At 41.2% G+C, this 144,179-nt stretch overlaps 3 protein-coding genes and 1 pseudogene across 6 annotated transcripts; 3 read left to right on the top strand and 1 right to left on the bottom strand.

Annotated features, from left to right (window-relative positions):
- Nucleotides 1-11,975: 11,975 nt before the first annotated feature.
- On the top strand, nucleotides 11,976-22,780 carry RGS18 (regulator of G protein signaling 18). Of its 2 annotated transcripts, none has more exons than XM_065673854.1 (5): nucleotides 11,976-12,318; nucleotides 12,971-13,072; nucleotides 16,477-16,538; nucleotides 18,091-18,257; nucleotides 20,824-22,780. In XM_065673854.1, exons 1-5 carry the CDS (start codon nucleotides 12,200-12,202, stop codon nucleotides 21,076-21,078), a joined length of 705 nt encoding a protein of 234 aa, XP_065529926.1. In that variant the 5' UTR covers nucleotides 11,976-12,199; the 3' UTR covers nucleotides 21,079-22,780. The 2 variants fall into 2 exon arrangements, with proteins under 2 accessions (XP_065529926.1, XP_065529925.1); XM_065673853.1 differs by having other exon boundaries at nucleotides 16,474-16,538.
- Nucleotides 22,781-25,869: 3,089 nt separating this feature from the next.
- RGS21 (regulator of G protein signaling 21) lies at nucleotides 25,870-32,974 on the top strand. Its single transcript, XM_065673856.1, is given in 3 exon segments — nucleotides 25,870-26,112; nucleotides 31,641-31,807; nucleotides 32,771-32,974. Coding segments are annotated over 3 exon segments (537 nt in total). The 5' UTR covers nucleotides 25,870-25,946.
- Nucleotides 32,975-58,043: 25,069 nt separating this feature from the next.
- Nucleotides 58,044-65,696, top strand: LOC136011350 (procollagen galactosyltransferase 2-like; annotated as a pseudogene).
- A 5,188-nt stretch (nucleotides 65,697-70,884) lies between these two features.
- PXYLP1 (2-phosphoxylose phosphatase 1) lies at nucleotides 70,885-133,387 on the bottom strand. 3 transcript variants are annotated; one of them, XM_065672596.1, is made up of 7 exons: nucleotides 133,324-133,387; nucleotides 132,094-132,134; nucleotides 114,480-114,611; nucleotides 87,286-87,447; nucleotides 85,958-86,084; nucleotides 75,796-75,935; nucleotides 70,885-73,227 (listed from the first exon to the last, which is right to left on the bottom strand). In XM_065672596.1, the coding sequence occupies exons 3-7, from the start codon at nucleotides 114,556-114,558 to the stop codon at nucleotides 72,296-72,298; spliced, it is 1,440 nt and encodes a 479-aa protein (XP_065528668.1). In that variant the 5' UTR covers nucleotides 114,559-114,611; nucleotides 132,094-132,134; nucleotides 133,324-133,387; the 3' UTR covers nucleotides 70,885-72,295. The 3 variants fall into 3 exon arrangements, with proteins under 3 accessions (XP_065528668.1, XP_065528669.1, XP_065528667.1); XM_065672597.1 differs by lacking the exon at nucleotides 132,094-132,134; XM_065672595.1 differs by lacking the exons at nucleotides 114,480-114,611; nucleotides 132,094-132,134; nucleotides 133,324-133,387 and adding an exon at nucleotides 95,135-95,296.
- Between the last annotated feature and the right edge of the window lie 10,792 nt (nucleotides 133,388-144,179).

Below are 144,179 nucleotides of genomic sequence, written 5' to 3'. Positions count from 1 at the left end.
GGGGATAGACCTACCTACAACACAGCTCAGGAGAGAGCTAAAGCCGCAGGCCTGAGTTTAAATAGAGTTCCTGGTCCATGAGCAGGGGTGTGGGACCAGGTGAGTATGGTCAGGGTAGCTAAGGCCTATTAGGGCCTTTGGAGCTCTGACACCATGTCTGCACTCTGAGCCTGCTCCTCAGATGGGTAGAGTCATTTTTGACCTCCCCAGGAACACCACATCCCAGAGACAAAGGCAACCATCGAGTGCTGCTCAGTTCTTCTCTGACCCTTTCCAGCCTCATCCCTCTACCGCCTTGCTTTCTGCCTGGGCACGTGGTGTTCAGCTGGGGTCCTGCTGATTCCTCCTGTGCTTTATGAGCCCATCTTGCAAATTGCTCACAGCAATCTTAACACAGCCATTTCTGCCCAGTAGAGTCCCATTAGGCAGCAACTCTCTCGTCAGTCTCTAATGATTCAAACCACAAAGCCATTTGTCATGCTATCTTCTTTCCCAGTGAGTGAAAGTCAATTAGTGTTTTCAAATTTGCTCTGAAGCAGCCGTGGCTCCCTCTTGGTGCTTTATGCTACCAGGAAACCATCTACAATAATTACTTGTTTGGATGTCTAGTGCCATGTTACAGTTCATTTCAAGCTATCTAAACTTTCCGTGTAACAAACATCTTAAGCAGAAGGCATGTTTTGCTGCCAGAAATTCCAAGATTAATTAGGTCTTGAACCTGTCAAATGACCATTTAAAAATATGATTTCTTTATGCTCAATAAAGGAATGATGACTTCTGCTAAGAGACTTTATTTCCTGCCTTAAACACCAAAATTTTCAGCAATCTTTCTAATTTTCTTAATCCTGTCTCAGTAGAGAAATAAACTCTTGAAAAACAAGTGTTCTAACAGGTCTGCGGGATGAGACCTGGTGATCTCACAGTTGAAGCATGTGCAATGACCACAGGTGGTCCCGTGGCCACCAGTGAGTTCTGGTGGCCTGCTGTCCCCGGGGCCCCCGGCCAGCACCATGTGCTGTCACACAGCGCTGGGCCAGGCTCCCTGTGAAGTGACTGGCTGCAGTCATGCCCAGAGCCAGGTTTGCAAGAGACTTAAGCAGATCAGCTCCAAACACAAGCTGCTGAGAATCAAGGTGGATTTCTTTTCCATTTGTCAGTGTTGGGATGTAATAAAGTATTAAAACCTGACTAATGTAAATATTCATTCCTGCGCAGTTTGTATGCTATCAGCTGCCTCAAAGACCACACAGAATAATTCCCAGTCCATGGCTCATCCACAGGCAGAGATGTGGGCTGGCCTTTGACTTCCATGGCATCTTCTTTGGTACCTCATGGGGTAAGCTGCAATCAATGCCAGGCCCCTAGCACTCCAGTGAGCATCCACATCTCCTACTGTGTAGGGTTTGCCTTGGGGAGCAACATAGGGGCACAGGTAAAAGCCTGAGTCAGTTTTGGGGAGAACAGCTGCTGTTTAGATGCAACTCAACATGAACGCAGTGAAGTGTTTGTGAGGGTTTTGCTCATCTCTGATTCAGCCTAGGAAGCAGCCATCAAAAGTCACCCAGCCTGGCTTCAGGCCCAGCTCACACCATTAGAAAAGTATTAGTTGAACTTAACAGGAAAATCAACATTAAGCAGATAGAAGCTGGTGCAGTTGTTAACGACAATGCAGTGTTTTTCCTTGGCAGAAGCCCAGGCTAATGGAGGGCTTCCAGCATCCAGAGCTGCCTCCAAATGAAGGCTTAATTGCCCTCTGAAGTCACTCATATAATTACAAACACTTGTAATAAAGCATGAAAAATACAAGAGCCCAGGACTGTGACATGAAGAAATAATCTCATCTATCTCAGAAAATAAATCAAAGCTGCTTTATTCTCTTTGTTCTACTGAACCTTCTTCCCAGCTCCTCTCTGACCTGCAGACTCCATTCAGATGCTAGTTTCCAGGGCAGTGCTAAGACAAAGGGGAAAACTAGCCCCTAACAGAGGGCAAAACTGCCTTTCCCTGGCTGCCGGTGCGACCTCTCCAGCCCCCCCCCCCCGCCGCCGTGTAGGTTAGACTCTGGTTGGACTCTAGAATGGGCTTCGACTGCCCACTGCTGGTGTGCACAGCACAGCCCTGCCAGCAGCAAAGCATCCGCTACGGCGAATGCTTTGTGTTTTGATTCTGCTTTAGCCGTAGCTAAATGACCCTGCGTGACTTCTGCTCAACAGCTGCTCCCTGGACCCCGCGTCTCTCGCGATTACTCACACGCAGTAGCAGCAGCAAACTGGTGAGGCATCCAAGGTACAACTCACCCAGTTACTATGATGGATTGAGCCAAAAATCAGCAACGGTGTCTGTGCTGTTCATTGCCCTACAGTTTTCTGGTTCAATGGGACAATTTGCTGGCGTGTTCATGTTGTGGGACACTCTTGAGCTCCTTAGTGAGTTCAGAATCACAGGGTAACTGAGGCTGGAAGGGAGTCAGGGCCCATCTGCTCCAATACACAACGCAAAGCAAGGACAGCTTTGACATCTTGTATTCTTTTTATGGACCAGGTAGCATGGGGTCCCACCAGAAGGAAATCTCAACCAGGCATGTCAGGGAGGGCCTGGAACTAGTCTGACTTGGACCGAGAAGGCTTCTGTCTGGCACACACTAACAAAACAGCTGTCCCAGCACCACACCCAGCCTTGTCCAACTAGCTGTGCCATCACTCCTGCGAATTAGCCTACCCAGAGCTTTGCAAGGCCACAGCAATACTGCACATTCTTTCAATGTCAGTCCAGATGACACTGGACTGCTTCACCTTGCACTTTTTCACAATGTTGATCAGTAAGGCCAGGGGCAGGAGCTGTGTGCATCCATCACCCACACCTCTATTCCCAAAGCTCCCAGCTGCTAATGCAGGAAGTGAAAAATTTCAGGAGAAAAATTCCAATGTCTCCTAAGGAAGCAGAAGGCATGGCACAGGGATTACCACCACTGCCTGAAGGACAACAAGGAGCTAACAGTCAGCTGGGTGCCTGTTGCAGGGCAGATAGACATGCCTGAGCATTGCTGTCGTTCACGCTGGTTTTCAGCATACACTTGTGATTTGAAGGCTCACTGCTCTACACACACCTTGGCTTTCTCTCTTGGACAATGCATCCCTCCATCTGGGGAGCTCTGGTGCTCATTTGTACGCCCACATCTGCCCGCACAGAGTTCATACAAAGCCACTAAGTCACTCCTACTGGGGACAGGAGATAAGAATTTTCCATCCTCTTCAAGAAACTAACTTTGGCCGGACTTACTCCGGCCTCCTGTTATCGCTGTAGCATTCAGCTGCAATTAAACACTGAGCTGAACATCCGTCACTGCACAACTGTTTTTTTTCATGTGACTAACATCATTTGCCAGCAGCTTCTGTCCAAACGTTCGAGCCCTGCTTAGACCAGACTGTGTCACGCAATACCATAGGATAGTCTCACTTCTAGCAATTGTGATCTTAGGGTGCACCAACTGGTCTGCTGAAACAGGCAGCATTCAAACAAAGGGAGAGCATCCTTTCCCATTCAAGAAGATGGTGATGAACAAACTGTAGCTTCCCTGGCACAGCCTGGACAGACAGCCCCAAAGCCATGAGTTTTTCTGTGCTTGTACTGAGTTTTGTATCATTTTACAGCTGAAATATGAACAACTGAACAAAGCATGCATAGCTAGAGCAAAACCTAACATGAGCTAGCTGCCCTCAAGTGATGACAAGCAGAATGTGCAGATAAAGAAGACACCTGAAAAGAAGCACGTTTTGCAGGAGCCTGTGTGAGACTTCAAAGAGGCTCTCTGTGCACAAGAGGCTTTCCCTTATGTATCACGGGCTCAAGGCTGGGGTTTTACTTTGAAGTGTCTGCTTTGGCTCTGCCCCAAGGGCTTGCTGGGGTTCCCTGTTTCCAGCTCTGCTCAGATAACCATCACAGTCATTCCAGCTAAATGAATACAGCACAGCAAGCGCAGAGACAAAGCAGTCACAAATGGCTCTTCAGAAGCCAGAAAAGGTCCCCAGCTCACAGTCCACCTGTTCGTTGTGGGGCTTGTTTTGCAACTGAGATTATGCAGGCTCCTGCGTGTACTCGGTTACTCAGATAATGACTGCAGGCGCAAACATCAAGAGAGCAGTTGTGTCTTTTGCCACGTCTGCACAGCCCTGCCACGAAAGTACCAGAAAAAAACAACCAACCAACCAACCAACCAGGGTGTGTGCCCTCAACACAAACAGGGATTTCTTATTGATGGGGCTGTCACTGGAAGAGAGTGACCAGGAAACCACTGCATGATGGCCCAGCTTTAAATATCCATCAGAGTGACAGTGTGCAGGTTGGGCAGGTGGTAAGAGCATCCTGGTCATTCTCAGCAGGGACAGAGTCAAGGGGGGCAAGTCTTTTGGCCCCCGGGCAGCTGACAGGTAAGTTCACATGGTGGCATGCATCTGAGATGATTCCATGTGAACCAGATAGCAAAAGTGAAGGTACACGAGAGGCCTGGCTCACATACAAGCTCCCCCGTAGCTCACAAGGTAGATCACCAGGGAACATGGGCTGTAAGCTCAAAGCTGAAGTCAGGCAAGAGTCTGTGCACTCACATAGGCCACTGAACTGTCCCACCAGGCGGCTCAGCAGGGCTCTGCTAGTGGAGTATCATGAACATACGGGCTGTACTCGCCTTGGCCATACAGAGACTTGACTGTATTCAACCCCCACTAGCTCATCCTTCTGCTAGCTGCAGGTCTAGCTCTGCTCACAGATCCAGCTCTAAATCTTGGGAAAACCTGATCAGGGCAGCCTACATCACCTCCAGAAAAGAAATACAGTGTTACAAGGAAAAGGATTTAACCCAACAGCGTAAGCAGGATGAGCAGTCAGGAAGCCCAGGTCACCCGCCCATGGCCACAGCTAGCCAAACCCAGGGCAACTGTTTAAGCAGCAACACCTGATGGATCAGGGCTTCCACCACCCATTCGCTGTGGAAAACCCCGTGGACAGAACAGTGCACATCCAATGCATAACCCTGGTGCGATCCGTGGCATCGCCACCCCCGAGGCAGCGCCTCCGCAGCCCGCACCCCGCCGCTGCCCCCTCTGCCCGCTCATGAAGCCGAGAGCGGGCGAGCCTGCCGGGTGTCCGGTCACACCGACCCACGGCTGCCACCGGCCCCCCCACCCGGGGCTGGACCGGCAGCGGGGCGGAGCCGCCCGGCCGCCGTGCTGTGTCCTGGGCACGGAGCAGATAACTTGACACCGAAGACCCTGCTGGGCAAAATCCTCGCGAAAGATAAGAGTGCTTTACCGGTTCGTTTTTGTGGCCCTCAGAAAATGCACTGCTCTGAACAGTCTGACAGCAAACCGAACCGAACGAGGCCCCCTCAGCTAGGCCGTGCCAGACAAACCCCAGCGTCAGGTGGGAGGAAGGAAGAAGCCAGCAGCAGAGGGATGCGAACAGGTCCCACAACTCTTCTGGATTTGACTGGAGAAACACCCGCGACACTCATTTCCGAGCGGGGCCGTTCGTGTCCCGTTTTCTGAAGGAGAAGAGAAAGGACATGTTCCAACAGAGGGAGCACTGGGACAGCTGTGGCCACTGCACAGCCAACCTGGGTTGCTTTATCTTGGTGCTGTCCATACGGCTGTTCTCACCTTGCATCCTCTGGGGAAGAAATATCAACACTGTCAGGACTGGGGTGTAATTTGGTCATCAGAAAGCAAACATTTTAAACTTGGAGACCATTCTGGGCAACCCCCCCAACATAACAGAACAACCCCCCTCTTTCTTACCCTCAGTGACAGTCTCTAAAGTTAGAATTTGGAAGGCACTTGTGAATCAAGCGCAGCAGTCTGCAGACCTTCCCTAGGTAGGGACTTGTGATCACTGCAAATTGGAATGGAAATTATTTCATACGTGCCACAAGGACATGTTTCAGACCAACATTTTTTACCCTCAATCTAGGCTATTTGGCAACAGATGCAAAATTTGTATTAGATTCAGTGACCATAGCAGTATCAAAATTATGTTTATCAAATTGACCGTGTAACCTGATAAACAATCACCTGTCTTTACTCAACAGAGAGAGCAGAATAGCTTGCTTCCTGGTGTGCGTAGCAGAAGTGCAAATCTCACATTTCCTCCGTGTTGAGGAAATGTTTTTGGCAATCTTTACAAAACTTAATTTTGTGATTCCAGTTATTCCATCAGAAACAAAAAAGTGTGGGTGAGAAAGACAGGACCAGCATATTGGACCTGATGAGAATCTGGTTTAGATGCTGGTGTGAAAACCAGAGATTGCCAAGGTCAAGATCTGCAAAAGCTGAGGACTGTGTCAAATCAAAACTGTAATAATGAAGCACGCTGTGACTCGGGCTAAAAGCCGGAAAAAATTGAGAAATGGATAGTGCCCAAATGGCAAGCTCTTTTGTCAAAAACATGATGGCAGGGGTGACAGCGAGGAATCCATAAAATCCATACTGTTGCCTGGAGTCCAGAATGAAGAGTGAGTTTAATACTTTCTTAAGTTGCTGCTCACGTTTGCTGTGTCCCGGCGTGTTTCAGATCTTAGCCAGATCACACAGTCTCCAATCCAGCACAGCACATTCATCAGGTGAGATTTCTTGCATGACTGAAAGTAAGCATATGTATAAATACCTTACTAGAGTGGAGCTTTATCTCTGCTATGCCTCAAGCTTTTCTGAAGGCTAAGATTCACAGCAGCATATTACTGTGTTAGGTAACTGGGAAGCTTTCCTTGAGGGATCTTCCCCAAAATCTGGGGAAGACAGTGTTGCCCTGATGCTTGATAACTGAAGACTTGTTGGAAATTCTGGTATTACCTAAGAAGATGAGACTATGCCCAGCTCTTGAACACTGACAATGAGTGTCCCTGCCTTGAAGCCACCTTCCTCACAAGAGAAGATTTGTAACAGGCTGGGAGGAGCAAAAGAAAACTACTGCAAAACTTTCATCACCTAGGAATTAAAACTGTCCCAACTTATACTTTAGAGTACAGCTTTTCTTGAGCCTCAAAAAAGAGTTGAACCTTCCTGGAAAATTTCTCAGTCATTCTGAAGATTTTGTACTCATTCAGATTTGACCTGGCTTTATTATTAAGTTAGATCTCATTTTATTGGTGAACCTCTTTGGTAATTACTGAAGAGAAAAATCAAAGTAGGAGCTTTAAAATCTTCAGATGCTGTCTTCTTTTAACGGACTTTGAAGATGTGTTTATATATTCTTATGCATATCTATTTATATATTTAGTGAGGACTGAGGCTAATTTTTCAGGTTTTGGTACCAAGATTTTTACTGCTCTGATGAGCAATCCACCTTTCTGCTTTGTAAACCCTAGAACTATTTGTGTCAGCTAAATCACAACATTAGAACAATTCACTATCAGGAAGAATAAAGTATAGTATATAAGCTGAAGAAAGTATTGCAATAATCTTAGCTGTGCTTTAAGTAGGCAGAAATAGGTGTGTTCGTATCAGTGCAACTGAGGGAACACATGATGCAGTGCTGCAGCCATCAAAGGTGCCTTAGAGTAGAACCTAAGCTTTTAAAGCCTGCCTTATCTAATCCTAACTACCTGGATGTGACCTTCAATACCCGTTTTGAGTGCTCCCCCGGCACTGCGGTAGCCTTTTTCCCTGCAGAGCTGCCTTTAAATATGAAACACACCTTATGGCTTCTGCATTATGAAGGTTTGACAGTGCCTGCCCTTGTAATTCAACCTGTGCTGTAGCATCCCTGTGATATTCCTGAATCATTGACTGGAAAAACAGAGTGAGGACATGCTTGACACCCAACATGAGGGCTCTGCTTGAACTATGCAATAGTTTGGTGATGGCAAACTCAGTTCTGATGTAAAACAGATTTTATCACCTTGTCTGCTGTAGGGAGTTTGATTTTCTGACTCATATTTAGTGGGCCAGGAGTCACAGCCCTCTTGCATCATTAAGCAATAGTCTTTCTATTCTGTCTCTCACACCTTTCACAGAAGGCCCATAGAGTGCTCAGCCAAATACTTGCTGTTGCTTGCACTGTTAGAATGGATTGATAAAATCTTTCTCTTTGAAAAATAAGCAGGGTGTCATGTGAGGAATCCTTCTGCGTTTCTGTAAGACAGAAATAAATCCAGTAGTGCGCAACTCCACTAGGATATTTTGGTAAGGATTTAGAGTACATTCCTGCCTTCAGCATTTCCTGTGAATACCACACTGAAAAAACACATTTTAAAGTGTGTGTGAGTGTCTTCCGGAAGCTGGTCATTAAAATGCAATTGTCTAATGAGCACCCATGTCATTGCTGTACATTTATGGAGAGCTGGTTGTAAACACTAAGTGGCTCAACTAAGAAATCAGCTTCCTGTAGATTAATTGTGACAGTGATGTATGTAATATGTAAATAGAACTAATCAGAGATGCCAGCCCTATTCCCTTGGGACAGGCAGGAAATGAGTACAGCTGAGAACACTGCAGACTCACTTTCCTATTTTGACCTTTCAAAGACAAAATAAATGAATTTAGTTTAGCACAGATGTAAACATTTTCCACAGCAGAAGTTCTGCTGGAACTACAAAGACTCCTAAGCCTGCAGCAAGCTTAAGTTTTCATCACAGGTGCCTTAACAAAACTGTTTTGAGATTGCTGGCTGACAGGACCTACAGACCCTGAGTGAGAAGTGTTATATTCTTCTTGTCAGTGACCCATATCTGAAGCAATGCAATTTTGTTTCCTTCCTTTTAAACAGAAACAACAGAAGAGGCTTTTATATTGAGAACTATGTTTAGGCATTACAATAGTTCTCTTCCACTAACTCTGAAGTATGCCACATGCCAAGTTCCTCTACTAGGATGAATCATTTAAATGCGCCACTGAATTAGACTGCAAGCTCCTCTGCTTACAATAAAACTTTTCCCTTTGGTAGTCCTTCATGAAGCAAAAATGTTTTTTTGTCTGAAGATAGACAAAACAAACATATGTTGGATTATATTGTTAAATTGTAGGTCCAATTGTGGCTCCCAATAAGGAATAAACAACATAAATATTGAGGAAGTGATAAATTGTTAGGAAGTCACTGAAGAATTGTAACAATTAAATTAATGAAAAACATGTAATTTTAATTTTCAACACTTCAAGTCCTTTACAGGAAAAAGAAAGAGAAATGTGGAAATGCAGCTTTTCAGCCCATGCCCTTCAGCAAAGTTTCTTTCCATGCTTATTCTTCACAGCACAGTAGAGATTGTGTTGCTCTTTTTCATTCCTGCAAAGGTCAATATTGGTTCCTTTCAGCAGAAACTCAACCAAACATAACCCCGCTAAAGTCATATTGGTAAAACTGGATTTGAATAAGAACAGTGGTGGAACTTGGTTGTGGAGGAGCCCAGGCAGTGCTAGAACATGAGCATGGACATGACACTTACATGGCAAGTAACAAAAATAGCTTGGAGAGAGTTGTTGCTGGATTACCAACAAAGAATTTCTCATTGTGCTTTGGTTCTTCGTGCTGAGCTGAACCCCTCAGTAAGGGCTTCACATCAGTTGAACTGAAAGTCTGAATCTTTCAGTGCTAAACTTTAAAAAAGAAATTACATACTCAGTGTGTAATACAACTTCCTTATTACTAATGGGATCAGTCAGTATTTCTTTCACAGATGGCAGCTGTTGGGTCTACACAAGTCAAGAATGACTTGATCGTCAGCTTTATGGGACTTTATGAAACACTACAGAAGCCAGACACTTTTCACTTTTCACAACAGGCCTAAAGACATCAAGACATCATCTCAAGGGACTTCATGATCTATCTCTCCTGCACTTCATCGTCAATTCAATTTTGCTTCTTTGTTGCATGAAGATTGTTTTGACAACTCATTTTCTATTCATCTATGAAAGCTCTAGAAGAAATATATTTATTCTTGTCTACAAGTAAAAAATCATTAAGTCAGTATTGCTCTTGCTTTGCAGAGATGATCTTGATTCGAGGGCTTAAAAATCTCCCAAAAGATTTGTGAATACATTTCAGTGGTTAGAGAAGTGGCTGGGAATCAGAACATTTAATTCTCATCCCAAATTTCTTTAGAACTTCCTAGGTCTCTTGTCATGTCATCAGCATAATATTTTGGGTCTGCTTTTTCTAGCTTAAAATAACTTACGCATATTTCTATATCGTCATCTTGCAGTGTGCAAAATGGCCCAGAAGCATTTACAGGGTCATTAATGCTGTTGCTATAACTACTGTAGCCTGCAGTGCAAACCAGAAACACTTACTAGCACGAGGACCATTGCTGACAAAACGCAGACTGACTGTGATGCAATTTGGCTACTTCAGGGCTTGAATTGAATATTCGCTTTCTATTAATGGGGCAGGGGAAGTAGAAAATAGAAAGAAAAAAGAGAGATTGTAATTATTCAGATTTCTGAATGAATTCTCAGGAGATGCACAGCACACTGCTGCATTTGGGACTGATGCTATTATCACAATATAGTACAGTAATATGTTGAGCATCTAAGACGTAACACCCATTGCTTTAGAATCATTTAAGAGTGGATTGGACAAGCCATTCACGCATATGCTGAGGAGAGGCCATCATTGGTGGGTGCTGAAAGAAATAACAGGTCATTTCCATCTATAAGTTACATAGTGCAGTGGCAAGGCCACAATAACTCACTTCTGAGTGATCTATGCTCCAAATCTTTCTTAAATCAGATTATACGAAATACTGAGGCTACAATTAACAACATGCTTCAGAAACTGAAGTCACCAGATAATAAAATTATGGTAGATGTAAACAGACAGTATTATATACATATAATAGGAGGAAAAAAAGCTCATGTGAATGCCACTGTTGCAGAACAACAAAATAAAATCATTCATTCTATATTTACTTACTTATTGGTAAAAGGCAGAATATATTGTTATAGACAGCTGTGGTTAAAGCCAGTTTAAAAGAAGCAGGATGTGATATATGTCTACTCGGAAACTGAAACTGAATGTTAAAACCATAACTCGCCTTCTTAAAGATCCTTGGGTTGCAAAATGCGGATTTGCACTGAGTATTTCCCGCTTAGTCTGATTTTAAAGTTTGTGTCACATATGCAATACATGTGAGTTTTCTTTCATTTTTTTCTCTCTTAAAAAATCCACAATAGAGAACATCTTTTTTGTTATGTTTCAGCAATCTGTAGTCCCAGCAGAGGTTTTTTCTGTAATTCACTTGAATGTTAATACCTCCTGTCCTTCTCATCTCTGGAAGCCACAAGGAAAAGGCCGTGGTGGGACAGCCACCTGAACTTACCCATGTTGCAGTAGTTGTCAGAACTGAACAAAACCAACACAAACTGTACTTAAGAAACTTAACCGACACCAAGGTAATTTGTGCTGATCAGGCTAAAATATTAATACATTTTTACATTATGCAAACTGAAAAGAGAAAATTTTGGTTATTTACTGTCAAACCAAACAAAATTCCCCCCCTTTTTTTTTTTAATGCTAAACTGAAGACTTTTTATGTTGTCTGTGAGACTGTAAATGAAAGTAAAGCCACAGAGAGAAAAAGGAGGAGTTTGAAGTGGAGAAACTTGAAATTAGAGTAGGTGCCCATAATTTCTGAAAAATGGGCAAAAATTAAAATCTCTGCTTACAAGATATCTGCTCAACCACAGGTTCATCTGGCTTTTGCAGGAGACTGAGAAACCCTGCGTTTCAATTTCACATGCTGCTGATAGAACTGATTTTATGTCTGGCATATGACACCGCTGGAGGCTGTAGAGGGCAATTTAAGGTCAGTTAGAATTTCTTCTAAGAGCTTAAAATAATGTTATATGTTGGTGGCATCCTAAATCCAGTAAAATAGCAGCTGCCACAAGCAGAAACCCAGGAGGTGCTCCCTGCTGGTAGCCGTGTTTGTCTGGATGGTCAATGGCCATTTTGCAAAGTTGCAATCTCACTTCCCTAAATGACGGGCGTAAAACCAGAACCCTACTTGAAATCCTGTGTACGTGCAGCTGCAGTGCAGTGAAGGTGGAGAACCTCCTTCTTCCTACTACCTGCTCTGGAAACTGCTCAACGGCCAATTGGGGGCAACCGATACAGCGTGGGAGAGCCCTCCTGAGCACATCAGTCACGCCAGATGTAACTGCTGTAAGGAAGTAAAGAAACGTTTTCTGAAACTGGGAAGCCTTTTCAGAGGAAGATGGAGAATCCGCTTCTTTTATTCCCCCAACTAAACATTTCTGCCTCAAAAGATAAATCCTATTGCAAAGTCATGAAATCAACCATTAAGGAAGAGCCACATAAAGCAAGCAAGCCTGGGTAAGTTTTAAGGGCATGCTGATACTGAGCATTCTGTTTACATAGAGGATTCTAACATAGCTTGTGGGTATGAGTTTAGGGCACAGCTCTTTTTTTACGTATTCATGAAAACTCAAGAACTGCAATCTCTGAAATTATATTCACAAAATACTCATCACAGATTATTTTTTTCTTTTGTAAGAACAAGGAACAAATAATAAAGTAAGAACATAGGAAAAGGAGGTTTCAACACATTCTGAGAAACGCTTCTTTAAAGCCTGAATATGATCCGGTAAAGTTTCTTCTTAAAAATTTCAAATGACAGGAAACAATACTTCCTTTTTCTCTGCGAAACTTTAAAAGTTGAACAGCTGAGCCAGCTGTTTATGGTTTCTAATGTGAAATTTCACCCCTTCATTTCAAAATCAAGAGAGTGAAAATGAAAAGATTTCTATTTCTCTTTGCCAGTGCTTCCTATGTAAATTTGTGCTAAACTACAAAGAAAAAAAATCACTAATGTGAATAATTAGGAGAAGTAACATCAACATTACTGTAAGTAAATATATGTGGATCTATGATGCAGAAAGAGATACTAGTCAAAAGAAATGTTTGAGGGGAAAACCCCCTAATTTTCAGCAAAGTTGCTTGAAAAGCCACCCTAATTCTGTTGTAGAGCTAAGCAGAAGAGGAATAGGCTGAGCCTTCTCCTGCAGAAACCTGAATTTCATGAAGGTGATCATCTTGCTAAACCTGAAAATTTGACAAAAGCAGCAAGGTAAGTGTTATAAAAGACTGAGCAGATGGGGATTCCTTTCAAGAAGTGCCTGTGTGAATCAGAACGATTCCTGCATCTGTGTGAGTGTGTTCAGACTTGGCAAAGGCTTTCAAGTTCTATTTAATTTTGAAGCTAGCAGTCTAACTCAAGCATGCAAACACTATAGAATTACCTGGTATGCACCAAGGTAGCTCACCACAAGTGTTTTTACACCACTAAGTGTAGACTGGTCCCCATACACTTGCAGATATGTTTAAACCTTTCCTCATGCCAACAGCATTTTTATTAGGCCACTGACTACATGGAGCAAGCAGCAACTCAGAAAAGTAGCTGACAAATTATTGCTTACAGGGAAATCGTACAGCTACTTGGAAAGCAGGTTTCCCATAGAATTCTGTGATGTACAAATGCCAGATAAATGTCAAATACTGAATGCATAGTTCCTCAATAATTCCAGTAATTACTGGAATGCTTTTGTCTCCAAAATTCAGATACTAAAGTTTAAACACTGTTGTAATATTGTCCCTATTATACTATTATAAAGATGCAGGGTAAAATCTTGGTTTTGTTGGATTCAATAAGAGTTTAGTTTCTGACTTCAGTGGGGTACCAAGATCTCACTGATACATAAGAATTGCATTTGTAGGTCATGACTGAAAAGAAGGAATTTGTGAAGTACTGCAACTCTGTGGCCTACACAAATTTGGTGCCCTTTTCTTTCCATTACAGATCACTTCAGAATATTTCCGTGCTTTCCATGATCTTTTGTCTTTAGAACTTGGTGAGCCTTGTTTAAGCAGTTACTATCTTTGGGACCAAGATGACTCTTTGACCAGAAAAAGGGCTTCTACAAGTCCATACTAATTGTGAACACGTGGTAGAAATGGTATAGAGACCCAAATGTTGTTTCTAGATCCCATGAAAAAGTGGTCAAGAGCATTTGCACCTGTGCATCAGGGTAATTAGCTGTTTGTTGCTCATATGTCCAACTATCATGCCCGTCCAAATGATAGGGTGTACTCGGAATCTGGAAGACTTTCCAGTCCACACCGGTGGGGCATTTCATTAATTTTGTTTTTCCTCTCTCCTTCTCGTTTTGCGTCTGGCAGAAGCCTTAATTCAGTGGTCTTACAGCTCACTCAGGAGTACAAGACATTGCAATGGCAAAGTTAAAACAGTGCTGAGAACACTCCTTTTCCATTTCTCTTTTCCATACATGTAAAACCATGTAAGACTGCTCCTAAAAACAGGAAGCACAGCCTCCACGCCACCTGTATGCAGGCAGTGGTGAGTGTTTGATTACCCCAGGTATCTCAAAATACATGGCCATCAGTGCATTCTTATAATCTCTGAAAAGGCACTTTTAGAGCCAGATATTATAGCAATAAATAATTCTCTGAAGAATTTCCCCCTTTTAACAGACTATCACTTCCTTCTCAGCTAACTGCCTTTTACCATGTTATTCTCAGCTGGGTGCCTAACAGGGATTCAACACTTCTTGTGGTATAGAAGAGAAACTGGTAGATTTTTACCAATCTTTACATATGGATTAGAGAGGGGTATTTTTCTTTTAAATTAAAATAAAAGATAATGACTCTTTTTTGAATAGTAAATGAGATGATAGTTTGAGATTTATTACTTAAATAATTTACAGAGTTTTTATAATTTCCATTCTTCACACAGAGATACTGACTAACACAAGTATTAAAAAAATCAATGAAACACTGCAGTTGGCCAGTGTGGTGATTGTGGAAATGCCTCTGACCTGTTAATTAGCTTTTGCTCATCTCTAGAAAGTGACAAAGCTGAACAAATACTGGTTTCCATCTGTTGCAGCAACTCATTGCTGCACCCAAGTGTTGCGGATCTATGGCGCTATTGGGTTGATGCGTTTTTTGAAGGAAAACGAGAAATCCACACCAACTTTCGAAACCCAGCAAAGAACTTCTCACATTCCATGCAGTTGCAGATGACATAGGTTGTCTGAAGTCATCAGGGTTTTCCTTTCACTGTGACCAGATTAATTCCTGTAACTATATGAACCCCCTGTTCCCAGACTTACAAGTCCACAGAGAACTGCACTTTTTGTCCTTTCATAACTAAAACCATCTGTAAGAGAGTGAGCTCTTGTTTTCTCTGACTCCAGAATCCCCCAACTTTACTGGTCTGTGCTCATTTCTTCAATTTCCGTTCTCCAGCATCTGTACCTCTGCAGAACTGTTTGTTTCTTCCCAGTTAGGAATTTCATTCCTATAGGAAATGACTAAGACACATGCATCACCTATTAAATTAATAAAAAATACTACTTTTAGTTTTGTGCAAGACCAAGATCATTACTGGCTTAAATTCCTTCCCGAAATGACTGGAATTTCTTTTCATCTAAACTTCATGTGCCTACAGATTTTGCCAAGGCAACCCAAACTTTGTGAATCAGGCAACAGAACGTCAAGCCTCCGCGAGGAAGGGGGAATCATATCCAAGAAATGTTCAGTCTATGAAGGGTTGCTCAAACCAACTAACCCCAGACAAGTCACCTACTGATACTTTCAGTGTACTGTGCTTTGCCCTTGAATGAAAATGGTTCTAAATATTAATATTCATAAAGCAGCTGATAAAAATTGACTTCAGCTTCAGGCTTGAAACTTAAGTCCTGCTCCTAGCATGATGAAATTAATCTCTGGGCTTACTCCATTTCTGGTCTGCTAAAAATCAAAGTACTGTTGAGGTGTGCATTTAGGGTTAATCTATGCAAAACAAAAAAAAAGGGTTTCTCCAAAACTGTAATTGCATGAGTGATGTTGGCTCTTCTTTACTTTCTTCATTGTTCTTTTAGGCAGAGTATTTGAAATCAAAGTAAAATATGTGAAACTTGACATATTTGTTGAAGAATATGTTTTATAAATGGAGCATAACGTTGTGGAGAACAAACCAGCCTATTTGTGCTATTACCCTGTAAGACTAGCACCTAAACCATATTGCTACAACTTTGTCTTTGTGTGGTAACACAGCCTCAGACCAAGTACATTGAAAACCAAATCTCTGCAAGAACATTTTTTAAGTTTAAGTAGGTGACTGCCCTGGTTCCCTTATGAGTTTTACCGTACTGCATGATATCAATGTGCTAAATTAGTAGCACAACACAAAACACTGAAAAGAAAAATCTCTTGCTTTTGTGGATTTTTAGGCAGGGGAAAAAGTGCAACTCTGCAGGAAAAGTGTCAGAAAAAATGAAACCAAATGTTTCTGAAGTCCCTAAAAAATTAGCTCCTTTAGTAATGTGATCTAATCAAAGACTTTGTGAAACAGTCTTAAGCAATAATGGTAACAGATTACGTAAGTTGCAGCAGCTTCAGAAATACACAATATGCACAATTCTTCAAACCCGCTTTCTGTTTCTTAAGCAGTGTGTCTCCTGAAGAAGCAGTGAAATGGGGAGAGTCTTTTGACAGACTGCTTTCTGAGAAAGGTTTGTAGCTTTTCCCTCTCTGTGCAGACTGTTGGGATAGAAAAATGATAGAAAACCACAAAATCCAGTGCGCACTTAAATAGACCTGGCAGCTACCTAAACTAGATCGGATGGGTTATCTGTAGCAGCTTGTGTTTCTGCTCTCCTGTGCTTAGGCTATAGCATGCTGTCAACTATTGAAAATAGTTGAAAATGGCTTTTAAGTTTTGTATTTTATTGAACAAAGTAATGTAACAGATAGCAAGGAGTTCCTTCAATAAACAGTAGAATTTCATTTGAGCATTGTTCAAATATTCCTGACCATAAGATCAAACCTTAAAAATGAAAACATGTTCTGTGTATTTAAGAACAGACTTTGTCACTTCTGGTATAGTTTGTTTCTAAAACAGTGATAGGATCAAAGCTGACTGTCACTTGAAAGGGCTTGTTGCTTATGTAATTATCAAATGCACATCCGCATCTGGAATATTGTGTCCAGTTCTGGGCCCCTCTGTTCAAGAAGGACAGGGAATTGCTTGAAGGAGTCCAGCGCAGAGCCACAAAGATGATTAAGGGAGTGGAACATCTCCCTTATGAGGAGAGGCTGAGGGAGCTGGGTCTCTTTAGCTTGGAGAAGAGGAGACTGAGGGGTGACCTCATCAATGTTTACAAATATGTAAAGGGTAGGTGTCAGGATGATGGAGCTAGGCTTTTTTCAGTGATATCCAGTGATAGGACAAGGGGCAATGGGTGTAAACTGGAGCATAGGAAGTTCCACGTTAACATCAGGAAGAACTTCTTTACTGTAAGAGTGACAGAGCACTGGAACAGGTTGCCCAGGGGGGTTGTGGAGTCTCCTACACTGGAGATATTCAAGGCCCGCCTGGACAAGTTCCTGTGTGATGTACTGTAGGTTACCCTGCTCTTGCAGGGGGGTTGGACTAGATGATCTTTTGAGGTCCCTTCCAACCCTTGGGATTCTGTGATTCTGTGATCAGCCCCTCCCTCCATTTTGTGTACAATCTAGCTACAATGCTGGACACTATGTGCTTTTCAGATCTGCCCCTTGAATAGCTGACATCAATATGATTGCATTACTTCTGCGGATTAAGCATACTTGAAAATATCTTCAGCATGATAAAAATAAGATAAATCAAGCTGTTAAGATGTTAAACGCCATTCATTTTAAATTGTTACTGGCGACAGTCTACATACAAAGATTCAAATAGTGTTTCAGTCAACCTGAGTTGACATTCAGCCAGAATAAAATCTGTCACTTCCACAAACATCCACATGTTTTGATTATTTCTGTTTCTAAATTAACGAGATCTTGGTAGTGGAGTTTGACAGATGCTGAGAATTCTCTAATGGGAGTTGCGGTAGTCAGGATCTTAATGAAAAAACTGCACTTATTTGAAAACCTTTATATATTTTAAAGTAGTTACCTATAACGTGATGCAATTCAAAGGGTGCAGAACCTATTTTGTTGCCTTGCACAGACTGTGAAAAGAGTAACTGTTTGATAAGGATATATGTTGTTTTTTTTAACGCCATTCAACATTCCTTTCTGTAGCTGGACTGGATGCCTTTACGAAGTTTCTGAAAACTGAGTTCAGTGAGGAAAACATCGAGTTCTGGATAGCTTGTGAGGATTACAAGAAGAGCAAGACTGCACATGAACTTTTGCCAAAGGCTAAGACCATTTATGAAACATTCATACAGAAAGATGCTCCAAAAGAGGTACAGTAAAAACATTCTTCATTGTATACAGTATTTGACACAACTGCATCTGATGAAATCTGATTTTAAGAAGTGCATGCCTAGATGCAGAGACAACAGTTAATCATATAGTCACTGACATAAGAAGGCTGTATCTTAAATGTCAAAGTTTTGGAAAGAAATGTGCAAGAAACTGCATAGATTATTCTCACTGTCCCCCATATTCCTTTCAATACTCCCTCCATGTTACTCTTTTAAATGTAGAACAAGAGTTTAAATGTTATATTATAGGACTCAGAGATTCCTAGTGGTCTGTAAAGCCAGCATATATATACACATATACGTGGTATATTTAAGAAAAAATAGTGATGTTAAATATTAAAGCTGCAATGAGACATACTAGCTAAAATTTGTGGAAGTATTATCTGTCTTTATTTAAAGCTACCTCCAGACCAACAGACCTATTGTCCCTTTCTTTTAAACCAGTAATCATCTATTGAATTATTACATACCTGAGGTTCAGAAGATTTATTTTAAATGAGCCAAAGGACTAAAAGAGACTAGAATAAGCTATTAAAATTAAACATATCCTTTAAAACATAACTGTTTTAAGCATGGGCTTTTCTTGATTGATCCTTCCCCTGATTGATCCTTCCACCCTTCTACTCCCCAGATCTAATTGTGTGTTCTTGGTACGTTACTGTCAGCTGGGATTGGGGGAGGAAGAAGGGGGTGAGCGGCTGCGTGGTTTTGGGTTACCAGCTGGGCTTAAACCACGACACACATACACAAAAATATGTTCGTACATCAATCCTCATCAACAGTAAGGCCTTTTTATATTACTGTAATAGTGAAAGAAGTTTTCATATATACAATTTCTCCATATTACTGAAAAATGTTACAAATAATTCAGAAACGAACAAAAGGAGTATTTTTTGCCTGCTCTACAAAAGTGGTGAACAGACTGGGAGATGATGAAGTCTCACTGAAATCACCATCAGCCTCTCCAATAGGTCTTTTGGACTTACAATTTCCTGTAATTCTGCTGAGTTTGAGATCGAATTATGTTACTGGCCAATGCTCCTTCTTTTCCTGTATTATTTCTTTCTTATTTGTCAGTATAGCAAAATTTACACACTAACTGCTGCTTCCCTGTAACAAGGGTGTAAAAGGTGTAATTCTTATTTTAAGAGAAAGATTACAAAATGGTGCATAGACTATATTTAAGATTCAGATCTGCTTTTCTTAGGAAATGCCCACTTTCAAAGGCTTATGTCCCATTTTATTTCCTTCCCTGCTGAATGTCTTTGGGGTGGACCTTATGTAAAAAGAGACTCCATAGTTGTTCAAGGTAAAACCTGTCACTGCCATTTGACCAGTCTCTGAGCAGTTATGGTAGGGTATCAAGTACTGGTACTGTCAGCACTTCCAAGGTTGACATAAGTGAAAAGGTGAGCCGTAGGAAAGCTAGGGAGAGGACAGGGTGTGGAAGTCATACTTTAACTAACAGTGACATAACAGTTTCTTTAACTGTTGTACTTTTGATTTGGTGCATGTGTGGGTAGTGTGAGTGCTGGTGTTCCCCTTAAGCAGTTGGCTATGGGGAGACTTCCTTCCTTGGGCTTAGCTGAGCAGCTGAGACCAGCCAACAGCATCTCATTTCACAACACACAGCTCTGGAACTTACATCTTTTCTCTGACTAACATCAGAGCAGAGCTCTTTCACACATACATTTCAGAGTGTACAGTTTTATGATAGGATCATAAAATCGTAGGTTTGATGAGTGGACTATTTTATCATCATTAACTGTCCTTCAGTTCTTGGATTTACTTTTTAACTAGCTTTATGGAAATGACAGATGTATCTTAGAGAGGAAAAAAAAAAGCATACTAGAGAAGTTACTTTCTGACTGAATCAACAATTTTGAATATACATCCTACCTTATTTTTCAAAATATCTTGTTCAGGTAAGTGCCTGAGACTTTAATAAAATTCTCATGCTAATTAATCCTTTCCAGTAAGTCTTTCCAGAATTACTAATTAATTCTTTCCAGGATGAAGGCAATGACACATTGAATAAATGATCAGTTTGATACCCCATCAAAAACCTCCAGAAACACATTTAAATAATTTTTATATTGCAATTATTAGAGTTTTCTCACCTTCCTACTACCAAAACTCTACACAGAAACCAGAAATTTTAAATATTGACTAGCTTAGTCTAATGAGATGGAGTTCTACATGAATCCTAAATGAGAATGAAGTTCTGTATTAGTCCGGTGTTGCAAAGCTTTACAGCTGCAACTATACGAAGATTGCTATTAGAAAATTACTTTTAGTCAAACATCAAACTTTACCTTGTATTTGGCAGTTTTCCATTGTACCAATGACACATCTGTGCAGACTTCCCAGCAGATGTTACATGAACATAATAACTATTTCTGTAATATAAATATCCCATTGTATCAGGGATTCAAGGTCCTTTCATCAGAAAAAACTCACCAAAATACAGTATCATTGCTATGGATAATAACACAGGAAATGCATTAATGTATATTAAAGAAATCCACTTTTCCTCATTCTCCAGGTGAATTTGGACTTTCAAACCAAAGAAGTCACAAGTCAGAATATTGGACAGCCCATCATCACCACCTTTGATAGAGCACAAAACACGGTCTACAGGCTGATGGAGCAAGACAGCTACCCACGCTTCCTGAGATCTGATCCTTATTTAAATTTGGTGAAGGGGAGAAGTCCCAGTCGTCCTACCCTTAGGAGACGGTCACGGTCTTTCACTGTCAATGATTTTAAAGGTGTACGACCAGACTTCACTGTTTGGTAACAGGGAAACTGAACCCTCATAAATTTTACCTACTGCTGCAACTCATGTATTTTACAGTCCAAATCCTTAGCAGGTGTAAATGAGTGGAAAGTAAAATTACATGCACTTGCACCAGGTCAGAGTTCTGTAGCCACTGATTAATCTCTTATTATAGAGAAGTAGGCAACATATTGTCAAAACATATCATGTAAAGCTTTCATGCAGTATTTTTTTTAACTCACGTAGAAGCTGTAATCATATTTAGAAGAAAAACTTGAGTTTCCTGCATAAAAATGTTGTATAAGATGCCAGTTGATAATACCCACTGTGTATCGTTGGCCTGTATTTAGGACAGAGTCTCATCACAGTTAGAATCTATATACCTAGCCTTTGCACATATTTATGATTTATGTTTCTGCAATATTTTCTACACTAAGCACAGAGTATTTGTGGTATTTTCTCATACTGCAAAACACATAGGAACTTTATTAGGTATAATGTAAAGTTACAGGGATTTTTTCTACAGCCACTGCATAATTAAAATTTAGCTATTGCATATTTTAAGAGGAACATAAGAGTATCTTTAATTTTTTGGGTACAATTTGTACTGTTTTCTTGTTACCTGTGTCTCTTTGTGTTTAAGTTATGCTGTATATATTAGTTTAGCCATCAAATACTTGTATTCTAGGTTTTTGCAACCAAATGAGTAGTAACAGAGACCCAAGAATGCTATTTTAACACAATGTATGTCATTAAATATCAGGTCACATGGATGTGTATATGTATATATAACACTCCTACTTTTATTTGCAGATATTTATGGTATACCAACTGCGTTACTAAGCTTTGTTCTAAACTTTTTTCTGACTTTTATTTTGAAAAATAATCTGAAAATTAACAGCTCTTGGACTCAGGTAGAATAACCTGCAGTTCTACTGGTCATTACTGTACTCTCCATGGTCATAGAGAAGGAAGGAGAAATCTCCCTTTAACTTCAGTAGTAAACTGAAGTCAGATATGTCATTTTCACAGTCAGTATACATTGTCTTCTTTCAGAATTGATGCAGACATACCTTGAAGCATGGGAAAGCTTCTAAAATCTTAAACATTGGTTCAGTCTAACAAGTGGCTGCGGGATTTAGTTGTAACTATGACTTGTATATTCAGTCGCTTTTCATGAAGTTTAAGATTTTTCCCTTCTCTTCCCTCTTTGTAAGTTGTCAAAGTGAAGAGGTGCAGTTCCTGAGGGTGAAAAGTCATGCTCATTACTAGTTCATCGTATATATGAACTGCTTGATCTGGGGCTTTCCCTGTCTGCTTTACTAACTTTCAGTAAATCTTAAGTGATCTGCTTAAAAAGTTGTCAGGATTCAGTTTATCACCAGTACATTGATGAGTAAAATGTGAAGACTTCACTTACAGTTCAATACCGGTTGTAATTGCTGCCATTTCAATCCAAAGTGTTACTGTGCACAGAGACCCGAACTCACCAGGAAACACTGCTGAGCTGCAGTGTCCTGAGAACCATCTCCAAGCTCAGCTTTACCCTGGGAAGAGACAGGAAACACTTCTGCAGCTGTGAGGAGTATGATCCTTGTTGGTTTATTCCATTATCCTTCCCCCATCCCCAAACTCCAGACACATGCTATTTCTAACTGTAAGCAGTCAGAACCTCTGCACAGTGATTCAGGAATAAATCAGATGTTTTTAGTAACGTTGATAATGTGTTTCCGTCTCTGTATCAATATCAAATGCAGCTTTGGATCTTCTCAGCACCATTTTTTACAAACTGCACTCCTGTTGTCATTGTCATACGTGTCACATGAATGAGTGAATACAGTGAAAAGCAACTTCCTAACACAATTTCATGGCTTGAAGTCAGTATGTTCTTCTGGATAGATTATTTATCCCTGCTCTTTGACTGTCTGTTCCTGAGTCATGAATCAGTTCTGCCACAGATGATCCTGTTTCAGATTAGGGAATCTCTAATCATAGAATCAACTAGACTAGTATGTCTGAATGCCAGGTTTTGCAGGTATTTAAAATATGCATGTTCCTATGTTCTTTATTACTAACTTTGTTAGAGAAAGAGAACAGGTTTGAGGACATCTACAGCTAGATTCTCCCCTGGTGCGACTATGTGTCTTCATACCAGCTGAGAATCTGCACCTTTAATCTTGCCATTGATCAAATAATAATAAAAAAAAGAAGTATATTTAATACTATTCTAAACCCCAAGCAAATGACAAATACAGTACCTTGAGTAAGACTTTAACTTCTTAGCAAAAAACCAGCTGTTTTTCAAAAGGGTCTGTAATGATAAATTTAGGTCAGCAGGCACCCTTTGTTTCATTTCACTGACACATGGAAAGTTTTCTTTATCTCCAGGGAGGCCTTCCTCAAAAACACCAGTCTTGTGGTACTGACAGTGCTGGTCCCTCTTAGGAGTTTTATGATGAAAACAAACAAGACATTTCTGGTAGCTATTTATGCATGTATGGTTTTCAAAGATAATTATGAACTGTAGCTGAATTTACAGCATACGAATGCCATGGGAACTGCTGTAAAAAGAAAGTCAAGATAAATTCAGAGAAAGGAAAGCAAAGGGAACAAAGATAAACTAAAATGACATATTTAGCTGGCAAAGGGTTTTTTCTAAAAGAGGGTCCTTTTAGTGGGAGAAAATGAGTGCTCTAATACTTAGTTCTCTACTGTAGTTCTGGAAGATTAACTAAGCATAGATTTAGTACAAGTCTGTGATGCTGTCCCAAGGCTGAGTTAGATGGGATTGATCAGACTAAGGGCTACCCCTGCACAGGTGGATTTATGGTATGAACCTTAGAGTAATGCCAGAGAGCATGGTCGGGCTTCTCTAGTCTTGGCAGAATCAATGCCATAATTATGTAAATCTTCTTGTTTAGCTGACCTAGTACAAATAACACATACACAAAACCAATCATCAAGAATTTTTATTGGGGATTATTTTCTGTAGCAGCTTTTTAGATTTGTATGTGCCATTCAGCATCCAGTAAGAGTGCTCAAAATGCTCAGCTCTCAAAATATTCCTCTTACTGACATAATAACTCACTGTACATACACACTTCACTTTACTCCTTATATACATGAAGTCACCGTACCCAAAGTACAAGGGAAATAATCTGCCTACCTGTATAGCACAAAGGTTTGTCTCCTGCTTCAATACTTCAATTTTATTAGATGCTTTAAACCAGCTGAATCATTATCTGCTCTTCTTGTTTAACCTCAGGGAGACGGAAATTCACAGACACATTATCTTCTTTGGCTTTTGGAATTTAATCTGCGCAAAAGGAAACTTGATTAATTTTTGATTTCACAAGAAACAAGAGGAATGCAATCTAAGATAAAGAATCTAAAAGAAACTGATTTCCATCTTCCATTGAAGTTTGCAATCAGTAATATGGCTCTTAGACACCTTTACATGCTACAGCTTACAAGAGACTCACAAAAGTCAGATCATTTTTCTCTCCTTTTTTTCCCCAGCTGCTCAGCCTGCCTTAATTAGGTACTGCTTTGAATGCAGTTCCCTCTCTTTTCCACGCATACTGCCAAAAAACCTCAACTGAGAAAAAAAAATAAATGCGTAAAATCATCATCCTCTCCTCAGTGATTCATATGCTCATGAACTTACGCCTGGCTTAGCTGCTTGCCCTGGATCCCACTCTGTAATTTGCATTTTAGTCAAATGCCTCAATCAAATGCCTGTGTGGCTCTATGCCAAAGATAAACATGTATTTCCTCTACACAGCATTCAGGTTGCTTCCATTCCTACTTTTTTTCTTGCTAGTGTCTTGTTGTCATCTTCCTCTTTTTGTATTCAATTCATTTAGGGCTGGACCCAAAAGCTCGCTCTGGTTTCAGACTAAAGCTTTTCTCTCTCCTTTCCTAAATAGCATCTGTTTGCCTAACTTCCTCATAAATCTTACAACAGGTTATCTAGACACCAAGATTTATAGTCTAGCCTCTATCATTGCCTTCTCTATGAAATGTAACTAAAATTAACCAGCATGAAGTACAATTCCATGGAAGTCAATTTAGAGTTTTCAAACAGGACAGAAGATTAAGCTGAAGCCTAACGTAAAGACAACCCTGAACTGTTGTTCCTTCACCAGGCAACTTGCTTGTATTTTAGAGGCTTCCATTTCTTCACAGCTTTCCAGACTTGTTTTAGATTTCTGCAGCTAATGCTACTCCATATAAGGTTTCTGAGGCATAGTGTCTACCTTTCACATATTCTTGCATTGATGCAATTTATACTTGTCTCATCATAAGGTTGTAATATGATCCTATATGTTTGTGCTATATTGGCTTCTTGTATGAAGTTTTGTGAAGTGTGATGCTATGTAAAAACCAGTGTATTCATCCATAAACTGCCAAATAATCTGCTAGTTATTACTAAATGAGAATCTTCAAGGTTGTACATTTTCTTGAGAAACGTTTCCATTTCTTCTCTGATGTAGATTTGTGATTGTATAGTGTTTGTATAGTACTTGGCAATCCCATATATGAGGGGCCCAGAATGCTGTAAAACATTGTGACAGATTGTTCTTGAAATCAAAACATTTTACCTGAAGGGCATGCTTTGCTTGGGTGGAAAATAACAGCTCATTTTCTTACGCAAAACGACTCTGTGGCATACTGCAGACACACCAAGTTATTCATATGGAAGAAAAAATAGTGCTGTGATTAAAATGTATTTGCATCCCGTATGACAGGCGTTTCCATGTTACTTAGGAATGCCAGCAGTGCTCAAATCATCTGGGCTTCTCCCATCATAAGAAATGCAGCCAAGTCTCTGTGTGCTTGAATTGCCTGGACCAGCAGAACGTTAACTTGATTTTTCTGCTAAGCTTATGCTATACAAAACAACATTATCCAAGCAAACCTGGGTGTGGAATGGATTGAACAGGGGCCAAGTGCTGAAGGGCAGTAGCATACTGAACGTGATCCAGGGGAATCACTAGCACACCAGAACAGCTATTGGAGAGTGTGACCTTTTTTCTCATTTCAATCAGGTGAGTACGAGGCAACTGTTTTAGGAACATATATAAATGAAAGTGATTTCTTAGGTTAATACACCAAGAGTTTGAACATAAAGCATTTTATATGGTCTATTGACATTAATATCTAACTCCAATGTGGATCAGAGGAACAAAAAACATCACACCTTATTCCTCTAAACAGCCAATAGCTTTTTGTACAGGAAGGTAACTCAGTGAAACTAGTGCCTAAAAATAGCTAAGAATAAAAGATGACTATTAGTAAAAAGCCAAGCAGTAAGCTTAAAAGTTGAGGAGACTTAAATATTTAACAGGTCAGTAGTCTTTAGCAAGTAATATTGGCAAAGGAGGAAACATTCAATCAATAGATCACATTCCCTTTCCTACAGTTGTAACTCTCCTGTGGCCTGTCAAAGACAGGAGACTCAAAACAGGAATCCATAGCACAGTTCTCAGAGTTTCAGAAGTGTTAAGTCAGAGGCCTCATGGATAAAGTTCTTAAAATACCCTGAAATCAGCTGAGCAGATAAGGGTCTAAGCTACTTTGCAAGTCTAGTCTGAGTTATTATTTAACTGAGGATGCAGACATCAGCACTGTCAGCTGGATCCAGATTTCAAAAAACTTTACAAACAATTCTGCATGCAATTTCCATCCCATCTCTAGTACATATTCATATTTCTTTTCGTTTGTTGGATACTGTTCATTATGAACAGCCAATACATTTGCACAAGCAGCTGATGCATTTGTTTTAATACTAAGATGACTTTTGCTCCTTATGAAATCTCAGTAAAATAGTAATTTCTGGAAAGAAACTCTAATAAGTTTAAGCATCAGAAGTATATGACAGTGCTACCAACTACTTTTTATGAGAAGAAATGCCTGACTTCGCTTACTGAACTTGTGATATTTGTACTAAGATAATAATAACAACCCTATTACCTTCTGTGTTCCTGGAATACAATCAGCTTACGTACACTAAATAGTCACTGAACAGCATGTTACACAATGGTGAAAATCCCTCATAGCTTGTTTGTGGTTTTGTGAATTGTGATCAATACACCATAATTGCATGAGCAATCAGATTGCATCATCTAGTTATTCTGTGTGCTGGTCAGAACACCCATAGGTTTTAGCACCTTTCTGTGACTGCTAGAACTGTCTTAAAAGTATCTGTCAGCACCGGAAATCTTCAAGAGGTGCTTATGTCTGTGTCATTTGATATCGGGCAAATAGAAATACTTTAAAAAAAAGCATCTGTTGTAGTGTTTGGAACTGGTTTTTTGTTGTGATTTTTTTTTTTTTAAGTATATAACCACCTGATTATAAATAAAGTAGGGACAGATTCTGCAGCCCTCCCTCTCATAGATAGTGTCACAGAAGTGAATGGGACTCTTTTGTAACAAGAATGTTATTGCCACTTCAAAAATTAAAAATAAGTAAATTTATGAGCATAGTTCTAAGGTGAGTGAATAGTATAATCATTGGGACTAGACACAGGGTAAGCATCAAGAAATGAATGGAACCATCCAAGAATGTGTTGCTCATAACTGTGTCATCTCTGTGCTTATAACTGCACTGACTTTACTGGCATGGCACCAAGGAATTTGGAGGAAACTCGCATCAGACATTTATCTAGAATTTTGTCTCTTGGCTGAAATTCAATGCCTATTTTGAACTGCTCCTAAGTCTTTGCCACTTTTCCCCGAGAACCTAGGGCACTGAAAAGCCAAGTCCCATTTGTGTCTTTTTTCAAAGAACGAGATGTAGTAATACATGTAAATGCCTGCATGGATTTGCAGAAGAATCTCCTGATTGCTACATGAGAAAGGTAGACCAGCAATGACAAAACATAACATTAGGGGAAAAATATTACTATATCAGCATTAATTGAGAAAGAGACAATCTCACTGTAAGAAAATTCCAGTTGTAGGTATTTACCATCTACAAGGCCAGAAACACTACAAATAAATATTGTTTGGATTTTATATAATGTTTTTCCTCTTTACCAAATCTCAAACCTAGGACTGAATCAGTCACAAAGGATTCAATGTGCATGTAGATGTTGAGGGTTTTCTCTCCACCTTCAAGATGTTGAAATTAATTTTAATAGCGCAATGCATAGAAAGCTTTTGATCCTGACTGGCAGTGTTACAGCCTGCAGCACATACTCAGTGGAAATAAAAGAAAATAACTGATTATGGAACATAAGAAACTGCAAAGAATCAGGATGACAGTTCGTATTTTTCTCCTTCTGTTATAACTTTCAGAAGGAGATGGATGCAAAGGTAAGAAATTGCAGAAAGGATTTGTATTTTTCTGCCAGGAATCTTTTTCAGCATTATGTAGGAGTGGAAGGGGCACCTTGGGTCATCATTTCTAGCTTCCTATTATCAAAGGCAACAATTTAAAATATTCTATTTCATAAATATGTGAAGCTCTACCTTTGAAGTACACAGGAGTAGAGAGGCCCAAAATTCTACTGGGAGACTTAAAAACACTTTCCTTCTTCATTTTCAGTCTAAATTTATTCACTGGCTGTTTCTATACATTTTTTTCTTTTGCCAATATGATCCTTAAGCTAAAATAATTCTTTTTTCTCTCTGGGTTACGTCTGCATTGACAGAGAGTGATCACAGCTCCTCTTTGCTTTCATTTTACAGGCAAGCACAAGTTCCTTACAGGCAAGTTTCTTACAGGAACTTCTCCTGTAAGACAGTTCAGTTCTCCCAATCATCACAGTACCACACCTTTTTTTTATCTCTTCCCATCTTATTTCAGCTTTCTGAAGCACCATTGATCAGATTCACTACTTTTTGTCCCATGTGAAGTTCAAGTAGTTGGCCTGAAACTTCTTTACAGATCCACAAAAGGTGTGGATGAGGAATAACTCCATAACATTACTAAGGTCAAAATGTGGTGTGTGGTGGTGCTTGGGTTTTTCTTTCTCACCTTAGAAGACAGACAAAAACTGAACACAGGACTTGAGGTGCAGCCTCACCAGTGCTGAGTACAGGGGTATCTTCACCCCGTACTCCTGCTGGCCACACTATTTCTAATATAAGGCAAGATGCCCTTGGCCTTCTCGGCTACCTGGGCACAAGCTGGCTCATGTTCAGCAGCTGTCAACCAGCACCCACAGGTTCTTTTCCAGGCACTGTTCCCTAAGCCTATAGCATTGCATAGTGTTGTTGTGACTCAAGTGCAGGACCTGGCAATTTTCCTTGTTTAACCTCATACAGTTGGCCTTGGTCCATTGATCCAGCCTGTCCAGATTGTTCTGTAGAGCCTCTCACTCAAGCAGATCACACTCCCCCGCAGCTTGGTGTTGTCTGCAAACTTATTGAGGGGACACTCGATCCTCTCATCCAGAACATTGAGAAATATATTAAGCAGAACTGACCCCAATACTGAGCCCTGGGGAACACCACTTGTCACTGGCTGCCAACTGGATTGAGCTCCATTCACCACCAAACTTTGGACCTGGACATACAGCCAGTTTTTTACCCAGCAAAGAGTACACACATCCAAGCCGTGAGCAGCCAGTTTCTCCAGGAGAATGCTGTGGGAAACTGTGTCAAAGGTTTTACTAACGTCTAGGTAGAGAACATTCACAGCCATTCCCCTACCCACGAAGCAGAACACCTGCATTAATTTTAGTAAAATAAAATAAAACCTACTAAGTCTGTTCCAAGTAGATAATAGGGTATCAGCTCATTGAAATTCTTCATCTTTTATTACCTGTCACTAGAGGTTACAAGAAGAACTGATTAACACTTGAAATTTCTAGCTCAAAAATCCTGGCTGAGGACATTTGTAAGAAAAATTTTCTTAAAAAAAAACTATTAAAAAATGTAGTTACAAACCACTGAACCAAGGTTTATTGAAGAAGTAGATGTCTTCTTTTAAAACACATGAAAAATATGAGCTAGACGACCAACAAGATTTATTTCTTGTGTTTTGTTTCGGGTTTATTTTATTTGTAAGCATCACTATTACCTCCTGGATGAACAATCAAGTTGCCAATGTCAAATAATATATTTTATGAGTCTGTATGGCTCTCTACACTCTAAAAAAAAATGTGCCGCACTTTTTGCTGACTTTCTGTTATTCAGTGCATAGGGTAACAGAAATTACTTGCTCTGCTCCCTCAAGGAGATAGATAGCCAAATAATAGACTAACTGACACAGACTGCACAGGCAAAAGATCCCAATGCTATTTTCAAGGATAGATGTTGTTTCCACAGGTCAAACGCTGGGGAACCATGGCCTGGTCTGAGTCTGTGGATACAATACTAGCTAATAAAGGTAAGCAGTGAAAAATACGTTTTTTTAAACATGCATCAACCCAGTTCAAGAACGTTGCCATAAGGTTTTCACACTGCTTTCCAGTTGGACTCTCCACGTGCTTTGAAGTACACCAATACTGGAGTCATGCAACCTGCCGTGCTGAAAAGCAAAGGGGGCATGTTTCTCCAAGCTGCAAACACAATACACCTCCGGTCAGTGCTAAAGGGACATTTAAGAAGGCAAAAACCTCTGAAAGCGTTTTGGTTTTAGATACCATGTTAAACTCTGTATGCAATGGTTCTCTTTCTCCCTTTTTTAACTAAAAAGCACCCCCAAAACCCACCAAACCAAACACACAAACCTTTTCTTAGGTATTCCTGTTACAACAAAATATCTATGCTGTGCATTGGCTTTCAGTCAAACAAAAAAATGATAATTTCTAATTTATCTAAAGTCACTTCTCTAATAGATCCCATTTCAACTGACCTGAAACCTCAAACCACATGTAACTTTAAAATTTCCTTGCCCCTGCCCCATTTTCTACAGTAACTTTGTGGCCTGGACCCTGGGGTGTTTCCACGCTGTATCTTAACAGCATTAACTTGACTAACAGAACTTAATTTGGGTGCTGTCAGCCTTCTTTTCTAAGAAGTTGCAACTTGGATTAAGTTTAAATCAATTTCGTCCAAACAAACATTTCTTTATTTCTTTTTTCCTCTTAAAAGTGTAAAAAATGCTGAACAAAGAAATAACAAAGAGTCCATCTCTTTGTCCAAGTCTCTGTCATTATTTGAAAGAAGATGGAAGGGCTATTCAAGCAGGGTAAGCTCAGCTCTGAGAGGAGCACAGTACTGCAATATAACTTAGATTTCTCATTGTTTCGTAGAGCAGCAGTGAGCCTCAAATCCCTAATTCTCTAGTCACTAATAACCTTCTTGAAGGCCAAGATCTCTAGGATCCCCTTTTAACTAGTGTATCAGTGCTAGAGACCAGACAGTAGCAGGGAGCTTTCCTCAGTTAGTAACACTCTGAAAGAACTCTTAGTCACTTTATCATTGTTATAGTTTCATCTCCTATTTGTTGCTCCCAAAACAGCCCCTCAAGACTAATTGCTGGCTGACAGGCCAAACAATAACAGACACATAAGTTACACCGTACAAAATGCACATATATATATACACGCATGTATGTACATATATATGATCTGTATTCGTCTTTCAGTTTTCCTCTACCCATTGTCTCATGCATTTTTTCTCCAGATGGCTTGGCAGCTTTTAGGACGTTTTTAAAGTCAGAGTTCAGTGAGGAGAATGTGGAGTTCTGGCTCGCCTGTGAGGACTTCAAGAAAACCAAGTCCTCAGCTAAGATCGCCTCAAAAGCCCAAAAGATTTATTCTGACTTTATACAAGCTGATGCGCCAAAGGAGGTAAATAGTTTTCTGTGTCTACTTTGGGTACTGAGGATGGGAATCAAATGGAAAGTTCAGATGCAAACTTCGAAGAATAAAAGAAAATACAATTCAATGTGGCTGTTTTGCATTTTCACGTCAATTATTTACCAGGTAGGAAACACTGCATGGGACTCTGTAAAGCAAAATAAGACCTTTTATGGTATACATATTTTCCACAGAGGGCATGGGTTTATCTCACCTTCTGAAAATTCCACCTTAAAATTTAATGAAATATATATTTGATATAATTTGTTTTCTTTAACCATTTTAATAATGCAATAAGCACCATTTCCTCCATATTTTAGGTACCAGTATATTGGAATATTAGTGGTTGTATTTGTTCTTTCATACAGGTATTTCGACATGAAAAAATTAAAATGGAAACTTGCAAAACATTTCCATCACAGCATTTAATGGTATCATTACTTAAAAAATGCTTATGATGAAAGAAGAAATTACTACTTCATTATTGCTCACATTCTACTCCCTAACAAATTTTTACACTCATGTTTTTGCTTCTGACAGTGAGTGTGCTTTGAGTGTCTCCATGTCTTACATATGATTGAAATCCATTTTATTAGGATAAAAAACAAAAAATACTTATAAAATACATAAGGCCAAAACCTAAACTGATGCTGAGTACCTTCATCACTAATTTACCCATTGGTAATCAGTACTTCAAAGGATTTGCATTGGCAAAAAATGAGATGAACAGAAACAAGTTTCTCCCCTTCTTTTTTGCAGTGATGCTGTCTCTTTAAGAGTCAAATAAAATTAAGAATTCAGTATGGTAGAAAATTAAGGGATAACCTTCCTGCTTATTTGCATCAGTCAGGATATTTGGGGGGAAATTCAGATGCAGACTGTGTCCTGTACAGGAACAAACCTCAGCTTTCCAACCAAACTGACATTGGTTTTATGCTTCCTTTCTTCCTACAGATTAATATTGACTTCCAAACTAAAAACCACATCTCTCAGAACATCTCTGAACCCACTCTCAGCTGCTTTGATGATGCTCAGAGGTTAGTCTATAGTCTCATGGCAAAGGACTCTTTTCCCAGATTTCTAAGGTCAGAAGTTTACAAGGAATTGGTAAAGAAGCAACAGAATGGAAATCAGAAGAGATGGTTCCCATTTTTGTGAGAAAATGCCCAAGGGATTATGAATTTGTAAATGCCTCCCATTGCAAGTCAGCACAGTTAATATTTTATTAAACTGATTGTACAACCCAGATCTAAATTGCCTTTGCCAGCTTGTTTTTAAGTACAATAGGCACATGATACTTTCTAATAACAGTGGAGAAATAGTCAAGAAACAGGATGGAATATGCCAAGACATTTGAGCTTCCTTTTTAGTAAAGAAGTTTGCTATTGATAATTTTGCCAGTGCTTGCTTTATCTGTCAAAGTGTTTTCACATTAAACAGAATGTTTTGGGTTTTCTGATTTGTTATTGATTTTTCTGTAGAAGTATGGCCTCAAAAATAAATTTCAGGGGGCTTGGATACATTTACTCATTCATTCATCATCTCGTTTGTAATATGTAAAAAAAAAAATTAAAAAATCCTCCTTTAAGCATATTTTATACCAGCTCAAAACAGGAGAAGTAGAAATATGGTAGATAACACAGTATGATAATATTTAATAGGCAGATGCTTTATGACAAATGTCCCTGGCTTTCAGAGCAAATTACTGTTTCCTAATGCAGCTGTCTTCAATACGACGCTATCCAATTTTCTTTGTGTTTATTTAATTTGAATTTTTATTGAGAAGTCTCATTTATTAATTGTGTAGGCATTTGGAAAAAAAAAAAAAAGCCCAAACCGTGAGTAAATATTCCTTTGTACATTTTCAATTAATAGTTCCTTTTCTTTGCTTTTCCAAGTGTATCAGTGATACTGTCCCCATGTACTCATGAAATGAGTTATTGCAATTTTTCAATGAAATACAGGTAAGCAGAAAAGTAAACATCAGAGGAACAGTTTCAGGCAAGTAAGCATGTAGATCAGAATTTAATCATGGCGTTATTTTTCAGAGAAGCAAGATGCAGTAGGATTCTAGTGCAGTTGTCATGTTTGTACACACTGATCTCGTTCATTGCTGTTGGAGAGTTTATTGCATATATTGTGATGAAGGAAGGAGCTGTTGTATAGTACTGAAATAAAAAATAATTTTAAACCATATCGGGCCAGGAAGAATCTTCACTATGGAAATAATTTTAAATGCAAGAGACAGCAGTAAGATTTTTCTTAAAAACAAAACAGAAAAATTCCCCCCAAAAACTTTCATTTGATATTAATTGGATTGTTTCGATTCTTTTGCTTTTGAGCTGCTCTGAATCTCTAGGAATCTCTCATTCTCTGTTCATGCCTTCTATACACCATCACATATTCTATGCAAAAGATCCTCTCTGGTATCAAACTACATTAAAGAAGTAATTCATGTAGAGAAGAAAAGATATTAAGTAGTCTGAAAGCCCCAGTACACTGTCTTGAGTTGTATACTTAGGTTAAAGTCCTGCCACAGCTTATGTAGGTAGGTAGTTAGGTAGGGTATAAAATACTTCTTCTTTGACACCCACCATCTTTACTATCACCTACTTTTTCTTGCTGTCTGCATTTCATTTTCATTTCTTTCTTCCCCAGTACTAGTGGTTAACAGAGAAACAAACACGGTCGCTGAGGTTGAGCTGAAAAGAGGATGTGGGTTTGTTTTGCAGTCCCACAGCTACCATTCATTTTGCAATGATACTTCTGTGGAAAACTGTAAGTTCTGCCTGCAGCGCAGCCTTGGTCTCCTTTCTGCACCAGGGGATTTCTGCTGCTTAAAGTCACAGTGAAGGCAGCAGTCAAGATTGCTGAAATTTACTCAAAAATGCAGCAAGTAATTTTCTCTTCTTACAAATCCAGTTCTCATTTTCAGAAGAGAAACTTGCCTCATGTTGGAAGAAGTGGGATCACATCACTTTTCTTAGCAGGGCAAGTAAAAACAAAAAAATTTACCTTGAAAATAGATGTGTGATCACAAAACCTCAGAACTCACTCCTTTAAAACTTGCACACTTTTGACTTTACACCATCACAGACAGAGCTAGGAACTGGTGAAAAGATGGCTGCCAGGGGTCTCCAACTCCTGTCTGCTTGAAAACGCAGCATAAAGAGAAGTTAGAAATATACATAAAACAGTCAGCTTGTGTGGAATTGTGTGAATGAAGCCACATAAGCCAGTGGAAGGGCCCATGCTCACCTTTGTGTGAGTTAGATCAGATGTGAGATAATACAACCCACTATCTGAACTAGAAATATGAAATTTCTAGAAGTTCTGAAGCCTAGAGACTAAAAATAGCTGTGTTTTTTACCATTGAAACCATTTACCATTACCTCCACCTCTGAATTTTGGGAAAGACTACCTGTTATATCTGGACTTTACTGCTATGTCTAAGAAAGGGAAAGCTACCATACATATAATTTGGCTCCTGCAAAGAAAGTGCAGGTAGATTAAATTAATAACACCAGTATAAAATCATACTTTATTAATTAATATTTATGTTCATTTTGAGAGAAAACGCCTCCCAGAAAAGTTTCCATTTTTTCCCAGCTTTTCAACTTCTATAATACTTGGCCATGGAAATTAGGCTCAATGTATTCTTACACATTTCAGAGGAGGCCCTGAGTGCTTTGATCTTTAGTGAGAAAAATGAGACAATACTAAAGCAAATGATTCCCTGCCTTATTTTTTCATATTGCTGCTATGGTTTAGCTGTCCTAAGTAAGACATTAGCTTGCATTATTTTTTCTTCTATATTGCATGGGTTTGGTTATTTGCATATAAAATGAGTAGAGCTGGATTTGTCTCTCAGTCCATATCTGTTTCCATTCAGGTTTGCATGTAGGTTATTTTTAGTTCTATGAATATTTTGCCTACTATGCATAACAGTCCTGGAAAGGTAAACAAAGGCACATACTCAGTAAAAACTGTACGGAAACCATGTTTTTCCTAATGCAGTGGTTATAACTTAAAAGCTCATAAACCAGAGAAGAAAGGAAAAAATAAATCTTTAAATAAGTTGTATTTTTTGAATAATTTCAAATGTACTATGCTGTCATATAAAGATCTTGTTTTAGCTGAGAGAAAAGGGCAGGAAGAGAAGACATAAGGAAGATGTAGGATTTACTATTTTGGATAAAAAACTTATCTGTGTTGGCAGCAACATCTTCATGACTGCACAGCATGGAGAATGTAGCAAGGCAGGGTACAGAGAAATTACCTTACACTGATCAATCATGCCTAGGTTGGAGCTTCAGTTCTTCACCAAGTTCCAGTGGCAAAGAACTCCTCTTATTAATAATGTATTACCTTTCTCTCCCTCTGAAATGTAGAGTAATTGTGCCATGTTAACTTCAGGTTACAGATTCTCTAGTCTATTTAAACAACCACCAAACATAAATAATGTTATTAATAGTTCTTACGGTCTAATTACAGATAGTTCTGCCACTAACCTAAGCAAATACCCAACATTCAGGGCTCAAGGAGCATTTGCTTCTAAATAAAAATTAAAGAATGCAAAGAAGTATAAACATCATAAACTCAGGAAAGCTCATTCTTCACATAAGTAACATGGGAAGCTGCTTTGAAAGGCTGAACTAGTTTGGTATTTAAAATACTATATCCAATAGTTAGATGCATAGGCAAATTCAGGCTGAAAGGGCCAACATTTCATCTTTGAAATGCTCTTGACACTGTAAAATGACACTACATAAACCAGGAGATAAGAGATAAAATGCCATGGACTGACACTGACACTACTGCTTGTACTGTTAATATTTTTCTAAGTTCTGTACTCTGTCTACCTGGTCTTTCACCCAAGCTCTTCACCACGAAGGAACTTCTCCTGCTTTAAGCTCATTCTAAATCTGTACAGTGCTATCACTTGTCTTCTACTTGAACTTGCATTCATATTGTATAGCTGCACCATCAGCAACTACACAATATGAATAGTTTCCAATTGATTTGAATTTAATTTCCAGAACAAATTGGCTGGATTTTGATCTAAATGCAATCATTTTGCCTGTCGTAATAAGATAAAATGGCACAGTCAAAAGCCCTTGTATTTATTGAACTCCTTACCAGAGCTGAGCCTTTTAGGAGAATAAAATTAAAAATGTGGCTTGTTAAATGGCATAAAAGGGGGGTTTGTGATATGATGTCTTTTCAAGTCAAATGCTAAGTGCAACTTATTCCAATCTTGACAGAGTCATTAATATTGACACCTTTTACAGTCTCAAATGTCTTTCACTGTTAATAGTGATTCAGCACTGGAAATTCTGTATTTTGAGACAGGAATTATTAGAATAACCTGTAGTTGGATCATACTTACTATTTTGTGATACTTTTGCCGTATTGCAGTTACTCTCGCTCTTTATGTAGCTCTCTGCAGTGACAATGACATACCCCATTGGAGCTGTATTCTGTTGCTGGGAATACATGGGTTCTCCTAGCAAAACTGTGTTTCTGCATAAATTTTAAATCAAGAAAATTGGATATTTAAAAAATATGCCTAGGTTGGTTCTGTCATTTCTCATGGCAGGTCTCCAAGCTGGGTCCAACATTTTTATTAGGACTAATTTTATTTTATTTTTTTTCCATGCATAACTAGGTAGTAAGTCTGTATTTTAAACTGAAATTAGAATTGGAGGAATGGTAAAAGGGGACACGAATGAAGGATTCCAGTTTAAAGAAAATGTCCATCTTGTCCATAAAGTGTCACAAGTTTCTGTCAAGTGAATTAATAAAAAAGAATGCTTACCACCTTTAAGTACTTTATCCCCTAAAAATGCCATTTCGGGTTAGCTCTATATATTTAATAATTATGAAAATAAAAATGTATGTTTCTTAAAAGAAGGGTGGAGTTTTTTGTTGGCTTTGTTTCTCCTTAGAATGGGCAGAAATATGAAGTAATTCATACTTTACTATCCTCTGTGAAAACAGGGTTTTATGCATTGGTAATTGAAGTCCACCAGACAATTCCTATGAGTTGTTGCTTACCAAAGTGCTTACGGAAGCATTGCAGTGTATGCCACAAAATTTTCTCGTTTTATTTTTTAAGAAAATTGTATCTCACGTCTTACTTTTGTAATACATTTCAATATGATTTTGGTGTTATTATTAATTTTTATGTTAATTGTGTATTTAAAATTATTCCAGGAATTGATCTTTTGTTGGAAATCCATATGAAAAAAGAGAAATAACAAAAAGAATTACAGCCCATTAGAGATCTCCTTTCAGTTCTCAATTATATAAAAGTGAGGGGAATTCATGTGCAAATGAAATCTGCAGGCATTAAAAGGGGATGTAGTACAACGTAATTGAAGAGAAACTGCACAGAGGCAGCAGAATAATGACAAAAAAAAAAAAGTAATGAGATTCAGCTTCATAAATGTTAATCTAATACATTTAGGGGAAGACAGCTTGAAATGCAGCCCACTGGGCAGGTGGTATCTAGCAGTATTGTTGAAGGGCATTCTGCACCCTTGGTTTAAGGGCTTGTTTATTCAGATGTATGTATTATCTCTTACCAAAAATACCTTTCAAAGATCTGAACTAGCAGATAATGTTTAAACAATGTCCCTTTTGGCTTTGGCTACTATGGGGAGTATAGAAATATAATTCCAAGTGTATGGCCTCGCATTAAGGACAACCAGTTCCAAATGAGCTTTGCTTCAGGAATTGAAAGCAGTTCATATGGATCTGAATGTACTAGGTCCAAATGCAGTCCTAGAATTCAATACGCACCTTGAATGTACACAGCCTTGAACTATTTATGGTTCATTTCATTATCAAAATATTGTTGGTGTTCATGGCGCAGAGAACTGTTGCTCTCCAAAATTTTCATACATTGGCATTTTGAAATTGGAAGCACCTCATTTATCTGAAAGATATCCGTGAACCAGCAGGAATCCAGTGACTAGGAAATTAGGGCAACAGATGTTTGATTTATGAAAAAAAATTATGATCAGAAGTGACCATAAATACAGTATCTCAGCCAAGGAAATGTGAACCAGGCCTGTTAAAGCAGCATTAAAGCAGAAAACATGGAACACGGTCCAAGGAACCAGAGTGATGGGATTACAGCTCCATGATACAGATTGAGGATTTTTTAGGAATTTTTCCTTGTTTTCCTGAGGGAAAGGACAGAATTCCCAGGAGGTAGGATACTCACTGGAATAATAAGTAGATAATGGACCACAGAAGAAATTCTCACTGGCACAGCAGATGGATTTCACCACTAAATCCTTTTCTGCCCATATTTCACTTCAGTCGGACACTGACTCCACCCCTACAGCAGGCAGTGAACACAAGGCTGGTGCTCAATTCCCAAAGCACAAAACTACCCAGGTTTCCTGTTCCCTTGCATCCTAAGCATCCTGGTATTTTCAGGGAAATGTCTTTATACAATTCAGGGACAATTCTACTTACCTATTGACTACCTGGATCAACTGTGATACGCTTTTTCAGTCACTGGTATTTAAGATAAAAAGAGCAACAGTAAAAAGCAAGGTGTGCGAATAAAAATGAATGGATCAATGTTAAAATTTGAAAAGATACAGGAGAACAAGAAGTGTTACTAATGTGAATTGTCTGTTAAACTCATGAATGTTGAAGAGAAAAATCCACATGTGAATAACCCTTTTTACAATCACATTTCTGCCCAGTGGTGCAACAGTATGTTTCCACATGTTTGTGGGAAAGCATTTGTATATGTTTGGTTCTGACACACTGATACAGATATATGCAGAGAAATAAGCACATGGACTTCAGCCCATACGAGTTCATCTGGCTATTCTGGGTGGAGAACAAAAAAATTCCAAGAGCTGTTGAATCTGTTTTGTACAAAGTGGCAATTTGTTTGTACTCTTCCTTCTTACCTTTTATTTCCCTCATATTTTCTATTGCCCACTGACAGCAGCCCCAGGTCTTTTGCAAATGGCCCTTTTATCTCAGCTACTTGAATAACGACATAGTACACACATGTGGCATAGCTCCCTTCATGTGGAAAAGGGGAAGAAACCAAACCACAAGGCAAGCAACCCAATTCCAAACCAGCAAACTGACAAGGAAATAAGTCTGGTTCATAATTCTACATATAATAGGCTTTACTAACTTAAAAATTGGCTTTGCTGAAAAGGCTAGGTCTGAATTTGTCACAGAGGATAGCAAAGCTGTAGTGACACCTATGTTCAACAATATGAACAACATACTTCAAAATAACCATCATGGTTCTCATTATTATTCCTACTTCGCAACGTTTTAAGCATCTTCTATAAATAACCAACCATTCACTTAAACCATGAAAAAGGAGAACTCTTTGTCAGATTGCAGGATGAAATCCATCTACAACTTAGCTGCTTTTAACTCTGCTTTTCCACAGCGCTGCAATTCAGAGCAAAAGCATTTATTTTCCAGCTTAATTCAAACCAACCTATTTTTGTACAACAGAAAACCGCCACGAGAGGGCAGACCATTTCTTGCTTCAGATATCTGCATTTTCAAATAGAACCTTTTTTCTGTACTAATTTGTGCCCTGATATTTTGTATTTAGATATAGACTCAATCATTCCCAAGTAAACAAATGGAATATGAAACCTCAAACCAAGCTATTTGGCATTCATAATGTTCAAAGAGCATTTTAAACTAAAGCTGTTAGACCTACCAGAGCAGAAACAAATGCAGAGGGGTTGGGGGGGGGGGGGGGGGGGAGAAGCAGAGACCCATCAGCACTGCACTGAAAAATAAGCTGTATTTTATGAGGAAATACTACACGCACTTCACTCATGGTAAAAGTACTCAACACGTTTAAACGAGTCAGTTACTAAATACTATGTTTAGCACGCGAACAAAACATCCCAGTCCTACATCAATTTCAAGGCAACAACATCTCAAACAGCATTCCTTAAAGCAGAAGCTTTTATTTCTGCTCTATCATTTGATTAAGCTGTGCAACTGCACAGATCAGTGTTTCCCAGTTGGAAGGTCTAATTCATCGATGCACCCCTATAGAACTCACCGCATAAGTTGCTGGAAAAGGGGCGGATCTACAATGTGTGCCCAATACACAGAAGTTCCTTCAGCACAAATACAAACAGTCACCAAAATAAACAAGTAACTAGAAAACTTCATTCTCTTATCGTCATCAGGTCACTACAGATTCTGATGAGGTGTCCTCATTACGTGGCTCACTTTTCTGCGCAGGCTTCACAGTCTTTGCTGGAATCCAATACGGTCCTGTTGGAAGAGACACACATACATGCCCCCGTCCCCATGTAAGCAAAGGGACAGGCCCTTCCCACTGCTTCATCTGCAGATCCTTCTAAAAAACCTCAGGATACATTTCTGGAACCAACTTTGGTGAAAAATGCCCGTCCTTTGCAGTATAGTTCTGAGACCCTGACAAATTTAAAACATTTAACACTTGGGTAGCTTTATCCAATTGCTCCTGTGGGCTCACACCCGGGATATTCCCCCTTTTTTATTTGTCAAGCATAGCTTTCAGGATGCCATGTGCACGTTCTACAATCGCTTGACCAGTCGGAGAGTGAGGAACACCAGTAAGGTGCGTGACGCCCCAGGTTTGTAAAAACAATTCCAGATGATGAGAAGTATAAGCAGAACCACTGTCAGTTGTTAGTTGCACAGGGACTCCCATGGTGGCAAAACAATGAAGCAGATGCTTAGTAACATCTTTGGCTTTCTCACCTGTATGAGCTGTGGCAACTAAAAATCCTGAAAAGGTGTCAATCGAAACATGAACGTATTTATGTCGGGCAAATGAAGGGATATGAGTAATACCCATTTGCCAGATTTCATTAGCCTTTAGTCCCTGAGGGTTTACCCCCTGCAATAAGGGTAGAGAAGCTAAACGCTGACAGCCTGGACATACACGGACAATGTCCTTTGCTTGTTCTAGGCTAAGAGAAAACTGCTTATGCAATGAATAGGCATTTTGATGAAAAAAGTCATGGGATAATTTAGCCTGCTCACATCGCTGTGGCAAAACCACTGTCAAAGTCATCTTGTCAGCAACAGCATTGCCCTGTGTTATTGGGCCCAGTAAACAGGTGTGTGAACGAACATGCATTATAAAGTAAGGATGTTGTCGCTGTTTAAGCAAATAGGCAAGATTTAACAACAGCTGAAAAAGTTGCTTGTTCAAAACTTCCTTGATAAAGGCCGCATGTAGACACTGAACTATTCCTACCACATATGCAGAATTTGCAACAACATGAAGTGCTTCATGTTGGAACAAGAAAAAGGCATGGTAAGTGGCCCCTAATTCCACTACTTGTGTGGACCCAGATAATGTTATAACCTCATAGGTCCAACCATTACCTGCTCACCAGACCGCAGCAGCTTTACCAGTTTTACCTGAACCGTCCACAAAAACTGTGTGAGCTCCTGGGATGGGAGAATCAGATAATAAGGATTTTGGCTGTAATGACAAAGAAGTTAAAGAATTAAGCAGTTTTTGCCAAGGTAATGCATGAGAAATGTCATTTAATAATCTGCCAAGGCACTCTGTAATGATAGACTTTCTCTGAATGCAGTTGCATATTCAAGAGGTTGCAAAGGCAGATGGATAACGTCAGGATCTTGTCCCAGCAAATGCTGACAATGCAATCTGCCCTGAGAAATTAGACAGATAATAATTTCTAATGCACTTACCAGGGTTTTCGCAATGAATGTGGTAAAAATAACCATTCAACTACGATAAGTGTTTTCTTTTCGTCAGAGGAATTCGCATCCCATTGACCTATTAGTCCATAAGGCTGAAAATCATTAAACACAATAAAAAGGCTTACTGACAAAGTAGGCTTTATAAGATGTGCAAAGGCAGTGCTTATCTTAAATGTCACTTTAATGAGAGCAGCGTTTGCCTGAGGAGTGAGCTTTTGTGTCAATGCTAAATCAGGATCCCCTTTTAAAAGGTTAAACAAAGGAGATAGTTCTTCTGTGGTGATGGCCAAAAGAGGACGAAGCCTATTAAGGGTTCCAAGCCAACTTTGCAGATCGTTTGAAGTAGCAGTATTATTAACAATGCACACTTGTTGCAGGAACACACAGGAATTGTACAGTTTCCAACCAAGATATTGCCAAGGAGGAAGCCGTTGTACCTTCTCTGGAGCAATCTGCAAACCATAACGTTGCAATTCCAGAGAAAGACAACAAGCTGCTTGTTCCAATGGAACTTTGGTCTCAGATGCCAGCAAAATGTCATCCATGTAGTGATACAACTTGATCTGGTTATGAGAATTTTGCACATTAGGTGATGCTTCAGCAACTACAAGTTGACATGTTGCAGGACTATTTTTCATGCCTTGTGGCGAAACAATCCAGTGATACCGTGACATTGGTTGATCCTTATTGATACTTGGTACTTGGGACCATCTGGATACATGGCACTTGGGACCATCATCTGGATGTAAACGAATGGTGAAAAAACAATCTTTCAAGTCAGTAATTTGCAAGAACCAGCTGTCTGGTATACATGTAGGATTAGGGATGCCAGGTTGCAGGGCACCCATAGGTGCCATAACAGCATTAACAGCTTGTAAATCTTGCAAAAGCGACCGCATTCCTTTTTTTTAGGTATAACAAAAATAGGAGTGTTCCATGGACTGGTAGATGGAACGATATGTCCCAGAGAAAGCTGTTTTCGAACCAGTTCTTGAGCTTTGTGAAGCTGCTCTCCTTTCAAGGGCCATTGATCTACCCAGACCAGTTATTCTGTCAACCAGGTCAATTTTAGGTGTGGCTGAGCATCAATGGCCCTTATTGAAAATTTGTTGTAATTGCCATGTTAAACTGTTTCAATAAATCTTGTCCCCAAAGGGTATAAGGCACATCCAGAACATACGGTTGCAAGATTGCTACCTTTTTCTCCGGCCCTTCAACATATAACAGTACAGCACTTTGCATAGGGACTTGAGTTCCTCCAATTCCTGAGACTACAGCTGTTGCATGTGTCAAATACCACTCAGGGGGCCATATAGATCGTTGAATAATTGAAACATCTGCACCCGTGTCAATTAAACCAGTAAAAGGAGATCTCTGTATCTTGCATGCTAGCAGGGCTTGACTAGTAGTCACCTTCTGCGTTCAGAAGATACATGGAGGTCTGGAGCTGCCAAACCCAGCTGATCTCCTATAGGACAATTGCTGCTGCCCTGCATTAGATGTACTGAGGGGAAATAGAATTAATTGTGCAATAGGCACTGTACAAGAAGGCGTAGGTGTCCGTGCCATAATTTTGATTTCCCCCGTATAGTCTGAATCAATTACCCCTGAGAGGATGAACAACCCTGCTCTGGAACTGGAGGTTCTACGGATTAACAAAGCAAACAGACCCTTAGGCAATGGCCCAAACACTCCCGTGGGTATCAAATATACACTCTGGTCTATGATTGTGGTGCATTGGCTTGTGGACAAATCCAGCCCGGCACTCCCTGCTGTGGTGGGCTGGAGTTGACTGACGGTGGTCCCTGGTTGCACCCCATCGTGGGTGTGTTGTTTTGCAAGCTGGCCACCTGGACTGGGGGTTGTGAGCTTTGCCAGTTGGCCCTGTTGGTAGCTTTTGGGGCACTGGAACTCGCGCCCCTCTGGCCGTTTCCCAGACTCAACAAAACATTACCAGATTTGCCCATTTTCGACTGACACTGATTGCCCAATGATAGCCCTTTTGGCACTGAGGACAAAATTGGGTAGGAGCCCTAACCTGGGCTCCCCCTCGTGATCCCTTGCCCCTTCCATTCTGATGGGGGCAATCCTTCTTAATGTGACCCTCTTGCCCACAAAGAAAGCATTTCACTGCTGCCTTAGCAACAGTCAGCTGCTGAGATAAGGCTGCCACAAGAAGCTCAGCTTTGTACTGATTCGACCCAACATTCTGACAAGCTGTTATGAGATCGGTTACTGTTTTAACTTGATTCGGCAATGGATCTATCGCCCATCTACAATGGGTATTAGCATTTTCAATAGCAAGTTGAAAAAATAACAAGTGAGCTGCCTGTGGGGAATCAGTCTGTCGCTGTATAGCTGCTTGCAACCCATCAGGGAACTGTACATAGGGTTCTTGCACCCCCTGCCGGATCACTGCAAAAGAAGTCTCCCTTTTACCCAGATCTGGTACTCTATGGAGCGCTCTGACGGCAAGGGTAGTCGCTCGAGTGAAAACATCACGGTTTAAAGCCGCTTGAGCTGCCCCTGTTGCATACTGACCTTCCCCCAGTAACGCCAGCTGTCCAATCGCCAGACCATTTGTTAAATTCTCCATTGATTGAGCTATGGTTAGGTCTCTATATTCTGTTGACCACACTGAATATTGTGCAGCCGACAATACAAGCCACAGGAGAGGTCGCCAGTCTATTGGAGTCATGGTATACGATTCCCCTATGGCTTGCAGCAAATTCATTGAAAAAGATGCTTGTAAACCATAATCTCTCATAGACTTCCACACCTCTTTTACCACATCATAAGGCAATTGTCCAAACTCAGGAGGTTGATTAGGCTTATAGAAGACCAGCATGGCTTGCAGTAATTGTAAATCACCATGTCACAAAGCCTCTTCTCTATATTTGCCCAATAGACCAAGACTTTGCTCCTTTGGCTGATAAAGTGGAGGGGCAGTTTGTGATGGATGCACCATAGAGGCCTGGGACAGCAACCGTTTACGCTGCTGCTGCAGGATTTCATCGGCAGTGAGGGCAGAGTAAACCATGCGCCAAGTCAATAAATGTCCCTTTAGGGAGTCAGGTTTCAAAGTCCGGGCTGCTTGCAACTCCTCTCCCACTTGCTGCCACAGAGTCAATTCATAAGAGCCAGTCAATAGGAACCAGGGACAATGATCTCGTTAACTTTGATTTCCTGAAGTAGAGCAGTAGCAGTTTATTAAAAGCACCTTGACAACAGCATTGGGGTGGGTTGGTTGGTTTGGGGTTTCTTTGTGTGCGTGGTTTTTTTCTTCTAGTTGACTCTGGGAGTGAGCAGTACAAGGGGCATGACGGTGGTTTCAGGGGAGGAAGAAAAGAGCTAACGAACCCCTGAATTAACTATGTTAGTTTAAGAGCAGATATGGCCTCCATCTAGCTGCTTGTTCTTTTACCAATCTGCATACCTGTTGTGCACATATAGACAAGAGTTTTCATATGCAAGACCTGGTGGATGGCCAGTGGTTCCACCTGCTATTTTTCTCTGTGTTTTCAGCTCCTTGGCTGGTGTTGTCCAGGCTTTGCCCTACTGAGAATTAACCGTGTTTTGGAAAAGTAGGAGCCAGCTAAAACGCTTGAGTATTTGTCCATTATTTTTCCACTTTCCGTGGCTGGGGTTTTGGAAGGTTTGCTTTTTTGTTTGTTTGTTTGTTGTTTTTAACTCATATAATGGGCTTCAGAACTGAGGGCAAGGAGGAGCTCAGGCTTGAACCAGCCTCCGGGCTCTGTTCGAGATGCTGTTTGCTGCGCACAGGGCAGGGACTGCGCTGGCCTGGGGTATGGTGCAGCACAGGCACGGAAGGGGTGTCCCCTCTGAGCCTCCTGCAGGTTTAGTACCCACAGCCCAAATGTGAAGGTGCCTTGTGCTGCGTGTAGTCATGCACTTGCTCAGACATCTTGAAAATGAGTTTGCGTTAGTGGAACTTAACAAGGGGAAAGTAAGAATTTGCCGGGCTGCTTCATAACACACAGAGGGCTCCTTTTCCTCCTTCCCATCTCTTTTTGGTATGGGGTTTCTGCTCTGCTGCAGAGCATGACAGCTGAAACCCAGGAGTCCCCAGCTGATGGGAATAAACACCCAGCAAGTGCCTACCCCAGGGAGTCTGGTGACAGAGCAGTGGAAGCTAGCAACAGGTTTTACAGAGTCTAAGTAGCAAGCCAGCTGACAAAGCATGTGTGACATGGTGACAGGCCCTAAAAATGAATAGCTGCAATAAGACTGCTTGTAATCTGATAACTTGTTTAGAAAAGGACAAGTGGTGGTGCACTCTCAATATGGCAATATGAAATTCCTAGTTCACAGATAGACTGTATTTATCCTGAAGGAATTTGAGTAAGGTTGTGTTGTTTTGGTTTGTATCCCTAGGAAAAAAAGCAAGAGGCAGCTTAAATTCAGTGTAATTCTTCTTGGCTTTGCTGTTGTAACATGAAAGGCAGTTGACAGTTGTCATGAAAGTCATAGCAAAGGCAACTGCCATAGTTCAGGGACTCGGTGTGACTTTGGCAGTGACTTTAGGAGTCTCCCCTAGTGCTGAAGTGACTTGTGAATGGCGGGTCATCTGTGTGAGAGGTCTGAGGGGAAGAGGGACTGTGTTAAGAGGTAGAATAAGCAGCTGTGCTGTGTAAACTCCAACCCTTAGGATTGTGTGCAGAGAAGGGGAAAAAACCCCAACAAAAGTAATGGCTGTGAGGCCAGGAGGGGAAAATGCCATGATGGGGACAATGGGGAAAAGATGCAAACACTCAAAGCCACTCTACATTTATTAACTTGCTGTAGAAATCATTCACTGCACCAAAAGAGAACAATTCCATGAAGCATCAGTTGTAAAATTTGTGTATAATCTCAGATGCCCAGTTAGCCGCAGCAGAAATCATTAAACTGCAAGCTCAAAAAAGAGCACAAAATATCCCAGAGCAGTAGCAGGTTGGTGTGCATGGCTGAAGCACTGGGATGGTTTTTGCTTTCCTGACGTTTACCTCTAGCTCTCAACAAGCTCATTGCACTCTTGCAGCATGCAACTGGACTACACGGAGCTCATGATAAGCCGCTGCGACTGGATGGGTAACGCAGGTGAGACTGGTTTACTTGGACAACCGCTTCTAGCCGCACTGTTGTTGAAACAGAGAAGCCACCCTCATAAAAAACTGCACGAATTTAAACAAGATGCACACCAGTAACGCTGGCGGTGTTACAACCAGTCCATGCCTTGTTGCTGGATGTGATGTTGAAAATAAAAACAATGCTGAAGGAAGGTTGTAGCTGAAGGGTTGCACCTTCAGGGCATTCAGCTGAAACGTGGTGTTTCAAGTTCTCAAGGGGGCAGGGAAGATGAGTTGCGGGAGCTGGAAGAAGTTCCAACAGTAAAAGTGATGAAGTTGAACAGAGCGACAGAGGTGGTATAAGGTGTTGAATAAAACCCAAAACCAACACCAAACTAACAAACCCCCCCAACCTGACATGCAGTAAGAAAGTCTAAGCTAAGAACATAGATTAACTAGAGGCAAATACCAGTAGAAAAAACATTTAATATTTATGTATACAGATTGCAGGAAAGCAGTTAAAAACATCTTTTTCATATGCAATGTAATGGAAAGTGTAAACTATGGAAATGCACTATCTTTACTCTCTCAAAAAAAACTTAATTGGTATTATTGAACTATTTGGACTAGGAGCTACGTGTTGGTACTTGTAAATAGAAGTGGTAAACCTTACAGTAGTGGAAACTGACACTAACATACACTGTACTAATAATATAAATAAACTATACTAATTGTAGTGTGAAACCATGCTAAGTGTACCCTCTTATAGAATTGTAAAATACATGACTAATATTAATGTAACTCAAAGACTTTTCAATAAGGGCTGCTTACGATCTATGTCTTGCCTATGGCTTTGAAAAATAAAATCTTTTTAACTATCCTATCCTATGCAACCCTATGCCATGCCATGCCATCCTATCCCATCCCATCCCATCCCATCCTATCCCATCCCATCCTATCCCATGATAACCTATCCTATGCTATCTACTACAATCTTTATGTGCAGTATTAGTTAAGGAGTCCTTTTCCTTCGAGATGGTCACAGCTGGGGTCGTGTTTCCAGACACTCCCCCAAGTGAATGGATCCACAGAATACCCGAGTGGAGGATTCAGAGAGCTACACAACAGAAAGAAAGCCAGAAAGAAGGAAAGAAAGAAAGAAAGAAAGAAAAACAGTCACAAGCTGCGCATTTGAAAGAGCTCCATACGCACACATCTATGTTGATTTAACTAACTACACTGTCAAAAACTTCATACTCTCACTTGAATTGAAGCTTACCTAGCAGGCTATGAATCAGCATACTGGGACATATAATGTTGGTTGGGACAACCATAAACCATTATCTGTCTCTGACATTAGGTGCCCTTGAACTTTTTCATTACTTGCATCAATGATACTATGCAGTGCTTCCTTTCCTCCCTGCTCCAAAATGTGGAAAACGTCCAACAACTCAGCTGAATTACCAAATACAAAAATTAGTCAGCTTTTATAAAGCAGTATCATTACAGTACTAGGGAAAGACCTTTTCCGTTCAGTGGTTGTAATTTTTTGTGACATTAAAATTACTAGGATGAAAAAAAGAAAATAATAACAAGGGGGGAAAAGTGCTGGAATTACGTCTCATTGCTGTTTATTCCTGGAGCAGGCTCCAAAGCCCATAAGCAGCTTTCCAAAATGCTTGCAAGGACTTGCATTGACTTTCAAGGGATAAAAGTATAGAATTCAGCTATCCAAATCCTCCGAATCTCCATACACACACATCTATGTTGAACACTGTGGACAGATTTCTCTATGTTGAACACTGTGGACAGATTTCTCAGCCAGATCTAGAACAAATTCTTGCATATTGGGATGGGCAGGTGGGAACTCTGAAAGATTCTCTGGTCCCAGATCAAAACACTGTTTTCCAGTTGCCTTGAACTTTGGTTTCAGCACTGCTGTATTGCTCCATGTCATGGAACTTCACAAAAAACGGATATGAGAAAAATCTCAGGGCACTTAAATAGTAGTTTAAAATACCAGCCTGGGTACTACATCAAACCAAGTTCTTGCCTTTGATCCCAAAGAAATTACAGAAACACTAACTAAATAATAATGAAAGTTGCAGCCACTTCCTGATGATCTGACTCAAACTGCCACAGCGGCACCAATTCCAAACAAGTGAGGACATTTTGTATCAGCTGGGGACTTGGCCTACGAAGGTGAAGGTGCTGAACAGCACGCCACATTCAGTGTGTGTGCGCTTAAGCTCCTTTTACTCACTGCTGAAGCCGTCTGCGTGTGCTTTTAAATGCACCTTTGAGAATATGGAGCTGTAACTTGCAGAAATGCAGACCCTTAATTTCTCACCCGGCTGAGAAAGCGATACAAAACTAAAATACCCAAACCTGTATTCCTACAAATTTTGAGGAACTTTTGGCGAACTGTTGAGATCCCTTCATTAGAATACCATGACTAGTTGTTTGGGAGACCTGACACCCGTTCCCAACAGCAGAAAATCAGCCATGGCACAGCATGAAACAACTCCGTTGAATTAACAATTGCAAAAATTAGTCCGCTTTTATAAAGCAGTATCATTACAGTACTAGGGAAAGGCTTTTTCAGTGGCTGCAAATTTTTGTAACCTTAAAATTCTTAGGATGAAAAAAAATGATAATAAAGAGGGGGGAAGCATTGGGATGCTATTTTATTCCTATTTCTGTAGAAATGGTCTCTACCACCCAGGGGGGCGCATCTATGTTCAAGCAAGTGATGTGATACATGTAAAAAAAAGACCAGAATGTGGAAACTGGTAAATAGTTCATCTCTGCTTTTAAGATGGACCAGAGGAAGCATACCTGTACACACACTGTGGTAAAGAGAGGCCTGAGTCTGCAGGGACAGTCTGCATGCATTGTGCTTTCCCATCCATTAGCGTTTGTGTAAGAGCTCCTGGGAATGGGTAATCCTTCCCACCTGCTCTCCAGTAACTTGATGGGCCAGTTCCTCTGCGGTTGCCATGATCTTTAACCACCAGAACTTCCATACAAACACTACCGCTGCACCAGTGATGGAGGAGATCTGCAGATCACGCCATTCCATGGCAGCAGCAGTGTGCATCTTCTTAAGCTGCATGGAGTTTTCCATACATTCCCACAGCTCTGTAAATTGTTGTGAGATGAGCCCTGGAGCTTAGACACACTTAGCTCTGGATCTTACAGATGAACCTAATGTATCCGTGTTAGCCTTCCCACCAGGTACGCTTGGTCTCTCTTTATAGATCCCTTAACCCGAATATACCCAGAGAGCCGCGAGTGGTCCCGAGAGGAGCAAACCGGCTCTGTGCTGGAGACGGCAGGCACCAAGCGGCTGGCGCTCGGGGGCAGGGTCACCCCCGGGAGGGGGCTGAGGCCGCGCACCCGCCCAGGCCCGTCCTGGCCCAACCCACACCCGCCCCGGGCAGGCTGGCCTTCGCCCTCAGCCGCGCCCGCCTGCCCCCTTGCTTCCGCCCCTCGCCGAAGGGAGGCCCCGGAGCCCAACGCGCCGGCGGCAGGCCGGGCGTCTTGTGTCGGTTGAGGGCTTGGCCTGGCAGGGGTGAAGGCGCTGAGCAGCACGCCATGTGCAGTGCGTGTGCGTTTAAGCTCAGTTTACTCGTGTGTGCTTTTAAATGCACCTTTGAGAAACAGCACAGAGCTGTAACTTGCAGAAATGCAGACCCTTAATTTCTCATCCGGCTGAGAAAGCAATACAAAACTAAGATACCCAAACCTGTATTCCTTCAAGTTTTGGGGAACTTTCTGCTAACTTCTGAGATCCCTTCATTAGTCAAAATACCATGACTATTTGTTTGGGAGACCGGCGACCCATTCCCTGCAGCAGAGAGAAAGCCATGGCACAGCCTGAAATAGCTGTTAGATATTCAGCTTCTCAGGCCATAAGCTAAGATCCTTATTTCTGGACTAAGAAGCATCTGATCCATGGTCACAAGTGGTGAAATCTTTTTTACGCCTCAAGACAAGGGGAAGAGTCAGCCCAAGGAGATGTTCCAGATTGTGAAATACGAAGCCACTCATCTCATGGAGATAACAGGGTTTTATTGAGGGACAGAGGCAATAAAGCAGAAGCAACAGCGCTGGGCGCGGTAGCCAGGGGCGCACTGATTAGCATTTGTTACAGGTTTATAAACTTTCACTACTGCATTAGCCATATACATATCCATAATGCCCGCATATAGGAGGGGAACATTATAACTAGCTCCAGGAATTTATTATCATAACTCTCCTTCCTTTCGGTGCTTGCACACTGCTCTCCAGTGATCATGGGCAGGGGTCTTGAGGATGAAGTATGGAGTCTTCCTCATGCGGGCAGGGGTCTTCAAGATGCAGGTTTTGCTTTTTCTTTTTATTCTAAATGACCCATATTAAACTTGCAAACTATGTCCCCGTTTATTGTGGGATGTACTTCAAACCACTCAGAAATTCAGTGCGTTTGTGTTTAAGCTCGTTTTACTTACTGCTGAAGCCATCTGCATGTGCTTTAAAATACACCTTAGAGAAACTGTACAGAGCAGCTTGGCACTTCCAAGATGGCCATCATATATATTCCTCAAAGTCTTTTGCCAGCACAGGTGAAAACATACTGTCTTATTTTGTAGCCAAAGCAAACAGAAGCAGGAAGATGCTTGACTGTGATCTGACAGACTCCTTGCAAAGCGCAGACAAAAGCTTCCATCACCCCTTGGCACGCTGGGTTTGTTTGAACTTTTCCCTCTCTGAGGCTGCCTGCTCTGCTAGACCTGCACCCTTCTGTGCCCACAGGCAGGGCAGGGCTTCCTCTCCCACAGGAGGACTGCTTCCCTTTCATCTGAACCACCACACCCCTCGCAGGTGTGTAACAAATGCAGCTTTCCTTTGCTCAGGGGTGAGTCCTGCTGTGGGGAGTCAAGGGGAACAGTTTGGGAGAGAGCTCTGAGGCATTAGTGCTTAACAAGCCCTGCGGCGATGAGCTGGGCAGTTGAAGGACAGGGAAGGTCGAAGAGCAAGCCTCGGGAGGATGGGCCTGGATGTAGTTGTGGTGGGAATCTCAGACGGAGGCTAGAGGATGTGGGGGTTGTGAGAGGGTCTGCAACATTGTGATTGGGCTGTTTACGTGGAGGGTTTTGCAGGGTGCAGTGAGATTGAACGTGGTATGCATGTGCAGGTTGGAATGTACCGAACAAGGGGGTAAAAAGGGCTTTGTGACAATAAACACGGATTTGAGTTTGCATTAACTTGAGTCTGTGTCGTGAAATGCCACAAATGGCGCCCACCACGTGGAGCATGAAAGGTGATTAATTGTCAATCCGGTGGCGTGGCTCAGCTGAACTGCTTGATGAATGTAAGCAAAGGTGTACGCTGAAAGGAAGCGAATTCAAGCCGTGAGGATTGCCTCTTGCAGGCTGAGAACTGTGGGGTCTGCTTTAACAAAGGAGCAGGGAAGTGTTCTAGAAGTTTTTGCTGTAGATTCCTAAGCAGTATGGGAAAAAACGTTGATAAGGAAGAATTGAAAAGTATCCTTCTCTGGGCATCAAAAGTCAATCCATCTAGTACTTATACCCTGGAGATTTGGGGCAAAATTGGTATTAATTTGTGGGACTGTGCTACAAACAATTATAAAGTTGCTGCCAATTTATTGAGCCCGTGGCGGGTTATTTCTGAAACTTTAAAACTTCATGCCAGCTCACAAGCACAGGAGGCAGAAGTGGCACCTTCAGCTCCTCACTACCCCCCTCTTTGCCAGACTCTGCGGTGAGATTAAAAAATCGGTTTGCTGTTGTTGCTCCTGTGGTTCTGCCAACTGGTAATTCTGATGCTGACCTGGATGGTCCTTTTGACCCGGGGCCTGTGGATCAGGAAAAGGAGCCTGATTTATATCCCCCAGATCCTTATGACAAATGGGCAGCTGTAAAGGGAGAAGCGAGACAGGCGGGGGATGCAGATGTATTGAGTGCTTTCCCGGTGGTGTATGTGCCGGATCAGGACCCGTAGTGGGAAGGTCTCTCGTATGCTCTTATCAAAGATACCAGGCGAATGGTGATGGACCATGGACTCGGGGCCCCATATACAACTCATTTGATACAGTCTATCTGTGGTACTCATGTATTTATCCCAAATGATTTCAAAACGTTTTGTTTGATAATGACGGACATGCAATTTACTATGTGGGAATTGAAAGTGAGGCAGTTCGCAGGCACCCAGGCTGCTGAAAATTTAGCATTGAGGGCGCATAACCCACTGTGAGCAGTTACTGTTGATGTATTGCTGGGTCAGGCTGATTTTGGCACCAGTGCTGCACAAGCTAGGATTTGCCAGGCAGGCTTGCAGCAAGTTAAACAACTGGCACTGTGAGCTTTGAAAATTGTCCCTGACGCTGGTAAAGAGAGACAGCCTTTTGTCTGAATCAAACAAGAGGCAAATGAGCCATTTATGAAGTTTTTAGACTGACTTAATGAGGCTCTGGAGAAACAGATTGATAGTGAGAAAGCACGTGAATATATTTTCAAACAACTTGCTATTGAGAATGCTAACTGTGACTGTCAGAAACTATTGTGGCCATTACGAGATCCGAGCATAGATGATACGCTAAATGCTTGTATGAATGTTGGGTCTAGACAACATGACCTGTCTCTGGTTGCAGAAGCATTTGCGGCATTTGTGGCTAAGCCACAGCAGTGCTATTCGTGCGGTCAGTACGGCCATTTGAAAAAAGAATGTCCGAAAATAAAAGCAAATAATAAAAGGGGAGCACCTGGAATTTGCTCGCTCTGTTGTAAAGGATGTCATTATGTAAGTCATTGCAAATTGAAATTTGACAGGGATGGCCAGCCTGTAACTTTACCAGGAAATGCCTGGCAGAGCGTGGCGAGGGGCCACGCCATGACAATAAATTACCCCTCCGAATGGCCCCCTTGGGGAGCTGCTGCAGTTTGCCTGCCAGCACAAGCGGCAGTGCTGGAGTGGACCTGGCCACCTTGGGAAAGACAGTAATTCAAGACACATTAGTTGTGCTTATTCCAGCAGGCACATATGGCCCATTCGGGCATGAAAAGGCAGCATTGTTAATTGGACTGTCCTCTACAGCAATAAGGGGTCTTTTTGTGCTGCCAGGGGTCATAGATGCTGACTTTGAAGGAGAAATTAAAATAATGGTGTGGACTCCGAAGTCGAATCGCACAATTAATGTATTTTTCACCCCAGTTACCGGATGCTGTCCATACTGTGCAGGGCTCAGAATGTTTTAACTCTACAGTGGTACCTGAAATTTATTGGACTCAACAATTAACTTTGGACCAACCCCAGTTGTCCTGTACTTTAAAATTACAGGGGACAAACATTACTTTTCAGGGAACAGTCGATAGTGGATCAGATGTTACAGTAATTTCTGCATCACAATGGCCCGATCATTGGCCTTTAATGGATGCTCATGCCTCATTAGTGGGGATTGGTGGTCGAACCTCTCCGAAGCAGAGCAGAGAGCTTGTTGCTATTTTTGGACCAGAAGGGAGATCTGTGTCGATTAGGCCTTTTGTGTTATACAGATCTCCTACCTTATGGGGCAGAGACTGACTGTTTAAGCCAATGGGGAATACATAGAATCATAGAATCATAGAATAGTTAGGGTTGGAAAGGACCTCAAGATCATCTAGTTCCAACCTGCCTGCCATGGGCAGGGACACCTCACAGTAAACCATCCCACACAAGGTTTCATCCAACCTGGCCTTGAACACTGCCAGTGATGGAGCACTCGCAACCTCCCTAGGCAACCGATTCCAGTGTCTCACCACCCTAACAGGAAAGAATTTCCTCCTTATATCCAATCTAAACTTCCCCTGTTTAAGTTTTAACCCGTTACCCCTTGTCCTGTCACTACAGTCCGTGACGAAGAGTCCCTCCCCAGCATCCCTATAGGCCCCCTTCAGATACTGGAAGGCTGCTATTAGGTCCCCGCGCAGCCTTCTCTTCTCCAGGCTGAACAGCCCCAACATTCTCAGCCTATCTTCATATGGGAGGTGCTCCAGTCCCCTGATCATCCTCATGGCCCTCCTCTGGACTTGTTCCAGGAGTTCCATGTCCTTTTTATGCTGAGGACACCAGAACTGCACACAATACTCCAGGTGAGGTCTCACAAGAGCAGAGTAGAGGGGCAGGATCACCTCTTTCGACCTGTTGGTCACGCTCCTTTTGATGCAGCCCAGGATACGGTTGGCTTTCTGGGCTGTGAGCGCACACTGCAGCCGGCTCATGTTCATTTTCTCATCGACCAGCACCTCCAAGTCCTTCTCTGCAGGGCCGCTCTCAATCTCTTCTTTGCCCAACCTGTAGCTGTGCCTGGGATTGCTCCGACCCAGGTGTAGGACCTTGCACTTGTCGTGGTTAAACTTCATAAGGTTGGCATCAGCCCACTTTACAAGTGTGTCAAGGTCCCTCTGGATGGCATCCCTTCCCTCCAGCGTATCAACCGGACCACACAGCTTGGTGTCATTGGCAAACTTGCTGAGGGCACACTCTATCCCACTGTCCATGTCAGCGATGAAGATGTTAAACAAGACCGGTCCCAACACCGATCCCTGAGGGACACCACTCATTACGGGTCTCCAGCCAGACATCGAGCCATTGACCACAACCCTTTGTGTGCGGCCATCCAGCCAGTTCTTTATCCACCGGGTGGTCCATCCATCAAATTGTTATCTCTCCAATTTCGAGAGAAGGATGTTGTGTGGGACAGTGTCAAACGCTTTGCACAAATCTAGGTAGATGACATCAGCTGCTTTACCCTTATCCATCAATTCTGTAGCCCTATCATAGAAGGCCACGGATTTTTCCTAGGGGCCAGTATTTTGCCGCAGGTCCCACCTTTAACCTGGAAATCAGATGAGCCTGGGTGGATATATCAGTGGCCCCTCCCAAAAGAAAAGCTGCTGCAATTAGACAAATTGGTGGATGAACAGCTGAAAGCTGGTCATGTAGTCCCCACAGCCAGCCCATGGAACACACCTGTCTTTGTGATTCAAAAGAAAAATAATGCTTGGAGGCTTTTACACAACCTAAGAAAGATAAATGAGGTCATTGAAGATACGGGAGCTTTGCAACCTGGGCTCCCCTTGCCAACAATCTTACCACAAACATGGACTCTTATTGATTTAAAAGACTGTTTTTTCGTGATACCTCTTGCTCCACAAGATACACCACGATTTGCCTTTTCTGTGCCTTCTATCGATGCTGTAGAGCCAGATAAAAGATATCATTGGAAAGTGTTGCTACAGGGCATGAAAAACAGTCCTACACTATGTCAGCAATTCGTAGCAGCAGTTTTGAGCCCTATACAAGAGTGCTTTGAGAATGTTTTAATCTATCTTTATATGGATGACATTTTAATTGCTGCAGAATCAGAACAAACAGCCCAAAAAGTAAAATGGCAAGTGATCCAAGCAGTCTCAACAGCAGGATTCCAAACTGCAGAAGGGAAATTCAAGAAGCTCCACCCTGGAAATATTTAGGATAGAAAATATCCGAACAGAACATTCAACCACAGAATATCACCCTGAGGACCGGAATAAAGACTCTAAATGATTTACAAAAACTCTTAGGAACCATAAATTGGATCCGTCCTCTCTTGGGAATATCTACAGAAGAACTCCGTCCCCTCTTCAAGTTATTGGAGGGAGATCCATGTTTGACGTCTCCTCGAACACTCACCCCCTCTGCGTGAACCGCCCTTGATAGAGTGGTTGTACAATTAACCAGTCAAGTTGCTCATAGGCAAAAAATGGACCACCCTATTAGCCTTTTTATTTTTTATTCATCTTTTCAACCCTATGGGCTGTTAGCACAGTGGGTTCCTCAAGATGCAGATCCATTTATTATTTTGGAATGGATATTTTTGTCACATAATTTTGGAAAAACAGTTACAACAGCCATTGAAATGATAGCTATGGTCATTCAGAAAGGGAGAGAGCGGTTATTGACTTTAGATGGTGTTGAACCTAACATTATCTATCTGCCTCTTGATACAAAACAACTAACCTTTTTAACTCACCAGTCTTTTGCTTTTCAGTGTGCTCTAGCAGATTTTACAGGGCAAATTAGTATTCATTTCCCAGGACACAAAATTGTGCAATCCTTACTTTCTCTTTCCCTTTTGCCTGCTTCACAATTAACTATTACGCCAATAACTGGGGCCCTCTCAGTATTCACTGATGGGTCTGGTAAGACAGGCCGAGCAGCAATAGTTTGGAACGATAAAGAAGGACACTGGAAAAATGATATGCACATTGTCACAGGATCACCTCAGATGGTAGAACTCTCTGCTGTAGTCTATGTTTTTAAATTATGGACTACTCCAATAAATATTATTACAGATTCTGCCTGTGTGGCAGGCCTTGTTTCTAGGCTAGAACATGCCTTTTCGAAGGAAATTTCCAACGGAGCATTATTTGCCCTTCTTTGGGAGCTCAAGTGGCTCTGGATCGTCGGGTACACCCATACTTTATACGGCATATACGCTCACATACTTCTGTACCTGGACCTATAAGTGGGGGAAATGCACAGGTTGATAGGCTTGCAGGTCTTAACAGTCTTACTTGACCGTTTTGCACAAGCTCACTTACCCCATGAATTTTATCATCAAAATGCAAAAGCTCTTAAATGTCAGCTAACTCAGGACCAGGTGAGGCAAATTATACAATCGTGTCCTGATTGTCAACAAGTTCTACCCACACCAGTGATTGGAACTAATCCTCACAGTCTTTTGCCACTTGAAATTTGGCAACATTGTGATTGGTCTGTTTACGTGGAGGGTTTCACAGGGTCCAAAGAGATTGAACGTGGTATGTATGTGCAGGCTGGAAAGTACCGAACGAGGGAATAAAAAGGGCTTTGTGACAATAAATGAGGATTTGAGTCTGCATTAACTTGAGTTCCGTGTCGTGAAATGCCACATGCTGCCTGCCCAGTCACAAGTAAAAATGCTTCCACCCTTCACTGTGAACTTTGAAACCCATGTGTTTCCCCTACCTTTGAACCCCATTTATAGAATCATAGACTGATTTATGTTGTAAGAGACCTTAAAGATCCTTTTGGTTGCAACCCCCTTGGCACAGGCAGGGACACCAGGTTGCTCAAAGCCCCGTCCACCCTGCCCTTAAACACTTCAAGGGGTGGGACAGCCACAGCTTCTCTGGGCAACCTGTGGCAGTATCTCACCACCCTCATAGTGAAGAACTTCTTCCTAATGCCTAAATCTCCTTTCTTTCATGTTAACGCTATTCCCACTTGTCCTGTCATATTCTGCTCCCCATCCCCTGTTTGGAGGCCGTTGCTGAGCCCTGTGTGCAGGGAGAGAGGCCCCATGTCCTAGGATTGCTGCTGCATCTCCTTCATCACAGCTGCAGGTGGAAGCCCGTTGTATCACTTGAGGCTGGCTTACTCAGAGGCTGAAAACCTGTTGCTGCTTTTGGCTCTGGGTTTATGAAGGGATTGCCAGGTGAGGTGCCAGGTCTGAGCAGAACAGGTGGGGTTTTGGGGATGGGGGTTCCTGTGGTACTCCCCAGGTACCCACAGGAGTCCTGCTGTATGTGTCTGCGTATCAGACACTGCTTCTGCTAAAGGGCAGTTATGCCTCTGCTGTATGCTTGGTTTTGTAGCATGAAGGCAAAGGCTGAAAAAGACCCTTTATCTGTTCTAAGAGGAGGGTTTCCAGTCTCTCCTAGAGGGAAACTGATTGCAGGGTAAAAGTACCTGCTGTTAGGGAGCAAGTAAAAATTGATTTCATAGGAGAGGTCACTTGCTGCGGGCCGAATAAGCTGGAAAATGGCACTGTGGTGTTTTTTGATTGATTGCTTATGAAGCAGACCTTCTTGGGACTGAGGTCCTGGCATATAGCTGGATTGTGGCGATGCAGCAACAAAGCAGTGAAATCTGCTGGTAAAGGTCTAATTTCCTTTTTTGTATGATCCCCAGGAATATAGATGTTCATCTGCAACTGTGAACACTATAGTTTCCTTCCCATGCCCCTGAAATCACAGCAGACACTGCAAGAAGAAACTGAGAACTTTGCGCACACACTAATCGAGGCTATGAGTAAGTTGCTGTGCCCTGCCATGATGGACATCTCACATGCCACCCTCACTCCCAGTACCCCCAGTTAATGTTTGTGGAGCTGTCTTGCCAGCAGCTCAGCTTCTGGGAACCTGCATCCTGATCTGATTGTTCTCATGCGGTTTTGATATGTGGTTTTCCATTTTCTCCCCGGGGATGTAATCCCTTCACAGTCAGGTGAACCTCAATTCATAAAATCCCTCAACTTCCCCAGATCAAAAGCAAAGATGCATCTTTCAGGTGGAGCAGATGCTGCAGAACTCAGATTTTTGTCATAATGTGTGCCTGGCACATGGCTGCTGGCTTCTGCTTTGCACTGTGGATGCTTTCTGCTGTACCCGCTCCTGGCTTGACTTCAAATGCCAGCTCCTTGGGGCTTTCAGCCCAGTGATGAAAACACGTGGCGATACCTTGTATCGATGCAACATGTACGTGAAGGTGCTGCTTTGGGATCTCTCCTCTCTTTCAGTCGATCGTCCATTCATCACCTAGAGGACCTGGGTTCTCCCTGCTGGTGAGCTTCCAGCCATTTCCCTCAGAGTATATTATCTTTTCACGTAGTTAGCTCTTTCCCGATTCCTCATCTTTTGGTCTTAAATCTTTTGCAAGGAGAAAATAGCCTTTGTTACGTGGGGAGAAATGCTGAGTTCTGGAGAGCAGAATGGAAAGGGCTCAGGACGTGCTCTTTGCCTCTGCTGTTTGCTGTAGAGACACAAGGCCAGTCAGGTCTGTGGGCACTTAGTACCTGCCATGAGAGCCATGTTTAGAAGTGTAGACTTGTGTGCAAGGGTCGTGCCCAGCAAATCTTTGGGCTTCCTGTCTTGAAGGTATGGATGTTTGAATCCAGCCAGGAGGAGATGGAGAAGTTGGGCTGGAAAGCAGGTTATTTCCCCAGTTCTTGTGTGTTTCCTCTACATCTGACTCTGCAGAGCAGCTTGGCAGTCCTTCCATTCTGTGCCAAAACCCAGTCTTTTGGGAAAACTCTCCTGCTTTCCAGTGACAGAAGGGAGTGATTTCTCTCACCTGAGAGAAACACTGGAGTTCTGGAGCAGCTGTGGGACGCAGGCTGTCGGCTGGATTCTAGCCCAAGCTGGGTATGGTCAGGAGTGATGAAAAGCATGCATGCTGTCTCTTTACTGGGGCAGCTCCTCCCCTTGCCCTTCTTGCTTGCCACATTTTTCTGCTATGGCCTAAAGTAGCAGTGAACTACACAGACGGTTGCTGACACTGGTAGTGCCCCAAGAAGCCACAGAAATTACTCTCCCAACTCTGCCTCATATTGTGAAGAGGCCAGGCATTGAGAACAGAAGACTAGATAGGGTTCTGCTATGCTTTAATTAACCAGTGCCCATGTTATTCACAGAGCCAGCAGCCCCCTGTGTATGCTTCTCGCAGGGTGGCAGTGGAACCGTGACCAAGGGAGTTGTGGTGATCAGGGGAGCCTTTGTTTTCCTGGTGTATCCTGCTCCATCTGTTTATAGGAATTGTAAAGTCTGAACCTGATTTGGCTCTGTGTGTTTGAGTGTCTGTGTTGGGGACACAGCTGGTGTAGTTTTTTCCATGTTGTCCTTTGTGGCTGCACTTTATTTATCCAATTTATTATTTTTGCATTTGTACCGAGCTGGAATTTCATCTGCTCCTTACTGGGCTGCACTCGCTTGCTGGGGACTGAAAAATACCGCTGACCCTCTGCAGTGTACCTGCAAATGAGGGCTTAAGTCCTCTGTCCTCCACCAGAGAGTCTGTCTCCTGAAGGCCTAGGTGGAGCCCTGCCCAGACATCTCTATCCCCAGTGCTGGCTCTCTGCTAGGCTTTCTGCTCTGGCGGGGGTAGCAGTGGATTTTCGGTGCCTGAAGTAATGACAAAAGTCCTTTCTTTACTGTGTCCTTGTACTTGAATGGTGGCCTCACTGATAATACTCAGTAGAGGCAGTGGCAGCATTGTGGAGAAATGTGTGGGTCAGTGTTCCTCTAGGACTGAGTCTGGAGATGACTGTGGTACTCTGTGTTTAATATAAATCAAAGCATCCTCTATCTTTGTAAGTTACAGACTTTGCTGTGACTGGTCTCCCCTCACCTTTATTGACCCTGAAAGAGCAAGTTTCCCCTTGTGTTTTCAACTCAAAACCAACTCAATTTTTTTTGGCAAATTCTAAGTAACCTGAATGAAAACACCCCCAATATTTTCAAAAGATGTGCTTTTCCAGTGAGGCTGCTGGAGAAGAGTGGATCAGGACTCCCTTTTCTTCCTCAGTCCCAAACTAGGAGGCTGATGGCTTTCTCTTCTATGCAGATTTTCATGATCAATCTGAAGTGTCGGAAAGACAGGCGGGATCGGATGCTGCGAACCTCCTATGAGCAGGAGATTGCGGTCAAGATAGTGGAGGCTGTGGATGGAAAGTGAGTTTAGGCTGTGGTTGGTGTTTGCAAGGAGCGGGTTATGCAAAACTGCTTAACACCATCTCCTTGGATGCCCTGGTGTCCTTTCTGGTGGGGAAGGGTGGGCTGAGGGGAAAGGTGAATATCGCTTTTATCTACCTAACAGTCTGTTTGGTCAGTTTTGCTCTCTTTCTTTCTTCTTTTGCAATTAGTCAGTTTCCGTGAGAGAACCAGGGCAGGGTGGTTCAGACTAAGGCGAAAATGGGGTTAAAATCATGCTGATTTCTGTGAACTGTAAAGCTTGCACACCTTTCAAAGGATTCAGCAGTAAAAGTGAGAGCAATTATCTCCTGGGAAGGCTGTCCACCCTAGAGCTGCAGTGCTGCTGTGTTACAGCTTTAACCCTGACACAGCCCTTTCCGAGTTTCCTCTAAGGTGTGTTAAGGCCTTTTTATAAGGAGAAACCAAAGCAGAAACTTTTGGTCTGGGAGTTGCAAAAGGCCTCAGGGAGATGGGAACCCACGTGCCATCTAGCGGTCTTGAAGACTTCGGCACCCATCAAGACCTCTTACGAAAACAGTCTGAGCCAAGCACCTGCCACAGTGATGGTTCCACACGGAGCTGTTAGCAGAGATAAGGCTATGATTTGTCGGCTTGATTTAGAAATGTAAATCAGTAAGTTAATTTTTCTTGGGGCTTCTGAGTGAAACCAGGGCAGGCATTTCTCAAGATAGAGGTTTTCTTTGAACATCAGCAGTTTCCCGTGTTGTGTCCGTGTCTGACTTGAATTCACTTTTCTTTTAACTGGTGATAGATGTTTTCTCTTTTCTCAGTGCACTTAACGTGAGTCAGCCCAAAGCTCTCAGCATCGGTATGTTCCCAGGATACCGGGAGCCATACTCTTCCAGGCCACTAACCGGAGGAGAGATTGGCTGCTTCCTTAGTCACTGTTACATCCAGAAGGAGGTAAGGAGTTTGCAGGTGCCTTGGTGTTCCTGCAGGAAGATGCAGGAGGGTGCTGAAGGTAGGCGCAGGAGGAAGGCACACGGCCAGTCCTAGGGCAGAGCATCAAGTACGATGCTGGTTTCTGGAACTATAGGATGGAACCATTTTCCTTGATTTGTAAGGGATCAGGCATGGGCATTTTCTTGAATACAGTATTCAGCTTTCTCATCTCTGCTTTCCATTTGCCAACAGAGATGAATGATTTTTATCAGAGTATTTTCATGACTGTTTGCAAACCATCCAGTAGCCTGCTTGGAGCGAGTTTGTTTAGGAGAAAGGCAAGAAGGTTTTGAAGAATAAATGGTGTTTTGAAAACTTCATCTTTTTATCTCATGTTCTGCATGTGAACTGAAGCAAGCTCCAGTGACTCTGCTGACTGGCTTTTTTGAGTTGGCATGTCATGGAGATGCTTAATAGCAGGCACCTCTGTTACCTGAGCTAAGAGGTCTTGTTCGGGTGGTAAAAGCTTCTGTCTGTCCCTGGTCACCTGGGGAGCGATGCTTGAGAGGATCTGGGCTGTGCTGGCCGTAGATGCTGCAGTTACACAGCCCCATATCAGTGGGAGGGATTATTTCATGTACGGTGTGGCGGAGACAGGGAGAAAGATGTGGTACTGAAAGAAGACTGGGCAATGGCAGTGGTTACTCAGATGAAGACAGCCCTCTGCCTTGGGAGGTGTTAGCTGCAGCACTTCTCAGCAGGGCAGGGCACTGCTCCAAAGAGCCTAGAGCCAGGAGGAGTGACTTCAGTGCTGTGAAGTCGGGCAATGCAGCAATCAGATGATGATGTGGGAACCCACATACAGGATGTCTTTGCACGTGTGTTCTTCAAGTTGTCAGGGCCAGACTCTGGATATGCTAGATTGTCCTCCTTCACAGACTTCACAAACACTTTCTCCTAAGAAGGAGTGTTTTCTGAACAGCAGCTTTGGCATCAAAGGCTGCTGCATGTTCCTTTGAGGAGGTGTTTGCTATGCTCATACGAGATGGTAGCTCTAGGCTCCTAGATGGTGCGACTTCAGATCGGGATGTGCCACTATGATCGCTTCTGAACCTTTTGTTTCAGCTGGTGTACAGAGAACTGGAGAAGATGCTTGTTACTGAGGATGAGGTGCGCTTTGAGCACCAGTATAAGAGGAAGCTCATGGAGCTGTGGCGTTCAACATGAAGGTGAATGTTCAACAAGCCCTGCTAGACTGGGAGCTTATGTAAGTAACTGTCCTGCAGCCACCTGGGAGCTGCTGTGCACACAGGGGAGGTCAGCCGTGCCTGTTGTGTCATGGTGGAGGTGCAGGTTAATGCTAGAGTGGAGGGGAAGGTGGCAGAGACTTCTGTGTGGCTCTTGCCATCAGGACAGATCTGCCTTCTGGGGCAGGCTGATGCTGGAATGGGTGGTGTTGGTTCAGTCCTGAGGTTTGGACCATGTCATCTTTGCTCCCTTCTGAAGTCTTTCACAGTTTTGCCACCCAGTGGGTTAAGGCTTGGATGTCTGTGAGCCTGGTCAGGGATTACTTCTTGGATTGCCCCTTTGCCCTTCCTTGGTTGACATGAATAGTATTGTGGTCTTAGCTGCTTCAGATTCACTTTGGTTCCAGTTTCCTTGTTGTTTTCACCCTTTAAAGTACATTGGCTGGAAAAGGATGCGGGTGCAAGAGCCTGAGAAAGCAGTTCCCAGTGTCATGAATTTGGTGGAAGATGATTACTCACATTGGGCCCTGGGGTAGGCAATCTCTTTCCAAGGGGCTCAGAAACTCATCGGAGCTGAGCCTTTCAGCAGGATGCTGCCTGTAGATGAATTTCTGCCAGTTATGTACAACAAGCACCCTGTGTAAGTAGTAAGTCTTTGTTGCTTATGTTGATGTGAGCTGTATCTTGTTAATGTCCTTAAGCCAGATCTTGTTGGCATGTCTCACTTCTGTAGCCTAGTTGGTGGGAGAAAGGGCTACTCATGCTTTTTGGCTTTGTAGAGCAGAGCTCCTGACACAGGTCAAAGGAGGTGACAGACCTGCTGCAGAGGGGTTATTGCCCACAGGCCCTCAACCAAGTAGGGACCGGTCCTGAGACACTTGGCTATCTCTGGTAATGGAGGTGTTGGGTGTACATGTTGTATGTGGTTGTAAGATAGGAGATTCTGGCTGTAGAGAGTCAGAACTCTCTACTAGAACTCCACCCAGCAACTTCCTCCACTCCCTGGGATCTGTTTGCTTGGTGGGTTGGCTTGTACCTCTCAGTTATAAGCAGTGGCACTGGTGAACATTCACTCTGTTACTGGGGTGATTTTTCTCTCCTCTTTAGAGCGAAGTGCAAGGAGTACTATGAGTCCAGAGACTTGAAAGCCTTTTCAGCAAAACTCCTCCTTGTTTACACTGTGCACTCCACCGGGCAGCCAGGCTACCTCAGTGACACAGAGACCCCTACAATCTGGGACAAGGAGACTGTGTCAACAGACTGGGACAGAGCACATTTCTGGAAATCCCGTCAGCAGGGCAAGATCCACAGCTATGCCCAGAACAAGGATGCTCTGCCTTCCCAGTCACCTCTCAACGCGCCATCCTCCAGGGATGAGCTATGACTGCCCGCTTCCCCTGGGACTCTGTTGACAGCTTAACCTGCCTCACACTTCAGCTTTTCACTCTTGAAAGTTGTGGCCTCCTTCCCACTGCTTTGAATGGCAAAGCAAAGAGGTTGGACCTTCCGACTAACTGAGCCGCTTAGAACTGGGTGGGAGATGAAGGAGGAGAAAGAACAAGTGTTTCCGAGTGGCAGAAAAAAGGCAGAGATGTGAACAAAAGCCCTCACAAGCTTTTGTAAAAATCCCCAGCCTTGAACGACGTCTTTCTATAGTTCTTCATGCAGGATGCTGTATTTATAAAGATTAATATATAGAGGTGTACAAGTGTTAATACCTTTCTGGATAGCTGTAACTGGGCTGCTGTGTAACTATAACTTCTTGTAAGTTTGCAGGCTTTTATAGCCATGTTCACTGAGAGAAACTGCAGCAAGCATTTGGGTTATTTGGTTTTGACACTGATCCCTGTCAGAATCAAGATGGTTTCCAGAAACGTTGAGTGCTCTGGAGCAGCGCTCTGTAGCCTCTTCTCCCTCATCGCATCTCGAAAGAAAGCTGTTGCTAGCTTCCCCCCTGCAGACTTCAAAACTTGCTAGATCCCATGGGAACAGGCCTCCCAGCCCAGAACTGATATCTTGGCATATCTAAAATCTTGGAAGCTGGATGGGAAAGTGGAGGTTTTATCTCTGCACTGCCTGAAGGGAGTGCAGGTGGAGCTAGTCTGTGTCATGTCCTGCTTCCTTCCCCCGTCTCAATTTATTTCTTCAGGAAAACAAAGCCTGACAACCTACTTGCAGGCCTGTTTAATTAGGCCATAAAGCCAAGTGTAGGACCTCTAGGAACTTCGAAACAGTTTGTTTACAAACTGCTTGCACTATCCTCATGATAACAAAACAACCTACAGAAATGTTAGTGTTGTTAACCCTACTGTTCTCAACAGCTGTGACAGAATTGTGCACTACAGCTCTATTAGGCATAGACCTCAAGCTGCAGACTGCTGTTGCAGTGGCTGGGTTGGCTGGGTTGGTTGATTTTTGGTGGTGATGGTGGTGGTGTTTGGGTTTTCTGTTTTTAATAATTAGTGATCAGTGTTGTGCTTTCTGCTAAAGAAGACATATTGCCTGTCAGCAGGTCTGATAATACATAGAACTGGTGCAAGATGAGCATCTTCATTGGGTGGGAGTAGGTGTGGCAGGGAAGGCCAGCTCAAGAGTTTTGCATCTGTGTCACTCTACCATGGAGTCACTGGCTGTAAAATGTGCCTGCTCCACAGCTACCACCTGGAAGCCACGTTGTTTCTGCTGTCCAGGCTGGAGCAGGTGCCCATGTGCCATGGTGTGTATGAAGAGCAGGTCTGCTGTGGGCTGTGATTCGGAGAAAACTCCAGGAACAAACTTGCCAACAAAGTTTTCAAGCTGACAAGCAGGTATTCTTTATTGCGGCACCGGGAGACACGGGGGATAGCTCCTCCTAATGTGTGTCTCTCTGTTGCTCCACAAGCCGTCCTTATATAGTCCCTGGGCATACATACATTACGTCATTTTCCAGAAAGTTCCCCGCATGCGTACAGAATTGTGGTGGTGGTCTTGGAGGGTCGTTTACTTCTTCCAACAATCTTCATCACTTCTGGCAGCCTTCGGAGCACGCGCAGTAGATGCTTCTACCAGTTTAATTGGTTCGTTAGCACCAGAGACATAATAATCCTCCTATCCTCCTACTTATCAGTTAGTTTAACTGTAGCCCATCCTGGACACCTGCCATTCCCAGATACTCCTTATCCCTGTGTCCTGTTCTTCTAGACTGTTTTTCTTAAAACTGTGTCAACTATAACAATTTATCTTGTGTGAGAATTCTCAGTGTGTTCTCTAGCTGCATTCTATTTTTTTTTTCTATGTATCATGCACCTCAGTAATTTTCCATGGCTACTGTTACAAAGCCATCAAACTCAACATTACTTAAAACTGATTCTAAAGGTTTATTTATTCCATTTTGTAATTTTGTGTCCCCCTTGTCTCAGCTGCCACACGCAGCCTGGGTCATTCCTTTCTGACAAGCCCTCTTGCTTCCTCCTCCAATCTTGTTTTACGAGTGCCAAGTCTGACCTGCTTGGAGCATCATGGCCATCTCAGAGATGTTGGTGAGAAGCTTGGTGTAGCCTTCAGAAGCGGACTTCTGTGAACTGGTAAGCATCCAGCATGCTGTCAGGTGTCAATGTGGATATGAGTATGATGTTACTAAGTTGGTCCATCACATCATGCTTCTCTTGGGATTGGGGCCTGGGGCCGATTTTGCAGCGTAGCTGTTTCTCCAGGCCTTTAGTAATGCTATTTTGAAGGCTGGCAGCTGCTGGAGCTGTGGTGGGAAGGGTGCATGAGAGGAGAAAGACCTCCGCTTGGCAGAGCGCATGGTAACGTTCGTGTGCCCCTGAGTCTGTCAGAACAGGAGGGATGAGCCAGCACGGGTGGGTGAGCCCCTTTGGCCTGGAGTCATTTCTCTGATCCAGTATTCTGGCTGCCTTTGAGTACGTGGCTTAGAAGAGATGAGCATATCTTTATGAACTATGTATACACAGAAGGATAAGTAGCTTGGCTTTTTCTTTTTTTTTTTACCTGAGAGATTTGGTAATGCCCGTGCACTGACCCTCAGACACAGAGGTAAGCAGGTGCTAGCAATATGGTTAGTAAGTTCCTACTCATACTGACAGCTGCAGGAAAAAAGGAAAATTATTTATGACATGAGCACAAAAACATGAAAAGGAAGGAAAAGATAGATACCTTTTGTTGTAACTGATCTGCATCTTTGGCCATCTAAACAATATGAAGAATCTGACCCTTCTGAACCTTTGAAAATTTTGGTCCAGATTTTCCTTAAGTTCCCCAGTCCGGGTTCCTCACCACTGCCCTGCTCATAGTGGAAGGCCACTGTGGCTTGGAGAGCTATCATGGTCTTTATCATGCCCAGTACAGAAAAGATGGAGCTGCTGTAAATTCTCCACTGAAGGTCCACAATCCACAATGATTAAGGGATGGGAGCATCTCTTACATGAGGGTAGGCTGAGAGAGCTGGGACTGTTTACCCCAAAGAAGAGAAGGCTCAGGGGGAATCTCATCAATGCGTACCAGTATCTGAAGGGAGGGTGTAAATAAAAGGGATCTCTTCACTGGTGCCTAGTGACATGCCAAAAGGCAGTAGGCAGAGGAGGTTGAAACACAGGAGGTTACACCTGAACAGAAGGAAACATCCTGTTTTGTTTGTTGTTTGATTTTTTACTGTGAGGATGACTGAGGCTGGGGGGTCTGGACTCTTGGAGATACTCAAAAGTTGTCTGAGCACAGATACTCTGCAATGTTATAAGATTATTAATTCCTGTTGGAGTTCTGGAGAAGTTTCGTTAACATCAAAGTAAGTTTAAAGTAACTGCAATGGTCTGTCTGCATTTCCCCCAGAAACAGGAAAAGTTACTTACCTGTTAAATTTCACGTAACATTGTTTTTTCTTCAAAGGAAAGACGAAAGCATGCATGAAGAGCAACAACTGGAAAACAGGTGCCTTTCACTATACTACACGCACATGGGTCTGATTGTTCAAACTGTTATATATTGGTTGCCACAAGAAAAACTGACAAAGGTAAACCACCAACTATTAAGTGCACTCCTTTTCCCCTTGTTGCATTCCATTATGGCCATGCACCTCTTTTCTTATACAATTCTCTATACAAAAGTGTTAAATTCAGCCTGTGAGCCTCCATTTATATAATGTATACTTGTTTGTTCTTTTTAAGTCACTCAAGCAGCACACCGACTTTCTTATTAAAAACATCATGTTAGGGATCATTCCTTTATTCAGAGATTGTGCAGTAACGAGTGACAGCAGGGGGAGTGCTTGGCTGAACAGTACGGGAAAGAGCATGAAGTATCCCTATACCCACTTTTCTGCCCTCCTTAAAAACCTACAGATGTTTACAGGTAACTGTGAAGCACCGGCTGAAGAAGAGAGAACAGAAATGAGGAATTAAATACCAGTTCTCATAACTCTCTAAGCATAAAGAGAACTCTGACTAGAGGGTAGCAATGCTTCATATTCACCCTTACCACCATTGTTAGGGACACCCTTCCACACAGCAGTGTTGATTGTGATCAGACATCCAGAAAGGGCAAGCATTTGTTATCTGGGGCAATCTGACGAACTGCACCTACTAACAGAATCTGGCCTTTCTGCATCTGTCTCAGTTTTTTCAAGATGTGTGACTATACAGATGAGTGTATTTCCTGGCACCTAACTTAACTCATTTACTTCAGGGAATTAACCTCCAGATCTACTTGAAACTTCAAGCAGAATGCTTGTTAGTTGACCAGCAACCAAAAGTCCACAAAATCAGTGCCTTTTTGCTGCTCTCAAAAAAAAGTTAAGCTAGAAGTCTGGAAAACAGCTGCAATATCCATTAATATCTGGAATCTCAATGCTGCTTTGAGCCCAACAAGTGAGAAATCCACCCTAATTCTCTTGTCCTCCAATTCATGGCTGCATCTCAAAACCTCTTCAACAGTCAGAGGGAATCTTTCTGCACAAGGAAATCAAATCAGAACACTTCTATGGCCTGTCTTCAGAAGAAGATGCAAGGTTAAATGCTGTTCCTAGCACAGGCTTTTGAAGACATCAAGACTGGCATGTGCAAAAGCTGTAAAGGGTTCAAAGTTTCTAAATAACTCTCTTGAAACACCAATGATACACCCATGGTAACAATCTCTGCATTTCAGCATCATTCCTGCATACGGTCACCAAACAGCAACAAAGGTCCTGAAGAGCTATAGCTGGCTTTTGCTGATAGGTCAACAGTTCTTTGGAGTCTTTAGTACTTACACTGGACAAGCGATCCAGTTCACGCCATTTACAGCAAAGAGAGCTCAACTTTCAGATTCTCTCTTCGTGTTTGCCCTCCAGCACACAAACATGTATGACAACTACCAGAGCTAGTCTCTTAGACAGAAAATGTTTCCAGAAGTTAAACATTCTAATGTGGCATACATAATATTTCAGTATTCACAAAATGTTTATCTGCTCCTTCTCAGACTAGGAACTAAAATGTGTATTAAGTGCAGAAGTTACTAATGCAACAAGCAACTTCACAATACACACTCGTCTTATTACTGCAAACAGCTAAAAGGAAGTCAGAATAAATGTAACACACAAGTTACAAACAGGCCCCAAAATTTTATTTAAAAAAAAACATTCTCAAATGCAGCATTGAAAACAGAGAGAGTGGAATCTGCCAATAGTCAGAGAACTTGCGCTGAGTTGTGTTTTCTTTGATAAACTAGCACCATTGCATCACAAGTCACAGACTAAATCATTTCTAGAAGCATAAAAAACTTCCATTATAAAATTTGAGTTCTATTAAAAATTGGTTCTCAATTTACCACTCCTAAACAGATGAAAGCAGTCTGAAGTACAAGTTTTCATATCTACTCATTGTTCAAGTTACCCATAAAAGACAGTTTATTCTTAAGTAAGTCTAAACATCCTGATGAAGGGGAAAAAACCATCTAAAGTGAGCTTCACAATTCTTTACAAACTAAACAAGTAAGAAAACTCTACTGTGCTATAAATATACACAGTACAATACATACAAGTCTAATCTTACAAAATAAGAACTTCCTAGTGCATAAAAATACTAAATCAACTACAAAATTTTCTTAGTGTTTATTCAAGCTGTCTCAAGCAGTCACTACATCAAATTCCAAAACCACTGATGTGTTCCATAGCAGAGCAGCTTGAACATGTTCACAACAGGAAACAGCCCAAAACTTCACCATAAAACTGATTTCTAACCCTAATTTCCCACTCAGGTTTAGTGGTAATGTTAGCGTTTGCTATCTGTTTTAATGTCATGAGACCTTTACATATTTCTAGACTGTGTTTGAACTATTCAAAGTGCTGAAAGTGCGATCAAAGAATAGAGGTTTGTATCTATTCTCCAGTACACTCTTATCTGGCACTGGCAACAACAGCCAAATATTTATAGGTCTATGAGGTCGGAAAGGCACATGCTCCTTTGTACATGCTCAGCTAAGTATGCACAGATACACACATGCACTTTGCTTTAAAGACCTGCCCCTAAACATTGGAAGGCTTCTTTGTTTTTAGTAGGGAGGTTCAAGAATTCATTACAAATGATTTAATACAGATGCCTGGAATTCATAAAGACCATGATACAAACTGCTTAAAATTACTGAGATTGTGGTTTTGGTTTTAAAATTAAGGTATCCAAGTATTGCTCCGGAGTACAGAGAAACAAAGTCTGTGCTTTCTCACTCTTTATCAAGTGACATCCAGGTTACAACAGCCATGTGATCTATCATCACAGTTCACACAGCACATGTGAGCATACACATAGACATAACACCCCCTCAGTACTTGATCTTCTGTTGGAGACTACCTGCAGTCTGAATGAGAATAAAACTATCTGAAGAATTTTTCAAGCAATATCCTTTTGTACTTACACATACAAGTACAAGAAATAACAGAACTGAACTGCGCCTCAACCAGAATACAGACTTTCACTGATACACAAGTTAACATTGCTTCCTTTCCACTCTCCTTCCCTACAGTGGTCTTCTATGACATGCATCATAATAACTAGTGCTGTTAAAAATTAAGAACACATCCCTCTTGACAAAATTGACAAATTTTTCTAAGGGGCACATTGGCTTTGTGGACTGTTTATAATAATCCCTACAAAATGCGGTCTGGAATGTGACATCAGCGCCATTATACAGGATGCGGATAAAGTGATCTTTGGGTCTCTTCCCATCCTGCCACAGCTCAAAAACTAATCTGGCAGCAAATCTAGGAAATCTGGCATCTGTAATGCCCAAGGCACTAAGAACAGGTGACAATGTGACATCATGTGCAGAGTAAAGAACAAATACTTCTTCTTTCTTGCCTTCTACAATACGCTGCAGCCGATTAACAGTCTGGTTGAGGAGAGGATGAGTAGCCAATAGTGCATACAAGAAATAAAGTTTCTTTTCCTGTCTTTCTCTCTCATCCTCTAACTGATGTCTTTTGATCACTTTGAAGTGTTCCATATCAATGCACCCAGTTTTGGTACACGGAAAACTGACATTGTGGCAAAAATAGCACAAGAGAGAATCTATTGGGTTAGAAGCTCTCAACTGCCTGGTGGGAATGCCTACAATCTTTGCCATATCCACATATATTTTCTCTAAGTCATTGTTTTTCACCCGCAAACTGTACTGTCTGCGCTGTTCCTCTTCCAGGTAGTGGTTTCGCATAGGACAGTTGCAGCTTCCAGAGCAAAAAATGGTGCTCCACTGATGTCTGATGTTAATTTTCTTCCAGTCAAAATCTGGCAAAAAAGTGTAGAGCAGTGCCAAAGCACTCTGCAGGGTTCGACTTTTCCCTGTTGTCTCCAAGTAAAGCTGTTTTGCTGTCCAGTCACTCGGAAGCAGTTTATGTTTGTTTATATAAATATCTCGCAATAGTTGTCCATTTTTCAAGTGTTGCACAACCCCTGAAAGAGAATTTTAAAAGAAGTTACAACACATGATTAGAATCTTGATTTTTTTTTGGAGGGAAAAGAAAAAGCACAGCTAGCAGCCCTACTGATAGATGAACAATTAGTTTAAAGGTCAAAAAAGTTCAAAACTGAACTTCACCTATGCTTAACTATTAGGAAAATTGCATGTAGTGTGAGATACCTGCTATTCTTCAGTATGTCTTAGATTCTAGGAGTTAAACTGAGATGTAGATAAATAAAGCTGGTTCCTTAAGATTTTTTTCAAACCTTAATGTTTTTCTGGACTGGAGACACAGACTGAATGAGTCTACCATAACTGAAAGACTGTTATGAAGATGGATCCAGACTGCACCTGAGTCAGGTTTTCAGGTAGGCAGTGAATGCTGTGCTCCCTGCAGATTTATGGCAGCTGGTAAAACTACCAGCAGCCAGGAAATGAACACACAGAATATAAACTAGTGTGTAAACTCACAAACCAGAGTGGTGAGGTGTGTCAGCTGCATCAAACTTCCTTCTCCAACTTTCTTCAGGGAAGTGCTACAATTGCTCAATAAATCTTACACTAATGCTCTGCCTTGATCCAGCTGGAAAGGAAGAGGGTACGTATCCTTCTCACATGCCAAAACCTTTATTCCAGAATCCACCTTGCTTGTGTTATCCTCCCACAGCAGCAAAGCAGCAGGCATGAGCCCTTTATGAACTAGCCGATCTACATAGCTTACTGCAGGCAATACAAGTCCCAGATACTCTCTCAGTTACAAGTTGTGGGCAGTGTTGAGTCCAGTTTCACACACAACATGCTGTGTTAGGAGGAGTTCCTTGGTAACCTGATTAGGTTTCTCCTGACATCACTTTGCAAGACTTGACACTCGCTTAACACAAGCATTTCTTCTGGTGGGATCCCAGAACTTACGAGAATATGACTGGCAAGTTTTGGACTGAAAAATACAGGAGAGTCCTGAAAAGACAGCTGGCAAGTGGAAAATGCCATTAACTCCTCAGATCTTCAACACTCTTTTTGTTCTCCATAGGCAGTCTCCAAACCTACTGACTACCCAGACCCACTGTGATATGCTCTTTCAGCTATTGGTATTTAAGATAAAAAGGGCAACACAGTAAAAAGCAAGGTGTGCGAATAAAAATGAATGGATCAATGTTAAAATTTGAAAAGATACAGGAGAACAAGAAGTGTTACTAATGTGAATTGTCTGTTAAACTCATGAATGTTGAAGAGAAAAATCCACATGTGAATAACCCTTTTTACAATCACATTTCTGCCCAGTGGTGCAACAGTATGTTTCCACGTGTTTGTGGGAAAGCATTTCTATATGTTTGGTTCTGACACACTGATATGGATATATGCAGAAAAATTAGCACAGCAAACAAACACATGGACTTCAGCCTGTACTAGTTCATCTGGCTATTCTGGGTGGAGAACACAAAAAATTCCAAGAGCTGTGGAATGTGTTTCATACAAAGTGACAACTTGTTTTTATACTTCTGCCTTCTTACCTTTTGTTTCCCTCATATTTTCTATCACCTTCTGACAGCAGTCCCAGGTCTTTTGCAAATGGCCCTTTTGTTGCTGCTCTGATCCAGCACTACCATTTTCCCTCTCCAATGCTGAACCCTTTATCTCTTTCCAACATTCCCAATACCCTCAGCACCACATTACTCTCAACTCTCCACATACTTTCTTCTACATAGACAAAATCCCTCACTGCAACACTTCTGGTTACCTCCCATCTCCCCCACCCCCTTGGTACAGATAACCTAAGCAGTATGTTCACTAGCAGAGCACAGCAGTCTTCTTGTCAGAAGTAATATTGGTAAAGTCTCAAAACTTCAACATTTAAAAAAAGTTGTTTGGAACTTAATTGCTAATATTTCCACCTTTCCTCCCAGTAAGTAGCTCAGCAGACCTGAGAGATGGAATAAGAAAATAACTAATTTTCCTGTGGAAAAAAAATACAAAAAAAAAAAATGCCAAAACCCACAACCTTGGGATTTCACTACAAAGCTTGGGGCAGGGGAGGAGAGAAGTAAAAAGCACCATGTGTAAAAAGTTTTCTATTTCCATAACACAAGCATCAAATTTATCTATTACATCTGAATCCCTTGCAGGGGACACAGTTACATCATAGGTAAAAACTGGCAACTAAGTTCCTTAGTTCCATGGCCATGCTGAATTACAAACCCTCACAGACCTTCCTCAGGAGGGACTGAGCAATGCCATTTTTTTACAAGGGTGACCAAGAAATTTTGTGGTGAGAGTGCTCTGACTTGTTGCAAATAACATTAATAAGAGATGACAAGTGTGATGGACCTGTAACAGAACTGGCAAGCTATAGGATAAAGCACAGTTTCTAGAACTGTTACCACTTTTACTGTAGAGACTCTAATACTATATTCATATCTCAGCAGAAGCTAGGCTGTGACCAACATTATAAATTTCCCATAAAAAAAGCATTTATTTCAATATAAAGAAAAATAGGAGATCCCTTTTCAAGCAGACTGTGTTTAACAGAACAGAGGAAAAGACAGAGCTCTATTGGAACTTACCTGTCTGTGTTAGCTCTCCCATTTCGCACAAAGAATGGCTAGGGTAGCGAGGCAGGCTGCTTAGGGAACCACCCATCTGGGCTGCAGACCCTCTTGACATATGTTTAATGAAAGCTTCAAGCCGAGGATGAGAAGGTTTCCTAGAGAAGTAAACCAAAATGTGAGAACTTCCAAAAGTATATGGGAAAACAGCTCAAGAGAGTCAAGTGTTCTAACTGTATCAGCTCAGACATTTCATGGTGTGAGGTTATTTCCCACTGAGACAACATCTGGTCTCACTGAAGACTTGCAAGTATGCAAAATAAGCCTAAGTACTTACTAAGTACCAAAGGCCTACAGAGAAACTTGGCATGTTAAAACTGTGACACCTTTTGGTAATTAATTTTGAAAGATTTTTTTTTTTTTTTAAACGCAGTCACTAATACTGTTGTGAATAAAAAAAAAAAGAAAAAAATCCTTACCAGAAAATACTCTGTCCAGTTTCTGAAGTACTACTGCACTTTAACCCTATGGCCAAAGGCATTAACAATCTAAAAGGGTTCAAATAACCAGTATTTTAAGTAGATGATCTTGAAAGTATTCTCAAGTTTTATAACATACTATGCTGATTACAATATCAGCCTTTATTTCTATTTTTATTTGAACTAGATGATCTTCAGGTCCTTTCCAACACGAACTATTCTGATCACTTCAAGCTTCAAATCAAATAGCACATATAGCCTCAGTTAAGTTGTACCTGGAAAGTAGTATCTGGTATCCCCATTAAAAGTGGAAATCATTGTTTTGGGTATTGTACCATTACCCAGGAAGAAAGAGACCAACACTGCTGGACACTTAAAAAGATGAAATACTCCCACAATGCACATAATGAATGCAACTGGAAAAGAGATATAGACAAAAATGTCTAAGTTAACTCACTGAATTCAAGTCAGTGAAAGAATGCTTAGATCTCCTAAACTGTTCTGCAAATTTCAGATACACTACAGGCTCTGTCCACTGTTGTACTACTGTGTGGAAAACTACATACACAAAAACACTCCACAATGATTTAAACCTTTAAAAAACTAAATCTACAATCACACTTCTGCAACAGAAATATACATATAGGGATTTTCTTTGTTAAATGTCAACATTCAAGAAAAGTCACACAGTCACCTCTCTACCTTGGTGCAGAACTAAATCAAAAACTGGCAACCCGACTCCACCCCAAGACAGTCGTCATTTTAACAGGGCTTTCAGACTGAATACAGTAAGTGTTTTTTATGTTACTAACAACAACAACAAAAGTATATAAAAATAGAAGATAAATTGGATCAGATGACTTTTACAGAAGTCTGGTTTTAGTGTTTATTGTTCATATTTTCACTTTGCTAAAATGATCAACTATTGTGATACAAGACGTTCAGGTCTGGAAAAAAAACCTCCCAGAGTTGCAGGAACCACAAGAGGGAGCAATAACACTATTAAAGTAGGAGGAAGTGTCTATCAGTTTACTAGGACAAAGACATTCATGCTTACACATAGAAGAGACAACTAAGACACTCCCAAGTGCAAAAGCACCTCTTGCAGAGCAATGCTCACAGCATGCATGTACAGGAGGTCTCATAAGAATCAATACCTCTGTCGACAGAGAGGTAGCTCACTGTCGTACCATTTTACAAAACTTGAATTTTCTAGTATTTAATTTACCTTCAGAAAAAAAAATATCTTGCGAATAAAATGGTACAATAAATTCTGGTGCAACTGCCAGTGAGAAAAAAAAGTAAAATGAGACAAAAAAGCAAGGTGAGATAAAAATATCAAAAGAATTTCTGTTCATTTTTTCTTCCAATTAAAAAGAAACCCAGCCAATTTATGGCATTCTAAATCCACAGCTTCTTCTGTATATTATAATTTTGACGATTCAACTGAATATTAGTATTTGAAAAGTAGAGCTACATAAAAAAGGTATTGTTCCTTTCCAAAGCAGTAGAGCTTCCTCTTGCAGTAAGCACACATCAGAAAGCTTAATCCAACTCCAGAGGTGAATTAACTTTTTGTACATTTCACCGTTTTTACAGCCCAGCAGTGCAATCTAAAAATGGAAGAATCAGGTTCAGAAAAAATTAAACTCATTAGTAAATAGCTTTTTAAGCTTATTCCAGATGTAGCAGGCTGAATCCCCCATATTCTAAACTTTGCCCTTTAAAAGGCTATAAACACAAATAAATTGTCAGTCATAATTTTCCTTAAACCCTGTTTACTTAATTAGCAATTTCTGCAAGTACATGTGCAAGAAAATGAAAAGAACTGCATTAACCATTTTTCTTCTTTTGCTGCTTTGCTTACAAAAATCTGAATACTAATGGAATCAAACCCACACTGATAAAACTGTCTCAGCAATCACTTGTGGGAACGAAGAAAGAAATAAGAAGTATTTATCAGCACTTTGCCAAAAGATTTATCTAAAAAGTGGTAGGCAGGATAAACTAACATCCAACATAAAAAAATAACATATATGGTAATTCATAAAATCATGTTCCACTATATTAATACAGGTTTTCATATACCCATGTAGATGCAAGTTACTTGACTTTGGATTACATTCTTTTTAAAGTGAGCACAGGTTAAGCGCATGCTTGCAGAACTGAATTATGAAATATGACTGTTGAATGCAGTTCTGAATGTAAATTCAAAGCTTACTACTTGCTAAATACGTTCCAGGGGAAGAAGAAAGAAAAACCCCAAAACCCAACAGAAGTAAGAACCATTTTGCCTGACAGGGACAGACATCTCAGGCTACAATATACTTTTACCCTGAATGTAATCCTCATGTATGTAACAAGATTTTGAACAAACTGGCAATTCTCCTGATTAACCCTGTATAACCGAGCAAATAAAACCTTATTTTTCTCAACAGCAAAATTCACTGCACCACTCAGGCCACCTGGTAACAAAAGATTCCTCCTCCCTGACCCAAGATTTCTCTTTTATTTAGAAAATGAATCCTCCTGTTGAATTGGCCAATTTACAGATGCTGCAAGAGACAGAGTATCTAGGCAACACGACTAAGACTGCTGGGACTGTTTGAGCGGGAAGCAAAGAAAATTACTCAGTTGTATAGTTGAAAAGACTGAAATATCCTTAAAATTTCATTTCCATAAAAGTAACCAGAAAATAAAAATGGGCTAAAGAGATGTCATTCTGTACGCTGCTGGGCATTATGACGATAAGTTACCATATTTGGGAAATGTATTTATACAATAAGTATTTCAAATTGTGTCAGAACATGGAACGGCTTTTCACCTAACATCACTAGTAATAAACAGACTCTTTCTTAATTTTGAATATTTATTTCCATCTTTAATGTCTGTTAATTTTCCTATTATCTTATTTTTGTAAAATAAAATAAATTTTATCTGTGACAAAGCTGAGGATGCTTATTTTCCCCTCAAATAATGAATTCAGCTTATCTTTTTGTTATTTACAAACTAAACACTGGGATAACGGGCCCAGATTTAATAGTGCAGTTTTCATGCACTAGCATTAAAATGGACCAACATTTAAATCCTTATTCAACATTTAAATATCTTATTTGTAAAGGTCTTAAGAAGCTTTAATACGAAAATGTCACCTCTTTATTGCTACACTGTAACCAGTGTACACTGAAAGAAACCATCCCGCGCAACCATTTGAACTATGGTTCAAATGCCAGCAACTGAGCTGACATCCTTTCACCCTTTAGTAACAACTTCCTTTTTCCTTGAGGAGTTGACATACAAAAAAAAAAAAAAAAAAGAAATGGGATGGTTGGTTTTTTTGGATTTATTTATTTATTTATTTATCTTATTTATTTATGACAAGCGAACACTAACTTGCTGGTTGTTCTGAATTAGTACAGCGAAGTGAGAAACATAGTACCAGAGTAAGCATATGTACATGACACCTCAGAAAATCTGCTGATAGATTTTGGATGGTTATGCTATAATGGCACAAAACACTGTGTCAGAAACATGCACAAAAATACCTCTATTGCATCTATTATAGACATACAAAGGCATGAAACCTTATTCATGCAGTTCCACATTAAGTTTAAAGATTATTATACAGCAAACCTTCAAGTCTTGCATAGCAGTACAACAACTTTGTTACAGGACATTCTTGTACCCCACCCCATGAGACTAACCAAATTCAAGACTCCGAGGTCGATATTTAGGAACTGGTTTGGGAGACAATGGGGCTTTCTGCCCCTGGGTAAAGTGATGCTCAGACTGAGTGCATGGAAGCCTCTTTCGGTAAAAAGTTAGCTCTTTGAGCTGGTTGTCTTTGTTTAAATATTGTCATCAGCAGCACAACATGAAGACCATTGCTAGATTTCATAGTTAATTCACAGAGCAAAAAGAAAATCATCCTTGCTTCTCGGGGCTACTTGTCTCAGGATCATTCAGGAAAATACTGCTATTGATTTATATCGTCTACTTGTGAAATACTTGATCCTTGTTAGCAGAAATTGGTTTTATTACAGAATTACAACATAAATAGAAATCAGATCTAGTTTTGCTCCTCCTTTAGACCTAAACTGCAAAACAGACCCAACAAGGTCCATCTGGGTAAAAATTCCCCACCTGTTAATCCTTACATTTATTAATTTTAGGATTAGTTTGATCAAAATTAATTCCTCACTAGGAACAGGCTGAGATTCCTTTAATATTCTTCCCTATTAAGGCTACTAGACCAATGAACTACTGCCTTATTTCTATTGTGTATACTGTAAAATGAAGTACAGTGTAAGCCTTGTTTCTTCAACAAACCTGATGGTCAACAAACCACAGCATTCACTCTGTCCTCCAACTCATTAAATTGAATGCTCTTTTGAAACATGTACAAATTTGAGACCATATATCTCTAAAAATTGCCAAGTTATAGAATTTAAAGAACAGATGTGGAAAGACATCATCTTGACAAGACTAGAGGCAACTACAGTTTATTTAATAACTTACATGTTCATAAAAATTCAGGAGTGGCATAAATAACGCGCTTTTGCCACCATGCAAAATGCTAAGGCCAAAAAAATATGTTGGTCAAGGTTATGATTAAAAAGAAACTGTCAGAAAAAAAATGTAATTATTGAGATTAATTACTGTGTTAATTAAAAGTAGAATTATGGAGAGGTAAACTTCATCTTACCTCTGTAACTGCACAGTGCTGTCATTTTACAGCACTATAGAATTCTGAGGTCTACATGCCACAAGAAAGAACTTGTGGAGGTGGACATTTACAAAAATGAGATATAACTTTTTCCTTCCCAAATAGCATTTATCTATGCAAATGTCACTTTTGTTAACTAATGCAGAATTTGCAGAGGACTGAACATCTCACAGGGAGTTACAGAACCCTCAGTGTGTCACTTGGTGAGTAAACATGACCATGCCTGGCACACGCAAAGCTTCGGACAGAGGAACGTTACCTTTCTGTAATCGTATAATAGACATACCAGATTCTGTCTGGTAACTGAACCAAAGCGCAGACCCCTTTCTCTTTACTTAAAATAAAAAAAAAATTACAACTTCAAGCAAAAATAACGTGTTTTCTGTGACGTTTAAGTAGACAAAAAAAGCGTTAGATCAAAGGACTATACTGTTTCCTTTTAGAAGGCAAATGAATGAAAGAGCCACTAAAACCAACAATAGATTATTGCAGTCTACAAAACAGATAGTTACAACAGCATCAGTACTGTTGGGGCATATTTATACATAAAGGTCTTAGAGCCTTTACATTTTTATAACACTCTATAGTGATCCAGTCTACTTCATTGCTCTTCTGAGTTTCTAGAGAAGTCAGAAGAGGCCTCAGGAGACCTTTCTTCACCTAATTCTGGCCGGCATCATGCTCTGACCTCCCTCCAAGTCAAACCCACACCTCCTTTAGCTTACAATATGATACTTGCCTCTCCCACACTTTTTGCTCTCATTTTTCTGGCAGTCTCAAGACATGTGCATATTGAACCTAAAATTCAAATGTTTGTTACTAAGCTTCTTATGATTAACATCAACACCTTTCAAAATGCCTCAAAGCATATGCTAATTAAGCCAGCATACTATGAAAACGATAGCATCTTTCAAAAAGCATTTCTTCAATGTCTTGCATGCAAACTCAATGAAGAAACATTGCATATTTTTATATGCAATATAGTACATTTATATTTTTATAAGTATATACTTACATACTTTTGCATTTTATATGCAGTATAGTACATTTATAGTTTTGACACTGTAAGATACAAAGGGAAAAAGTGGAAGATTAATTTATTCCTCCCATAAGCAAACACTACAATGAAAGGATTTTTGTAACATCATTCCATTAATTTTCTTGAGGAAAAAAAAATATGTATTATTCAGCTCCCTTTGGAAATTTGTTTCCAGAACAATGAAAATAATATTAATTGAAGTTTTAGATGGAAGAAATCTCCAAAGCATTTAATCCATTTGCTTATATTCATTTCACACTTACATGTCACAATCTGTAATTCACAAAACTGACGTGTGACCTCAAGGCTATTTTGCATACCCATTAGAAGTCCATGGGCCTGTAGCATAATCTACTTAATTAATGAATTCCATCAGCTGAATGACAAGTCAAATAAAGAACAGACTGAATATGAACAGCATACTTATCTGAAACTGAAGTCAAGAAAGCTTAAATAAGGCAGACTTTCAGCCATCTTAGCCATACAGCATCACAAAACCTTTAGTTCAAAGGTAGCAATTATATACCTCGTAATACTCTTAACATAAATATGTTTACAACTGAGCACCAAATTTACATAATAAAAGAATATAGGTCTGACAACCAAATGCAGTAAATAGCTTCCTGATGTTGAAGTAATAAACACTCCATTCAAAACAATGGCAGAAACTAACAATTCTAGCTTTTTTCAGGTCAGCTTTAACACATCTGGACAGAATGGTACAGAATCAATTCCTTCAATCTTTCTGCTGCCCTTTCAAAGTCAGCCAGGAGATCCTATTTTACATAAACTTTGCTTCAAGGAAACAAAGTCTTTTTGGTTCTCCACTCATTTGCAGCAGCTGTGAATGGCAAGAGAGCTATCATCTATACACTGATGTTCTAATGCTTCATAAATTAGTAACAGCCAAGAGCATCGACACTGCTAGCCTCGTCACATCCTGACACTGTGCCCTCCTGTCTGCTTGACTTGGTGATTCTGTTGGCAATGTTAAAAGCTGCACTACTTCTCTGCCTTTTATGGGTAGTTTTCCTGAGTTCAGGGCCTTCATGCTGTGTTCCTTGCCTGAAACTGAAGCGGAAACAGCTATAAAAACGTCTCTGACAAATACAAAACTGAGGTCTCACGTGGCACTGTAACACTGAGAAATACAGCTTCTCATACAACCTTGTCACTTGCAGTTAACATCTTTGCAATAAAGTGTTCTCACATACATTCTAATGTGACAGATACTGAGCAAGATCAGAAGATCACAGCCTATAGGAACTCCAGAAGGAATCTGGATCGTATTTCTTTATTTAGTATTTCATGCTGAGGATAATCTCAGCCCTTATAGGCAGGTCATTTAAAATGTTAGCTATTAGCAGATGATTCATTTTCATCTTGATAAAGAAATTAATTGGTTGGTTAAATCTACTGCAGAGATAATTGATGTTTGGTCTCCTGTTTGCAATCTCAGAGCTGCATATCTAATTTCAGAAAGCCAGTCAGCTCACAGAGGGCACAGAACACTGCTGGGATTGGACACCTCTCAAAGAAGTCAAAACTTCTCTTGGAGGATGTTAGGATCACCGAGTGCCACTTTCACAAAACAAGGATTTTGTAGTGGAAGTTGAAGTATCAATACAGAAAAGCAGCAACCAATATGGTATCAGAGGAAGCTTTAAATCTGTTTAGATCTTCATGCAAGATGTAGGCAGGTAGATACAGTAGCATGAATATAACTTGGGAGCTCCTAAGTACCTGTTACCTATGAACAGGTAGACACACATACAGGTGAAAACCGGTGATGGTTTCACACTTTCATAGGGTTGCCCTTGATTCAGTAGTAATTGTTACTTCTCAATTACTCATGCCAAATAGCGTTACAACACTGACCACAACTGAAGACAGCATTGCACACCTTGCAGATTTCATGACACCTACTAATAACAAGCACAATTTTTTTATGCAGCCAGGTATCTGAAAAGCAACATATTTCAGCTTTCTTCAGAGAAAGATCCAATTTTCTTATAATTTTCTGCCAGCCTTTGTGTCCCCTACTGTATGTATCTACTAGATACTAGGCAAGCCTCTTTAATCAAGCTTCCCATCAGCTTTATGAGATGAAGCTATACTTAATTAGCTTCAGGTATTCTTTCATGTCACTTCAGTGTATTTAAGCAACATTCCTACTGTGCAATATCACAATGGTGTTTGGGTTTTAATATACTTGAGCTAGAAACTGACACAGGACCAGTTATGAAAACTGGTTCATGTTTTCAAACAGAACTGCTGTAGACTAGCTAATCACAAACCTAGAAGCGTAAAAGTGTACCATAATCCATCTTCTCTTTCAGAGAGATTCATTTGTTAAAAGGCCATTAAGGAAAAGCTGCAAGGACAGACTATTTCAGGTATAAAAGATAAAAATCATAAATGCTATTGATGACAGGAAGCTACTAAAATTTCAAGGAACACAGCCCATGAATCTATCAAAACAAGAAACACTCATTTGATATATCTAAGTCGGAAATGTACTTTCAGTGTTCCATGAACACTTTCAGCATGAGAGAGTAAAGCCAATTTTGAATAACTGAAAAGCAAGAACATTGTTTCTTTAAAGACAGGAGATTCCATGCTGTTCTCAAAAAAAGTATTTATGGTATATCTGCATTGCTTTGTATACCAGCATGCCTATGCCTCTTCTCCTGAGTAATGTGTGCAGTGCACAAAGCAGACGCAGCTCCCAGTTACTGAAATCATAGAACCACAGAATAGTTAGGGTTGGAAAGGACCTCAAGATCATCTAGTTCCAACCCCCCTGCCATGGGCAGGGACACCTCACACTAAAAAAAATCTCCACACCTGACACTGCTGAGTGGGCAGCAGCATAAATGCGTAGATTTGCTTAGAGGTTTTGCTAACACATCTGATAGTTAAAAGAAAAATACCAAGAAAAACTGTAAGTATTCAGTAGGTTCACTGGTAAGTCCTCAGTTTTTGTTTGGAAAAACAAACCCAAACAATACTGCAGATCCTACTTAAAAGGAAGAAAACCTCATGTAATCAAGCAAGCTAAGACACAGGTTGGTGATTTACATCATCACTGTTTATTTCCACTGCTCTAACACTATAATTCCTCTTTATCAATGAGACAAACAAGAAAGAAAGGTTCTTCCACAACGAAAAGAAGCAATTCAGTTCATAGCTACAGCTTGCAATGGTTCATGTATGAAGACAAGCATCAGAAATCTACAAAGACATGGTATTAGACAGAAGACACTATACTGAAATAGGTAAATCTTTATGTTTTAATGACAGTTAGACACAAATAAAGTGTGACAGTTTTAAACAGTGACTGGTAACTAAAGGAAAAGTGTAGTTTTCAAGTAGTGAATAATGTACTTTTTGTTTAACTTTATTTTAATAGTTAAATGTACAACCTCCATATTTTTTCCTGAACACTGACTTTAACTAATGACTTTGATCATTAATTTGAAGGAGCTATGATAACCTACATTTCTGAAAAGTAAAAGATAATAACAAACCACAAATACTCATTTTCCTACGGTAGTGATGAGCTAAGACCTGTTTGCATTCACACAAAAGGATGTATGCCTAGCTGAAATGGAAGAGACATTCTCAAATACTGTATATGCATTTAGAAAACATCTAGAAGCTTATCTAAGAGGAATGGTAACCTAAATATTCAATTAAATAGGTTTTGCTTTTTAAAGAAATACCAAAAATTTCCTCTGATCTGAACTGGTAACAGCTAATATATTTCCAAGGAAATTGTACTGATGCAGGGTTTGGTTTTTTTTTTTTTATAATCCATGCCAATGCACAAGAAGTCACAATGTACTTCAGGCTGCACAAATTGTTTCCTGAAGAGGAACGAAATAATTATCAAGCAAAACACACACTTAGCAATGATGAAAACCAAGAATTTACCTGTTAGGCTGCAGCACACAGTCAATGTCAGGTCTCTTTGTCTTGGGAATGGCATATAGCGGATACCTGTCGCCATGTCGAATCAACACTTGCACTGAAACTAGCTTAAAATAATGAGGTGCGTGCCCTAAAGTGAAGACAGAAAAGGGGGGGGGGGGGGGGAACAATCCCAAAAAAAGTAGTGAGAGAGAAATCTTTCCTTTGCACGTATTTTCTTTAATAGAGCAGGTATAATTAGATTACTAGCTTTGGTAATGCAGTGAAAGAAAACCCCCATAAGAAATGACAACTTACCATAGAATCATAGAATCATAGAATAGTTAGGGTTGGAAAGGACCTCAAGATCATCTAGTTCCAATCCCCCTGCCATGGGCAGAGACACCTCACACTAAACCATCCCACCCAAGGCTTCGTCCAACCTGGCCTTGAACACTGCCAGGGATGGAGCACTCACAGCCTCCCTGGGCAACCGATTCCAGTGCCTTACCACCCTAACAGGAAAGAATTTCCTCCTTATATCCAATCTAAACTTCCCCTGTTTAAGTTTTAACTGGTTACTCCTTGTCCTGTCACTACAGTCCCTGACGAACCATCTCAAGAAGGATTTCCACTTTAAACTGCAAGACAACTTAGGCAAGACTCAGGTTCTTAGTACATTTTCCACAATACATCTAAAGTCCAGCAACTATACAAGACATTACTCAAGCACTGAACTCCGCCAACATGATAATGTTGACCCATTTTTATAATGCCTCTCTTCCAGACCACTAGCATAATGATGGATTTTGCAGCATTTCTAATGTGAAACTTTTTGATACACCAGTTTGTAATTTATTTTACTTGTATTGGTGGAATATTCTAATGAAGGAACACGTTCAGAATAACTTGCTGCTGTCTTGCTAGGGCAAGAATGCAAATGTACCTTCTAGCTGACTACTGATTTGGAGTTCTAAAATTAATTACTTCTGTATTTTGGAGGTTAGGGTATTTTTTAGAATTCCAAGTCAACTGTTTACAGTGCAGCTCACTTGTAAAAAGAATTACAGTTCAAGTATTAAATACCTGTATCTATCCCACACCTTTCAGTTTTAGGCCTCCAGTTGACCATTGACTGGAAACAAAAGCACTTCCAAATCAACACAACAGAGAGGATATAAAGGGAAGAAAAGAAGAACAGTATATTTTGAATGATTTAACAGAATTCAGCAGCCAGCATTTGCTGTTCCTTCTCCGAGCACCAAAGAACTGACAATGCACGAAGTTATCATTTCCAATGACGTCACGTAGAAACAAGCAAATAAGCTGTCATTTGCATTCACAAAGCTTACCTTCCATGCTGCGCTCTGCAATGGTGGGAATGTTGCAGTAAACATTCGCTTCATAAACAGGATCTATTGCAGGAGGTTCAGTCAGCAAACCAGGCATTATTCTCTTTCGGCTCTTAGTGCTCAACCCATCTTCCCTGACAGAGTTCACTGGGATTAAATGCACTGAAAAATGCAAAACATACATCATATACCTTTAAAAGTGTTGTTTAAGGACATATAGGACTTTTATTTTTACTAAAAAATAATTATGCACAAAGATTATGGTTTCCATGGAAAGATGTCACTCTACTGTATAGATATTCGCTGTGATTTTTTCATGATATACATAGTAAAGCAAGCCTAGAGAACTCTTTAGCAAAGTCAATGCTTGACTAAGACTGCAGAAATACCTCTAGATGTAGAACAACTTTCCCTTTTGCACTCTTCCTGAAGCTGCTCTGTCAGCTTCTCATAAAGCTCTAAGAGTATGAACATGAAGAAAAGGGCTGTAACAGGCCCAGCTGCCTCTCATCATTTTAATTTAAAAACTGAGATTGAAGGACATCAGCAAAAGACACAGCACAGTTATGACAATGGTGCTTCAAACCATTGGGAAAACAAAGCAGTTGAGATTGAAGGGGCTGGATTGTTCATAATTTCTTACTAATTTCTGCCCTTCCATTGTTACCCTTGCTAGCCTTAAATAGTCTGACTTACCTAAAGAAAATGCACACAAACTGTATTAGTTGAAATGCAACCAAGACTATCACAGAAATGTTAAATACAGATAAATGCAGTTAACACAGTGAGGAAATTAACATAAATACCATCACTAAGTCTTCTGACACATAGAAGCATGCTTGACTTCAACCACCCTGACATCTGCTGGAACGACAGTACTGCATGGCACAAGCAATCCAGGAGGTTCCCCAGTTGTGTGGAAGACAACTTCCTTCTGCAAGTAATAGGGGAGCCGACAAGGAGAGGTGCCATGCTTGACCTTGGGCTCACCAACAGGGAAGGGCTCGTTGAGAATGTGACGCTCCAGGGCAGCCTTGGATGCAGCCATCACGAGATGGTCGAATTTGAGATCCTCAGGACAGTGAGAAGAGCGTGCAGCAAGCTCACTGCCCTGGACTTCGGGCAGTGAGCAGACTTTGGCCTCTTCAGGAACCTGCTTAGTAAGGTTCCATGGGATATAGCCCTAGAGGGCAGGGGGGCCCAAGAGTGTTGGTTGACATTCAAGGATCACCTGCTATAGGCTCGGGAGTGTTGTATTCACATTCAAGGATCACCTGCTACAGGCTCAGGAGTGTTGTATCCCAACTAGAAGGAAGTGCGGCAGGAGGGCCAGGAAACCTCCTTGGATGGATAAGGAGCTGCTGAGGAAAAATCAAAGGAAAAAAAGAGGCTTATAAAAAGTGGAGGCAAGGACAGGCGACCCGGGTAGAGTATAGGGATGTTGTCTAGGAAGCTAGGGACCAGGTTAGGAAAGCTAAGGCCCAGTTAGAATTAAACTTGGCTAGGGATGTTAAGGAAAACAGGAAGGGATTCTACAGGTACGTAGCAAACAAAAAACAGACTAGGGACAACATAGGCCCCCTGAGGAAGCTATCAGGAGAACTGGCTACACAGGATTTGGAGAAGGCTGAGGTTCTGAATGACTTCTTTGCCTCACAGGGACTGCCTTGCAGTTGCAGGGATGCAGGGACTGTGAGAATGAAGACCTTGGGCCCACTGTAGGAGAGGATCTGGTTCGAGACCATCTTAAAAATCTGAACTTGCACAAGTCCGTGGGACCTGATGGAATCCATCCGCAGGTCCTGAAGGAGCTGGCGAATGAAGTTGCTAAGCCACTGGCCATCCTATTTGAAAAATCATGGCAGTCAGGTGAAGTTCCCGATGACTGGAAAAAGGGAAATATAACCCCCATTTTCAAGAAGGGGAAAACGGATGACCCAGGGAGCTACAGACCAGTCAGTCTCACCTCTGTGCCTGGCAAAATCTTGGAGCAGATTCTCCTGGAAGGCATGCTAAGGCACATGAAAAACAACAAGGTGCTTGGTGACAGCCAGCATGGCTTCACTAAGGGGAAATTCTGCCTGACGAACTTGGTGGCCTATGATGGGGCTACAGAACTGACAGACAAGGGTAAAGCAATTGATGTCATCTACCTGGACTTGTGCAAAGTGTTTGACACTGTCCCACACAACATCCTTCTCTCTAAACTGGAGAGATATCAACTTGATGGATGGATCACTCGGTGGATAAAGAACTGGCTGGATGGCCGCACACAAAGAGTTGTGGTCAATGGCTCGATGTCCGGCTCGAGACCAGTAACAAGTGGTATCCCTCAGGGATTGGTCTTGGGAGACCGGTCTTGTTTAACATCTTCATCGCTGACATGGACAGTGGGATTGAGTGTGCCCTCAGCAAATTTGCTGATGACACCAAACTGTGTGGTCCGGTTGATATGCCGCAGGGAAGGGATGCCATCCAGAGGGACCTTGACACACTTGTGAAGTGGGCTGATGCCAACCTTATGAAGCTCAACCATGACAAGTGCAAGGTCCTACACCTGGGTGGGAGCAATCCCAGGTATAGCTACAGATTGGGCAAAGAAGAGATTCAGAGCAGCCCTGCAGAGAAGGACTTGGGGGTGCTGGTCGATGAGAAAATGAACATGAGCCGGCTGCAGTGTGTGCTCGCAGCCCAGAAAGCCAACCGTATCCTGGGCTGCATCAAAAGGAGTGTGACCAGCAGGTGGAAGGAGGTGATCCTGCCCCTCTACTCTGCTCTTGTGAGACCTCACCTGGAGTATTGTGTGCAGTTCTGGTGTCCTCAACATAAAAAGGACATGGAACTGTTGGAACAAGTCCAGAGGAGGGCCACGAGGATGATCAGGGGACTGGAGCACCTCCCGTATGAAGACAGGCTGAGAAACAGGCTGTTGAGCCTGGAGAAGAGAAGGCTGCGTGGGGACCTCATAGAGCCTCCAGTATCTGAAGGGGGCCTATAGGGATGCTGGGGAGGGACTACTCATTAGGGACTGTAGTGACAGGACAAGGGGTAACCTGTTAAAACTTAAACAGGGGAAGTTTAGATTGGATATAAGGAGGAAATTCTTTCCTGTTAGGGTGGTGAGGCACTGGAATCGGTTGCCCAGGGAGGCTGTGAGTGCTCCATCCCTGGTGGTGTTCAAGGCCAGGTTGGATGAAGCCTTGGGTGGGATGGTTTAGTGTGAGGTGTCCCGGCCCATGGAATGGTGGTTGGAACTAGATGATCTTGAGGTCCTTTCCAACCCTAACTATTCTATGATTCTATGCTGAAGCATATTTGAATTCAAGGCCAGAGTTGTATTGGCAATGTCTCTTTACCTCGTCTTGATGTGACAGCATTTGTTAATTTTTGAGCCTTACAAGCCTACTTGTAACAACAAATGGCCACTTTCTTTTTCTATTATTTTCTGGTATTTGAATCTCCAGAAGATTTGAGGATTAAAATGAGGAGGGAAAGTGTTAATATTTTTACTCTTATTAGTCTTCTGTGGTCAGAGGGAAAAAATAGAGAGAACACATTTCAATACAGAATTTTACTAATCCTTCTGGGTCAGTTCCTCAGTTGCATCTTGACTCCCAGTCCTAATTTAAGAGGTGAATTTGTTCCACAGTAGAGTTGTGCAGACAAAGAAAACCAATGAAAACAGCAAACTGAAGTGAAACATACAAAGATTTTTAAGAGCATGTAGCCGTTAATATAACACAGACTTGTCATTCTTCACTACATTTTAAGTATTTTATGCGGTTTCTCTTTGCCTGCCAAAACCAGAATTGAAGCATTTTCCATACCGTTCCTAGTGCTGTTGACACAGCTAATACTTGCAAAGTGCAGAGACTTTCAACTTTTCCTTAAGCTGTTTCAGATTTTGCATATAACTGCCCACAGGACTGTAGTTGGTGAGAATTAAACTGTAGTTTTGATTTTGGCCACTTAAACTACAGAGCTCAGCTGCCTTTCCAGCATTTATCTATCGGATACAGTCTTTAGCTCTTTCCATGTGAAAACTCATGTTATTGTGAGTCACTGCAAACCACTGACCAAGAAACTCTACTGGTCACACAGAGTCTTGGCAGTATCTATCAGAGGTTGGTAACTCTTGCTTGAAGCGGAGCTTGCAGCAAATTTGTATTTGGGGTATAAATCCCAAAAGCTAAGAGTGTGCTACAACAGTTGCTGGACTGCAAGTAAACTACATTACAAGACAGTAGTTGGTTAAAAAGTAGAAATGGGAAATTCCAGCAGTTGTGTTATACTGGTTAAGTTTCCTAGCCAGAAAAGGTTAGGAGCAGCAACTCTCAGCTTCCTGTTAACAATTTCTTCTCCAGAGCAACACACAACATTGCTACTGACCTCTTAGTGTCACAAAAACATATGGAGTTGGCTTTAGCACTCACGGAAGTGTTTCAGAAGAGAGGGGAAACCATACCCCAACAGCACCAGCTATTTACTGGTGCTAAAATTTGGTTGGGAGATTTAAAAGCAAAAGAAGGAACCTAATTTTTTATCTCAGGCAGTTTTAACTACAAAAAACCTGAACAGATCACATTTGTGCACTGAGACTATTAACTACAGCAGTCAACAGATGCATACATTATCTTATTAAGATCAAGCGCCTATGATTCATGGAAACAAATATTTGATTCGAAATGAGACTTGCTATGTGCAAATAAAACTAGCTAAATAAATATTTTAACAGTGCCAGACAAATTTAAGAATAAGGAAAAGCACTAAATCTTGAAAAGTCTACTCTATTTAAAACTAAAATTGCATATTAAAAATAGCACCTACAGAATTATCAGATTACATGTTTGAAGTTTAAAAAGCCACCGACAGAACATCCTTAAAGGATCAACACAGCAGTTCTGGGTGCAATGCAAGACTGTTTTGTGGACTCAAGAGATCAGGAATAACCGTTTATGTAATTAATTTTAAAAAAGTTTGTTAAAAATTACCCTGCTCTAAATGCTGCTGCTAACTACATTTATTAATTACTTAGTAACAGCTAGTAAATACTGCCCTTACTGTACAGTGAATAAGCCTGGTTTATACCAGGGAAGGAGGGACATGGTACAAGCCTAGTAAACTACTTTCCCCACTAATCTACTACCACCACATCCAAGTATCTCAGATAGGGACTGGGCTAAAGGAGCTTCTAACTTTGAACCTGCCTGAAGCATAACCATGTTGTCTGGATTTCTGAACATATCTGAGCAACCTGATCTAGTGAAAAATGTCCCTGACCATGGTAGGGGAATTAAACTAGATGATCTTAAAAAGGTCCCTTCCAATACAAACTATTCTATGACTTGACTTAAATGATGCAAACTGTTTGTATGTTTGACAGAGAAAAATATCAAGAAGTAAAAAATCTCCAGTCACCTAAATAAGCACTTTTGTAGCAAACAGTATTTACTTTTAGCACACTTGAAATAACACGTACTGGGGGGAGAAATATTAAATAGAAAAATGAAAATTAAAAAAATCATATGTTCCAGGTACCAGTCTAGGCAGTCTACTGGAAATTTCTACCAAATGTATACACGTAAGAGTAGAGTATTCCCAATGAAGAGGGAAGGAATAAGATCAAGGAGAGATGAATTCCAGTTGGAAAGCTGCTGTTTGCTCAGCCTTATCAGCACAGTGACCCTGAAAAGCCCACCCAGGAAGCTGGTCTTTCTTTCCCCTTGTCAAAGCTCCTCACAAGCTGTAACAATTCTGCAGTTTCAGTACTTTGGATCAGGACTCAAGTCTTCTGCTGGTCCAAACGATGACACATTTTTCCATACTGAACCCAGGATATATACCAACAACTAAAGTCTCAGTGGTCTCTCAATCGTTTTCTCATCTTCTGTAATTCCCTGGACATTGCTAGTGCCTTGTGTATTTATGACATTTCCTCCTTTCTCCCTCTCTTTTCATTTCATCTACCTGGGCTTTGTGTTCCCTTGCTGCCTTCATTTATCCTGCTTCCTAGCTGTTGAGTCCTTCTTTGCACACCTCATCCTCTCCAGCTCTCTACTGCACAGAAGGCTCCATTGGTTCCTCCATTTTGGTACCCACTTCACCGCATAGTGCAGCTATTTAAAGCTCTTTGGAGAGCCAACTGTCTCTCTGTATCCAAGTATTTAACTACTGAAAGTCCTCCTCTGCAGTGTCAATCCCACCTCTGTGTCCCAAGTGGGTTTTCTGGTCCACATGCAACTAGCCAACCTACAACAGTATTGGACTGACACAGCTCAGAGTGGGGGGAAGTAGTCCAAAAAGGTCCTTCATATGGAGCTGGAATTAATCTTTTTCCCAAACTCTGTTGTGCTCTTTCAGCTGTAAATCATAAGATTAGAATTCTGTTATCTAGGTTTCACACAACTTTTTATAGCTTAGCACTGTTTTATGACTTGCTCTGTTAGTTCACAGTAACAAGCACTTGCCCAAAACAGAAGTCTGCAAATGTGTATATAGTCATACTTAAATCTTTGATTAAGGGAGTTTTTGAACAGGATTTTTACACTGCTGTGCCTTTCAAAGGTCGTGTTTTACTATGACAAGAATACAACACTGCAAAACAGAAATGAAACAGATGACTTTAATGTTCATTCCCCACAGCTAGGGCAGTTAATAAAACGTATCTGAAACCTATTTGGTGATCTAACTGGAAACTTTGCCAATGCTGAAACTATGAAGAATATGTACATGTTATTATAGAGCTAGTCTGACAACAAAAAGGGAAAGAAAATATGTATCTCCCACTATTCATAAACTGATTTTTAAAACTAAAGAAACTGTATAAAAACTACTTTGAAACATTAATTTTTAAAAAGCTGTATCTAGGAAAAAAGCAAAAGATTTACAGAAACAATAAAATGAAAGAGACCTCAGTGCAACTCTGCTTCGTGTCCCAGCTAGTTCAAGCTACTTGAAACACAAAGTAGAACTAAAAACACGGGCTGGTATCAGACAAAAGCAAGACTTGATAGAACAGTCAAACAGCAACTCTCCTGTGAGAGACAGAGGGGCACTAGTCACATGGTAGGATAACTAAACACTGCTGGAGAATCACCCCTGCCTTCAGGTGTTTTGCAGGTCCAAGCTGAGCTTTTTTTAATCTGACAAAATTCAGAGGAAATAAAATCCAAACTCTGATACTAAATTAATTAAATAAAAAACCTCCAGTAATTTTTATTTTAAATAAAACCACAGAACCTGGAGACCGAATTTTAAAGTCAACTGTTTTGTCTTTATGAACAAAACCAGTGGCATCTTAAATATTATGACATCTGGTTTTATTCTTAGTGTGCATTAAATATTACCTTAAATAGGTCATAAGATCAAGAAGCTAATTCAACTGATTTCCACCTCCCCCCTCACGTGTCCCACCCCTCCACCTCCCCAAGAACTGAATGGCACAAAATATATCAAAAAAGACAACTATGAGATAAGTAGTTTCTAAGCAAGAGAGACAATCATTCATAAGTGCTTTCAGAATAATGATTGTAACCATCACTGCACAGCAACTAATCCCTTCTGGAACAATGTCAAGTTTATTCAATCAGCTATTGTACTTAGAAGCCCAAGCAGAAGCCAGCCTGATATGAACTAGGGCTACAAAGCTGACATAAATCTGACAGACTTCAGTACAGCAGAAAAACAAAGTGCAGTTCATATAGTAGAAACACCAAATTAAATGCTTAATCACTCCATTACCCATTTCTTTCCCTCTTGCAGTCCTAGTTTGTTTCGAAAAACAAAAGGTATCACCCCTAACCACCAAGAAAAACATTTATCCATTAAAAAAAAATCAATTAACATTTACCTAAACCCAGATAGATAGGCAGTAAAACCATTTTCCATTTCTGTTTTCTCTTGTAGCTCCAACCAGCCTGAGAAGCAGCAGCACAAGTAGCCATGTTAGTCTCAATATTCTCACTAAACAGAGACCTGAAGTTTTGATCTTCTACAAAACAGAAGGTTCTTTCAGCCCCATGCAAACATACTATTTAAAACAGTCACATGGAAATGAAGCCACACAGCAAAAATGCAGGAAAAAAATTAAAAATAAAAAGTAGCGTAAGCAAAAAAAATCCACCAACCCCACTGAAAGTAACCTACTGCTAACAGGTAAAAACACCCAAAGACGCACAGCAGAGAGCACAATAAGTTATTTATCCCTCCTCCACCTTCCCCCCCCCCCTCCTAGCAGGGCACTAACAAGGGTGCCTGGCGCAGAGGAGAACACTCAGGCTTGTGAAATTCTGATGATGAAATATAGGCTTCTCTTCTAGTTGCTCTTCCTCTGAAAAAACAAATGGCAGCTAGAAAGGAGAAGTGTGGGGAAGAACCACCAGAAAGAGGTAGGAATGCTTCAAAAACCTGAGATGGGGGGAAAAGGTGAAGATGCATGCAGCAAGAAAACAGTCTGGAAAAAGTAGATAAAGCATGCATGGGCTGGAGAGCATGTGGGGCATCACCAAAGGTACATGCTGCCAGTTTGGCAGCGAGGAAGCCTGGGCTGCAGTAACTCCAATACCCAGCCACCCTGGGCTTGGGCCCTGCCACCCTGCACTCATCCCAAGGGTCGCTTTAGAGCTCTACTGCAGACTTCGAATGCATATTTGGACACCAATGAAGTTCAGATATGCCTGTGTGGCACACAATCTACCCTTCTCATTTTATTCATTTGTACAGCTGAATAAAGGCTTTGCAAGCCTCAGAAGGTGAGATCTATATTAACAGAGAGGGCCTTCATCCATAATGCAGACTCTGCAGGGGTCACAAAGATCCACCATGCTGCATACAGAAAAGGAGGACGGCATTAGACCAGGATGCTGGGAGCTAGTAACAAAACAAAAAAAAAAAAAAGCCCACAAAAAAACCCTAAACCAAAACCAACCAAAAAATCCCCAACAAACCCAACCCCAAACCAAAAACCCAAAACCACACAAACCAGATCACCAAAAACTAAATAAATAAGTACAATTAAAAGCAAGGGTCTTCCTCCTCCACAATCTGACCACCTCACCCAGGACAGTTTCATAGTTCTGCAGGCGGCTAACGAGGAAACGCACACAGCACCAAATGAATACCCTGCTGATGCACCAGGAAACACGGCCACTACTGGCGCACAGCCCGGGCCCGGGGCAAGCACCCAGCTTCCCTGACACCTTCCAGCTACTGACAGCGTCCCGCGGCTCAGCCCCCGCTGCACAAGGACCTCCCCCAGGGCAGCCCCGCCTGCACCCCGAGCTCCGCACTGCAGCCTGCCCTCTCACCGGCTCAGGCCGGTGCCGGCGCTGCCACCGCCGGGGCAGCCGGAGCGGGCCGTGACCCTGAGCGCAGCGCTCCCCGTGCCGCCCGCTGCCCGCTGCCCGCCCACCGCCGCCCCAGCGCTGTTGCCGCGCTCCCTGGTCAAGGCCTGGCGGGGGCTCGGGGCTGTGGGCGCTCGGATCTGAGGCTCCGGGGCGCGGTGCTTCCCCTCGCTCGGGTTTAAGGCGTCCTCTTTGGAGGTACGTCGGCAGGTGATGACACAGAAGTCTGGTTTCCTTCCCAGATTACTCGCTGTGACTTAATAAAGAGGTGGATTTCCCTTTCCCTTTACTTTTGCAGACGCAGTCAGCACAGAGCCTGAATTACCAGTTCCCTCACTACCCTCCCTCCACCTGGAGGATTCAGCCGCGGTCAGTCGTGGCAGGGATGGGAGCAGGGCAAGCCACATGAGGAACCAACTACTCTCTTCTAACCGGAAAGAATAAGGGAAATTTGAATTAGGATTTAGGATAAACAGATCCTGTTTTTCACAGCCGAAGAGAACTTCAGCATCGCCTCAACTGTTCTTCAGCAGAAAGGCAGAGAAGCTCAGCCCACTGTGACACGTGCTGCATATCACAGTTTTCATAAATGTCATCTATGGGCACACGTTTTGTCTATGAGAGAACCAGTGCCATTCAAGTTAAGGTACATAGATAACGACTGTTCTCCGAAACTTCACCTGAAGCCTTGCTTCTTATAATAATTACCCAAGACAGAAGCAGCAGTCGATCCATCACAGACCTCACTTGCGCAGAGCCTCACTAACAAAGCACAGTACATGCCCCAGGACTGGCAAAACCTAGATGACAGCTTGCACATTGCCCACTGGAGCAAGTGCATTACTACTGTGCTAATGTGACTCAACTTCAGCAGTATGTTATCATCATCAGGCTGACCACTAGAAAACATCAGCCGGATTTCCTGTTAACAAATAGTTGAAAGTAAAGGTGTTTTAAAGACTGTCAAAGATGTCATTAGAGGAAGAAACTGCAGCAGACAATATAACTAACAAGACCATGAGCTACAGCAACTCACTATTACGCATCTCACAGTGAAAATAAACCAAACGCTCTTCTTGGTTTGCCGGCTTCATTTTCATTTGTAACCTGAGGAAAATTATATGTCAAGGCTGAGATGGACATATCCACTGGAAATAAGAAACTTTAATAAATGCTACCTGAAGTTTTCTGATTTCCATTCCTTTTTCCTAGTTCCTTAAGCTTTGATTTTTTTATTTTTTTTTTCATTACTGGTAAAAGCTTTAAACAGCTCATGCCAATATTTCTGAGAACAAGTTTCTTGTTTCCAGCTGCATCAGCTTTATGCTTTGCTGATTCTTTTACAGGTTCCCACTCTGACTTACACAAGGAAAATAAATATGTTAAGAAAATCTTTTTTTAACCAAAGCACAACATGGCAGGCCTTGCAGTGTTGTGTTTTTGGGACTGAATTTAATCAGGTACATTGCATTATACAATGGGTGCTTGTACTTATTAAGGCCAGATGTGGCTCTGAAAGAGCTTTATAGTTTTAGGGTTCCCCGCCCCCCAGTTGTTCTCAGTTGACAATTCAGAAGGGCATATGGCACTGCTTAAATAGCTTCCAGGATTTTCAGCTTGACAGCAATAACATAGCAATACTGACTGCAGATCCAAGCCTTTTCAAGTTCTGAAGAAGACAGTAATTTTCCACTTCTCCTCCCAAAGTGAAAAATTACTCTCTATTCTGTTTTCCTACTACACTGAAACATTATATTGTTTAACATGGAAAAGATTTATATTTCCATCAATTAAATGTACTCCTCTCTTTAAAATAAATACATCTGCATAATAAAGCTTTTCCTTACCCGCTTCTCACTAATTACTTCACTGCTTGGCTCTCCAGTCGATTTGAAGGGGATGGGGGAGATTCCTACTAGACATCTAGACAGGCGGACAGATTTCCTGCTCTACAAACACATTACTCAAGTCAGATATTGCTCATGCTCCAGGTTATTTACTGACAGCATGCAAAAAAAGCCCCATCACTGCTTATGATGAAGCAGTTATGTTGGTCCCTTGCCTATCCTTGTCTCATTAAGATTCACAAATGAGAAGTGTTACATAAACTGCACCATGATGCTATAAATGAAGTCATTCCTATTGATGTATCTGCAAAGCTGTCATTTCTTATCAGGCTGTGAGATGACTTCGACTGTACCAAATCAGTGTCCATAAGGGTATCATACAAGGCTTAAGTATACAAAGTAGAGGGGTCTTATGGCCTGGAAACATGATTTTTATAAATACAGTAGAGCCAGACACTATCTAACAACTTATCTAACAAAATTCATGAGCACTACTATAAGATTCTAAAGCTGCATCCTGTGTCTGTCTACAGAACTCAGCAACTGGTAAATGAACTAATCCAGCTGAGTTGTCCTAGAACAGATTTTCAAAACAGCTTTTATCAGCTGTGTTCAGAAACCGCTGGCAAATCTTTCCATTTCCATAGTATTGTCTCAAAATAAAGGTCAACATGAAAAGGTAGCTGCAGGACACAGTACACTGAATGCTACTGCCATAATTTGCCTGTGGGTGGTGACCTTTGTTATTTTTTTTTGTCCTGTGTATTTTTTGGATCTTGCAAATAGTGGAGTGGGAAGCTGTGCAACAATGATTACATCATGACTGAAAAAAAGACACTTGGCAGATTTCACATGTGAACTGAACACCAACATAGAGGCCAACAATAATTGTCCAACACTGCAGAAGGAAACATGGCAAAGAAAAATTTCTCAGGAACAAGGACTGCAAATCCTCTGGCTTCAGTGATCGTTTCATTGACAGCAGCTGAGAATGATACAAAAATATGCCCTGTGCAGTAGAGTACAAGACAGTTCGGCAGCTGCTCCTGTTCTCTTCCCTAGCAATCTGTCGCTAACACTTAGCATCTTTGACACTGGCTCTCTGCTGCTGAAACATGCATGCTCCCCTGCATTTATTCTTTAAGGAATTCATTAGCTCTTGCTACTAATCTCTTACTCCTCAAAGAGAAAGTCTGCACAATTGTTTTTTAATATCCTAGATAAAATATTTTTTACCACTTTAAAAGATAGCATACAGTTATATACAGCTTCAGGTGCATGTCGTTGCCTCTTTTTTTTAGGGCTCTTCTTTGACAGGATTAAAATCACAAAATACATAGGTAAAAGCAAACAGATTAAAGGATTTGAAAGTACATCTTTGCCCATCTTTACAAGCATTGCTCCCGTGGTTTCAGAACACCAACTCAGCAGCTTTTGGGGCTGTAACAAATTCTTTACATCTGCTCACTAGTAAAAGCATCTTTCTGTCACCACCCAACAGAGCTGCTTTCTGCACTTCCCAGCAGTATCTCTATGTCTGCACACCTGGGTCAGATAGAGTAATCTCTCTCAAGGGCACAGAAGGCAGAAAACCCCACCATGTCTACAGATCAGCCATAGCCTCTGCAAAGGCACAGGATGAAAACTGTTTAATATGTTAATGTCATCTGTCAAACACAATCCACAGACATCTGCCACTTCTCTACATGAGTGTCCTTCCAAGATAAAAAGCCTTACAAATTCAAATCAATATTTTCACTACTGCATTAAATTAGCAGCTTTCTGTTTCATATCTAATCCCAACTGTTTTCTGTCCACAGCCTGACCTGCTCAGGGAAGTGATCTCAACACCATATGCCACTGCATACTCAAGCCAAGCCAGCTCACTTGTTTGTCCTTGTCAGCACCAGGGCACAGAAAACTGCCATGGGTTTGCTAGCAGTAAAGCCCAGAACATATTTAATACTGTAGAGCCTGACAGATTTTTGTGCTGGGGAAGGCTGTCCAGGCACAGTCATTAACCTTAGAAATTCAGAGCAGCATTCTCTGCATCACAACATTATTGATATCTTTAGGACACTTGCCATAAACCAGCTTAGAGGAAGATGGTGAGTTATTTCTTGTCTCCATCAGTATTAATGTGCGCAGTTGGTAAACCCAAAATTACACCACCTACCTAGGGTTTCCAGCTCTTTTAATCCAACCATCTCACAAAAATCATAAAGGGAGATCACTTCCATTTTCCAAGACTTTACAGTTCACTGCAGTAAATCCACAAAAGCCTCAGTGTTTTAAATACAAACTGCTTAGACCCAACACCATTAAGAAATAAACCACAATGCCATTTAGTATGTGCAAGCACTGCTTTTCTCTTGGTGAGCGAGCTTTGAAAATTTAAAAGGGAAGTAACTTCGGAAACAGAGATTATGATTGAAATCAAAACAAAACAAAACAAAAAAACAAAAAAAAAAACAAAAAAAAAAAAAAACAAAAAAAACCCCAAAACCACAAAAAAAAAAAACAAAAACAACAAAACCCTGCCTGCAGTCACCAAAATCTTCAAAATCAGTAGAGCCTAAGAAACCTCATTAATCACAGAAGACACACAAGCCCAAGAACACACAATAAATTTTCCAAAAATCTCCAGAGTGAAATGATGAGACACTTTGCATTAAGTAAATCTCCGTATTGTTTCAGCAGTGAAAGCCCAGCAAAAGCACAGATAAAAGAACAAAACTGCCTGGAAGATAAATTGCAACAGGAAAATTAAAAGGACTAAGAAGAAACGTGCAGAAAAACTATCTGAAGAATATGAAACAGATACATACAGGAGAACTAGCACATCCATAAAACCGATGGTTTTCAACTAAAATTGCAACAGCACAGTGGGGATTAAGTCAGGCACAAAGTACAGCTCTGAACAACAAACCTATCATCGTATCTAACGTTTAAGCAGTCATCCATGATTTCCTGAAGACTGCACGTAGCCCATAAATGGAGGAATACAACTGCATTATAACCACTGATGTTATGATAGTTTCTTGGTATTCTCACATTGAGACTCTGTGCCTGAACTCTGAACAAGGAGGGAAGAGAGAGTTAGGTCAGAACATTCCTCTGATGAAGATGCAGAACACAAATCTCAAAACAAAGAACAAACAATTTATGTACGAGGAATCCATTTGCAATTAATAGATAGCATTGTCCTAAAAGGTCTAATTAAAGAGGGATAAATCTAATCGGGTATAAATTGACTGTGAATTCTCAGAAAGCTGGTCTAAGAGAGTGGTCAGCAAAGGATTAATAAAGGGCTTGTACTAAAACAAAGCAGGGTGATGAGGCTCTCGTTACCTTCTTAGCTTAAGACACCCAGGTTTTGTTTCAATGCCATAATCTACGAAACATGTAAAAACAAAGGTATAAAGGAAAGCAGCCTATAGCAAGTGGATGAGCAGCTGAGAAATTGCCCATGGAAAAGAAGAAACCTGCAGATGTGACAATCACTTCCCACTGCCCAACCAGCCAGAACAGGGAAGCTCAGCAGAGAGGGTAAAAGAGATGGGCAGAATCAGACCCAGGCGTTCTCTATGCCTTTGCCTGTTCACCAACAGATGAGCAAAGACCAAAGCTGCCCAAAGCACATCTATCTTCCTGGCAGCCCGCAGCTGTGGGGACTGGATCCACACAACTGCCTCTGTAACACTGGAATCTGTTATCCTGGAAAACCCAAACAGGAGCTAGAATGAAAACCCTGCTCAGAGGGGCTGCATTCTTGTGAGCATTGAGGGCTTATACAGCGCAGATTTCACCTGCTTGAACCAAACCTGAATCCCAAACATTTTATGATTATAAAGTATGTAACAGCTTCACATTAAAAATACAACCATCTCTCTTTAGTATTTCTACAAACAAGGCGAATTTCAGAATGTAAAAACAACATTACACATGCTAAAACACAGTTCAGGTCATTATACAACTAACCTATGGAAAAATCCTAGAACAGTTTGGTGGGGTTTTTTGGATTTGAAAGACAGACCTGCCAATCCAAAACATATCTGCCATTACCTGTAAGGCAACTTGACTCAGCATTAGAAAGCTGTGGAAAAGGAACAGAAGAGAACTGCATTACTATGCTTTTGTTGAGTTGATAAGGGTAATACTCCTGAAATTTTAAAAAACAAAAAAGGAATTTGCTAATAAATAAATAATCACCTGATCGAGTGTCTGCTGTGACGGAATAAACTAACTGCTTAGATTGGAAGGGGCCTCTGCAGGTCATCTGTTTCAACACAGACCTCACAGCAGAGCTAACTCCAATCAGGTTGCTCAACGCACTGTGCAGACAACTGTATACAGTTTAAAAGTTACATACATTGGCTAAAACCACCTACAACATAGAACATTAGTAGCCCTACTAACGCTTGGTATGACCAATCAACTCTTAAAAGAAAAAGCCCAGATTTTTTCACTGTCACGTCTTAACTGAACTAACCCATCATCAAGTTTATACACGTTAAAGTACAAACTGCACTTTTCTAAGAAGACTTTCAATTGACACAAGAAGGCAAGTAACTACTGGCTCATAGAAGGAAGAAAAAGTGGCATAGGAATAAGAGGTATACTCCACGTTCAAAAAAACCCCACAATAACAACAAACAAAAACCAAACAAAACCCAGAGCATTTGTTAAAGCTTTACAGAAAATTGGAGGTACTTATTCTATGTACTGCGTCTCAAATTGTTTGCAACTGCAATGCCAGACAGTCCCGAGCAATGGTTCCAAAAAAAACCACTACTGAGTTCATAATAGACTAATACAACATAAGCTCACAGGACTGTAAAATGACTGTAATATCTGAAGAGGTAGGAAAAAACCTACAATAAATCATGAATCATAAGAAGAAAACACTATACAATTATCTTCTATCAGCTCCCCCAAAAGCCAACTGCATTTTCACAGACTTTCATGCAAGACTAGCTATGCACATGGTTGTAAGAGTTCAACTGCAATATAGCTTCTAGCAGCTACATTGGAACATCACTGAACTGCAAAAAAATCTTAGTCCAGGTCACCAGGGAGTACACTCACTTCTTGGGGAGCCTCCTGGCCTCCACAAGGCCCCTCAAGAGGAGGGCCCTTGGCTGAAGAGTGCTTTAGGAGGATCAAAGGCCAGTCTCACATCTTCACACAACAAACCTGTAGGTGTGTCTCACATAATCACAATGAAAAAAATTTAGATCCTTCCTTATTTCATAGTTTACTCTCGTTTACTTTTACAGCCCCATTCTGGTGATAAATCCAAGTATCTTGAGACAGCCAGGCCATGGTGTGTAGAAAGATAAAGGTGTTACCCACATCACTGAAAGAAGCAGATCAGATTTGTTTAAATAAAATACAACTGCATATAACATATGAGTCAGCTTCTGGTGGAACCTCTTTGTGGCATTATTTGCAATTAGAGCAAGAGCCCAGTTTGACAGGATGCAGAAATAGGAAGGATTTAACTACAGCACAGGTATTCCAACAAAGATAGCTTAACTATTAGCAACAAAACAGAGTTCACCTCAAAGTTAAAGAGAGAGAATTAAGATCAATGCATTAGTCTAGGTAAAGGCTGACAAAAAAATTTAATTACTATAAGCACAGCAGTTTTTTTTTTCCTTCTGGGAATATTGATTTTCCTTTGTTTACTATCCATTCAAGACTCAGAAAAATTAATGATAGGTACATGCCTATAAGACCGTCCCTAAAAAAGTCATTGACCCTTTCACATGTTTAAAATGATTGCAAGATGTATCACTATAATTATTAAAAGACTGAAGCAAAAATTTCAACACTTTTAAACTTTCTTGCAGATATTAGGACCAAGACTTCAGCTGGATTTTAAGAGAAATAGCGTTAAAATGCTTATTGTTTTCTAGTCTTGTCTCCTTCTCTCCCTAATATAATCTAACACTGTAGTAAGGGTTTGCAGAAGCCTAACTAGTAACTTGCTGTTAGATTTTGCAAAATATTAGGTTTTACTTAAAACATACCTTTGAAAGATATTGTAACAGCTCACATTAATATCTGCTTAAATACATTTCAAATAATCATCACAAATGAAGCCAAAATATGTATTTAAAGAAGATCTGTGAATTTCTGTAGCCTGCCAGGTAATTTCTATAGGTCAAATGCTGTCTGAAGCAACCTAACCTGACCTATAATTAAAGAAGATATTTAAAAATGATTGATTTATTTTTGTGGGAGAAAATAAGATTGCCCCGCAGTGTCATTGTCAAGTATTCATTGTGTCTCCTCCCCCCTCAAGGCTTAATTTCTGCCTTCTGTAGTATGTAAGATTATCACTTTTGAGAATCACAGAAAAAGTTATTTTAGTATCTCCAGTTACAACATAAAAAGCATCTTTAACAAATATCTGTATATTTACAGTTAGTTTTCTTCATTCACTACTAAAATGTACACAGCCTTGTGTATATTATTTGTGGCTTATTTTTCCCTTTAATCTTAAATTCAGATTAAATCAGCACTTTCAAAAAACCCAGAGCGACTTCTCATTAGTGGAAAATCTGCCATGCTTATAAGCTTGAAGGCAAATTCAGGGAGCGATGTATCTGGTCTCATTTTAATTTTGTACACCGGTAGCACATGACAAAAACAACTTCCCTGCATCAAGAATTCTAAAGTTGTGGCTTTTGAAATACAGTTAGCTGAATAAATCAGGAAAAAGCAATACTCTTAATTTTTTTTCTTCCACTGAAGAAATTATAGTCTTAAAATAAGAAACATGAGTAGCTACTGCTTGTTGGTAAGGAACAGTAAGAGATCGTAGAATCACAGAATGGCTTGGGTGGGAATGGACCTTAAAGCCCATCTAGTTCCAGTCCCTTGCCACAGGCAGGGACACCTTCCACTAGACCAGGTTGCTCAAAGCCCCGTCCAGCCTGGCCTTGAACACTGCCAGGGATGGGGCAACCGCAGCTTCTGTGGGCAACCTGTGCCAATGTCTCACCACCCTCACAGGGAAGAACTTCTTCCTAACATCTAGTCTAAATCTCCCCTCTGTCAGTTTAAAGCCATTCTCCCTTGTCCTGTCACTACATACCCTTGTAAAAAGTCCCTCTTCAGATTTCTTGTAGGCCCCTTTAGGTACTTGAAGACTGCTCTAAGGTCTCCCCAGAGCCTTCTCTTCTCCAGGTAGAACAATCCTAAAATGGTAAGGAATTCACCTTAGAGACATGGTAAGGATATGTATTCTATCCAGAAACAGCTAGAAGCTTGTATTATCTTTTTACTGAATACCTTGGAGTCTTTCCACCCTTCTTCAGAAATTAAGTTTTGGAAAAAAACAACTCACGCATGTTTTTCGCACAGACTTCAGATGTCCCAGCTCCCCTTGGCATCCCACGGCAGTCTCTGGTTATGAGGCTGTGGGTGCAGCTCACACTCCCATTCTGGTTCGAGGTGGGGGAAAGTGGCAGCTCTGCAGTGCCACAGTTACAGCTTCACAACTTAAGGAAGCACATCCTGCTTTGCAGATGGAAAGGCTGAACAGAAATGCTTCACCCCCTCAGCTTCCACCTCTATTCCACCTGCAAGTCCCTGCTGAGCGTTTGACCCTGGCACACACGCACCTGGAGCCTCCACCTCCCCAGACCATCCAGCACCTACTGCGCTACAGCTTCTATTGTGGTAGGAGCTGCAGCGAGCAGTGGTGAGGATACCAAGCTGCAGTGTTGCTCTTGTACAGCTGCACTGAGCCACCAAGCAGGGTGCAAACAGGCTTCCAAGAGGAAGCAACTGCCTCCTACAGGAAACATCCTGGTGGGTTGCATACAGTGCCCACATGGTCCTCATAGAGTAAGAGCTGGCTGCATCACTCAGGCTGACAAAATAAAACTCTACTGCTTTTCCTTGTGGAGAATCCTGATTTCTGTTTCCCATGACTCATCTGTAAAACCAAAACCTCCAGTGCAAAACCAGATGACAAAGTTGAGGGAAGTTATTACTGGAAAAGCAAAATGTCATCTCTAGACATGCTGAAACACCAACACCCAAGCCTGAAGCATCAAGGCAGAAGAAGTTATTTAAAAGAAAAAAAAAAAAGGAATAAAATCAAAAAACCTCCTTACACACCACTTTACATGGGAAGCAGCACCCTGCCAGGGTAGTGGCTGACATCCTAAAAAGCAGTTGCAGGTACCAGAATTCTTTTTATCGAAGACAGGCCTGAGGCACAGAGCAAGGTATTAAAGTAGGGAAACAAACTTCAAGCCAGAAGAGAAGCTCTATATGCAGGATCTGCCTGATAGCCGGGAACTTCATGATTCTGAAGTGCCTGAAGCAGGCAGGCTCAAAAGGAAGGTCTGTAGTTTATGCCTGCCACAGGCTTATATAGCAAGTAAAGAGATGCTTCCCCACTATAGTTTTATAGTTTATAGCTTGTTGACTATTACTTTCTTTAGGCTTTCAGTAAATGTAAACAAAAATAAAAAACAAAGTAAAAGGTATGTGCCTTATTGGGGAAAAAAAAAAAAAGCTGTATTCAATTAAAAAATAAAAGTCTGCAGTCATTGTCAAGTGAGCTTTAGAGAGATTGTATTTGGCATCTTAACAGCTAACTTTTAAATTTTCTTTGTTTGGTTTATTCAAGATAATTCAAAGATAAATAGTTGAAGCATCCTGAGGAGACCCACCTTAAGGCTTCAGCAGTCAGTCACAGATGTTCTAATACAGTGGAAGGTCTGTGCTCACCCAGTAATTGGGTTCTCATGTACTACACCAGTTGTAAGGGAAAAAAAGAAAGCAGCTCTTCAGGCATCCTTGCAACCTCCTGTTCTTGAGCTGACCTAAGAGCTAACCAGTGTAATTAACACTGACAGGGTCCTAAATTACGCCTTTTCCCCTCAGCGTGAGGCTGCAGGACCGCAGCCCTTACAGCACACTTGAATCTAGCTGCACTGATCCATCTCTATTGTAGAGCAACTCCCCCAACCACTGCATTTACAATCCCTTTGCACTGGTCTGGGCATTTTACACAGCATAGAGTATAAAGGAAAAGGCTGCAGTGGTTGAGCTATTCCTCTAGCAAACAAGAATAAAGCATCCCAACTTGCATTCACTGTGTTTGCACAGAAGTGAACTGCCCAGTTTTAGTCAACAGCATTACAGATAATATTTACAGAGACAAAAATACAGCCCACAATCCAGCACAGGTCATTTTTCCATTCTGCAGTTTTTCTGACAAAGCAAACACTGAAGTCTTTTAAGAGAAAAACATTATTCCGTATTAGAACTAACCGAAAAGTCTATCAAAGCCAGTTCTTTTGTCTCTAGTACTGAAGTTTTAAATCATTTTAGAACCATGACCATTTACATGACAGACAAAGAGGGGAAAAATAAAAACATATGTGGAATGATACTGTAAGGAAAACACTTCTCCACTCTTTTGCATAGATCTGCCTGCAAACGTAAAACAGGAGGGAAACAATGACGGTTCCCAAAAAAACTTTAAGCTGTCAGTCATACCTGGTTTAGAAGCCAACCAGCCACCCTTTTCAGTGTGTTTCCCAAACAAACTCTCATCACTATAATTATCCAACAGAGATGACATAGTGTGCTTTCAACCAGCAGTAGAACATATTGGGAGTTTTTAACTTTTAACACTGCATTTTTCTAATCTATTTAAAAATTAGAAAGTACAAAATTCAGAGGTATTTGCCATTCAAGAGGCTTTTCCTCTATTGCTGATCTGGTCCAGATTTCACAATGTACAACATAGAATCATAGAATAGTTATGGTTGGAAAGGACCTCAAGATCATCTAGTTCCAACCCCCCTGCCATGGGCAGGAACACCTCACACTAAACCATCTCACCCAAGGCTTCATCCAGCCTGGCCTTGAACACTGCCAGGGATGGAGCACTCACAGCCTCCCTGGGCAACCCATTCCAGTGCCTCACCACCCTAACAGGAAAGAGTTTCCTCCCTATATCCAATCTAAACTTCCCCTGTTTAAGTTTTAACCCGTTACCCCTTGTCCTGTCACTACAGTCCCTAATGAGTAGTCCCTCCCCAGCATCCCTATAGGCCTCCTTCAGATACTGGAAGGCTGCTATGAGGTCCCCACGCAGCCTTCTCTTCTCCAGGCTCAACAGCCCCAACTTTCTCAGCCTGTCTTCATATGGGAGGTGCTCCAGTCCCCTGATCATCCTCGTGGCCCTCCTCTGGACTTGTTCCAACAGTTCCATGTCCTTTTTATGTTGAGGACACCAGAACTGCACACAATACTCCAGGTGAGGTCTCACAAGAGCAGAGTAGAGGGGCAGGATCACCTCCTTCGACCTGCTGGTCACGTTCCTTTTGATGCAGCCCAGGATACGGTTGGCTTTCTGGGCTGCGAGCGCACACTGCAGCCGGCTCATGTTCATTTTCTCATCGACCAGCACCCCAAAGTCCTTCTCCGCAGGGCCGCTCTGAATCTCATCTTCGCCCAACCCGTAGCTGGGATTGCTCCGACAAACTGAATGTGAGAACACATCTGGCTCCCAGTCTTTCGCTTCAAAGTCCAGGCCACACAATTATATAAAAGATGCCTAGAACCATTAAGATTTGTAAGTTTTTATCAAGTATAAACACCTTTTTAAGGGTCTTCTCTGTGCCTACTAGAAATGGTAAACAACTCTGGCAAAACTATGAAGTTTTCAAACATGCCTCAAATCTCATTTTCATATCATCCACCACATACATTAAGAAACAAAACCTAAGGCATTATTTATGTAAATAGCTTGAAAAAAAAACCTAGGTCTTTTTCAAGAAAATTGCCTTACCCTGCTGCTCCAAGTGAAATACCCAGGAGCCAGCTGGCAGCACCTCAGGCAGGCAAGCCTAGCACCTCATGCAGTGGGACCCAGCATACAAAGAGACCGTACTTGGACCCTCTGCCTTTTGCTCCTGTACAAGGGCATAAAGAGCACAACTGGTCAAGTCCCCCATTGTCCAAAATCTACTTGGCAGAGGACTCTGGCAGAAGGAAGGAAGATACCTTATGGGATACAAAGCAAGTACATCACCTTGAAGAATTACTATTACAGTTAGAAATAAAAGTCCTTTCTCCAACTGTCTGTCAAAATGCAGTGTTCTTACATGTCTCCCTCTTCACAGGATATGAAATGAGGAAGATTTAGCTGGTATTTGATCCAGCAAGCCAATCCAGCACACAGTATTTGACAAATGTGAACTGACTGCTCAGCAGAGCTGTCTTCTGTACCACTGGTACCACAGCAGTGCAGATATAACACAGAGAGTAGCTTTGGCTCTGGTATGAGTGATCCTTGCCAAATGGTCCATGTCCATCCACTGCAATTGTTGGTGGGACAGAATACTTTAAGCATTCAAAGCTGCTTGCTGTCTAGAGAGATTTTGGGGGAAACTGTCTCAATTATTTACCCTGGAAGTTAAAGTGTTAGTATCCATGTAAAGCACTAGTTTTTGGGGAAAAACAACATAAGAAAGCAGACTAGTTTAGATTGGAACTCAGGAACTAAGACAGAAGAGAAAGGGACCATGAACAAACATAAAACAGGACATAGAGTCTTCCATGGACCCTGGATCCATGCCCCGCCTACCACAACTGAAGACTCTGAGGTCCAATCCTAGTTATTTTCCTCAACATTTCTCTCCTCATGTCTAAACCTGAGATGCGACAACTGTTAGCTCTGAAACAATTGCCTGGGGAGTTTGTTTTACAAGGAAGGACAGACTTACATTAGGACTGCCAACACAACACCTATCCCCTCCACTTCACTATGGCTGCAGGAATCACTGCTCACTAAGCAATTTCAGACCCTTCACAGCATAGCTGATGAAAGTAAACCAGCATTGATTTCTGCCTGCCTGGTGGCGAATTGCTGCAAGCAATTCCTGAACTCTCACAGCTCAGGCATGGGACAGACTGTAATCTTGTCAGCCATCCCAGTGGGGGCTGTTCATAACGTTGAGTCAGAACCTACAGAAAACCAGCTGAACATGGCCTTCACCACTCCCTTTACTTCAGACTCAGCTACATCTCACAAGTTTGGCTTCAGATTACCACAGTTCCACATGTAGACAAGAGGGGATATAATATCCAGCATTTATAGGAGTGATGCTCTGCCCTAAAGCAGAAGTTTAAAAAAGAAAGATATGTACCATTTGTATAATTATGCCTCTACTGTTACTGATTCACATTTGTAAACAAACAAATGTAGCACCGAAAGGAAGAAATATTTTCAACATTCACTGCTTAGAAAAGCCCTCCTCCAGAAAGCTGTGCACTGCTTGCTAATGGAGAATCACAATCTCACAATGGCATCAAACATCCATTTCCACTCCAAATGTTTCAGGAGGTAGCTCCCTTCAAACAAAGCAAAACAAACAAAAAATCACTGCCTTGGGCATTTTCCCAAGCCTAAAAGTATAAACTCTCATTTTTATTCCATAATCTGCCACAAATTATAGAATCATTCAGGTTGGAAAGGACCTTTAAGATCATGGAGCCCAATCATTAACTGGGCACTGCCATGTCGATCAATGAACCATGTCCCTAAGCACCTCATCTACACATCTTTTAAATGCCTCCAGGGATGGTGGCTGAACCACTTCCTTGGGCAGCCTGTTCCAGTGCTTGACAACCCTTTCAGTGAAGAAAGGTTTCCTAAGATTCAGTCTAAAACCTCCCCTGGTGCACCCTGCGGCCACTTCCTCTCATCCTGTTGCTTACTTGTGAGAAGAGACTGACCCTCACGTCGCTACAACCTCCTTTCAGGTAGTTGTAGAGACAGCAGTAAGGTCTCCATTCAGCCTCCTTTTCTGCAGACTACACAATCAAAGAATCATAGAATCGTTATAATAGTAATCCCAGTTCCCTCAGCTGTCCTTCATAAGACCTGTGCTCCAGACTCTTCACCAGCTTCACTGTTCCTTGGATCTGCTCCAGCACCTCAGTGTCTGTCTTGTGAGAGTCCCAAACCTGAATGCAGTATTCGATTATTATAAAGCAGTATGATCACATTTTTTATCCAGGCAGCTCAGAAGGGATCAAAATTTCAAAACTGAATTTTACAGTCTGAAGAAAAAGAAAAGAAGCATTTTGCTTTCAGAAAAAAACCCCAACAACAAAAAACCCTTAATAAATAAAACAAGAGTACACTACTACCAATTTGTGCAGCAGCAAGAATCAAACTGTGAGGGATGCATGGCTCTATACTATGTTATGTGTTAAGAGGAAGAGATTCAGTGCAAGGAAAGACCTTCAATATGGCAATATGAAACAAATGGTAAATACAGACCTACGAAGTACATAGTGTCTATATCTATGTAGTATGTAGTGCCTAAGTAGCGCTAGACACTTAAAAGTTCCCGTCCTCCAATGCTCTATTGCAGTAAAGTGCTCCATATCATGCAGTATCAGAGCGGCTGACAGATGTTTTCTGATGGATGTTATGGGGGTTACTGCTTTACTGAGTCAGCTTTTGGGTCACCATGCGCTAGTACTTAACCCACTTCTATCAAAACTGCAATTTTATGCATTTATATTAGTCGTGGAGATTGACTAAACATTCTGCCCTAACACAGTACTGAAACTACACTTCCTTAAATATGTGCATGCCCATTTCATTATAAGCTCAAATTCAGAACCAAGTGTTTTCTTAATTTAATGTTAAACTAGTCAGGAACTGTAACTTGGAGAAGACTTAAAAATGTACACCTATGTTTAATCTGAAAGCAGCTCATCAAACACTTGTAGACTCTTAAGATAATTTTGCAGATAGTGGATTGTTTTGTGGTCAGAGGGGAAAAACTGGTTTTGGCTTTAAGACTTTGGTTTGTTTTTTAAATTCTCCAAATTCCTGCTGGTTTCCATAATAGTTTTATATGGTGATAGAAGAAGAGAGCTTTGTCTTTCCTCTGGAGATGGCCTTTGCTCCGAGTATGAAGAAATTGCTCTACAATCTGAAGGTAGTAGAAGTTAAAATATCAGATTACCTCTATGCTTTAAACTACTTGGTTTCTGCTAGCCTTTATTACAGTTCTCATTATGTAGAAATCTCTACATGTATTTTGGTATTGGCACTAAGCCTCATGATGTCTGCCTGCTGTACCTTAAGTGCTTTTTAAAGCACCCCCTCAAACATCTTCTGCACTCGTACAAATGTTATCTTCTAATTCACTGAAAAATAACTTCCTCTTTTGATAAAATGTGATTCACACACCTGCAAGTCTGGTGATGACACCAAGCTGTGCGGTTCGGTTGATACACTGGAGGGGAAAAGATGCCATCCAAGAGGGACCTTGGTACGCTTGAGAGATAGGCCAGTGCCTCCCGTATGAAGACAGGCTGAGAAAGTTAGGGCTGTTCAGCCTGGAGAAGAGAAGGCTGCGTGGAGACTTCACAGCAGCTTTCCAGTGGGGCTACAGGGATGCTAGAGAGGAACTCTTTATTGGGGACTGTAGTGATAGGATAAGGTGTAACAGGTTCAAACAAACTGGGGAAATTTAGGTTACATACAAGGAAGAAGTTCCTTACAGTGAGGGTGGTGAGGCACTGGACGCCCAAACACGTTGTGAATGCTCCACCCCTGTCAGTGTTCAAGGTCGGACATGGGCTTGAGTGACCTGGTCTAGTGTGAGGTGTCACTGACATGGCAGGGGGTTTGGAACTAGACGATCTTAAGTTTCTTTCCAACCCTAACCATTCTGTGATTGTATATGCATACCTCCTTATCTTTAAATAAAGGTCATGTTTGTTAACAATGCGCTTTCATATTTCTGTTGAAGTGTTGAACATCCTCTAGGATATTCAAACTATACACAATTTCCTAACCAACCAGGCAACATCAAGGCCAGAGCCATAGAAAGCCTAATGGACAGAACAAGCTGCAATCAGACCCAGTGGCATGCACCCACAGGAGGTTGAAAAAGCAATTTGGTGACATAAGTCCCCATATTACATGCAGATGGGTTTAAATACACACAAAACCCCCCAGCATAAACCTACAATGTTTCTTCCTCTGCCTTCCTCCCTCTTCCCCCCCCCCCTTTTTTTTTTCCAAGTTGTCCATCATATGCAAAAGACACATTGTAAATCTAAAGTAATCCTCTGTGTCTGGGTTTGTTTGGAGGTTTTTCACAATATGAAAAAAAGCACAGAGCAGTAGGACCACACTCTTACATTAAAACACAGTGCAACAACAACAAATAATAATATTATCCTGTACTATGGATAAGCATTTTCCTTGCCTTCTAAGAACAACTGATTACATCAACATGTATTAGTACATACCGGATTACACAAAACATGGCTTTACCTAGCAAACGTTATCATTCATGAACTAGGTGATAGCAGTCACCTGGCACGTTTATTAACAGACATTAACCTGCATTCAGCACCACCTTCTTGCCTAGTCATCAATAAGTGACAGCCCTTCTGGACTGACCCCTGGTTAATTGATCCAAAGCACGACATAAGAAAAATATAGATGAAAGATTCATTAACTTTTCTTCAAACTGGCCACTTCTGATAAGCCAATTCCACTTTTCAAAGTTTGTGTGAGGGTACAAGTAAGAAAAAGTTCCAACACTCAATCCTCTCACAGCAGTTTTCTCAGTCTCTTCTGGTCTGATGCAATACAGAATAGGAATTGCAGCAGTTTTTGCTCAAATGTGTTTTGTCTCTTTAATGGGAGCATTCAATCACATTCAATTACTTAACTGCACTACAAAATTAAGATTTTTTTTTTTCTGAGATAGCCTGATTTGAAAAGTCTCTAGATCGTATAGATTTCTAGATAGCACATAAAACTATCTTTATTCTTACATTTATTTTCCTGCTTGGGAAAAAAAACCCAAACACACAACAACCAAATATTCAAATACAAGAAGAATGTTTAAATAACATGTAAGCATGGCTATTTTTAAACACACCTACAGATGACCATACACAGGAAACAAAAGGGGAGGACACTTACAGAATTGTAGACTGAGGCTCAAAAAGGCTAATAAGGCTGCCAAAGCCAGCAAGAACAGAAAACGGTTTCGGAAAAGCATTATTATTCGTTCTGCTTTCTCTTCATGGTTTCATCTTCATATATCAGTGGTTCCTGCAAACAAAAAAACATTGGCTAACATATTTCAGATGTGGAAGCATCACCTAAAGCAAAGAAAATTCAAATACCCTTTTGACAGTGTCAGTTAATTTTTTTAGGGCAAGCACATGAGGCAATTCGAATTGGCAACATTAAGTTTTTTAGTTGTCTCCCCTCTAGTTATGAGATTAACTATATTTCCACAAGACAGAACTTTCAAGTAAACAAAAATAATGCTATTTCCAATAAAATCAAGTTTTCTTCTGCTAACACAAGGTTAATGCTTATGTCATAGCTTTATCAACAGTTCTTTATCAGAAGTCTCTTGCCTCTGTGCAAAGCAAATCACCACAAGAATGTTATTATTATTAGTATTATTATTACTGGCTGGATGGCCATACACAAAGAGTTGTAGTCAAAGGCTCAAAGTCCGGCTGGAGACCAGTAATGAGTGGTGTCCCTCAGGGATCGGTGTTGGGACCAGTCTTGTTCAACATCTTTGTCGCTGACATGGACAGTGGGATTGAGTGCGCCCTCAGCAAGTTTGCCGATGACACCAAGCTGTGCGGTTTGGTTGATATGCTGGAGGGAAGGGATGCCATCCAGAGGGACCTTGACACGCTTGTGAGCTGGGCTGATGCCAGCCTTAAGAAGTTTAACCATGACAAGTGCAAGGTCCTACACCTGGGTGGGAGCAATCCCAGGCACAGCTACAGGTTGGGCAGAGAAGAGATTCAGAGCAGCCCTGAGGAGAAGGACTTGGGGGTGTTGGTCGATGAGAAAATGAACATGAGCTGGGTTCAGTGTGCGCTTGCAGCCCAGAAAGCCAACCGTATCCTGGGCTGCATCAAAAGGAGCGTGACCAGCAGGTCGAAAGACGTGATCCTGCCCCTCTACTCTGCTCTTGTGAGACCCCATCTGGAGTATTGTGTGCAGTTCTGGTGTCCTCAATACAAAAAGGACATGGAACTGTTGGAACAAGTCCAGAGGAGGGCCACGAGGATGATCAGGGGACTGGAGCACCTCCCGTATGAAGACAGGCTGAGGAAGTTGGGGCTGTTGAGCCTGGAGAAGGGAAGGCTGCGTGCAGACCTCACAGCAGCCTTCCAGTACCTGAAGGGGGCCTATAGGGATGCTGGTTAGGGACTCTTCATTAGGGACTGTAGTGACAGGACAAGGGGTAATGGGTTAAAACTTAAACAGGGGAAGTTTAGATTGGATATAAGGAAGAAATTCTTTGCTCTAAGGGTGGTGAGGCACTGGAATGGGTTGCCCAGGGAAGTTGTGAATGCTCCATCCCTGTCGGTGTTCAAGGCCAGGTTGGACAGAGTCTTGTGTGGGATGGTTTAGTGTGAGGTGTCCCTGCCCATGGCAGGGGGGTTGGAACTAGCTGATCTTAAGTTCCTTTCCAACACTAACTATTCTATGATTGTAAGAGCTCTCAAGAGCAATTTGGTAAATCAACCCTAGAAACAAAACAATCCTACAACATGTTAAAAAGATACACACACACTCTCTTAAATATATGTTAAAAACGGCTAACTGGTAGCCTAACTTTAAAATGGCTTTCTAACTGGTAGCCTAACATTTTACTGATACAAAGTTCACAATTCTTATTTAAGAAAATGAGGAGTAAGTAAAATTACCAATGCCACTACACAGAAAATGGAAAAATTCTGCATAATAACATCTTTAAACAACAGTTTTGACAAGGATCAGAACAATATATTTCAAATTAACAGTTTTTAATAGAACTTCATAACTTAAATAACTCATTGCAAAAGTTTAAGAAAAACAAAACAACCCCCCCCAAAACCCAATGAAAAAACCAAAAGAACCCCAAGACAAAACAAAAACTGAACAAAACAAACAAACAAAACACCACAGAAAACAACAACCAAAAAAAATCCCACCAAAAAGAAACCCCAACCAGGACAAAAGATCCCCAACCCTCTCCTGAAAATACCCAAACAAGAAGGACTGTTAGTAAAATCAACAATTTTCCTTGCAAAATGTCATCCCAAAGTGCACAGAATTTGCTGAAGTGCTCTGTTTGCACAGATACCCATTTTCCACTGGAAAATGGCTCTACGTTAAGAGATGGGGTGTTTGTCCCCCTTTTTCTTCTTTCTTTTCTAAACAACCAGCTGCTCTTATGTGCAAGAGGTGCCTTTTCCTAGCCTGTTGCAGGAAATTGCTTAGTCTTGAAAGCAATATTCTGAGATAGCCAGATCCTTTGAACTGAGCTCTGTTCATGACAGCACATTCAAACATGTTGACAGAAAATAACTTGTTTTCTCCCAATGACTGGATTTTTTTTTTTTGCTCTGGCACTTCTTTGCTTACAGAAAGAGATTTCTCCTGCTTCCTTCCTGCTTTTGAGAATGAAAAGGCTTACATGTACATGTAATTAATACATAATTTGTTTATAAAAACTCTTCTGCTCTCCAAAAACTATCTTACCAAGATTTCTCTGAGTGCTTATAACTGATGTAAAATCACAATCTCAAAATTCAGATCCAACCCCCCCCCTTAATTTCCTCATTAGTATTTGAAAATGACTCATGTCTCACTGAACTTATTTTATCTACTGTAGTTAGTCTTAAGAAGAGTTGTGGGATCTACAAGTTGGCCCAAGGTGACTTCCACAGTGAGAAACAATGGAACCCAAAGCATACGTGGTGATCTTTCAGAAATGAAGGCGGTGGGGCTTGCAGTAAGTGAAATGTATTATGCATGTGCATTTTGCAGGATTGAGGTCTTTTCATCTCATTTCACTTGGAGAACTATCTTTACAGCTTTTGGAAACTGGAAAAATGGAAAGAACTGAAGATTCTGAGAAGCAAGAAACCAGAACTATTACAGTATTTTTCCAAAATGCCAATAGCACCATAAATGGCATCTGCAAACAGTAATAAAGTTAAAAAAAAAAAGAGACAGAAGGAAAAATTTTAACAGTCTCTGTTTCATAAAATCGCAGCTCATCCTGGAACATCTTAGTGAAAGGTATGTTGAAACTAAACTGAACTAACCCACTGAAACTAAACAAAGCTGCAAAGAGTAGAAGTTATAAGGATTAGTGTATACAAAAACACCAGGAGAGAATAAAGCAGTTAAACCAAACAGATGGAAGAACAGAAAGGGAACCACAGGAAAAAGCAAAATTAGACTGAGCAGGAAGGAGAAGGTAAAATCTGTTAAAAAGCTCTTAGGAACAAGAGGTCTTGCGCACTGTCAGTGCTCATTAATACTGCTGCTGCATAAAAAAAGCTGCTATAAAAAAGGAAAAAATACAAGACTGGAAAAAAGGAGATCATACACACCTGATATTAGCAAGATGTTTTAGAGGAAAAAAATAATTAGCTTTAAACCTTAATTGCAAGATCAAAAGTTGTTTTAAAACATAATGGTTTAAACACAGTATTGAAGAAATTATAAACAAAATTGAAAGATTTAAATATACTTTGGCCCACTAACAAATTAAAAGTTGCTGTGCTACAACTTAGGAGGAACAGGAACAGCTCCTGTTCAGTAGTTGTTAAATAAGAGCCTGCCAATAAAATCTGTTATCAGCTCCTACTTGATATCTAGTTACCAGGCATCACATGGGTGTATGTAAGACCAAATACTGAAGCCTCTGCCTCAGTGTCCTGGTGTACCTTGCTGGCACACAAGGTACTCCTTGGGACAAGCAGCACTTAGCCAGCACATATTAAGTCAAGGCAGAGTAACAAGTATTGTGGGTACTCACCGAAGTGAGCATTTGTAAGCTAAAAGTGATAACACTGAGCCTGGGGGTGGGTGCGTGTGTGGAATAAAAAGCTAACCAACCTTATCTCCCCACAAAACTATTTTTATATGCGGACAGATCAAAAAACCAACCACAGAGCAAAAGACATTGTGGGGCTTCAGAATATACTACCACATAGCAAGAGGCTGCAGGGTTGCTGAGCATCTGCTGCTAACATGACATTTAGAGAATACTGATCTTTAACTATTTACTCTGCACACAGGCCAGAGTGCAGGTCACGCCCCAGCCTCACCATCACTGTGCTCTAAGCCCTCAGTACTCAAAGGTCAATTCTATCTACAGCTGACAACACCACCTTGCTGTTCTCCAGGCACTGGTTCTTTGTTTTGGAGATAAGGAAGTGTTACTGCTTTTAAAGGTAAGCACCATACTGCTGCAGAAGAGGCAGAACTCAGCACTGGGAGCTCAGCTCATGAGAGGCAGCATTCTGATGTGTGCCAGAAAAGCAGTGATTTATGCTCATCCCTTAAAACAGGTCTTTTGCCCAAGGCCAAAACAGCCTCAAGTTGCATCAGGGGACATTTAGACTGGATATTAGGAGAAATTTCTTCACTGAAAGGGTTGTCAAGCACTGTAGCAGGCTGTCCAGGGAAGTGGTTCAGTCACCATCCCTGGAGGTATTTAAAAGAGGTGTATAGATGTGGTGCTTTGGGACATGGTTTAGGGGTGGACTCGGCAGTGTTAGATTAATGGCTGGACTCCATGATCTTAAAGGTCCTTTCCAACTTAAATGATTCTATGATTCTACATTTTCTATGAATGCAGGACTTGATAAAAATTGCTTACAGACCCCCAAACTTTTTTCAGGAACACCATTATAAGCATGACACACATAACCAGTCTAGATATTCTGAAGAACAGTTGTTAATAAAGTATCCTGTATCAAAATGCAGATATATAAGAGGCTACTTCTTAGCCACCTTTTGCAGCATACAGACCTACTCACAGAATTTATCTGTTAAACATGAACCAGCTCATCAAAACATGCCAGAATGACTCACAGCATTAGAGCACCCTCAGCTTGGGCATAGTTTAGTGAACACCTATGCAGTTCCAAATAATTCCAAGATTCCAAGAGGGTCCTCCAGACAGTCCTTGCCTGTGGTGTTCGCTATATGACCCCATCTTTTGTGCATACTCAGTTGTCTTATACAAGTCTGATAAGCATGTTCCAAAGTCCCGTGGAAGCTTATCAGCCTCGAACAAGGAGATCAGAACAGTCCCACCTACAGGGTATCGAAAACCAACATCCTTGTTCTTTGCTCTGTTCACAGTCATTCTTGGAAAGCTTTCCATGACTGAATGCAAGCAATGTTTGGGACAAACTCAGTTTCTTGTTCTGACTCTACACAAAAGGGCCAACATGTGCTAATGGAAGGTGCTAAGATATTACGTGCTCACACAAGGGTAAAAATAGTTTTACCACTGACAGCAAGGCCAGACAGCTTAGCCAAGCCTCTGGAGGGCTCTTGGAAAAATCTGACCAAATCACATTCTCCATTTTAGGCCATTTCACAGGAAAAGTTGGAACCTACCTAGAAAGGCTGTGACAGCAGCATGTCTGCTAAGAGCCCAGGCTGAGCATGCAGCTCCCAGTAGACCAGCTGGCATGACTAGCCTAGTTTTTGTTCAGCACTAGCTGGGTATTGCTAGCTAGAGCTCCACATGGAACCTCCCACCCAGCAACCCCTCCTCCTGTGCTAAATAGACATTTTCTGCAGGGTTGACTAGTTAAGCTATTTGTTTTGATTATTTTAAGTCTGGCCGTGAACATAACCTGACATCAATGCTTTCAATGCACTTGCGAGGTTAGACCTGACACTCAACCACCACTGCCAAACTTCTGTGCCAACTAAATGATACTGTTACATCCTCAAAATCACCTGTATCCATCTAGAATACAAACCTGCTATCTAGCATGAAGCGTAAGCACATTACACTGACTCACCATGACAGCTTAAATGAATTTACTTGATTAAAATAGCCTGTCTCCATAAATAATCAATAGTACTCTTCTAAGTCTGCCTCAATAAAATTAGTGTATTTATCTGATGTAGTACACCAGAGTGACATTGTCCACTGAAAAAAAAAAGCAAGCAAAAAGGGCTGTAGTGAAACAGCAAAGAGAAATGGTGGCTTTGTCTAAAAAGGAAGGTAGCATGAAGTCTCTAACAATATTCTATATTCCATAGTCAGATACAGGTATATTTTGTAGCAAGGCTCTGTAGCCTAGGAGGGAGAGCAAAAAGCCAACAGACAACATAAGGTTGATCTGGAGTAACATTCATATATGGTTTTAGAAAAAGTCATAGTAGGACACAGGGACCCACTCACTAGTGTGATGTCTCTACAATGCAGAGGAGAGTTTTTAACTGTAATTGCTTTTTGATGCATCTTTTATCTTTCATCTACATCTGCAGGCTTATTTTCTGACAAAATCTGTTTTGAAGACATCCGAAATTAAGTTGACAGCTCCTTATACAATTATAATGAAGAATTCTGCCTTTACTTTCACTCTAACTCGTGATGCTCCATCAGTTATTCTCCAGCCATTTGGCAGCAGACTACCAGGCAGTATATTTTTCATCTACTAAAACCCGCAAGTCCAGCATCCAGACATTCTCTGATAGCTGGAGAATTTCATACTCTTGAATTGGAAATTGGGAGAATATAGTTGTGTCAGCAAGTGGCATGAGCCAAAGCTTTTCTTTGGTGCTTCAAGGGATTTTCTCTTTTTCCTGCAGGAATGAAAAATAGTGGCTGGGATCGTGTGGTCATGATCAAGTTGACCAGCGCTACAAAGATCTATAGCAAGCACCAGAGCAGAAAGGAAACTGGAACACTCAGCAGCACCAGTTCTCTGGTTCACACGACCTGCTTAGTTACTCATGCTTGTAATCATCACATTGAGGAAAGCCTCATAAAACCCCTGCAGCAATTTCAACTGGACATATGATTCCTGCAACACTGAAATTGTAGTTTGCATAGCATCATGAAGTGACAAAGCTAGCATCTGCGATATTGTTGCTAGTAATTCATTTTCCCATCAGAACCAAACAAATATTCATTTTTTTAAAAAAAGCATTTATGAAAAATAGGTCACATCACTTGGTGTAAAAAACCACATTTCTAAGAAATGTAGAACTAGCTCATCATTGAAAAAAATCAAATAAAGCCCGCTCAGTAACGTTACTCATGTAAGCCTACTCCATGACTTAAGCTAGAAGTTTGTAACCACATGAAACGCAGAACTTGGCTGGAAGTATAAACAGGTCAGCAGCCTCATGGAAAAAAAAAAAAAAAAAAGAAAAAGAAGAAAAACAAAACCAGGTGATATAAAGAAAGCCAGGGTAAAAAAGGCAACATGTACTACTCCATGGTAGTCCTGCATGGAAACAGCAAGAAGCAGCACCTACCCATGACAGCATAGCTACATGTCAATATGTAAAAACTAATAGCCACTTAAACTTTATTTTCAAATCGCTTAAAATTTTTGCAGCAAGCATCTGATATATATATATATATAAAAGAACAACTAAGTTGTAAAGTTTAATATATTTTACTATTTAGAACATTAAAATACCTAATTTTCTCTTTTCTCTGATTCCAAGTTTGTTCCTTATCTATCTAGTCAGTTCTAAACTCCTCATACAGGCACAGCTGGTCTTGAGATGTACAAAAGCTTTTGAACATGGGACAGCACTATTGCCCAGTCTGTCAAAGCAACCAACACAAGCTCTCACTTCATTATAGCTAAGGGATCAAATAAAGCTCTTACTCAAAAAAAAAAAATAGCCCCTCTCGACAGAACTTGTTTTTTCACTGTACAGCAAATTTACTGCTGGATTTAATAAGTAAAGGTGAGGAGTTGCTTAGCATTCAGAAGTGATGAAGGGACCATTAGCCATACTGAGATTTGACCATATCATGAAGATAATCCACTGTTCTGAAAAGGTCCACTTGACGCTGAGATCTCAGCTTTTAAGTCTCAAGGTGCACAGGCAGATAACGTGGTGAATATCTTAAACATCTCTTTCTCCTAACCAGCTTTCAGGTTTGAGCAGGACTGTCATACAGTTTTATACTGGAAAATCTGAGAAAGCAGTCTTCAGCTTATAACCTTCGAAGGACAGTTTCCTGTTTTTCAATCACTGTTATGAGTTTCCTTCTTTCAAGGATCAGCAACTGAGAGAGGCAAGCAGAACAAGTTTTTACATAGGTTAGGTTTGCATCTGATTTTTGTCAGTCCACATCCTTTAGAATATATTTCTTTTATTAAAATTAGAACCTACAAGTCTGTGGATCTCTTAAAATTGAGTAATAAACAGTCATGCAGAGACATCTCTATTCAACTTATGTTTAGTGCATTCATGTTTAGCTAATGCAATGTAACGTTGCAACATTATAACTACTCTGTATGGGTTTCCTGGCACTGTAAGTTGATTTATTTTGCAGCCAGAGATATGTTTTCTTGAACTGGGGTCGGAGTGAGGAGGGGAAAATAAGTGTGGGAACTGTTAAGAAGCATGAAAAGATACTACAGTGTTTGATTATTTTATCTTTTTCACACTTCTACAGAACATAAAGTCGGCGTATCAGTTTATCTCTCCTGTACTCCAACCACTAATCACCTTGCAAGGAACCCCTTCTAAAACCGAATACTTCCGACAATTCAAACAATAGGCTTTGGAAGAAATGCCATAATTAAATACTATAATTGTGACTTTTATTCAGTAACATTTCAAAGTCACACTTTAAAAGACCTGAATTCCCCTAAAAGTATTTTTTTTTAATCTAGCACAGTAATTTTTTACATGAAATCAGTAAAGGGTATCACTACTGCAGTTATTTCTACAACATCGATAGCTCCTAGGACTATTAAGAAAAATATAAGAACATGCATAAACTAACTTAGCTATTAAGGAAACTATATTGCCAAAATAGAAGGTACTGTAAACAGATAATTCCTTTGGGATGATGCCATTCCCCTAGACCACCCTTTTCCTTCTCCAGTCCGTCTTCTATTCCTAAAATTATCAATATATGTGAGAGAAGTTATGAACAGCTGTAATTCAAATACAATTTATATGTCGTGCACATCCTTCCCTTAAAAAGAAAGAAAAACATTTTAAATTTAGTCTCCTTTCTGTCTCTTCCCAGAACACTTACCCTTTAGAGGTTCAAGTTGGAGACAGTTTGCTGCCTTCAAGCCCAGGCTCTGGCAGCATCCTGAGAGGCATTTTTGCTCCTACCAGCTTCACTAGTCTATTTATAAAGAACATAAGTGTTCCCACCAGCCGGGACACAAAGATGACATGCCCCTGCTGGGAGGAATTTACAAGAGTCTAAATTAGCTCTAACTGTAAACAAAGAGGAAAAGCAGGATTATACATAGAAACAATTATGGAATATTTACTGCGACCTGTCTGTAGTCTCCTTTATGTTCTACTTTGTGCCAGATTTAGACACCTCTTTAGATCAGACCACAAAGTGATGGTCAGCATCAAAATTCATGCCTGCCAGCTCATGCATTCTCTCTCTTTCGATTTGTACTTTTAGTCATACTTGTTAGTCAGTGATGCTCTGCCACGTCACTTCACTGAGCCAAGACAAGAACCTCTCCTGCTGAATTCTGCTCCACATTATGGGAAACACACAGGTAAAGCTCCACGCTGCACCCACAGAAACCTGCGAACTGCAGTCCTTCAGTAGACATGCATGTTGGCAATGACTGTATGAGTACTACCTTCTCCAATTATGAACATCTGCCCTTCTACAAGGCCTCTGAGTTCCAAATTACAGGTGTCATGCTGATCCTGCTTTCCATTAGCTGCAGAGAAGTGTTCTTTTAATAGGTACCACACAGTTCTTCCCTTCATTGCTGTTCTCCAGAGGAAAACAGGATGACTTCGTCATCTACCACTGCAAGCCATCTCCACCATTTCATCTGGTCCCTTTCACAGGGTCTGTACCTCTACATATTTTGAAGTCCCACCCACCCAGCTGATTACTTTTTCTCACACTTCTTAAAAGATTTTGGATGATCTTAATTCTGTCAGTACCTGCATATTGAACAAGCAAAAACCTACCCAAACAAAGAAAAACAAACCCAAAACAAAACACCCCCCCAAAAAAAAATAATCAAAAACACACAGAAAAAAAAAAAAATCCAAACCCCACAAAGCCTACACAATCATATATGCAACAAGTCCCTATACCAAAGGTATATGTATCATACACAGTATTTTTCTTTCCTTTTTTCATCAAAATTGACATAGATGCCCAAGTTGGAAACAAGTCTTAATCTCTTTTGGTCAGCAAATTGTTTATACTTAAGCCTGTATTTATGTCACTGCTTGCAAGCACTAAAAATGACCCAAGTTTTAATTTTGCTATTATTGGTTGCATCCAGCACAGGATCCATAGGAGTGCATTTGTAGGACGCATCCAGAGAAGGAACGGTGACAGATGCTGTGATGCCACATAATGTATCTGGGTTATCTTGCTGGACTTGTTTCTAAACCAGCTTGCTGCCAAGCAAGCCACCAAAACATGAAATGAAAAAACAAATGAAAACACATTAGAGCAGATTTCCATTGGGTTTTCCTGCTTCAGAGTTTACAGAGATCGGCTGTTAAGCCCAAATACACTCTCACTGCAGCTCATTACAATCAATTTACACCGCTGCTGCTATTTTTTAGTTGTAATGGATGTATAATCAATTTCTATAAACATGAGAACAAAATCTGGGCCTTCATATACCCCTGGGTTTCACACCTGTGCTCTTTAACAGAAACAAAAATCTAAACTCAAAACGCAGTACCTTTCATTTTTTCTAATTTCAGTAAGAAAGATTTGTTATACTCCTATTAAGTAAAAGAAGATAAAGCCCACCAAATGACAGGAAAAACCTTCATTGCAAGCTGACTGACAGCACCCCTTTCTGTAGCAAGGAAAAATAATATTTGCAAACAAACTGGAGTATTTTGAACAAAAATTTTGTTTTCTATCTGACAATGTAGAGAAACTGCAGGTAAATATAAAACTTTACATTTTCTAGGCTACACACTAGTCTGCCTTTGATGACTGCTTTGAGGGCAGGGTTTACACAGAAACATATTTGCTGCAGATTGATTCTCTGCTATACATGAAAGGTTTTAGAATGTGTCCTTGCACCTCACTGAGAAAAAAACCCAGTGAAAATTCCACTACCAATAGCATTGAAGTCAAGCACATGCTGCTGCCATGTGCATTTTTGTGACATCTGAAAGAAAGTTTCTCTTGCAGTTCCCTTCCCAAAACTCTTTTCCCTCATCTCAGCCTATCAGGACTACTCATTTCCTAAGTACACCTCCAGCAAACCTGCTCAAATGAATCAAAAATCTAAAATAAAGTCCCCAGCTCTAAGGAACCAACCCCTTTTAGATTACCAAAATGAAGACTGAGAAAGACCATTTCATTCACAGGAAGAAACCCACCAGTCTACAACTGCTCTAAGGTCTCTCAGAGAGCAGCAGATACTCTGAAGATGGATGTGGTTTTGAATTTTAAGCTGCATTTTGAACAAGACATGATATAGCACAGACTACTTCCTTTCAAACCACAGAGAAGACTTAACACAACAGTGAAGCTATCAATAAAATCCAGTCTATACTGCAGTCTGTCAAATTACAAAGATTTAAATGGTTTCTAAATAACTTTGGATCACAAACCATTCCCCTTTTTAAAAAGTCATACTTCATGACATACCCAAAACATAGATACTGGAAAGGCAGACCACTGCATTTCTTTTGCTAGCTTACTACCACTTCTCTCGTTTTCATATTCCCTTTAGGAATTGTTGAAAGCCCATGCTTTGGGCTTTTGTTTTCCAAGTATAATGATTTTTTAGGTCTCACTCAGTTTATTTGTTTGAACAGCAAGTGTATGAGAGCATGAAATACTTCAAGGAGGAGGTGTCCTTAACTTCCATTTCTTTTGGTCCATTTAAACCCTTAGTTCAAGAGATCCTTTCATGCAGACAAAATTCTCAGTAAGTGCTGTGATCTGGCCTTGACTGCCTCTTTTTGGTTGGAAATAAGGTCAGTATTCTACAGCTATATACTTTAACTCTGTAGAAATGTGAAAAAAGTTGAAGTCAGCAACAACCTACCAGTGCAGCACATAACTTAGGAAGCCCTGTGGAAACAAAAATTTATATCTAGGAAAATCTGTCACAAGCCCAACTCTTAGTCATCCACTTCAGGAATGTCAAAAGAAATGTTCCCACTCCTTTTCCTACACAGTGATAGGTCATGCACGTCTGTGAACTGCAGGGAAAGTAAAAACAAAAACAGAGGAAGTGCTTTTACTTCCTTAAAGGAAATCAAGTGACTTTTTTTAACATTATTATGAAACTTGAAAGAAACCTTATGATTTTGATGGCTACAGGCCAGAACTGAGAATCTTAATTGGCAGCAAAACCATTCCAGAACATACAGACAATAATTCTTGAAAAATGGCACCAGAATGTAATTATTTTAAACTTACGATTTTCTAAATGGTATACCATATGCTCATAATTGTACAAGCATAAATCCTAATCACACACAGATCACAGCAAGTGGCTGGTCAGATAGCATCACAGCTCCAAAAAGCACGCAAAGGCAAAGCAGTTAACATGCTTGAACTGATATACTTTCCTTTTTTAGTTAAGCTTTTACTTTTTACAGTTTTAACTGTTTGAACAACTTCCTCTCTTACTGTAACACTCCCTCTATATGTGTTTCCAGTACAGACTTTTGAACATGTCTCTGAACAGGAACCTGCCTCCCTCTGCTCCAATGTCAGAGGTTGTTGCATTGTGCTACAAATACTGGGACTAACTTTCAAAGCAAACATTCCAGGGATGCACTAGTTGCAATCAACCAGTGAAGTTAATTTGAATAAACAAATCAAACCAAATGCTTATTTTCCCACACCAGCTCAAATTTACCCTATCCAGCATCTGAGATGATGTCAGTATGCTCCCCTGCATGTCTGTGCTGCTGCTCAGGTTAGATGGATTTGAGAGTAGGACCTGAGCTCCCAAATCTGCCCTTATTCTTTTAATTAGAGATGTTTTTACACTGGGTCTGTTTATAACCTGCCTGCACACATATATATTCTAATGCTGAAAGGTTACATGCCCACAGTTCTCAGGGGTTCACACAGGCCGATTTGCTCACAGTATTCCAATTGAATGGATTTGGGGAGACACTAAATTGTAAAAGCTCGCTGACTTACTCCAAACTCTTCAGCCTACTCACCATCCCATCTTGTATCCCCTCTTCAGCTGATCCATTATCCATCACCCTATGGAAAACTGCTGGAATCTAAATCCACTAATTTCCCCTGGCAACTTACCCACAACTCCACCTGTAACCATTAGCTAGCCATGTATGTCTTCATCTTACCCTAAAAAAATAGCATTTTACAGCTGGAGATTTGGCCATTACTGATAGCTTTCCATTAAGTAAAACACAATTTAACTAAATTATCTAAATTATACTGTGAAAAATGGCAGTGAAACAATCTGTTGCTAGAAGTGCTTGTGCAAGAAGGATGGAAGGGCTGACACATATTTCAGTACTGATTCTATTTCTACTCTATCCTCATGCTTAAGCTATATTCTGACCTTAATTCCAAAATATTTTTTTCTCCTGACTATACCTCTGCTATGGGAGCTGTTCAATCCTACCATAATCACAAGGATTAATTCAAAATTACAGGGTAGATATAAACTTTTGTTTCCTGTCTTCCACATGGAAAACTTTCGTTCATGTCCACAGGCTATACTATTGCCCACTGCAGCGCCAACAGTTGGCAGCTTATACTGGAAAAGATAAAAAAAAGGGGGAAAAAATACAGACTAAATAGGCTTTATTCAGCGATTTTGTCATGTTCCTGCAATCTAACCCCAGAATGGTGATTACACAGATACATCAGCAGACAGCATTTTCTGCTGCCCTTTCTTCCCCACAACACTTCATACAACTGCCAACTTGCCTGGCTGCTGGATAGCTGGATGGGGAATAACACAGGCCACATCCTGGGAAAACTGCCGTGCTGCTGGCAAAAGGATGCGCCTTGTTTTATCCGTGATTATTGTGGCAGCAGCACAAGCTAACTTCTACAACAATGCCCTCTTACAGTTCAGAGACAACCTGAAAACAAAGGTGCAAGTGTGAGAGTTACTTTTTTCAAACGGAAAAATAAAAATAGGTTTAGGTAAACAGCTCTGGGATTAAACACAATGTCTTGGCTTTTCATCTGAAAGGCCCACTGCCCACATTTTTCTTGCTAAGTTCCACAAAGTTGTTTTCACAGTTTATTGGCCCAACAGAAGCTCTTCATAAAGGCATCCAAAAGCCTGCACAGACAGTCCGTGTTCAGACTTTTGCTTCAGGGGCAATCAGTAAACCAGCATCATAACACAGATGTGAGGAAGATGAACAATACATGAAAACTATGGCAAAATTCAAGGTCCAGCATTAGCATTGCTCTGTCCTATTAAAATAATTATTAACAGAGCGTACCAAATATTCACAAGGCCTCCCTTTTTATCACCAGAGATTGTGATAAAAGGTCAGTGTTAGGTAAACTTAGAATGGTGTCTTCCACGACATAAGTAACTGTGAAATTCACCACAGCAGACATTGAGACAAAGTTATGGTGTTTATTTTTTCATTTTCACAAGGGAAGCCATGAATCCTGTGACAGTTTTCTGGGGGAAACTGACCTCATTCTTTGTCCATGAAAAGGTTTAAGGTGGCTGCAGAAACCATGGATGAAACAGCTGGAAAAGTCACTGACTACTATTTCCAAACAGCATTTCTGAACAATGTCTTTTCCATGTGGCACAAACAAACAAACAAGTCCAATTGTTTCACCTTCCAAAAATCAGTTATTTTAATGAAATATGCCAGCTGTCTAGCTCTTCAATAACCAGTTCACCTCTCTGATCAATACAAAACAGTCTTCAATCTTGCTCTGAATCCTTTGCCTATCATCAGAATCATTTAGTGCTTAATCACACACGATCCACCTTTGTAGCCCTCCTGGCAAGTGCTCTTATTATCATCTTGCACCATGAAAAAATGCTCTTTTCTGCTGCTTAGAATAAACCATTACATTTATGATTCAGGCATTATCTGAACACAATAAAATGACAATCTATTTTTTTTAGAACAATCAAACACTGATTGTCAGAGTACACCTTCCCACTCTATTTCTTCACTGAGCAAAAGAGTGTCTCACCCAGCTGTAATCAGAGACCACCTAATACTTTCAAGACAAACAAGAACATCAATTTTGAATTCTAACCTATATCTGATGCCACAAAGTAAGCCATGTAGGCTATGCTCACATGCTCCTACATAGACATAAGATTCATGTATCCTCTGTTACAATTTTTAGACAATAACATTTCTAATATTTTCTGCCCTAAATGGTTTTCAAAGTCAAATGCTTGCTTAAGAGGACTCCATTTGGATTTCACCAAATTGCAGCCTGATTTTAACAGAACATGAAGTGTGTCATGGTCCGTACAACATGTCTTTCTGAAAGCTGCAACATAAACATTCAGTCATCATCATCATCCTATATGTAGCTTTATGATCAACTGCTTCAAATTCTATTTCTATGTAATTTATACCATACATTGACCTGAATTCTGGAAAGCATTTGAAAGAAGAATACAGACACATATTTTAAAGCATTATCTTTTTATCAGTAGTGCGATATTTTAGTTCCATTTCAGTAAAACTTCCACAACACCAAAATCCACGCAAGTAGAAATTTTGCAGGAAATCCGAATGTAAAGTCTCTTCCCAGGCATTTGGCATTTCTTCCCTTTTTGCTACACAATTTCAGTTTTTGTTTCTGTATATAATTTACCACCCAAACTATTTTTAAATACAACCTCCTGAATGTGAATCAATGCATAGGTGGCTTACCAACTCCCTCTCCCAGCAAGTCAAGATTAAAGGCTATGTTCAGACACTTCCCAAATGCAACACACCAGCTGAACAGTTTTGTCACAAACCACACTGTCTGTCCAGCGTTTGGACCATTGAGGTTCTTTTTAAGCAAGACTTTCCTCACCTTTGAGGCTGCTGTCTAGCAGCATTTGCATGTGCTAGTCAAGTCCTTACCAGCACAGTGAGCTGTTTCGTGTATCTGATCAGTAACTGTCTTGCACATCTACTGGTGACTCTCAAAACCTTTTTGTATTACCAATAAAAAACTCCATCTTCTTTAGTCCTCTCATATTTCCTTCACCGTTGATTCCTGTAACACCTGAAGCAATAGCTGTATGTCTTGTGTGCGCTTCCCAATACTCCTTTGAGAGGGTACCTCCATCATCTTGGTAAAGGCAGAGTTGAGCGCTCTGCCCTCTTGAACAATTAAGGTACCACCACCTCTCTTGTAGCATCCGTCATAAACTATAAATCTAATCATATCTAAACCATAAAGCATATGTTAGTAGTTGGCTTAACATTGCATTCCTACACTTACTTGATATACGTGAGCAACACACATCTCAACGTGTTTCTTTACATACTAATTGCCAATATTTCTTTGTTAGTTAAAACAGAATAAAAACCTTGGGGAGAGGAAAAGAATATGCAACTAGAACCGACTATAAATCCAGATAGAAGGCACACTTAGGACCACATGAATTCATCACTCATGTTTCAGGAGGTAACATGAAGATACACTTCACATACAAGCCTTTTGTAATTAAAAATAAATAAATAAAAAAAAATAATCTGCAACTTCAGCAGAAAAGCACCCAGAAAAACTCAACCAAAGTCTAGTTTCAAAGGTCTCCTATGACGTAATGAAAATGAACAAAGACTTACATAGGAAACCACACAGGACACGCAGGGTTTCTTTCATCTAAGGAGCTCACGAGGGAAGGTAAGTATGTAAAAATATACACCCCATTGTAAAGCCACTGGAGAAAGCAGACTTTATGAGGGACAGTAATTCTGCACACCCTGAAGCATTGCTTTTTGCATGTGTTCATGCTAAGATGACTGCTTTTTCAACTAAAAGAAGCCCAACAGACAAATGAAGGCTGCCAGGGAAAAGCAAGTTCAAAATTATGAAAATAAACCAATATAAGTAAATGCCTGAAGTCTAACCAGAGCTACACCTGTGTAGGTACACAGGTACAGATGCACAGGTTTAGTTACACCAATGCAGTTTTACAGCTCTGCTGTTGTCAGACCTTCTCATGAGACCCTGCTACTCCTCAGTGCTTCCTTTCTTGCAGAACAGGGATCTCGTTTAGTACACATTGAATCTTACAAAAATCAATGTTTCAGCACTACTGATTTTACATAAAATATTTAAAAGACTACAATTAAAAGCCATTAGAGAGAGGAGCATATGTGTTTTAATCATATGCACTACTTTTAGTTACCTTTTTGAGAAGATTAAAATTAAGCAGCTTTTGCTTTTCATCCCACTCACACCCTCCCACAATAAATTCTGTCTGAGCTAATCCTCTTTCTACAGACGTCAAAACAGCGCATACGTATTACAGCTACTTACTGCCAAAATGTGTTGGTTTAATATCCCATTACTATTGTTAATACTGGCACAATAACTTATTATATGTGACAGCTTCTGCAGTTAGTCAAGGATAGAGCCACTTACCCTGTAGTTTTTTCAACCACATGAAACTGTACTTGTAAAACCTGTAGAAAAGAAAATTTAAGGTCTGAAGTAGACGCTCACCTCAGACTGTAATGCCAGACAAATAAAAGGCTTAACAGGCCATTACACACACACTTCCCACCCTGTCATTTCCATTGTCCCAGCCTTTATGTAAAGTCATCTGTTCAGAAATTCAGGTTATGGTATTTACAAATACATTGTTTAACTCCTTATTCCCTAGCATTTTAAATAAGACTTTCACTGATTTTTTCTAAATGTATTTATTTTTAAGTGCAACATTTCACATAAAGTCCAAGGCGATCTCTACGTCAGAACATGCTTCCGATGAAAAGACCACACTTGTCAGAAGGTTCAGGGTTATTCCTTAGGAACCTGCAGTGCAGAAATACACTAAGAAGTCTGTTTGAGGCTCTACAAATACGTAGGTTAAAGTGTATACAATGACAACGGCTGCTATCAGATACACTGAAGACAACAGGCATCCAAAAGAAGGTAAAATTCACGCCAGTTGTTCCACTCCAGACACAGAGTATCGGCCAGCAACTGATGACAAAGTGTCAGCCCGCCGGAGAGGCTCGGCAGCTCCGCGGCACTCGCCGGCCAAAGCTGGTGAACCCGAAACCCGTCAGCAGCGAGGCTCCGCTCCGCGGGACCCACGGGCCCGCCCCGTCGCGGGCTCTCGCCCCGCGCGCTGTGTGCACGCCCGTGCGGCCCGGCGCCGTTGAGCCGGCACAACGCAGGGACCGCTAGCACGCCCCGAAGCCCGCCGGGGAGCGCCGGGACGCGGCTGCCTGCCGCGGGCACCGTCCTGCCGGCAAAGTTTACCCGCCCGGGCCCCGCGGAGGGCGGCTGCCCGCCGGCGAGTCCCCCGCCCACCGAGCCGCTTCAGCCAGCCCAGCCGAGCCCGCAGCGCTTCTGCTGCCCCGGGTCGCCCCCGTACGCGGGGCAGCAGCGGACCCTTCCCGGCCCTCGGAGCAGGACGCGGGGTGGCCGCTCCTGCCGCGCCCAGTACGCCCGGGCCGCCGTCCCCGCTCCGTCCCCGGGCGTCGGCAGCGACCGCCCGCCGGAGCCGCCGGTAAATACCGGGAGAGGGAAGCAAGGCGCACGCAGCCGGGTCGTGCCGAGCGCTCCCCAGCAGCGCACCCAGGGAACCGTCCCGCCTGCCCGGCCGCCCGGCCGGGGGAGCGCCCTCCCGCAGCGCGCCTTTACCTGCCCTGCCCGCCGCGCTCAGCGCCTCCTCCCGGGGCCGGGGCCGCGGCCGCTGCCCGCCGCCCGCCGCCACGCCACGGCGCCGGCTCGCCCGCCCGCCGAGCAACCGGCTCCTGCCAGCGCCGCCCCCCAGCGGCCACGCCGCCCGCCGCCGCCCCGGAGCGCGAGGCCCCGCCCCGGCTGAGGGAGTGAGCGGCTGCCCCGGGACGGGACAGAGCGGACCCTGAGCAGCCCCGCAGCGGGGTGGGACCGCGGTTCCGACAGCCCGGCGTGGAGAGATGGTGCCCGTTGCTGCCCTCGGCACATGTGGTCCCCGGGCCGCCCAAGGGGCCGAGGGGTTTCAGCCTTCTGAGGACTTCTTTCGTCGTCACCCTTGTGGGAGACCAGCGAGCGGCTCCCCGACCAACAGCGGGCAGCTAGCCTGGGCTCCCCGGCATCGGAGCCCTGGATTTACTTCCTGCTGCTCTCAGCGTCGAGAGGTGGCCATCGGGTCCCTGGAGAACGGCACAAGCATCCCAGGCAGCGAAGCAAAATGGTGACTGCTGGCAAATTCTTTTCATACTTACCGGGAAGTGCAGCTGGAAGCTGTAGTGCCCTTTTGTAAGAAATGCCAATTTCAGGCCCTTGTCAAAGGAGAATTCCATGAATTTCAATAAAAAGATAAACCGCGTTTTGTTGTATAGCTGATACAAGTGAAGTCATTTCATAACTTGTATTTGCCAAGATCTGTTGCCAACTAAGAAGCTTCCAGTTAACCAGCCTTTTCCCTTCTAGGAGCTGCTCCTGCTGTGCCAGCAGGAGAGCTGGTGCAGTCCTACAGGCTGATCATTTCTGAAATACACAGATTTTTTTCCTCAGTGTAGCCCTAAACCAGACTCTAAAATTAGTTGTGCAGATTTGGAGAATGCCTTAATTCCCTTTACACACCTGCTTTGACGTGTCTGTGCAGAGCCCATGCAAATACAGGGTGATCAAAGCAGACAGGCTGATACTAATAAACATTTGGCACCGGTGTTTAGGGCAAATGGCTGCAGGGTTTTGGTTGCAGCCAGGAGTCACCTCAATGTGTATATGGGTCACATACTCCCAAGGTTCCGCTTGCTGCCCTGGATCCTTCTGCCAGCTTCCAACTCCATTGTCATACTGCTCTTCCAGCTGACCTGCTTATCTGCATGGCCTCTACTCTTGGGTCATGGTGACCAGGGGTCACTGCCCTGTAAAAACAAGCATGGAGCCAAATTTTCTTGCTTTGATATCGCACATCCATAGAGTCAACACACTTAGCAAAAGACTGGGCTTGTTTTTCTGGCTAGACTAGTACCTGACTGGTATGATTTCATCTGGAAATGTGCTGAGGTTCTCCATCTCCCCATTTGGGATAAGAAGTAGGAATTAATCTTGTTTTAACACACTGCACAGTGGTGTGGGAAGTGGTTGTCCAGCCGCTGATCAGAAGACCAGAGCCTTTACCAGCTGCTGCTCTTTAAAAACCATCCCCAGAGGTGCCCAGCGCACTGACTGCTGCACATAGAGTACACAGGCACTGCTGTTCTTCCCACTGCAGCATCACATTAGATTACAGCTCATCAGTCACAATAATTTTCCTGTTTTTTTTAGAGAAACAGTACTGACCAGCTGAAAAAGAATGATTTGCCAAAGAGTAGAAGACAAAGTATGGGACCCTAGATGTGGAACAGTGAGACTTCTGACTGCCCTTCACTAGATCACCCGAGGGCATGTTAGGATTACATAATGACCCACATCAGCACAAAGAAGTTTGTGTTTCCCTGCCCAGAAAGCAGAGTACATACATTACAGAAAAATCCATCCCCAAACGTTAATTTACCTTGATAGCAGATGCTAGCAAGGGCAGTTACATTTCCACCTCCATCAAGAATAAAGTGGCATTCACAAAGGATCTGGGATTCAGAAACTGTCAATCTATTCTCCATATAATAAAAGGATTTCATTTTCTTCACAGGATGTTTTTGCTTTGGAGACTAAAATACTGTTGTTTATACACACAAAAGAAATCAACTTTGTTAGAGATAGCCATAAAGATATTTATAATGTGAATGACTACGTACTCCAAAGTTGTTAATACCCTGAAAATTTATCTGCAGAAACCCCATGCACTTGGATTTTAAAGATAAAATTAAAGAAGGCAAACTGAATACTCACAGGGCAGAGCAACTGCAACCACTGTCCTTGGAGCAGTCTTGGAGTTACGCACAGGCTCACCATATCACCTCACTGATATTCTTTGGCAAATGGATCTAATTTCTCCTACACATACTGTTATGCATCCAACAACCTTCTCACAGTGCAAATACTACTTCACATGATCAGAATTTGCTCTTTGGCAAGTATTGTAAGAAAGTCCTCACAGTAGAGAGAATTAGCTATAAACTAACAAAAATTGTGTTAACTGAACAGTAGCCATGAGCATGTGTGAGCACTGAAACCATAAGCTCACTCCCTAACATCCACCAACCACTACCAGGACAATCCATGACTGTATGTGGTCAGAACACTGTAGTATTCCTCCGTCTGACCTCAATCCCAAGAGGTAAACTGACAACCTGAATTACAGAGGATAGGTAGTGAAATGCAGCCCCATCACCCAGGGAGGACAGTTCTTATTTTATGGTTTACTTAGATTTCCAAGCTGCTGGTCCTAATCCTACTTTTTTCTTTTCTTTTCTTTCTTTTCTTTTCTTTTTTTTTTTTTTTTTTTTTTTTTTTTTTTTATAATTACATCTGTTCTAACTGTCAGGTGTGAGGTTTTCCTCCCTCTACTTCATTTCTAGTCACCAAGTTAGAACGATCACACATCCTTCTGTTTGCCAGAACTTTTGCATACGAGATTCTTTGAAGAAGGTATGGCTTGGTTCAGGGATGTCCTGCAGACAAATCCTAACACACATAGTACACAATCAGTTACTTTTCATCATGTAAAATATTTCAATTTTCCGTTTAATCCAAGAGCTAATTCTTCTGCAAGAAATGAGAATCAGGAAGTAAGGCCAAGGACTTTACCCACAGTACCAGCAAGATCCCAGCTGCTGCTCCCAAAAGCCATGACAGCAGTGGAGTGGGGTACAGCACATAAGCACAAGTGAGTAGGAGGAGAGAGAGGCAAGTCAATACTCTGCAGATGAGTCTGCAGTCAGTTTTGCTCATAAAAGAGGATTTCAGGCATTTCTAAGCTATTGTACCTTTGAACTGTGTGAGAGTATTTTAAATTAAGGTATATTTGAATGAGATATTTCAGTTCTAGGGTTACTTCTTCACTCTAACAGTTTTAGACCCTACATGTTTGTGGGGTTTTTTTCCCCTTCTTTTAAGAAAATAAGAGTTTCAGTGGTTTGAATCATTGATTCAGTTCCATTGTTTGACCTTGGCTGGATTTCTCAGCTACATGCCTGAATGCTTTAGAGAGTCCTTACTCTCCGTCTAGCTAAAGGTCGCTTATGGCAATACCCGATTCTTAACAAGCACTGTTTTTAGTTTGCTGATTACTGACTGCAGTGCTTTGTGTCTCTGTCCTACTCTTTTCAAGTATTTAGATAAACCTCTGGCAGTTCTGGAAGTAAACTCATTTGAAAACAGTTATTTACGCCTGCTTTTTGCCCCCCACATACCTGTACTCTGATGTCACCTCTTTCAGTTGATTTGCACATGTTCCTGCAACATTCCAGTGCCATATTTATCCAATGCCTGACAAAGTTAGACCTGGTTTTATAGCTTAGAGTGCCTTGGTGACTCGTGTATATTTCAACATCATATTCCTCCAACTTCCTGGGATGCCAATATTGTTACCCATTAAGTTTCCTCACTCTGAGCCTCATTGGATCTTTTGGAAACTTTGGTTTCCATAACCATAGGTCTGGATAAGGTGCCACAGCCACTCGCCTAGGATTTCTGTAACTCTGATTTCATTATAGCAGCTTCTGTTTTCTTCAGAGGCTGCCTTTTATCTTATTCGTCAGCACTTCTACATATATGGCTTTACAGCATTTGAATTATCTCTTATTGAGTCGCTCAATTCAACCCTCAAATATGCTATTTTGAAGTATATCATGTTTGTGTTAAATATTACATTTTCTTGCTCTCAGGCTTAGCTTTCTGATAATATCACACTCAGCCGCATCAGTTTCAGCAGTAATCAAGCAATCAGTAATTAAAGTACATACTAGGAATATTACCACATATTTTGTTATTTTCCTCTATTCTTTCACAGGTTGATTAGCTCCCAAAGAATAATTACAAATTCTACATTGTTTTTAGGTGGAAACAGACATAGCAAAAGGTGCCTTATCTGTCTGTACTTACCAATATTCCTCTTTCTTCTGGATAGCATCAGAGGAAAGCCTGTTTGTTTTTCAGAGAAAAGCCTGTTTATTTTTCAGAGTGAACAGAAGACTGCTCTTTGCACATGACTCTCTGTCCTGGTGTATAAGTGGGTTTATAATTTTACTTCATTTGGAAAATCATCTGATTTAATTGCAGGATTTTCAAAAATAAATTAGGACTTCTGAACAAATATAACTTGAATAGCTAGTTTGGCCCATTACTTCCTCCTCCTCTTTTCCCAAGCCCTGCTGTCATGCAGCTGGATGCATACCAACCCTGGGATTAAAACCCAGGCACCTCATCCCAGCAGGTCCGTATTTTATCCCAGCAGGACCCTACATGGTCACAAGAGAACTGTGAGTGCACGTCAGAATAACAAAGACCAGTCAATCAAGTCATTCAACAGCAATGCAGTCAGCTACCTACAAAGGTAGTTTTAGTATTAGTGGGATAGGTATCACCAAATGGCAATACTGCACATTACCTTCCAATTGTGCTTTTTCTAAATGTGCCAAGAGGGTGCTGTATTTTGATGGAAAGAGCTTGTTGTCACTTCTTTATGGAGAAATTACTGCAAGCAGCAGAAACCACAAACTAAATTTGGGGCTGAAGTTTTCGAAAGAGGAAGTCTGCATGGGACCACACTCATAGAGGAATGTGTGCAATACAAACACACTTTGTAAGTCTGCTAAGAAAATTCCCATATCATGCATTGATGATTTCTCCCCAACAAAAAACTAAGCACCTGTTTCTACTTTGCAAAGGTTCAGCAGTAGTCTTTGTAGCCAAATTTCTTCAGCATGAACATGATAGCATAAGATACAGTATGGGAACAATAGCTCTCATGTCGTTCAGTGCCATGGGAAACGAAGCTTAAGTGACTTCCTTATTTTGGCATAATGCTTTATGACACATTATATATCAGTTCTGATCAAAGGACTTCTGTTCATAATTCACACTTCAAAGCCATTTCAAATGAGATTTTACACTCATTTAAGAGCATAAACAAGTGACTCAAACTCTAGCTTTTCTTACCATCTAAGATCTCTTTATTGAGTATTGGCTACATCAATAATCAGTTATTCTACTGAAAGATTTTTATCCAGGTGTTATTCTGAGCACCTATATAAGTTTGAATAGCACATACAATGAGACATGACAGACAACTTCTTGAACAGCCTTAAACCAAAATTAAATCTTGAGGAACTTTGCTCCTAAATCACTTCACTTTGCCCCTAAAAATAGTAGCCAGCAGTGTAGGGCTATGAGATGGAAATTGACTTGTAGACAACATCCACCTTTGCCATGCTAATAGGTGCACTATTTGTCTAGCTTATTGTTTCACCTATTCGAAGCCTCATTTGATAATTTTCCACTAGATTAGCTTCTGAAAAGAAACTCCACAAAGGGTTTAGCATAGTCCTCCAAACACACAGATCTCAGATTGTGTGAATATGTATCATTGCTTTTATTTGCATTTCAAACAACTCAGATGAAAGTACAAATGCCCCAAAAGGCAGCAGGTGCTTAGAAAAAGCTTAAAAAACAACCCTTAAAATAACTGCATATATACACAGCTACTCTCCAGTGTCAGTTATGATCCCAAACAGCTCCTTCTGTCTCCCCTGAATAAGGCAGGCCATTCTTACAGCACTTAATTGGTTCTAGGGGTAGCCAAGTCCAGCTGCTCTGTCTAGCAAAGCAGCACAGCTGCCTTCTCTCAGTCCAGAGGAGCTGAGGAGAGTAAAAAAATGGAAAGTACTCACCACTTTAACAGCTCCATTCCCAGGGTCTCACAAACATGACTAGAATCTGGATCAGAATTTTAAACAGATCCTTTAGGAGTAGCAATCAGCTTCCTAGGCAACCAGGGTGGCCGCATAGCTGTGCTGCTTACATGGAGATAGGAAGAAAGGGAGGGGGTGTGGAAATATATATATAATTTCCCTTATACGCTCACAGGAGGGTTTCCTAGTTCATAAATATTCTTGCTGCAAGCTGTGATTTTAGTTAAATTCAGACGCGCCTTGCCAAAGTGGTAGGCAGTAAAGTTATTCAGAGTGACAGCTTTTAGCCCTTCTGGTGAGTTGGGAACAGATGGTTAGACGCCAGCAAAACTTGCTTTAGAGTATCCGACTGTTTTGGGGTGCCTGAGGAATGCCCAGGTACCTTGCTGGGAAAGAGTTCTGACCCTTCTGGTGGGTGGAACTAAAGAGTTGTCCATGAAGCTAGGTGAATTTTAAGCACATTATAAGATTTCCCTGTTGCATTTAGTTCTCAGGGAAGCTAACAACTTTTAAAGTCTAATTAGAAAAACCTACCTGGAGAAAAGGCCCTTGGCACAGACGTTATCACTGCCAGCTTCCTTATTACCCCTTTCCCTGATATGCTTCAAACCTGCTTATGAAGGACCCCAGCCAGACATGAAAAGGAACGGCTGTTCCTCCTTAGTCATTTTCGTTCTATTATAACCAATACCAAGAGCACCCACATAGCAAATGTATGTCCCATACTGCTGTCCAAAATGTGAAGATGGGAAAAGCCTTGGAATACTTAATGGAAACACACACAGAATATCACGTTGGCATAAAAATATTATTCATACTACACCCTTTCAGAAAGGAAAAAAAATCATATGGAACAGGACATGTCAGTCTCCTAAACCTATAGTCAGTAACACTGGTTTGCATTAAAGCCAGCAGGTACAGCTGCATTCAGCATACTAACCTGATGTTCCATCAGGAAAGAATGTATATATGGATACAGATAACACAGGTGGGTGTAGCAGAAACAACATTCAAATAAGAATATTAAGTCATTGATACTTGAAATATAAATAACACCAAACAATTTAAGTATCTGAGTATCCTAGCTTCCTATTTTTGTGAACAAATCTATTGGCTGAGAATGCAAGACATGTTTAGTGTGGAGCCATGTCCTAGTTTAAGTGAAGATAAATAGGACTGCAAGACCCACCTTCCAGAGCTTTTAATTCTTACTGCTTAAAATTAACAATGACTGACAGATTGTGAATCAACAGAAGGCTTCTTCTACACACGTACATGCACATACTGCTGCATTACATGAATTTCCAGTACCATAGAATCATATACTGTTTTGGGGTTGGAAGCAACCTTAAAGTTCATCCAGTTCCAACCCCCCTGCCATGGGCAGGGACAGCTTCCACTAGACCAGGTTGCTCAAAGCCCCGTCCAGCCTGGCCTTGAACACTGCCAAGGATGGGGCAACCAGAGCTTCTGTGGGCAAGCTGTGTCAGCGCCTCAGCACCCTCACAGGGAAGAATTCTCTCCTAATACCGAACCTAAATCTCAATTAATCCAAGGCAGAAATAGTAATGTACTGAGCAGATACAAAGCCAGACACTTCAGTATAATTTCTTTCTAACTGTATTCAATACTCATGTCTGGAATACAGTTCATTTTTGCATTAGCATACAGAAGGCATTTTGCCAGTGTTGTAGGAGTAAATAAGGAAGAGGGTAGAATACAGACAGTGAATGAGCTGTGTTTTCTTGGTGTGACAGAGGAAAAGCAGTAAATGTAGCTAAGCCAGACTTCTCTGTTTCCACACCCACATAGGGTGAGTATTTCAAGTATTCATTTCCCCCTTATTACTCTAAGGTTCGTCAGAGGAACAAAACCAGTAACCTCAAGAGTAGCTGCAGCCCAAGGAGAACTTGCTTTCATACAAGGAATAGAAAAAGTCATGTTTTAATATTTGATTCAGTTTGGATGAGCCCACTGTGAACACCAATGATGAGCAGACAAAAGACAGTATTCTGAGGAGAGCTAGATAAGGAAACTGCAATTGTAGCACTGATTCCTTTCAGGCCATTTAAACTTCTCCTGTTCTTACAGATCTTTGCCTAGTACATTCTGGGGAGAAAAAAAAAAAAAGTTCCTCATTTTAATCTATATTTATGAACTCTTTAGCCAGTTAATTCCTAATTCTTCCCTTGCCTTTAAAGGATTCAAATATTTTGCTTTTCCACTTACAGTTTTCAGATAATGCACAGCTGAATCTTCAGGGATCAAAACCAGAGCTTCATCAGAATTAGGTTTTGACAATACAACTGAAACAGAACAGAAACTGGGAAATAAATAGCAGCTGAAAATTAAAACACGGAGTCAGATGCACGGACTTTTAGGAAAGAATTTCTAGATCAGAATAAATTTACGTGCATCCTGAAGTGATGGGCCAGAGTGGTTTGCACTGCTTAGGAAGTTCAGAACAGCTGAGAAACTATCAAAACTATTACCCTCTCACATGTAAATCCCTAGGCCCATTTCTAACATCATCTTTTCTAGCAGAAAATAAAAAAAAAGTGATCAGGCCCAGTCCTGGTTAGTAAAGCCCTAGACAGATCTTTACCATTTTCTAGAACAAAAAGCAGAATTGGCAGATCCAAGAATCATTATCTGGCAAGGCATTTACAGTTTCTTGCCATTCAAGTTTTGTTAATGAATTAATAATACATTAGTACAGCCTCAGAGGTCATAAGTGTCCTTACTTTCCTGAACTCTAGGGCTATTTCTTGAAGTTGTCTCCATATTCCCTTTTTCAGTCTCCCCATCTTTCCTCTGAAAATACAATTTATTGGTACTTCTTTCACAGGGGGATGTTTTCGCTGCCTTCAGTACTGTTACTGCTGATTTAAAACTGTATAAATGATATCAGAAAAATACCTACTTAACTCAGGCATTTGAAATCCTAGAGTCAGTACGCTAGATCTTTGATACACCCCATTCACACAGCTTCTGAGCTGCAGTTGCATGCTGAGGGAATTGAAAGGGTGAGCTGTTCCCTGTGGGGCACGAGCCTTGCCACCCAGGGCCAGCCCCACAGCAACCAAACAAGGGGAGCCCAGATCCTCAGGTGAGTTCATGGTGAGGAAGCAGGTCCCAGGACAAGCCAGAAAGTAAATCCACAGGTAAGAATCAAACCAAGTGATTGACGGGCAGATCCACAGGACAAGACATGCCCAAGGTCATGCCAGGGTCCAGATCAATGTGGTCCATCACAAGGCATGAAGCAAAGCAAGCTGAACTGGAGACCAGCACCCCAACAGCACAGTTCACACCAAGACTGAAGGTCCTAAACTAAGCTTAAATGGGCTCCTGTGCCCACAGGGAGGGGTTTGGGTGGGGACACTGGGTGAGGCTGCTCAGGACCATTAAGGCCCTTAAGTGCCCTCAGGGCCATAAGATATATTTTCTTCCTATACAAGCCTCTTGCGACATCTGTTTTTCACAGACATGCCCCGTGACACCCTCCTCACTGAATTATGTTGTGTATTAGTCAGTTCTTTTAACATTCTACAAATAGTATCACTGTCTCTCAAAAATCAGCTCTTACAAGATTTCTGTGTGCCAAACACAGACAAAAAAGACAAAGGGCCAGGGTACTAAGCTGATATGTGAGAATAGGTCAGGAGAATGACACCTCTTCACAGCTGAAGATCCAGTACATGCAATGGGATGGCAACAAAATCTACTTCAGTGTGTATACAATTGCTTGGGGAAAACAAAAAAACAACCCACAAAAAACTTCTGAAGTGCTCTGTAAAATGATAGCTGCTAAAAAGGCTACTTGGAGGTTACCCTTTACTGCATATGTCATACAGGGAAATGTAGTACTTTTATTTTCAGTATGTTAAAGACAGCATTCGTTTTTTAGGTTGAAGAAACAAATAGGCTGTAAAGGTCACCCTGATATATACATACAGACTGTCAGCATTCAGTGTTTATAAGGAGTGCCTGCCAGTGCTACTATAAATCATTTGTTATTGTCACTCTGAGAACTTATGCGTGGGTTGTGGGGCTTTGGTGGGGTTTTTTTGTGTGGTTTGTTGTTTTTTTTTTTTCCCCCAGAAAAGCTGTGGCTTCTTTGTCTTGTTAGTTCTTGTATACAGCTAAACTAGCATGTTTCAAGGGCAGGACAAGATCAAGAAAAGATAGGAGGGTATTGAGTCAGAAATGTGTGAGAGAGACAAATGAGTTGTGAGCTGTGTGATGACAAAAAAGACCATTTGATAATAGTAACTGCAGAGAATAGCTAAATAATACAAATCATTTGATGAGCATCATTTTGCCCATAATGAAAAGAACCAACCAAGCAATGACCTGAATGCTTATTAGCTCAAATATATGTCTGAAACCAAACATATTCATATGAGTGGAGCTGTCAGTAAGAAACTGATTAATCCAATGATCCCAAATGAAAAGTGAGCCAGCTGCAGCAGTCTTAAGAGCTTCACTTTCAGATATAGGAGAGAGAGGAAGAACTACTACTACCCAGAAAAAAGCTACAGAAAAAGCTACCCAGAAAAAGCTGCAGACTCTCTTAAATACAAATTAGGGACCATACCTGAGGGATCGCAGGTCATATTTAGGGGTCAAAGCCTGAAGGATCTATCAAGCTACCTATTTATGTATAGCATGGTAAGGAATACATGCCATGGACCTTTATGAACTGGACAG

This window comes from Lathamus discolor, chromosome 3, assembly GCF_037157495.1.
Source record: "Lathamus discolor isolate bLatDis1 chromosome 3, bLatDis1.hap1, whole genome shotgun sequence".
NCBI lineage: Eukaryota > Metazoa > Chordata > Aves > Psittaciformes > Psittacidae > Lathamus > Lathamus discolor.
Note: the sequence above shows the minus strand (reverse complement) of the source record. Positions and strands in the feature narration are given on the sequence as shown.

Bases quoted from the DNA above. Each gene is read 5' to 3' on its own strand.
- RGS18 (XM_065673853.1), top strand. From the start codon at position 12,200: ATGGAGAATCCGCTTCTTTTATTCCCCCAACTAAACATTTCTGCCTCA. The intron at 12,319-12,970 runs GTAAGTTTTAAG...ATTCTGTTGTAG, and splicing joins CATAAAGCAAGCAAGCCTGG to AGCTAAGCAGAAGAGGAATA. The intron at 16,539-18,090 runs GTTTGTAGCTTT...TCCTTTCTGTAG, and splicing joins CAGACTGCTTTCTGAGAAAG to CTGGACTGGATGCCTTTACG.
- PXYLP1 (XM_065672595.1), bottom strand. From the start codon at position 95,228: ATGGCTACTTGTGCTGCTGCTTCTCAGGCTGGTTGGAGCTACAAGAGA. The intron at 86,085-87,285 runs GTAAGCTTTGTG...TCTTCACTTTAG, and splicing joins TGCAGAGCGCAGCATGGAAG to GGCACGCACCTCATTATTTT. The intron at 73,228-75,795 runs GTAAGTTCCAAT...ATTCTCTTTCAG, and splicing joins GGGAGAGCTAACACAGACAG to GGGTTGTGCAACACTTGAAA.